Genomic DNA, 144,074 nt, shown 5'->3' on the forward strand with positions numbered 1-144,074 from the left:
GATTACAAGATGACAAGTTGTTTAGTGTGATCATTATAGTGATCTGATGACTTTAAAAGTCAGGTAGTGTGAACTTAACTGCAGGGACTTGTTCCACAACCCACTGTATGGAGCCCCCAGGACAGAACCAGGGCATAGTGGCAGAATTATTCCTCCAAGTTAGCTTGGAAATGCCTCAGAACCAGGTAGAGTCTATGACATTTGAAAGCCTGATCTGGGCTAACCTGCTCTTCTGCCGATGCAATGCTCGCCAGCAGCAGTCTGAAGATGGATGAACAATCAGGCAACTGGTTGTTTATCTCGAGAAGATAATTTACCCTCAACATCGCTACAAGCTCAGTACTTAATTATTGTCCATGACATTAATTTGGTGTTTATATTCCTCGCCTGACAAGCGGTGAAATCGCCTCTTTAGATTTCCTAAACGACTAGCTGAATCTACCTAAGCGGTTGCCAATGAATACATGTACTGGCAAAATGAGCCGGCACTAAACATAAATCACAGGGCGCTCATTCCTAATTAGAGTGACACATAGAGTTATAGGTATTCTTTTTCTAATTTGCTGTGTCCATGGAAACCGTGCAGGCCAGGTGAAAACCATCTCTCATTCTTTATGTCACACACAAAACAATAAACCAAACTTGGACTGGCAAATTGTGTTGGTGGATAGGATACAATCATCATGTCTCACCGTTAGTGTTATAGGTATTTTGGGGTTTGACTCCAGCCCCAGCTTTCAATGTAGACAAGTCTCTAAGTTAATGCTGTGAATTTAGTTCCCACTCTAATCCTGAACAAACAAATATACAACACCAATCACAGGTTTAAGTGCATTTGCTTTTTGTTTTACATTACATATTTTTCTGTAAATACTTGAAAATGAAAAAACTGCAATGCCATCCATGTTCAGCCACTGCTTGCCATTTGAGTGAATCCAGAATAGTAAGACTTAATAAATTTAAGAAATTAATTAATTAATTAAAAAGCACCTAACTGACTGCTTGTCAGTGTACTTTTTAACTCAAAACAGCTCCTTTAGAACTAAAGTTTGGGTTTCAGTTTACTACCTGAAATGAATGTGTCATTTAAAACTACTGGTTGTTTCTAGTATGATGTAGAATTTTTGTAAACAAATGAACAAAATAAAATGTACAGAGATTGTTATAAAACCAATAAATTCGCAGTATTTTATACTGAATGATGCAAGCTTCCCAGGACTTTCTGTGTGTACTGTGTGTGTATATATATGTACACACACACACACACACACACACATATATATATATACTGTATATATATATATATATATATAGAGAGAGAGAGAGAGAGAGACGGTACCGATCTATCTATCTATCGATCTATCTATCTATCTATCACTGAATGACAGTAGACAATGGGCTTTCCGAGAGGATCTGAAATGACAGAGCCGAAAGCTCTGCTAACGTTGCAATTTACACAAGAGGAGCTTTGTGGCGGCGGCCTGCCCAGCCCATTGTGTCTGCATGCACACTGTGTTATTCTCATCTTCCCGAGACCAGCACCTGGGATACATCTTGTTGTGTGACCTTTCTCAAAGGGGCCATCTACTTTAGCAGCTATTAGCTAACAGAGGAGCACCATTAGAAAATTGCAACAATTCTTTCTAAATGAGTTTACAGCTGAGTTTAAAAATCCCATAAGGTGAATAAGTAAGGTTGCGGAATAACGGAAAATAAACTATTTCAGATGAATTTGGTTTTTTTTCCATAACCCCTTATGTGGTGCCGCCTGGAGCATATCCCAGGATATACAGGGTAACAGAGGTCCCCAGGTGAGATGCCAGACTAGTGCAGGGGACACACTCACCCTCTATGGGCAATTTAGGGAAACTAGTGAATCTAACAGCCTGTTTTGTGTGGAAAGCTATGCAAACGCAAGAAGATCTTGCAGATTCCACACACTGAGCAGGAGGGAAGGAGTCCGGCCTACAAGTCTGGAGGTTCTCTGAGATTACAGAGATAAAAAGAAGACCTGATGTTATCCCCAGTATCCCCAGTATGGGCACTGCACACACATGGGTGCTTTAAAGCACAGCTTACCCGGCCTGAAATTCAGGGGATCTGCTTGAAAGGGGCCTGAACTAACCTTGTTTAGTAAAATTTCAAACCTAGAGTGGCCTCCCGTCCTGTATTGAAAAATAAATCTCTGTGTCCCATTTTGAAACAATATGCAAATCCCACATTTTTGTACATGGACAAAAATACAATTTAATCTGGACCAGGGGAGTTTCTAGCTATTGAAAAGATCAGGGGCTTTAGTCAGGTTTACCTGGGGCTCGACTTTTATCTTTTTGATGAAAGAGTAGCATTGGGGCTAAAATACTCAGGGCTGGGCTTAGAATACTGGGGTCTATAGCCCCAAGTGATCGGACCCAACGACACCCATAAACAGGAACCCCCCTCCCCCCAACTCCACCCCAGTCTGTAAATTTTTATCTTCAGGGTACCTTTTATATTTAAAATGAAATACAAATTCTAAACACAATATATAAAATATTATGCCAGGTAAGATAAAGCAAATTGACTACTATTATCCCATGCCAGTGGTCCTAAAGCCTGATAGATGTTCGAGGTTGCCAGCTCTCTTTAAATCACCCACAAACTCATCATCTATAATCTATTACTGCATTAAAAATCGCTTAAAACAGTTCTTGTAAAACCTAGGCAAGCGTTTGAGCTGTGTATTCACAAACGGAATTCATTCTCATCAAGCCCAATTAAACAATCGGTCAACTGAAGCGGAAGAACTTTTCGCTGTTACTGTACTTTTTTTCTGGTGTGCTGGCAGGTTTGAGTGCAGTGGACAGCAGGAGTAAAGGTGATCTTTGGTGTCTCCGACCCTATGGCGTCATCAGGCACTCGTGAGCGCTACGGGCATGAATGACCTAGAAATGGTACAGCGAGAAGCATGGCACCTCCCTGACGTATACGTGCTGTCAGGCAATTTTCATAGCGGGTCTTTCTAAGTCTCGGCTTTTTTACCTTGACAGGTAGCCTACATTTTATCCTTAAAATGAAGTTAGCGAACGAACTGCCTGTGCTGTTGATCTGTTAGACACGCATTGGTGTTACTGTGCAACATTGGGGCGCTCGTTCTTTTTTAAATCTAGAAATGGTTAGTTTATTATTGCTATCGATATTTTTAATGATGCACTTCCTTCCAGATCTGCTTCCATGCGTGCGCCGACGTGCTGTCTTAAGGTGCAGAAGAGCATGATTGTAGCAGATGTACAGGAGCATCTTTTTGGCTGAAGCTTCCGAAATCTTCATGATTGGAAGCGCGGCGCGGGAGGCGGAACCTGCAGGAGCAACACAACAGCCCACTCTGAAGTGTCGGTACCCAGATCATCATTCATTCCCCTGAACACCATAGACAGCAGCCGGGGCAACATCGGCGGGACGCCGGCCGCTTTCTTCAAAATAAAGGGAGGAAGGAGAGGGAGAGGAAAACAGGACAATCAAGCCGGTTTCGAGCAGTTCAGTGGCATCCAGGGTGGCGCTCACTTTATGTGTGACTGGTAAGACTGTAAAAGCGCTTTGCTGAACCGCTATACGCCGTGCGTCTGTTTTCTCCTGCTAGATGTCATTTAAACGGCATTTTTTCTACATTTGTCCGGGATTGCAGGCGATGCTTTTCTCTCAATACAAACTTAGCTCAAGTTGACATGTACGAACATTTGTTAACTTATTTCTCCGACATCAGAGGTCAAAATAATAAGTACAAAGTACGTTAATACTGTATTCTCATTTTGGAGCTCGTTAACATTATACAAAGACTATCTTGGACCAAAGTATCTATGAAGGTTGTTTTTATTGCATTTACTTTTTATTAATTTTCAGCGGTTATTTTTAAATGTACCTGGTTTGTGCATAATCAACACCTCAGTGGTAGGTATAGATATATCTGGAATTGTGTTTGCAGGTTAGCTAAAAAAATAATTTCTGAGAACTGAGAAATTTTGTTAGATGTATGCCACTGCTGATAAACCTCTAGTGATCAATATTGAGTAATGGCTTTAGCAGTAATTAGGATTTTGCCCTGTGACATGGGTGACATTAAGCTCCTGTCTCCCACATGAAATTTTCAGTTTCACTGCCTTCTCACCTTGAGCATTCGCCAAATAGGTCAAGGCAAAGACTGTGATGAAACATCCAGTGTTAGGGTGTTTCATGCGTCCATTTGCATTAATATATGAATGAATGTGAGCAGCTGCTGTACAGTGGTATAAGTAAATGCAGAGATGCAGAATCTGTCATCTCTGGCAACCCTTTCGACGTGTGTTAAAGCAGTATGCAAACACACACTGTACAGTGTGTGAATGCAGGACTACCAAGCTGTACTGCAGTGTTGTTGAGATAACCTTTGAAATGTAATATATGTTGAAAGTAGGTTTTAGGTTAAGAGAGAATATTGTTGAAAAAAGGTGTGGGAAACGTTATTTAAAATGTTCATTTTGTGTGGTAAGGGAGGGTTGATTAGATTCAACTTTGTATATTGTGTGAAATAAAGACATGATCAATTGTGATGAAAAGTATCCTCAGAGTGGATGTGCCTGTATTTCAGTTTGTCTCTGATCACAACGTTAAGGTACCTCAGCTGTAAAATGGTTTTTAGCAAATGCCCTTGGCAGCTGCAGAAGGTATAAAGACGGTAAGAATATGGGGCATCTTCATCCATATTTTTGTTAATCATGTACAATAGTATTAGAGTTACATCAGCCTTAATATCATCATTTAGGAACGTTTACTGAATGTTACGATTGAGGTTTGGAAACATTTAAAGTGTCCAGTTTTCCTGATGTTCCCAGAATATTATTCTATTACTGCAACTAAGAATAATAAGTTGCAAACAAGCGATAGACACGGTAGAGCAGTGGGTAGTCCTGTAGCTGTACGCTGCTAAGGTCATGAATTCAAGGCTGCGTGGTGCCGTTGACGTATACACATGTATCAGTTTTATACAATAATATTTTTATTATAAAACAATATTTTTCAATTTTAATTTCATTAAACGGATGTTTGAGTAATAATGTTAGCATGCTATTGTTGGCAGAACCTTTGTTACAATGTATAACGTGGGAATAACGTTCCATTAAAGTCACAGTAATGTTCTCTGCCAACTTTGAAAAGACCTTTACGTAACGTTGGCTACAGTTCTAGGAACGATCCCTGTTATCTGGGATAGCACTGATTCAACACAAAAATACTAATCCAAAAAACACCTACCCAGATGAAATTATGGTCTGTACCATAGCAAAAGTGCTTTTGAGGTATAGTCATTTGAATGGTGCCCAGGTACTGATCTTTAGGATGTAGCACGTTGAGATATTACCTGTTGTCCTTTGTAAAATCTTCTACTTTCATTTAACTAGACAGTATAAAATATTTAATATATCGTACCTCTTAAGTTTTTTGTATACATGACTAATTTTAGTATCATTGTTGGTATTAAGGTATATGCAAGAACCTTTCTTTTTACTTTTGTGAAGTATCATAGACCAAAATGCTTTGGATGTTCTAGTTTATCTGTGTAACTGCCATGAAACTCTGTAACTGGTGAGTTGGTGTTTCTCAAGTCTAAAACATTAGTGCAGGTTGATGTGAAAACATTTAATGTGGGTTTATGGTTATGTGGACAGATTTTTATGTTTTATTTCTATATCGTAATACTGAATTTTTCATATTGTTCCAGAGATAGTCTTTTTGACTTGCCTTGCTTTTAGTATGGAGCCCTCTGTGCATCACTGAGTACATTATGATTACATGAAACAGTTCAGTCACCTGTTGAGGGGCTGAGCACTGTGTTTTTACGGGAGCACATGAAAAAGGAAATGGTGACAGTTTAAAAAGCCCACATGGCTGTTTTCTTGCCAGCACGGAGTATTAATTACCTTTGTACCTGACCTCAAGTTATCCAAAACAGTGTCTCTGTGATCAGAGCTTGGCCAAGATCCATAAAGAATACCAAGCTTTTAAGGAATATGGTATTTGATTGATATTTGTTTGATCTATTCCTGGAAATTTAATCAAAATGAAAAAGGTCCATAATATTGTAGAAATCTGTTGCATTTGTTTATCTTTCGTAAATGAAAAACGCTGTGCTGAAAAGAGGATTTTGTTGTGCTTGGCACTGTGGTGTGTAGAGCTCTTGTCTCATATCCTCAGCGTCTACCTATCCTTGACTCACCTCAAATTATCTAAAAATTTTGCTCTAATTAATAAGGGATCTAATTATTGTAGAGGACATCTAAGAATATTGCCTTAAAAATGCTTCCCAGTGTTAAATCAGAATCAGGATTAATCAGAATCAGAAAACATTTATTTTGCCCTGGGGGAAATCGTTTGTGATTACAGACTGCAGAGTATACAACCACTCAAAAGACAAAACTAGACAATGTGCAATTTCTGAATGAAAATAAACAAGTATAACATATAGAGATGATAATAAACAGGAGGGTGAATAAATATTGCATTGGAAATTTAAAAATTTAAAAATAGACAGATATTGATGTAAAAAGGATATATCACACACGTGCCCTGTGTGATTCATCAGTATGAACGATTTCATGGGCCAGCATAGTTTTCTAGGATAGTGAATTATCAGAAGGAAGTTCTCCCCTTGTATTGGTCAGAAGTTTTAGAAAGCCTTTGTAGGAGATGTCAGCCTGGCCAGGTGCAAGAAGTTTATCGAGGAACTGATGGAAATCATTCAACAAAGGTCAACAGGTAAACAATCAATGTGGTTTTGACATTTTACATGCAGTTTGATTAGTGGTTATTTTGTTCAATGAAGTAAAAAACATTTACTGAATCAAGCATGAGTCAAAATCAAGGAAGGTAGCCTTCAATATCAATTCTGCTGTATTACATTTTACATTACATCTTGAACATATTCTCAGGCTACACTGATCAACCATAACATTAAAACCACTGACAGGTGAAGTGAATATCACTGATTATCTTATTACAGTGACACCTGTCAAGGGCACCATTAAATATTAGGTAAGTGAATAGTAGTTATTGAAGTTGATGTCCTGGAAGCAGGAAAAATGGGTAAGTGTAATGAAAAACTTTGACACAGGCCAAATTTTGATGGGTCAGAGCATCTCCAAAATGGCAGGTCTTTTGGGGTGTTCCCGGTATGCAGTGATTAGTGCTGACTAAAAGTGGTCCAAGGAAGGCCAAACGGTGAACCGCCGATGGGGTCATGGGTGCCCAAGGCTCATTGATACGTGTGAGGAGCAATGGCTAGTCTTTCTGGTCTGATCCCACATGAGAGCTACTGTAGCACAAATTGCTGAAAAAGTTAATGCTGGCTATGATAGAAAGGTGTCAGAAAACAGTGTATCGCAGCTTTCTGTGTATGAGGCTGTCATGCAGAAGCCTGTCCACAGCCGAAAGTGCCTACAGTGGGCATATGAACGTCAAAACTGGATCAAGGAACAATGGAAGAAGGTGGCCTGGTCTTATGAGTGACGTTTTCTGTTATATCATGTAGATAGCTGGGTGCTTGTGTGTCATTTTTCTGGAAAAGAGATGGCACCAGGATGCACTATGGGACGCAGACCAGTTGGTGGTAGTGTGATGCTCTGGGCCATGTTCTACTGGGAATCCTTGGGTCCTGACATTCATGGGGTGTTACTTTCACATGTATTGTTGCAGACCAGGTATACACCTTCATTGCAACTGTATTCCTCAATGCCAGTGACCTCTTTCAGCAGGATAATGTGCCTTGCCACAATGCAAAAATTATTCAGGAATGGTTTGAGGAACATGAACAAGAGGTCAAGGTGTTGACTTGGTCTCCAAATTTGCAACATCTCAATCCGATCCAGCATCTGTGGGCTGTGCTCGACTAACAAGTCTGATCCATATAGCCCCCCCCCCCCAGGCAACTTACAGGACTTAAAGGATCTGCTGCTCATATCTTGGTGCCAGATACTGCTGGGCACCTTCAGGGTCTTGTGGAGTCCATACCTCAATGGATCAGAGCTGTTTTGGTGGCACGAGGAGGACCTACACAATATTAGGCAGGTGGTTTTAATGTCATGGTTGACTGGTGTATATTCTCAGAACAAAAGTCTACATAAAAAAACGTGTTCTGATAAGTGGGCTGATGGCAGCCCTAACTTATGAGATGCTCAGATTTCAGGCAGTAATGTTCTGTCAACATAAAAGGTATCTGGCATTTTATTTTACACCAGTCGTGTTCTTGTGAGGGAGGTGGTAAACTGAAGGATTACAGCTAGGAGGTAGAACTGTGCTTGGTAGCCGGGGGTAAATGAAGTCTCATTGGCTGAGGACCACTTTTAGCCCCAGGAGAGACATGACAGCATGTGTTTAGAATGTGTGACTCCTTGGGAAAACAGTGACAGTTCTTCTCAGTCCACTGTCTCTGTTCTTGGCTTCGGTGCAAGGACTGCTTCTCAGATCTGCACAGAGAATGAGGTCCATTTACATCCGGGGTCACTGGAAATGATCACTCCTACTACACAGGCCGAGAAGAAAAAGACATCCAACCTTTATCTGCTTGCTGGATTTCCACAGAAGCGAATCCGGAGCCTGCAGTGCTGGAGCAGATGGCCGCGAGGTGGTGGCTGTGACCCGTGACGGCCTCCCAGACTTCCTCTCAGGCACCTCCTCCTCATGGAGGAGGAGGAGCCAATTGAAAGTAAGGCAGGCTGGGCAGCAGAAACCGATGGCTCTTTGTTACTGGGCACATGATGTAGATAATGAGGAGCTGGCACGGCTTGGCATGGGGCAGTAGAGCGGCACTTGTTCCTTGGCCATGTTGTCCTTTTTGCCTCGTGCAACCCATGAGTTGAGGTTTCCTCATTAGCATGTGGTTGGACACAGAATGATAAGCCCCCTTTATGCCCTGACCTCCGCCCCTGCAGGGGGCCCCATCATCAGGACTCTACATTGGTTGAACAATCACACTTCTTATGCTTGATAGTTACATTTACAGTTGGGTAATTTGCATTCATTTCAGACGGCAAATGATTTTTTCATTCGATATCAGATGTTTTTACAGGTAGGAACCACATATTTTTTTGTAGTTCTATAGAGATAATTATTCTTACCTACCAGGGACCTGGTGGGGTGGGAGTTTAATTGCGTATGATATTCACAAGAAGCCCGGTACCAGCCCGGGGCTGGTATGCAAACTCACTTCCTCAAAGCTTCTGTGATTGGCTGGAGCAATCATGTCAGTCATGGAATATGTGAGGTATCCAAGGTCCACTGCCGAATGTCCCTCATGCTGCTTCGGTCAAGCATGAAGCCAGAGACTAGCTTCGTAGTGCAGTGTAGCTTCGTAGTGCAGTGTAGTGTTGCAAGGATCTTAAGACATCAAGGGCATAGTCCAAAGACCCCCCCCCCCCCCCGCGCCCCCAAATGGAAAGATCATCCTATTGAATTCTCTCTCTCTCTGAAGTTATGATTTCAGAAACGTAGCTCTGGACTAGGACTGTAGTGATTTACGGAATTCTCAAACAGAGAGCATGGTTGTTAAATCATCTGGGCTAAAGAAATCCTTTGGGGCTCATCACCTGTCTGGTGATACCCCCAACAGAAAGCAACTTTTACACCATGGCACCAGATTTTCACCGGTGTCATTGTCTGGGAGGTGGACATGAGGCAGGTGTGGGTTCTGCTACGACTGAGCTCTTCTCTCTTTTTCAATTTTATTCCTTTTATTGGTTTAATTTTTAGTATAACTTAAGTAGGCCTGTGGAAGGGCCCTGGCCAGCAGCATGTTCCAATGGTAGGATAACCTGTAGCATTTTGCTCTATAACAGGTACTTCACCTGACTAGTTATAACCTACACCTGACTCTTCCTCTAGAGGCAGGAGTGCAGGAAGGGGCTGAAGTATATTTCTGTCCTACATTTATTCTTCTTGGTGTTTCTGGTTTGGAATGACACGGCGGCTCAGTCACTGTTTTTGATATCTGACAGAATGATTTACAGAACACCCACGCCACGGATCGCAAAAGAACCTCCAATCCTGGCTGGATGGCAGAGCTCCTCCCGCGTGGACGTGGAATTTGCTGACGGCGTATGACTGATCAGCACCGTGTGATCGGTCCCCCTCCCCCGCACCCCAGCCCAGCAAATGTTGCCTATGAATATTTGTGAAATTCCTGCTTGGCTCCGTGTCCCTGCTGGAGTTTGTGGATAGAGCTGTAGTGCTGTGTTTACTCTGGTGTAAAAATGGAAAAGTACTAACCTTGAACCCCAACGCCCACCCTGCTGATGAGGGCCAGGGCGGGGGGAGAGCTGCAGGAACAGGTTGGTACTTTTCCATTTTGCCCCCCCCCCCCACTGCCCCAATGCTACCACGGCCTGCTACCGTAGGAGATGAACAAGGCTCAGAAACACCTTCATGGGACCAAGAGGTCCAGGGGGGGTTTGGATAATAGAAATCGAATAGCCTTTGGCTATGTCTGCTGCTCTTTCAGGGACTCTTTCCTGTTATTTTACAGCACAGGTTCATTAGTCCATGAGCTGCTAATTTTCAGCGGGTTTGTTTTTGAATGAATAGGATGCAAATCTGCCCTTCATTTCCAAAGCCAGTCTTTGCAGTCGGGACGTCCTATGATGGGGCAGCAGAGCAATACTGTGGCTCAGTGAACGGCGCACGACTCCAGGGATGTGGCTTTGACTCACATCCCTCTTTTTTGTACGCGTGGCGTTTCCATGTTCTCACACACTTTTTGTCGGTTCCTCCAGGTACTCCAGTTTCCGTTGAAAGTCCAAAAACATGCTGTTTAAGTGAATTGGTGTTCATAAAAGGGTGACCTACGATGGAGAGGGAGCTCGTTCAATTCATTTCAATTCATTTTCGTATAGAGCATTTTCACAACATTACATTGTCTCAGAGTGCTTTACGTTGTCCCTGCCCAAAGCCTCCAAAGAATAAGCCAGAGGTGACAGTGGCAGGAAGAAACCTTGGGAAGCACCAGATTCAAAAGGGGAACCCAACCTCCCTGAAATAACAAAGATCAAATTTATTAAGTAAAATTTTGTATAGTCCAGGTATACATGCAGAACACCTTGTGTCCTCTATGACTGGATCACCAAGAACCTACCCTGGATGACTGATTATGGAATATAGATAAATATGGAATGGTGTTTCCATGTTGGAACTCATTTAGCTAAACTGGTTGTACATCAACACCCTGGTAAATAGGTGGATCTAGTTAGGCGTTCTGTATAGGCTCTCAGTCTCAGCATCTGAAGGTGAGCTGACGATTCAATGGACTCACACCTATGCAGCTGTTTTTGAGAAATTTTTGTGGATGAAGTCCCATTGTGTACCTGTTCGGTACCGAGTCATCTTCTTCCATGTGCTCATATTCTGCCTGCTGCCTGCTGGACCAGAGATGCTGTGACAGGGGGTACAGCTGGCTCTATAAATAAACCCCCTTCCCAGTGAGTCACCATGAGCTGACAGAACAGGACACAAAAACTAGGCATGATGCTTATTAATGCCGAGTCGCAGGCCAAAAAGGCCAAAGCTGACTGCCTATTGACACCGGGAGGAGTCCTCGATTTCACAGAAGCATTTTAGAATTACGAACTCTATCCAGTTGATCAGTCATTTTCAGTCTCCTGTCTGAGGTCAACATGGGGAACGTGAAAGTAGGTAGAACAAATGTGATTTTAAATTCGGTTTAGGACAGGCATTCTATTTGCAAATGTGCACTCATAATAGGTAGCTATCTTGTTCAAGATATCAGGTACTAGTTAGGATGATCATCAGTTTGTTTAAGATGTCAGATGATAGTGAGGACACTGCCGTATTATGATAACTTATGTTACTCTCTCCTCATCAGGTCACACTCTTAGTGGCAACTGAATGAATTGAGGGGGATCCAGGTATTTGATGTAACAAATTGTATTTCATTGGTCAAACGGAGTGTACTTAGGCTAGAAAGCGTTACTGAAAATGATAGATTATCTCTTTTTTTCTCTCCTTGTTAGCCCAAAGTTTGTTGGCACCCATTTAAAGACAGTTTGGAGTGTCCTGACAGAAGATGAGGAATGGTTGTGGAATAGTTCTGAAGTTATGTAATTCAATCGTATCTTGCTGTAGAGTGAATTTGAATAACATTAGAAGTTAATATTATAATTTTGCGTCTGACTTCAGGGAGTCCTGGATCAGCCCTGTAAGAGAACAGCTTGCTTAGTCCTCTGAAAAAGAACAGCCTGCTCTGGTCTTTCTTGTACCTGGTGTCTGTGTTGTCTGTCTAGTCCAATTAGTTATTTAAGTGGAGCCCCACAGTTGCCTCATTGGTAGTCCGTGATACAGGGTTCTGTAGGGGCAACAACCTGCATCACCCTGAGATTCTTCCCTAGTCGGTATGGCTTGGTATCTTTGAAATTACTGTTGAAATCAAAGAAGATGCTCCTGACCACACTGACAGCTCTTAAGGATATATATGTCCTCATAGGCAAACTACAGATGTTCCAGGAAGTCCTTGACTAAGTTCTTGACTAACTATTAAATCTGTTGGCCTTGTCCGAGTTCCCTTGATCAAATTATTACTGGTCGGCTTGTAGCCAGGAATTTTCTTCATTCCGCTCCATGCTTCTTTTTTTAATAAAAGTCCAAGATTCTCTCTTCTTGGGCGGTTAATGAGCTGAGAGCAGTTGGCCAAAGTGGATGAAAGAGAAAAATGATGAAAATTCCTAGAGACTGTTATGAAGGTGCTGAGGTGTTGCAGTCTGCTTATGATTAGCAGTGTTGGGGAAGTTACTCACAAAGGCAATCCATTACAGGCAGAGGTGGAAAGTTCAGGTCCAGAAAATACAAATCCAGGCTATGGTTTTTTTTCAATTAGCAAGTTGAGTATGAAGAGTCATAGTCAGAAAGTACTCAGCTGGTGGGTTGAAACAAAACCTTGGTCTGGATTTGTACTTTCTGGACCTGAACTTTCCACCTCTGTCAGTAATGGATTAGTTTTGTAGGCTTGTTAAACATCCCATGACAGGTAATGTGACTGCAGTCCCAGGGCTCACACCTCGATATTTCCCTAACATCCCTTTACAGTGATGTGGCCTGGATTACACCATCTGCTGTTGACAAAAATAGCAAATTCCCCCCTTTCTTTGTTTCCTCTGCACATTACTGTCGGCCTGCATGACAGGAAAACTGCTCAGTGCCACCACGGAAATGGGAGCTTCAGTTTGAGGCCAGGTTTCTGCAAAGCACGTGAGCCTACATCCCTTCTGCATATTCACTTCACTTGTAACTCGGAAGAGAATCCAAGAACCTTGGTCAGGAAAAGCCAAAATGTTAATGGCCAGATCAGGACAAAGACAAACCAGTGGTAGAGTCTAGTAGTCAGAGTTGGTAAATACAGACAGTAGGTCGGAATACACAGAACGATCACAGTACAAATCACAGATCTTGGAAAACACTTGGTACGGAGTGACTCCCAATACCTTACACTGGGGAAGCCTAACAAGGGATTATTTATAGAGGTTCCGGGGAAATTAGTTTCAGGTGCTAAAACTGTGCTTGTGTTGAGTGCAGAAAATTCGCCAGGCTTTGGGAAGGTCTGAGCTGGCTGGCGGATGCGGTTCTGTGACTCATGACAGATACAAGTTATATGTTAATAAGAAAAGTGCAGGTGTTCCTACCACATTTCCAAAAAATTTTTTCCATGTATTTTGTTGTTAAAGTAGCAGTTAAATAATGAAAAGAAACAGATGCATTATTTCTTATTTAATTTTACATTGACATATTTAAAAAAACTTCACAGAAATGAGAAAGCCTTGGGGCCATAAAGCTATGTCAATCGGCATACAACTGCCTACATGAGGCTGGGGTTAAGGGCCTTGCTGAAGGGATTATGATGACACAACTCTACGTAGAAATTTTGCGCAATGACCAGACTAAAGCTTTCTTACATTGCACATAGGAGAAGACCATAAAGCTTGGAAAAGTGGAAGGTGACCAGAAACAGGATGGATGGACTTGTTACAAAAACATCTTAGGGAAACCTTAAGAACTGTGTAGAAGACAGCAAGTTCTGGAACAATGCTATTTATATGGTCACCGGGAGTTGACATCATCTTGACAGGGCATGATAAAAATAGAGAGTTAAAGTTTTCAAATGGATGTCCAGTTTTTGCTTTTTGGGGTTAGTGTTTATGCAGGTGTCAGCGATGGGGAGATTGGATCATAGAATCTAAATTTAGGGTGAGCCTCCTTCAGAAATGCCAGCATCTCAGGGTGCCTCAGAATCTTATGTCTATGACGAAGAGCTCTGTAATGCCTTGATGCGCGAACCAGCTCAATAGGCTGTCTGTCACTATCTGTCAGTGAGTTTAATGTCTGATGTAAAGGTCTTTGTTTCAGGAGTTGTTTGGATTCCCTTTGCACCACCGTCTTGCCCATGGACCAGCACACTTATCTTAATGACACGAATGATGACTTCGATTAATGTATATTTAAATAAGGATTAACGAGATGTGAGTGCGACATGCCTGTGGTTTATCACAATTTCTGCCCCATTGAGATTTAATCCTGTCATACGCATCCTGTCAGGCTGTCCAGAAAACAGCAGGCCATCAGACAGCAGCAGGGAAAGTTTAATCCTTTAATCTGGCCGAAACGGCCTTTGCTGGAATGTCATTGGAATAACTTCCTGTGCTGGGGGGATGCTGTTCGCTTGCGTCATTTTGGAGAACATGTGACATCACCCCCCTGAAGTGACGGAATCGACTGTTATAGTTCTCAACGTCCTTGCTGCCCACAGCCTCACCTCTACTTCTCAGTGGGCAGTGGTGGCTTGATGTTTAGGGAAGCACACTTATAGTTGAAAGATTGCAGGTTCGAATCCCTGACCAGCAAGGCACCACTGAGGTACCCTGAGCAAGGTGCTGCCCCCAAACACTGCCCCCTGGGTGCTGAATTAGCTGCCCCCTGCTATGTCACATTGTCACATATGGGTTAAATGCAGAAGACACATTTCGTTGTTGTGTACTGTGTGCTGTGGTGTGTCAACAATGACCATTGATCACTTAATTCTAATTCTACTGGAACATTCTGTCTCTTCTCCAAGAATCTCATACTTTCAGGTAGAGTGAGGAACTGTTGGTATGATTCAGAGCCTTAAAGGCGATGTTTCTCTAAAATCGTCAACTTAGGCAGGAGAGCTTTCTGTGTATCTCCCCCCTCCCCACCTGGGGGGTTTAATCTTTGCATTCCTCTTCAGAGACAGCAGCCTGAGCACCTCGGACCAGCCATACTCCACCATGAATGATCAGGAGCAGTAAAGGAGAGAAGCCTTTGGGACACACCAGACATCTGGCTGTACATCGAAAATCAGTTAATGTTGAAAGGGATATAGAGTATCCTGGGCACTTCATAGCCCAGGAATATGCCATCCCGGTCATGTGCTTGGAGTACAGTGTTACAGGATACCCTCAATAACGTCAGCAGCTTGCGCAGATCCGGCCTGAACCTAACGCACTGTCATTAAGTCCCGTAGCGGGCAATCTGGCAAGTTCCGTTCGCAGTAGCAGGACACATTAATGGCAGTTAAAATGCTTATTTATGCAGTGACTCTGGTAAGATAAGCAGCTCTTCATTAAGAACATGGTGCATGATTAAGGCAGCTCATCCGTGGTGTTTCCAGTGGGTCGGTGTGGTAAACCAGCCTCTAGCTTACATCTAAAATGTCAGAAATCTTTAACAACATAATCCTTTGATGGAACAAGACAACTTGACTTGAGCCAGCTACATACTGGACTAGATGTAGGAGAGGACGTATGGTCTAGTACCGAGACCTTCATGTTGTCACAGTTCCTGGCTGTCCGGGGCATTATGGGGAAGACTTAAACACATGATGTGATCTTTCAGTATTTGTCTATTTTTGCCGGTGGCCTTCGGGGGGGGGGAAGTCTTTTTTAGGAACTAGCCATGTACCTTCTTGTCCATATGGACACAACATTCTGGTATCGTCAGTTTAGCCCAGCAGATATTTCGATGCCTGCACTGATGTGTTGACGCCTGTCTGCTTAGGGGATGTGTGTGTTGCTTTAGTGATGCTAGGAATCGCCAAGGTAATACTCTGTCCTCCGGGGCGGCCTGCACTCCACACCCTGCCAGGCCCCCCCACAGAGAGATGGCCTCTCTGTGGGGCTTCCAGCCTCTCACGTTTATTCTCCACTGCTCGTGCTGACTGTCCTGTCTGTGATTGGTGGGGTGTTTGGTTGGTGGGGGGGGCGGGGGCTTGTGTTGCATGAGCCCAGGCACTGGCATCTGTTGAATTTAAGGTTGCTGTTTTTTCAACCGGGGGCCACTGAATCACCTTTTCAGCCCTCAAGTGCCCTGGCGAGTTGCAGCCAAGGGGTCCTGGGGTGTAATGATGCTGGCACAATAGGCCCAGTGTTCCATGGGCTGTTCCCAGGAAACCGCATAACACGCCGCTTTGTGCGCTGTGCTTTGCTGCCCAGCCACGTTGCCCGGCTTTAGCTGGGGAAACAGAAGACCCCGGCTGCGTAGTTAGGCGCATAACGTGGTTGATGGAACCGGTAATGTGGGACGGTGGTCCGGGCGGATCTGATGCAGCCATCAGAGATTCAGCTCTCAGACTATGCAGTGTTTCATTTTTCCAAAGGCAGGGAGACGTAGATGCCACAAGGGACCCCAGAGCTAAACGGGGGGTGTGAGAGCGTTGACGGTTTGCCAGGAAAGAGCTTGGAGCACTGTAAGGATGAAGACCGCCGTTATGTTAAACCCTTCCTAATTAAAAAAAAAATCAGAAAGCAAAAAACAGACACACAAAGGCTCTCCGGCAAGGGCCAGAACTGGTTCTAAGCTGGTCAGATCTGGTTCTGCTGCTTTTCATCTTCTCCACTGGGCCCCACTGGTTCAGTGTCCGCACTGCCCCCCCCACCCCTGTTTACAGAAGGCTCAATCCAGTCTTTTGCTGCATAGCTAATGTGAAATTAAGAGCGCTCTTTCAAAACGGAGCAGGCCGAACCCGTCAACAGGAACCTGGAAGCTGTACGTCACCGCTGTTTTCTCTACTCGCACACCAGCTTCCTTGTCTGCGTGGGCATACTTGGAGCTGAACCTGAGATGGAGCTGCGGGGGCACTGGGAGAGTGGCGGCTGAAGCCATAATTTGATGAGGACGGTGGGGAGGGAATTCAGACCCACGTCGGCACCCTTTGCGCTCATTTGTAGACTGGGCAGAAAATACCTGCCAGTGGCAAGGGGAATTGAGCCATTCAACACTGCATTAGACACCCTGGAGACGCCCATTGTTTGCAGGGAGGTTACGGCTTTCTGTACTGTCCCCCCCCCCCCCCCCCCCCACTGCAGGCAATAGCTGGTGTTTTCTTTAAGGAAGTGTTAGATTTTCTCTTTCCTTGTCAACATTTCCTTCCCATTCCTGAATGGAGTTTAGAATTCAGACTCATTTCCCAGAGAGCGCTCTGAAAGCACATTCAGTCTGTTTCCCCTTAAAACCGCTTAGCACATGGTTGTATTTTTACCACCGTTTAGTCAACTTTGGCAAGTCTTGTGTTCATCATGAGAGTGAAAGAGGATTTATGGAAGGGATGTTGTGTACTCCACAGTCTGCTCTGCATGGGTTGGCTTTGGGATGCCTTGTGCCTTCTAGGGATCGACTTCTGACCCAGTAGGGTCCCTCAGCACTTCTTATGAAGTTGTGTGCAGTTAAGCGTGACATACAGAAATCCTTAGATATTACCCAAGTCCTTTCATGAGGTAGATTCCAAAAGTACACGGATCACATTTATGTCTCTGTGGCACCATCCCCAAGGTACTCAAATGGACCAGGTCAATGGATGCGTGTCTCATAACTCTATTTTAATGCATCTTTGCAACTAGTTGGAGATTGATTATGGAAGAACAGATTACAATTATAATAAATAATATATATACAAATTGAAATTGAGTAGAAATATATCAATGGCACTGTCAATGGAGATTATGTTTTTGGGGAAGTGAGTAATGAGTCCCAAGCTTGGTGCCTGCACACATGCACATATATTTACACACATACTCCGACATCACACATGCATGTTTACACACTTGCCCAAATCCATACATACACAAACATATAGTTACAAAAACACTCACAGTCTGTTTAAACCTGGCCTCCACCCACACATACTCCAAGTGCCCCAGTTAATCTGGCTCCTTTCCTTGGAGCACAGATGTTTCAGACTCCCTTCTGTCTCCCCAGATCCCTGAGGGAAGGAGTACAGGAGCTTTGCTCACAGCGCCCACAGGATCCGGGATAATCTGCACCTAGAGCATGGAGCCTGCAGCCCAGTCAGAGATGAACATCATTCCCAATGGGAAGGGTCACGACCTTGGGGAGGAGGCAAAGGGGCCGGGGAAGTCGATGCCAGAAGACAAAGACCAGTAAGTGGACTAACTGTGTTCATGTGCTGTACCAGTACGAGGATTAACTATCATCAAGTGGACTAACCCTCCTCATGTTCTCTGCTAGTAAGAGGACTAACCCTGACCATTGCATCAGTAAGATGCCTGATCCTCTTCATGTACTCTACCAGTAGGTGAACTAAGCCTTGTCATGTACATGAGCTATGATGACTTAGTGCCATGGAAATGAGTAGCATTGACTACCCCAGTGGTCAGTGCTCCCGTGTTTATTTAAGTGGTTCTTCTCAGCTTGTTCAATCACTGAGTGAAAACATGGTGATTGATTAACAGTAAAGATGAAACTCCTACTGTGAGAGTGGTGCAGGAATGTGACTTTATTTGGGTGACCCTTTGGTGTGTGTGCTGCACCTGCGTCTTTAAGTGTCATCTCTGTTGCCTTCCTGCTTTCTTGCGGTGACACTTTGCGCTGTGTAGAAAGAGCCCCCAAAATTCCAGGTATGTAGAGATCTTTTCAGGTTTCACCCTAACACACACCCACACACACCCACAGGTTTGTAATTATATCTTTTTGGGGACTCTTCATTCATTTCTATGAGGAAAACTCTAACCCCAACATGACAACCTTAATCCCTACCCAGCCATACCATTAACTCTAAGTAACCAAACAAAATACGAAACTTTTGGCATCTTTAGATTTTTGATTGCATTCACAGATCATTGTGAGGACCTGAAAAATTGTCCTCACAACATCAAAATAACAGGTTTTTATTACATTGTGGGGAACATTTGGTCCCCACAATGTAATATATGCATAATCCACACACACACACACACACACATGTTCTAGTGAGGCGTGAGGCATTGACTTGTCATGGATGCTAAAGCATTTTAAGAATTTTAATGAAAGCATTTTAAGGTGCTTTAAGCATATAGCTTAATGCTGGTGTTCAATGTAAGTCCCCACAGGCTCCAGACTGCGGAGGGGAATGTGGCAGAAAGCCAAGATTTCTTGCCTGACATGGACAACATGAAAACAACTAACTTCACTGATGTGAGTCCCATTGCGGTCTGGAAGCCCTTTCCATGCATTCATGAATTAAATCAGAATCGCCCCCTTCACTTATTTGTGTTTTCTGTCAGTTTGAAGGGAAGACTTCTTTCGGAATGTCAGTTTTCAACCTGGGGAACGCCATCATGGGCAGTGGCATTCTGGGATTGGCGTACGCCATGGCCAACACTGGGATTGTCCTCTTCCTGTGAGTCGTGTGACTGGATCATAGACATGCATTTACCTGTTATAGTATGTATGTTATATATGTGCTTTGTATGTGTTTATTATATGTGCTTATGGGGGGGGGGGTGGACAAAATAATGGAAATACCACAGAAAAAAGGACTTTAACTACATTAAAGTTACAAATGCAAGTACAGTAGAGGCATGAAATTAAAGCCCAAGGCCAGTCTGAACCCAAGACCCTGAGACTGAACCCGACCCAGGCTGACAGAGTACTAGCAAATAAAAAAAATGAACCAGACCCAAACCTGAATTTGTGTAAATATAAGTCAGACATGTATACAGATTTTGTGAGATTTTGCCATATTTTCTTCCATTTCTACTTGGATGCTTAGGGGTGCTATGGAAAGCACAAATAAGCTATGGATTAAATTGCACATAAAAGACTAACCTTAACCCTACCCAAGCCCAAAGATGAACATGACCTGAACCTGGCCTGCAACTTGATACTTTGTCTGACTTTGACTGAATTGACTGAATGACAATTAGTAGTGCATTGGTAGTAATTTCAGCTATATCATGACACATTCATTTATGTAAATTGTGCAATAAAAACAACAGGGCTACTGGAAAAATTAGGGACCAACCACTTAAAATCTAACTAAACTGCTAACCAATACATTTTAAGCGCTTTACAAAATCAAGGTCTATTTTTACTTTCAAAAGCAGAAATTTCACCAGTAAACATTCTTATAGCCTTGTTCATCCATATTTACAGCACTGGCTTTGGTGAGTATTTGCGCTTCCAAAATAAACCATGTGGGCTGGCTGAGCTAACCCAATATCACACATATTCCTCCATGGACCAGAGCTTTCTACTAAGCGCAAACACGTTGGGGAATAGATTGTGAATAGCTGCTAAACACCATAAGAGCGACCTCAAAGATGATCCCCTATCAGAAACGTCGCATCTGTGACCCAGCCTTAACAAAAACTATGTTGTGAGCTTCAAAAAGTTCGAATTTATGGCAGAGCAGTAGTTCAGGAAATGCCTGTATCCAAAGCCAATTCATTAAAACGCATTACCAAGTTTAAGCAACTCAAGGCCTAAATGAGTCATCATTCTCACTTTTTGCTACAATTGAATGGGTTTGGTTTGAATACAGCCAAAGGATGCCAACCCACAATATCTGTTGATTTGAGAATATGCCCCGAATGATCATATCACAGCCAAGGAATATGAGGCAATTTTACAGGAACAGATCCATCGTATGACACAAGCACAGTTCCCTCATGATGTTCTCATATTGCAAGATGATGATTTCCCTGAAGACACTGCTAAACAAACTGATTAATGGATTCATGACTTATGGGAATTTTACTTACACAAAAATGTTCTGAGGGCAGAATGAAAACTGATTGGTTCAGAGAGATAACCAATCAGACTGTAGAGGAGGTGGTTTCAAGCAACTAGAGGAGGCGAGGCCAAGACATCTGATTGGTTGGTCCCACCTCCTCCAGTTGCTTGGATCCACCTACAATCTGATTGGTTATCTCTCTGAACCAATCAGTTTTCATTTTGTCCTCAGAATATTTTTGTGTGAGTAAAACTCCCAGGAGTGATTTCATGAGCCCCAGAATAAAGTTAATCACCTTATATGGGCTTCCAGATCACCTGATCAAAACACTGAAGTTTTATAGGAAGTTCTGGAGTGTAGAAATCTATATCTTTCATCTACTTCCTTCAAGCACTCCATTATCTTGTTCATCCCTTATAGATCTATGTATTTATAGATGCAAGTTCAATAATTGCTGTTTATCTTTAGCTTTGATCATCAGCTGTATAAAAAAATCAAAATATTTCACATCAGTAAATAGCATTTTTATGTTTGTAGTCACTATAGCCTACTGAGACGCCGTTAAACATGACGCATGAAGCAGCCCTGAAAATGGATAATGCTTATCCTCAGTGGAATCTGAAATTTGAGGTTGTCAGTATATTTTTGAAGAGGCCTAGCCTTGAAAACATTGAACAGAATGGTTCATTGTGCAGATGTTTAGGTATGTGCAAATGCCTGTGAAGCATGTGACTCTGATTAGCGGAATACCTTACATATGTACATCTGCACGTGGACACACAGGCTGCTAGAGGGCCTGGTTTTCAGCCTGAAAAAAGCATCCAAACAAACACAAGATTTTACCTGAGCCTGATGAAGTAAACTTGCAATGTTAGTGTTATGCGGGTGTTGATTACTGACCAGGCTCATCTTGATGTGGAATTACTGCTCTGAGTTTATCTTGTGCTCAACCCGTATACTATTTGCCGTATGCAGTCCTGAGGGTAAGATCAAAGGCTTCCCCTGTGGATTATAGCTGGAGTTTAATTACTGCTCTGAATGTTCAGGCTGTGTCCTTGGCGTGGTTTAACTTTTACACTCTTGCCATTCCCTCAGTGGGCAGCACTGTTGCTTCACACCTCCAGGATCAGGGGTTAAAATCCTGGATCTGCTCTGTGCATTTGGGGTTTGCATGTCTTCCCTGTGTCATGTGGCTTTCCTTCTGGTACTCTGATTTCTTCCTGCAGTCCAAAGACATGAGACCTCTACACTGTCCCTATTGTATGATTTCATGTGCCAGTGTGTGTGCCCTGTGACGAATTGGCATCCAGTCTGGGGTATGACCCAGCCTGTGCTGCCTGGGATTGTATGATTCTGACTAAGAATAGGTGGTTGAAAGATGGATGGATGGACTAGTGCCCTTCCGCTGTGTTCACTCCTGTGTCGCCACAGGCACTAAACTGCAGCCTTATAAAAAGCTTCCAATATTCTTTTATTCGCTGTGGCCTTCTCTGACTGCTTCGAAGGAGCTCAGTGGAGGAGCCAAAGAGAGATTTGTTCAGCTTCACTATTACTTTAAATGCACCAAGTAACATGTAGCAAGAACGGATTAGAAGTAGCAGTTAATTCACCAGTCAACTGAATCCTGTTTGAATGGCAGATGTGTTCCTGATATCAACAAAACCATTAGAAATTCAGGTTTAGTAAATCAGGATTTTTTGAAGCCTTTTATTGCTGCTGAATCCAGAGGAACCCAGGAGAAAATGATGTTTAATAGTAGAATATTTACAATTTACATTACCTTGTAAAATACATCTAATTTTACAATTAATGCTTTAGTTCAATGTTTTTTCAGAGACAGGGATGTTGTGTCTTTCTGCAATGCTGTACAAAAAATAATCAAAGCAATGCCGCGAGGAGGAATGGAACTTGCAGGCCTTTCATCTGGGCTAAATCTGAATGATATAATGTAAGAATTAATAATGTAATGCTATGCACCCTTGTGAAGTTGCCTTTTATTAAAGATGGTAGAAAATAGTTGATCACATGCTGCTGTTTCAGTTTAGCTAAGGCTCTTTGTAGGTCCTTCAGGCAGCGCCATGGCCACCTTACCATTGTAGGTGGACGCATCAGACACTATTTATTCATACACTGTGTGTCTCTTATTCCTAATATTTACCCTGGTCTTCCGTCACTAAATTTAGATTCGTAAGAATGTGTTGACCCAAAAGCGCAGTCCGGAGGTTTTCAGGCAGAGATCATGTCTAGGCCACCATGCTCTATTTTTACCGGAGAGTTTGTCAAGCCGCCTGATGGGCCAGATTTCATGTGGGTGGCTGCCGCACGCTACGTGTCTGACCTTGCCGGGTCCACAGAGCGGAACGTGACTCAAATGCGCCGCGCACAGCACCGCGCAGCTACCTCTGTGTCTCGTGGTACAGTACACGTGGAAACATGCGTGTCAGCGGATGTGAGGAAAATGTCAGCGGATGTCGGAGATAATGTTTAACGGTCAACGGGCAATTGGCGAGCTGGAGGGCCAGTGACAGGAAGACATGATAACAGACAAGCGAGGGGGAGAGGGGAGGGCAGTCAGACAGTGATCCTGTGGTGTTTACTGCACTCTAGTGTGGTAACAACCCAAAGCTTCCAGTTTTTCTCTGTGAATAGTGTCACTCTGAATCTCAGCTTCCTCCAGGAGAGGCACACAGTCTATAATGAAGCACCGTAAGGACCCAGAAACAAGCAAGAAAACCACCTCAGTGCTGCCGCCTTACCTTCTCCCGTGGATTTTGACGCGCGTCCGGAAGGCTGTGGAAACCTCACAGGAATGTGAGGCATCTACCTCCAGCCGGCCTCAGGTCTGCCTCAGGCTTACAGCCTCGGGGCCTCACAGCTGTGGCCGGAGCGGCCAGCTGCCCCCGTCGACGGCTGAATGGAGATGATTGTGCCCCTGGAGAGAGGTGCTGGTGGACTACATCCCCGGAAGAACTTACGGCACAGAGGCGGCCGTTGTGTGTGGGCTTTAGCGAAAAACAAAAGAGATGGCTGGGTGCTGTGGGAAGGTGGCATTGCCCCTGCGATGCCCCCTGGTGCCCTGTAGAAGTCAGGCATCTCGGCGTAGGGGAAGTGACCTTTAAAGGGCTTTGTGGGGTAAAAATGGTCCATAGGATGCAGGGTTGAAATAAGGGCATCTCAGAGCTCGTACAAGGCTGTCTGGCATCAGTGATCTTTCCTGGAGTTTACCTTTAGCAGCCTGAGCGTGATCAATTCACCACCTGTTTTTACTGCATATGATTCGTTCAGGCGGTGTGTGGTTCTGTGGGTTACCTGTGCTGCACCTGTGATAAGAAGGTTGCTGGCTTGAATCCTGTGGTTAGCAGAGCAATTTTGCTGTTGGGTCCTTAAGCTAGGCCCTTAACTGCAAATGCTTCAGGTCCTGGCTGGTCGTGCTTTCTCTATTAATGCATATTGCTTTGGATAAAATTGTTTGCTCAGTAGGTAAAATGTCTCCTTTTGCAAATTGGCTGGCTGTGACAGGAATTTGTGGGCCGTGAGGCCGGGGCCCCTGGGCCCCATGTCACCCTCATGTGCTCCCGCCCCTTCGCAGGGGTTCCTCCGCCTCCCCCCTCCCATCATGGGGGCAGAGGTGAGGTGGGGGCAAAAGCTGCTTGGAGTCCGGTATCTGTTGCCAGGAGAAACAAAATTTTTAAAATCAGATGCGGAGAGTCAAGGCCCGTTTGGAGGAAGCAGGCGGATCAGGTTTCTCCACAAACTTCCATGTTGTGGTGTTTGTGCAGATGTCAGGAGCTGAAGCCCGAAGCTGTCTCCCCTGTACGTGGGGCTCTCTGCTTCTCCTGTCCCTGCTCAGCTGCCTCTGATCTCTCTCTCTGTAAATATTTTCCCCCTAGTAATATCCTCCTGATGTACAGACTTGTATGAATGGATAGTATTTTCATGTGTCCCAGATAGATCAAATAGTCTCTATTTTAAAGTGCAAATACTAATTTTGGAAGGATGCAGGTTAAAGGCTAATTGACAGGGTAAACCATCAGTGTTATGGTAGATGATGATGATGAAGCTGTTAAACAGAGAAACACTTGACCCCATCCTACAGATTCCTCCTCACTGTGGTCGCTGCCCTCTCATCCTACTCTATTCATCTGCTGCTCAAGTCTTCAGGCATTGTGGGTAAGTCCCCCCCCCCCCCCAGCTAGATGCATGGCTCCGTGCCCATTCCTGGCATCTTAATGTTGCATAGCTGCTCAAACCCAGCTCACAGGAGTGATCATTTTGTTGCTTTGAGAGTGTCTTGTCATTCGCCCTGCGTATCCTTCACTGGTGCCTTCATCGGGAATCTATGAGTCGAGGTTTGGGGATTTAATGACATGACATTGCTAGGTGGTTTTAGAACATGAGCTTGGAATGTTCCTGCAGATTGTATGCTTTTATACTTATAACATTATTAGATATAATATTACATTACATTACATTACATGTTTTTTGGTTTATCTTCAAGATAAGTAACACAGCAGGACACTGACAGAAGAAATGGATATGGTTCTGTTGGGAAGGCGTGGTTAGTGAAGGATTTAGCCCCAGAACACAGGAGCAAGTGCCTGTAATAGTAACACAAGATTTTCCACCAAGTTAGTGCAATCCCAGGCCGTATAAATGCAGCTGTGAGCAGCAGCAAAGTTCACAGTTCAAAGTTTTATTTGTCACATGCAGTAGTACTCGTGCAACATGCAGTGAAATGCTTGTTCTGGCAAATTCACTGGCTGTGCTGTATTAATAGGGAATATATTACATATTATACTAGGTGTAATATATCTAAAGTATACAGAGTGTAATAAAATACACTAAATATAAAAATATAAAATACCAAAAACAATAACAAAGACTGTGAGTGGTGCAGATGCGCAGGGCAGTACTGCTATGGTTCGTGTTCTAGGGATCCGAGCCTATGAGCAGCTGGGATTCAGAGCGTTTGGCACCCCGGGGAAGATGGCTGCTGGGATTGCCATCACCTTGCAGAACATCGGAGGTAAGTGGACCTCCTCTCGCAAATCAGGTACATCTCGGTCCTGGCACATGTCTTAATAGTGGTGCAATTCCCCCCATTATGTCCTGATGCCATAAGCAGTGTTTGCCTTTGTACTCCAGACACTTTGTTCCCACTTGTCTTCATTACTGTGTCTTTGATGGGCCCCTTTCTCTCTGCCTGTGTGTCTGTGAATGTGTGGAATGGTGTGGTGACAGGCCTCGCAGCCTCCCCCAGCAGCCGTCTTGGCAGGCTGACCCTGTGCTGCTCCATCTCTGCTTGTTCTGGGCCTATAGCTGCTGCTGACATTGTTTCTGTCCCTGCCATTTTAACAGTCACGGTCCTTGGCCCTGTATCTAAACCTGACTAGTTTCACTCTTTGTCCTGCACCCAATCTCAAACCCAATCTCACTTTGTTCTGTCCTGGACCTAATTTCTTTTTCCCAGACTCAGTCCTCATATTTGTATTCCATTATATGTTCTTGCACAGTCTCAGTTAACCCTGGTATTAGACCCTGTTGTCGTGTCATTCTCGCTCTCAGTCTCTGTTCCCATCCTTATTCCAGTGCCTGTCCTATCCTTTTCATCCATTTCCTGTCCCATTCATCATCCCAGTTTCTCTATGTTGCAGTCCCATTTTTTGTTCTGTCATGGATGGTCTGCTACATTCTGCCCGCTAACCCTTGCAGGCAAAACAAACAGAAATTAGGTTCTGGAACAATAAACAAACACAAGCAATGCTTTAATAAGATAATAAATGTCTTTGCCCAGTCTAACCCTGTCAGTTTCACTTCCGAGCTGCTTAATTAGTGTGTCTCTGTATTTTTCTACCAGATCACCGCTGCGCCGACACAATGCAACTTTTACCCTTATGACGGCCCATTAAGTGGCTGCTTGTCTGAAATATAGGATGCTTTTCTGCATTTTACGATGGTTTTGTTCTTTAACAGTCTCTTGCCATCTGTCTCGTCATACAGCCATGTCTAGTTACCTCTACATCGTAAAATACGAGTTCCCTCTGGTCATCCAGGCTTTTTTGGGGGTGGATACGCCAACAAGGTGAGTCATTCATTTATTAACAGATGTTTACTGACAAGATTCAAATCATAGCACCCTTGTGAGTACTCTGCCCTGTGTAAGTACAGTGTGCTTGTCTAACAGTGTTTTGCTATTAACATCAGTACTTTGTTAGTGTACTGTCCTTGTGTGGAATACAGTTTAACTGTAAAACCCCTATCTACTAATGTCCTTTCCTGATTATAAATTTTGGTATAAGCTCAGACCAAAATGTTCACTGTAGTGTGATCATTAAGTGCAGGACACCTTGATTATGAGCCCATGCCTGGCCCTTGTGCAGTGTGAGGTGTGATCTTTGTTAATTATCTTCTTTCCCTGGTGGTCTACTAGCGAGATTAATGAGACAGACACCTCTCCTCTCCCTGTAGACATCCCCAGTTCAGTACTAATAAAATGGATGTTGAAGAAACAACCAAAAAATGTAGCTTCATTGCAGCACTGAAATTAATTCCCTCCATGAGGTTAGAGAAGCAGATCAAGTCCGTCCTCAGGGCAGATGGGTGTGGACTGTCTAACAGATCCCACTGAGAGGTATCCTGTAAAAACACTATATTATACCCAGAGGGACCATTATACCCCAGTATAGAAACACAAAAGGTTGGAGGCTTGGAAGAGTAGGTGCATAGTAGGAGTGATTGACTTTGATTGGGATGGAGCAGATATTCCAGGATGAGATACAGATGGCATCTTCTGTCTGTTCCAGTAGCTCTATGGGCCCTCAGAAGCACACTGCTGGGTTGTGGTGGTGCTTGTGAGCTACTGCTGTGACTGGAAGCAGACTGGCTGCCCTGGACAGATACCTCTCTCATGTTTTCTTCATGGCCTTCCCAAACGTTTCATCTATTCTGCAACAAACATCATCATTAGTGTCATAATCAGATAGACTATTGAAAATGTAAGGGGCATCTAGCATATTGGCAGAATTACTTTCACAGTGAAATACTGAACCTCAGAATTACCCATGTGCCTTCAGGCAATGGATGTTCAAGAACATGATTATGGTGCAAGGCTAAATTAATTGACTAAACATTTTTTGGTATAAATCCTACAGAGAAATTACTATTATAATTTTCAATTTCCCATGAAGACATTCTGTCTGGGGTGGCGTGGTAGCGCAATGGTTCGCACCGTTACCTCACCCTTATAGGACTGGGGTTCAAGTCTTCGCCATGGTTCCTTGTGTGTGGAGTTTGAATGTCATTGTGGGATTTGGGTCTCTGTACTCTGGTTTCTCCCACATCTGAAAAAACATGCCGAGGTGATTTGGACTTATGGTGTGTGTGTCTGGTGATGGATTGGCTCCCTGTACTGGGTTGTTCCTTGCCTTGCTTCCAGGGTAGGCTCTGGACCCCCGTGAGTTTGCGTAGGACAAGCAGGTATACAAGATGGATGTGTGTTCAGTCAGCATACTATGATGTCATTCCCATAACTCTGTACTTTCTACGATGGGTTGTAGGCCCACTCTGACCCTGCACTGGATGAGCAAGATGGAAAACAGATGGATCATACTGAACTACCCTTTAAAATGTATAAGCAAAATGAACAAAAGATTTATGTGATATATAACGGTTGTGACTTGTTGGGATCAAACAATGTTTTTGTTTATTTCCTTTCTCTGGCGTATGCAGTGTGATTCATTTGGAATTCCTCTTATGAGTGCTCAAGCCCATTAGCTTTTTTTCATGACATGTTAACATAACAGTTAGTCAGATATATAAATAATCATCAGCTTTAGAAGACACTAGAAGTGTGTTATATGCCATGCCCTCTGGGGGGCAGACGTGTGCCAACAATACCTGTGCTTCCTGAGTATTACAGCATGGTCATGTGACTTCTGACATGGCCCCTTATTATAAGCTGTGAAAGTTTAGTAGAAGTTTCTGCTAGGTGCTCAATTAATGCTGTGTGCATGGATTGAACCAGCGGTCATCCTGAAAGCACTCAGACTGCTGCTGTTTTCCACTGTCTGCAGGTACACTGTCAGAAAACAGTAACAATTTGTACCTTTGAGAGTACAGTTACTTGTCACTGGGGCTGTACCCTCAAGGGGTTGCCAATTGTACCCTACCTGAGGAAAATGAGCCTTTTAGTGTAATTTAAGGTAGAGAAACTCTGAGGACCATTGGGAGTACATTAAAGTTATTTGTACCTTGGGGAACAAAACTGTAGCAGGGCTGTACCCTTTTTTCTGATTGTCTGACAGACGCGTGTTAATCCTGGGCACTGTATGCGATGCAGCTAAGCTCCTGCCTCTCTGACTCTATCCCATGTAGTGAGTGGTACCTGAACGGCAACTACCTGGTGGTCATCCTGTCTGTCAGCGTGGTGCTGCCGCTGGCACTGATGAAGCAGCTTGGTGAGTCTGTCTCTGACGTAGCGCTCTAGCACCGGAAGCTCACCCACATACCGAGGCTCCTTCATTCAGCTTTACTGTCCTTATATAAGAGTATATCTATCTTTACTGTCCATATGTAAGAGTAAGTCTGGCTCTGTCTGGCTGATGTACAGGAATTCATCTGTCATCTGTATCCTTGGTTCAAATGTGTGGTGAATGTGCCAAGTCAGAACGGGTAAGAACAGGGTGACCCAAGTGAAATCATAACCAGGTCATTCCGGCAGCAGGGTGGATAGATGGGATTATGGCTGTTTCTCATTTGGTTACAGAGAAGGGTAAGTACAGGGTGGACGGAGTTGAAGAGATCCTCCATAAACAGATTCCCTGTAGTTTTGGACCACAGTGTGATGGACTCAATTTCACATCAGCCTGTTTGTTCTACTATCAGTTTTAAACAGATTGTCCAGCAAAACTGAATGCTGGTTCACAAAGAGGTCTGGGCCTCCGTATAATTTAATGTTGCTAGGGAATTGGAAAAGCAGAAACCGAGGCCTCTGGGGATTTATTTTCACTGCCGAAGCTGCATACTGTAGGCCTAGGAAAGCAACGATTCCCATTAAGTTAGATATCTCCAAGGATAGTCCTCCCCTTGGTTTGGATCGGGAATATTCAGCACAAGGGAAACAACCATGTTTTAGCCCCGACGTGCACGTTTGCAGTGTATCCAGAGCAAACACTGATGACTGATGGTCACATTAATGTTCGCTAATGGCCGCTACGTGGCACGGCTGTGCGACACGAATGGAGGTAGAAAGTGCAGGAAGCGACCTGTAGGAGAGGCAAGGAGACCATGTTCACCACCATTGGTGCTCCTATGTAAACGGCATGCTCTCTGTCAGCGTTTAATCTCCCCTACATGACCTCCATCAGCAGTCAAGCTATCGCTGGTTATCCAGCCAGGCCTCTACACCTGGACCATTGGTCCGCTTATGCAGCTTGGAAGAACAAGGGGCCTGTTTGCGTTACCTGTCCCCACGAGCAGTGCAAACCCCATGTGAAAAATCCGTCCTTTAGGATGGCAAAGAGATGTGTAAAAGACTGGACCTTGAGGATGGAAGGAGGAATTATTATCATCGCCAGTGAGCAGGGAAGCCAAACAAACATACAAAACAATAGATATTCTGCTCCATAACTAAAAATGAATAAACCAGTAACCCTGCGAGCCAAAACAGTGGAGTGTGTGTATCTTGTGAAGTAATAATTTACTTTATAGCCTTAATTACTGATTATAATGACCGATATATCCACTCTTGCACCCCCCACAACATTACTCCCCTTCCTGGGTCTCACCATAGTGCATGGAGCAGCAGCTGTCACACCTTTACGTAATGGATGAGGCCTTCGGAGATGATGGGGCTGGTGTTGGAGGACGGTCTGTCTGGAGCTATTTCTGTAACTGCTTAGCCCAGGAATCTGTGGCGTGCGGCATGGATGAAAAGATCTTTCCACATCCAAGAGATGTGGAGAATTTCATACATATTGGAGAAAAATGCTAAGAGTCAGAGCGTGATTGTAGTCACAACACTGTGTGTGTATCTGCTTTTGCCTGTGTCTGTCTGTCTTTGTGCGTTATTGACTGGGCCTCCTCCCTCTTTAGGGTACCTTGGCTACACCAGTGGATTCTCTCTCAGCTGTATGGTCTTCTTCCTCATTGCGGTACATTCACTGCCCTGGTTTCTCTATGTCTAAAGCCAGCTTCACAGTGAATGGTGGGGAAATCTTAGCTCCAAAGGGATGCAGGACAGCCCCTCCCACGCATACATGCAAAGAATGTATTTGCCATAAGAACAGGAAGAAAAAAATTTCCAATTTAAAAATATAAATTAAAAAAATGGTAACACTTTACTTGAAGCTGTCGTCTATAATTATTAAGCATTATAGATTCCTTCGTGATGCATTATAATGGACTATATAATTAATGGACAGAATTAATAAAGTATTACAGCATTTTCTATTGACAGTCATAAGGCATTATAGTGTTGATTATAATACTTCATTAGCTCCAATGAAGCTCTCATTTAAAATGCACTATAGATAATGCATTTTAATGGTCGGTATAAGAATTAAGAATGCTTTGTACTGCATTATGAAGGTATCTATAGTGCAAATATTATATCTAAATATTTTTATAAATATTTGTAACCATGTTTTTAATGCTTTATAAATGCATCATAATGTGTTACGAATGTGTTCATTTTATTTTATAGACATAGCATTCATAGCAAGTGTTACCAAATCATTTGTGTGGGAACATTTCTCCCTCTGAATTATTCAGTTTTTCTATGTAGGAATGTCTTTTTGACTTACTTTCTGTTTGCGTGATAATCCGTGCACACTGTGCTCTCAGGAGTGTCTTAGCTAGTGAACCAACGGTCTCCATGAAGTGATCCCTCTGCCCACAGGTCATCTACAAAAAGTTCCAGGTTTCCTGTCCCTTCAGAGACTTCTCCTCCAACAGCACGATAATCCTCAACACCAGCGCTACCATGGAGCCTGCCATCAGTTACCATGGTGACCGCAGCCAGGGGTCTGCCAGCCTTTGCAGCCCGCGCATGTTCAACCTCAACACTCAGGTGATGCCCAGGGAAGCTCTATGACAAGTGCAGACAAGTTTACACACATATGCTAAGCTCTGCTCTCACTCTGCAGATCTTTAGTGCACTGGGACAGGGCTTATGTTTGGTGTTATGGTGAGAGTGTTAAGGTTCAGGTATTACAAAGTTCCAGCTGAGGCCAATGCAGACACCACTAAATTGCAGTTTGCTTCGGTAGAAATACTGCTATTTATACCAGTGTTTCCCAACCCGGTCCTTGTGGACCCCTAGACAGTCCACATTTTCGCTCCCTACCGAGAGCTGGCAGGGAGCAAAAATCTGGTCTGTCTGGGAGTCGCCAAGGCCCAGGTTGGGAAACACTGATTTATACAGCCTGATGCAAAGGCGTTAGCATGCTAATTCACAGATAATTACTCCATTGCCATACCAGTCTTACTCACTCTCCACACCACTGCTTATAAACTTCATTAACATGTCTGAATAGGAGAGAGCTGGCTGAATGCCTTGAAGACGCACAGCACATGGATGAAATAGATTGATAGAATGTGCTCATATATTCCTTCACCCTTCAGTCACACGTTTAGATGAATGTTAGACATCACATCTTTATGAGAAGATCTATTGCTTGAACCCTGATAAGTCTGTGCCACAAGAAGGTACAGCACAGAATGTAGAACTTTGCAGAATTTTGGAGCAGCGTACAGGTAATGATTTTAGCGTCTAAAGCTGGAGTGCTCTTTCTGTAAAGGCTGTAAAACGTATCTTCGCGTAAAAGGTCTGAGACTGGCGGCAGCCATAGTGAAGAGGTGCTGTTTTGTATTTCAGACATCCTATACCATCCCTATTCTCGCCTTTGCCTTTGTGTGCCATCCAGAGGTGCTGCCTATCTACACGGAACTGCGCAAGTAAGTCCTCCATCCTTCCCAGCATGCCTGTCTGCTGCCTTCCTGCACAAAGGATCACTTCCCCCGTCGCAGCATTTTGCATCAGCACAGTGTCCAGCTGGCAATTTAGCTTGCTTTCATAATCATTTTGCATCTTACCCCTCTGTCTGCAATGTGTGTACAAGATGTGAGTTTGACCCAAGGCAGCAGTGCTTCCTCTTTGACCCAACATCTATCAGGTTCAGTTAAGATGCAATGCAGCCCACCACAATGGCAGTATTTTAAGAATTGGACAGAAAATACACTGAACAGCTTCTAAGTGTCTGTGTATGAGTGTCTGATGTACGTGTGAAGCTTTATCTTGAGATTTTCCAGAGCATTGTTCTCTGTTTACAGCCCCTCCAAGCGAAGAATGCAGCATGTAGCCAACATCTCCATCGCTATCATGTACTTCATGTACTTTCTGGCCGCTCTCTTTGGATACCTGACGTTCTACGGTGAGCTCTGACCCCCTGCCAGTCCCTCTGGCCGCCGAGCTCTGCATGTGTCACCCTCACCCTCTCCTGAGAGTCTCTCATATCTGCTGCGTGTGCTGGTGCTCAAGCAGAGCCACGAGACAGACGCGTGTGTGACGAATGCCCCCTGCCTGACAGATGGAGCATAGGGGTGTCTGGATGGATGCTTGTTTCTCATATTCTCTTGCTTGTCTCAATAATGTCAGCACCCCCAGAGGTTTTTTTTCCTTCCTTTTTCCTTTTCCTTTTGATTCCTCTCCTCTGTTGTCATCTGGCTCTCTTTTTTCATACCTTTATCTCTCCTTTTCCCTGTTTTTGTATTATTCTGTCTTAATGATGCAGCTCTGTTGTGAAAGGCACTATATAAAAATAAATTGATTTGAATTGTTCCTTGTGGTCTTCAGGCTTGGACCCTGAGTCTGCTTTTTGAGTTCATAAATATATATGGCTATTTCCTAATGTATTTCAGAGAGATTTCAGTTCTCATTGGTGGTTCCTTTGGTTAACTCCCTGAATTTGGGTCAATGTCTTTGAAATTTCTTCTCAAAATACCTTCTACAACTGAAATCATTGTGAGAGGAAAAGCAAGCTTGGAGTAGCTGCTCCCCCTGTTGGTAGATAAAGTGTATGGCCTAATGTAGTGGTGACGCTGTGGTGATGACGTAATCTGCCACGTGTTTCCCCTGCAGATAACGTGGAGGCGGAGCTGTTGCACACCTACAGCCGCATCGACCCATACGACACGCTCATCCTATGTGTGCGCCTGGCCGTGCTGACAGCTGTGACGCTCACAGTGCCCATCGTGCTATTTCCCGTGAGTATCCACCCCCCCCCCCCACCACCACCAGCACCACCACCACCCTGGTCCATTTATTTACACATTTATTTATTCACTGATCCTTTCTCCCTAGGGATTCCAACCCCATTTTCAATGGTAACTACATATTAATTAATGTAGGGCACCCATTAAAACAAGGATGCAAAACAAAATTAGTTCAGACCGCTGTTATTCTTATACAGCCTAACAAACGGGTTTTTTGTTTGCATTTCCAGTCTCATAAAAAAGCAAACAAAACTAGATTAATGTTACACTGAAGCTAATGTGAAATGTGACATCGTTAAGGGGTCTTGCAGTTTGCAAACATAACAATAAAGCAATTACATAGGTGATAATCAAGATAGTAATTGTAATAATAAATGTAACTCTTGGCATGTAGCTAGACAGATGGAATGCCAGAGGAAATCTGTTTTTTTTATCTTGTGGTCATATTCACTGTGTTACTGGCCATGGCATCAGACAGATTTAGCCCACAGACTTTTGGATACAGCGAAATGTTGCACCCACCCCCAAGCACAGTCTCCAACGTGATGTTAGACACGGAAGCTCCTTCAGGTGCTCAGGTGCTGGCAGCCAGAACGTGACCCGCTTCTTCTGCAGGTACGCCGGGCAATCCAACAGATGCTCTTCCCGAATAAGACGTTTAACTGGCTTCGCCACATCGCCATTGCCATCATTCTCCTTGTGCTCATCAACATGCTGGTCATCTTCGCTCCCAACATCCTGGGAATCTTTGGCATCATCGGTGAGCTTTGATGTCCTGTGAAAAAAATCCCCAGTGAAAAGTCTACAGTACTTTTTTTTACTTATAAAAGAAAAGCTCACTTCAGGAGCAAGGAACAAACATTTAAATACACCTGTTGTTCCGTTTATAACAGTGTTTTTTGAGTTTAGCTTTTTGAGTCTTTAATTTTTCATTTCACAGAGCAGTAATATTGATGGATTCTGCTGTGTGTGTATGTGTGTTTGCATTTGATACCCTACAGTTTGCCATCTCCCATTGCAGGTGCTACGTCAGCGCCCTGCCTCATCTTCATCTTCCCCGCTATCTTCTACATCCGCATTATGCCCAGAGAGGACGAACCCATGCGTTCTGCCCCAAAAATCTTGGTGAGTATCTGTGGCCATTCCTCAGCTGAGAATTTCTCACTGTTATACATTGCTCTTTTTCTACTCTTAACCGTCTGCCGCTGCTGTAACTCTTTTGCTGTCCTGTAGCTCTCTCTTCCTCACTGCTGTAAATCTGTCTGACTGCTGCTGTAACTCTCCCTTTCTCTCCTGTAGCTCTCTCTTCCTCACTGCTGTAACTCTCCCCTTCTGTCCTGTACGTAGCGCTCCCTCACTGCTGCAAATTTGTCTGACTGCTGTAACTCCATCTTTCTTCCTGTAGCTCTCCCTCACTGCTGTAACCATGACTGCTGTAACTCTCCTTTACGCTCCTGTAGCTCTCTCTCCCTCACTGCTGTAACTCTGACTGCTGTAACTCTCTCTTTCTTCCTGTAGCTCTCCCTCACTGCTGTAACCCTGACTGCTGTAACTCTCCCTTTCTTTGCTGTACCTCTCCCTCCCTCACTGCTGTAACTCTCTTTCTGTCCTGTACATAGCTCTCCCTCACTACTGTAAATCTGTCTGAATGCTGTAACTCTCTCTTTTTTCCTGTAGCTCTCTCTCACTGCTGTAAGCCTGACTGCTGTAACTCTCCCTTTCTCTCTTATAGCTCGCCCTCACTGCTGTAAACCTGTCTGACTGTTTTAATTCTGTCTTTCATTACTGTGACACTAATTACGGTAACTCTGCCTCATGGCTGTAAAACTCTTCTTATGGTTTTTTTCACTGTTTATGTTTCAGGCCACTTGCTTTGCTGCACTGGGTTTCATTTTTATGATAATGAGTCTAAGCTTCATCATCATTGACTGGACAACGGGAAGCAAAAATACCAACAGTGGCCATTAGGATTTCCTCCACCATTTTCCCGTATTTTGGTTTCTGTTTTATTTGGGTGTCTTTCGTTTGGATCATGTGATATAAAGGATGCACTATCTCTTCCAATAGTTCAGGGGGTCAGGGTATGCAAAGGGAGTGGTGTGGAGGGATCAGGCTTCAGGACGTCCGCTGGCCACACCTCTCACCCCACATCAGCAGCCCATGGTAGTGCTGAGATGGGAAGCCCAGCGGGATCCTGAACCTTCCAAAAACCATGGCCCTGGTCTGATCCATACAGGTGGAGGCCATAGACACTCATATGTATGTTCTGGTAGAATTATGGCCAGACAAAGTTGAGTGATCAACAGCAGTACTTGAAACACCTTTAGTCACAGCAGGCCAGAACTGTGTTATGTGTGTGTGTATGGAGACAACACTCCCCTAGTTACAAGGGACTTATGTGTCACGCAGCTTGTTTTTTACCTTAGAATAATCAGTCTGAGTGCCAGTGAGGTGTCTCGTAAGCTCTTTGCAGTGTTAGTGCTTAGTGAAAGCAGACTCCTTGGTCTAACTGTCCTCACTTTTCCTGACCCTGCTTCCCCTGGTACGCCGTGCATTCCACAGTTTTTATTCATCCCGTGTCATCATTGAGCTGACTTCAAAAATGATAACTGAAAAAACCTTAAATTCAATGCATTAGCGAAATGATTGTTTAACTTTCCAGTCATGTTAACCCAGTTTGATGAGAGTAGTGGTGACAAATTATTACTTTATAGTTTTTAATCTTTGGTTTAATATCATTGGATTTTGAATTAATGAATTAGTCATTATTTTTCATTTAATCAATGATTACTAGTGTGTAGCCTTTGAACAATTAACTAAAGAACAGATTAAACTAATAAAATTAACTTAAGAAAATATATATAAAGAATAACTATATAAAGAACATGGAAACAGTGGTTCAGTGGGTAGCATATCTTCATAGCCATGGGTTCGATTCCGGATCCAAGTTTTGTATGTATGGAGTCTGTCTGTCTCCATGATTGATTGCTCTGCTTGGTCCAGTTTCCCCCCCCCCCAGTTCAAAAACATGCCTTTAGGTGATTTGGTGCCCTTAGTGTGTGAGTGTGTGCCCTGCGATGGACTGGCATCAGATCCAGGGTACGCCCTGCCTCCGGGTTCCCCGCCACCCTGCCACCCAATGGATAAATATATGTATATTCTGTTATGCTAGTTACAGAAATGATAAAATCATATTTTCACAGTAATATATTATGGGAAAGCTGGCACAGGTAGAGAACAGGATCATAATTTAGAAAAAGCAACCTGGGGGATTATTTTTGAGGTTTCCACAATTCAGGGTGAGTAGAGAATGGAGGAATGGGTGAACTACACAAGTGACAAAACAGCACAATATCGTAAGACAAATGAAGAGATGCAATGTTAGCAGGAATTACAAAAACACATCTCAGCTCGGTGATCAGGATTTTGAGAAACCAAAGCACAATGTGACACCGCTTCCCGAGCAGGCATCACATCCATGTGGTATATTTAGCCTTTTTGTGAAAGAAGTGTAAAAACTCATTATTATTGTGCGTTGTGATAATTTTCACAGTGCATTTAATTAAAATCTCAGCCAAGCCAAATTAATGTGAGATCAGCTGGACTAAAAACCAGCACAAATGCTGTGCTCTGGGGGTGAGCGACAGAAATGTCGGGTTAGAGGATTCAGCTGAAATTACACCAGAACCTCACTGGAGACAACAAAGCAAATGTAGGATAAAAGATGCCAGTGCATCTACAGTGCATTCATCGGGAAAAAGAGACCCACCCCAACACCAGCGTGGATAAATCCTTCTCCCCTTGTGTTGTATGTTTTTAATCTTTTAAGGTAGATGCTGAAGGGCTTTGTTATGCCAGTAGTCCAAGATGTTATTGAGCAGTGCTGGTGTCATTTCTGGCCACTCGCTGTTATGTCACAACACTCCTCTACAGGAGAGAAATAATACATAACCTTACAATCTCAAAGTGATAGAAAACAGAGAACACCTGGGAAAAAACACACGCACACAGGACCCTTTCTGCTAATGGAACCTCATTGTGGTATGATTATGTTTAATAACACTGTATGAACTACAGAGTAGGTTTACATTTAAAATGTAAGTTTAGAATGGAGATAAGTGGCACCACTACAGTTAGATTTAATATGGATCGTCGGATAGAACGCTTAAAAAAGCTCTGCGTGTTCATAACGATTGATTGCTATACTAAATCCATCCATTCATCTATCCATCCATCTGCTAACCACTTATCCAGTACAGGATCATGGATGGAGGTTGGAGTCTATCCTTGGCAGCACAACCTATGTGCACATCCCAGATGGGATGCCAGTCCATTACAGAATACACACAACCAGTGTATCAGTGCATTGTACTGTATTTGTATATGTATCTACTGTATGTCAAGCTGTCGTACAAGGTCATACACTGGACCCCTATTAAATCCCCTGTGTGTGTGATTATACTTAGCCAATGAACCTGATTCTAATTCTGACACTATAGCTAGTTTAATACCCCTAAGGAGTTAAGCAACACTGTCACCCACTCAGCCACAGTGCTGTCCTGGTAAATTACATACAATATTCACAAACTGACCAATTAAATACTTAACTTTGTAACTTTTAAGATGAAATATATGTATGTTAAACAAAATAGTAATAGAAGTTAATTAACACAGTACAAGGATATGCAAATGTAATTATGTAATTTCAAAAATTTCCCATCATGCTCAGTTCCTGTTTGGCATCTCCAGACACACTGCAGTGCACCCCGTGTTGGACAACATCTGTCTGAGGAACTGAAAGGAAACATTAGGGCGGCTACTGTAAGAAATGTAGATATCAGTGTTGTGAAGAACACGATCATCCTGAGCATAGAGCTGGAAATGTTCGGTACTCGAGGTTGCTTTTACGCCTCTTTTGTCTCATGAACACTGAAGCCCTAAAACCGAACCCCAATGCCAAAAAATCAGGAACAGTCTAACACAAAACACAGTCTCTTGTAGCGTGTTTTTCGCGGTTTCTTGACTTTTCCTGATTTGTGTTTCTGCACTCGGTTCTGAGCCTTCATGCACTGGTCGACATTGTACTTTATAGCAAAACTGATGCCACAGTTCTCTGTAGTGAAACATCCCTGTGAAACTCTTCTACCCTTAAAAATCTGTGTTTTTGGTGGTTTGTTAAACACAGAAAAAAAGCCACAGAGTTTCTTTTGTATCTGCTGTGTGCCTGGTGTTTGTGTAGAACTGCTCTGTGGAACTTTGTCAGTTTCTTGTCCCAGAGTGAGTGCAGTACCGTTGTATGTCTGTGTCATTGTAATACTCACTACCCTATGAGACTAAATGGTTATGAAGCACAAACCTCCTGAACAGGAACGTCCCCAGTCCATGTGGTCAGTTGTTGTTTCACTGTTGCCCACGAGTTCGCATCTACCTTTAATGTCTTTGTGGCTTTAGTTACCAGTACCTCACTGACCAGCTGGAACTCCACGGGCAACACATTCGAATGGGAAGCACTGTGCAGCACCATTCCCACTGAGTGTAGCAGGCAAAACAGAAGCCAAAACTGAACACCAAGTGGCGACATTTTGCCATTGAGAGCTGCGACTGACCATCATATCTGGGCACTGCCTCTATACCTTTAGCTCTGGTTATGTGACTCACTTAATGAAATGATAATGAGTAAAGTAATAACTTCAACAAATTTTGGATTTGCACAACAGCATCTATATATATTGTACATAAATGTAAACCCTTTTTATTCCTGATGCATATCTAGTTTCATAGTGTAAATAGAGATGTTTTAGTTTGGCGAAAACAAATGTAATCGTTTAAAATGCTTTTAAACAAAACTTATGTCTGATTTTGTTTTTATCAGTAAATTTAAATGCATTTCTGAAGTTGCAATGGGTGTTGCAATAAAAATGAAAACAAGACACTTGTCATGCTTTTCAACATGTCTGCACTTTCATAATTAGAGAGTGTAATTTCCTTCTTTTTTCATATTGACGTAGTCTTAGATAAGTCAGATAGATAGTAAACTGCTTCTCTTCAAAGCCGATAAATCACTTAATGCAGCAGGAAAACAACTTTGTAGGTCTACGACTTTTGTCATGTTCAGGAGATTCCAAACAACTTCGGCTAATAGAATAAATTTGAACATAACCACACATATAACCGCACAACAAATAATTTATTATGAAGTACACGTTCAAGCATATTTAATATGGACACGACCACAAACGCGACCACTCAATACATTGTAAAAACACACCCGGATTTTTCCATGCTAGTGTTTCGTATCCTTTTTGTAATAATATTTAGCAAAACGCTTTGTTAAAGATAACAGGCTGCATAAAATGGTTCAAAATACATTTTGTATGTCACCCCCTCACATCCATAACAAAGAATGGGCGCATGACAATTGTCGTTATACACATCGCTTCTAACATATTATAATATAGGTCTAATATTATTATAACATTAAAATTGGTTGAACATTTAAATCCCATTTTAAAGGATTCTCTAGCAGTCCTGCGTATCTCACGCACAGTGGCGCTGTTGTACTTGTTAGAGTTTTTACTCTCTGTATTCTCCTAAATTTCCACTGATATAGTGTAATTCATAAATGTTGATATTCAGTACTTAAACTCCTGTGGCATCCGTTTGCATTATTTGCAGTTCCTAATTTTAAGATACCATTTAACCTTTTAAAATATAGCCGACCATATTAATGAGTAACATCATCAGTAACATTTCAGTACAAGTTATTTGTAAGATCATAGTACACCGCAAAAATATGTATATGAAAAATCAAATTTCTGAAAATTACACTTTCAACATGACTCAAATAAAAGACATAAAGTAGTTATATTGATACATTATTATTTAAACACGCCTCATTTAGCCGCGATTATGACTCCGGCGACTATGCGTTGCGAACTACAGTTCCCATAATCCCGCCGGGTTGGCGTTGTTACTGAGGCAGGGCGGGTTCCCTGAAGGGAGGCTGTTCGTCGGTTGGGGGGGAACTTTGGGTACGGGTGTGGCGGCAGTCAGACGGAGCACTGAATCAGACTAGCACGGCGACGCTGGAGAAGGCTGGAGTAAGCTGGACGGCTGAGCTGCGACGGATTCGGTCAGTGTGTTTATTCAGATCTGCGCTTGGCAGTCAGGACCGGACGCCTTCGGGTTCCGATCCGATCCGATCATTCCCGTCGCCTCCGGTCCGCCCTGATTCGATCCATTTACAGTTGTAGGACTTCTGCTTTACGCTTTAGTGGGCATTTCATCATCATCACCTAACTTTGAAAGGACCGTTATGCTCCGTTTCTAAGAGGCTGTTCTTGGAGATTCCGCTTCTAACTTCAGAGCCCGAGATCCGCGAGTTTCACTCCATCGGCGACACTTCGTCTCGCCGGCTTCGTGAGATTTCCGAAAGCACCACACGGATGGATTATTAGTTTCCTGTTTTCAGAAGCAAAACGCCGAAGTTAAGAGTACGCTGACGGTTTGTACGGACTTCTGAAACACCCAAACGTGAGTATGCCATGCGTGAAAGGTGAACATAGCCCGCTGACTTGATGAATACGGATGGATAAGGGGGTTTTTATTGAAAGGGGAAGTTGGGTTACGGCCGCTTAGGGGGAAGCGGTCCGTCGAGTGACACTTTGCTTTTTGTGTCTCCGTCGTGAAGCATGGGCTGCACGGTCAGTCAGGAGGACAAGGCGGCCGCCGAGAGGTCCAAGATGATCGACAGGAACCTGCGAGAGGATGGCGAGAAGGCGGCCAGAGAAGTGAAGCTGCTCCTGCTGGGTACGGCTGACCTCCGCTCCTACACCTAGCGGGCACCCCTGACCCTCAGCGTGAAGCGGTCACACCCCAAAGCTGCCCTTTCTCCGCGGGCTCGGCTGTTTATTATGCTTTTGACATAAAGAAAGCGCATTGTGTCTACTGATAACATCTGGGATTGGCACGTATGACATGTATTTTGGTGGTTATTTAGCATAGACTATAACGGTGTATGTGAAACGGACCCGAGATGCAAGTTGGAGAGATGTGGAGATGAGGGTGCTGATTAACACCTTTAACCTTTCTTCTCACATGATCACTGTAGTCCAGAAGTTAGGTGATCTGTTCCATTCTCATGGTTTCATCATAGTCACAGCATCTCACCCTAAAGGGGCAAAACTAATGGAAACTAAAGTACCTTATACACTTGTTAAAGTAAACAGGAGCGTTGCTAGAGATTTGTGAAGGGGGGGGGGTGCTAAGCCTGTATTAGGGGGGTCTGCTGGAAATGGCCCACATTATTTAAACTAACTGGTGTACATTTATTTGGGGGAGGGCTAAAGCCCCCCTAAAACAGGCCTTACAATGCCCCTGAACGTATCTTTTTTTGTTTCCTAAAAATAGTTCTTTTTCTGTCTTATGGTAACAAAATTTTCATTTTCTTCAGTTTCACCATGCAGTAGTCATTAGCATTTCAAGAATTTAAGTGAAACCACTGAGGAAATGAACATGTGTTTCGTTCACACAAGCTGTATAGATACGTGCCTCGTTCTGCATATGTAGGTACTGTTCAGCACCTCTGGCTTTGGGTATGTGCAGCGCTTTAACAGAGAGGTGTGAGGATTAAAATCCTCACACCTAAAAATGACAGCTGGTTAGCTAAGTTTTCCATCTACCTGCTTTTACTGGGTCATTGGAGATGTCGGAATTGTTTTGGGCGGCCCGTTTTCTAGTTTGTTCTTTCGAGTCAAGTCCTCCAGGTTACCACACCAACGCACCTCGGGGTTAATGGTTACCTGGCTTGGCAATAAAAGGCTTTGGCAGAGTCTCTGTAGATGAAAGGGCCGATTTACCGTAATAAAATTAGAGTCACGAGCGGCAGGGTGCCCTTGTACAAACCTGACCTTTGATAGGAAGACATAAATGGCGAGAATGAAGGCTGATGTGACTTTTGAAATGTTAGTCGAGTTCATGAAAGTTTGGTCTGGAAAGACCCTGAGAATAAGTGCTGTTGGTTTTGACCTTTGAACTCCTTCAGAGTGTTGTGACAGCAGCAGAGAGCCGCTGTGGGAGTGTTTCACAACCAGAACTGAAACGGCCCGTTTGGGTGCCTACTGCCAAAGTGTGGCCGTTTCTGCTTGGAGTCCGCATTGCTTCTTGGAGTTCTTTGGTACCTGGTACTGCCTCTTCCCTGAGTAATGCTGTGAGCCTTCAGCGTAATGTTCTCCCCCATACTGGCTCTGCCTGTGTCTTTGTGACCTAGTGCACTGTACATTTAGCTTTCGTTTTGCGCTGGGCTGCTGCTCCCGGTGGAGAAGACCCAGTCCATACTGAGAGGGTTGGACAGAAACTAACAAAAAGTTATTTTTCATGTAGTTACTCATCTGACGTATTGGAGGCATAATCATGTCTAATTATAGACTTACTATTAGCTTTAAACCCACAAAGGCATTCATTTGACAGTTGGGTTGTTGAAAATGTTGCTTACCTTTTATGAGAGGATTAGAAAAAAGCAGTTTGTACTGTCACCTGATCCCCTTATCCGCCAGATCAGTCTCTCTCATTGCGGTTCTGCGCTGGGTCTTCTGCTTATTTGATACTTTGGCACAGTAATTATGCAAACCTCCACACGCTTTTAGAAGGTGCTTCAGATTATTGAAATGTGAGAAATACTCACGGCTGCATTACTCTTTGTTGTTTAAAAGTGTGCAATTTTTTTAGCTTGTAAATAATGGGATCAATTTAAGTGTCTGTATTTGGCTCATGCATCCAAATGGCGGTGTTGAAGATACTTAAATAATGCATTTTAGGGATTAGTGTATCTATGTATGTCTGTCTATAATGCATATTCAAACGGCGGCACTGATGATATTTAAAAAATGTCTTTAACAGGATTGGAGTGTATGCCAGTGTTTGGCACAGGTGTCTAAATGAAAGTGTCGATGATGCATGAAATAGAGAACTATTGCAATCTATTACGCTTGAGGAAGAGTGTGCGTGTGTGTGTGTGTGTGTGTGTGTGGCCCCAGAGGCCTTCTTCAGGTAGACGGATTGCTGTTTTGGTTCTGTGATCAGTTGTCTGGCTGTCTGTCTGCGATCAGTGCAGTGTGTGAACTGGCTCTGCTTGGGTTTCACAGTGGTATGTGGTGAGAGCTACACCTGTGATTTATGGGTGTGTCTGTGTGTGTGTGTGTGTGTGGCTGCCTTTTCAATGGAAGATTCCTGTCTGAAATTGCCTGGTTCCAGGAAGTTCTTAAATTTCACATCTGTTGCTGTAAAAAGGTACGGTGTAGTTGAGAAATAGCCCCCCCCTCTGTCTTTTGTTGTTTCAACAGTCAGGAAAGTAGGCAGAGCAGCAGCATGCTATATGAACTCGACCACCCACCGCCCCTTGCAGACTCTAGTAGACTACCGAATAATGCCGCTCCGGTGCCTGAATTTCGACCCTTTCCTTTTCCTCTCTTTTTGTATTGCCCCATTTTCAGCCAGAGTGGAAATTTCCTTTGGCTTTGGAAACTTCCTCTTGTCCAGAAAAAGTCTCATGCACGCTCACACTCACCCTCGCACGTATGGGAGCCCAGCACACATGCTCAGAGCACCCGCTAGTAACGGCTTTCAGCTGGAGAGTACGTGCGTGCTTCGACAGGCCGCTCAGAGGGTCTTGGACATGTTCCCCCTGTGGGAAAGTCAGAGAGTGTTGAGCTCCTTATCGCATACAGAGAGGACATGGACCAGAGCGGAGTGCATTCATCTCAAAACCATAAGGGAATGAGGATCAGGCTCATGGGTGCTGGACTGATTAAGAAACAGCCAACCCTCCCTCCGCCCCTCCTTGGTTGGGGTTTCCAGTAGCCGTGTTATTTTGGATCTGCTCATCTCCATGAAGATGTAGCTATCCCAGGGTTCCTCACATGGGGCAACTGCTCAGGACTCGTTCTTTCCTCAGCCAGGTCTTTGCATGTTGAAAGGTCAGGTGACATGCAGACGTAGAACAGCAGGTCCCTACTGAAATGGGCTGTTATCTTTAAATGGTATCTTTCAGAGCCGGGCTGGTCGAGCGGGTAAGGTGGCTGTGTTCATTTGGTTAATAGCAGTATAACGGAAGTATAACATTGGCAGCTCTGTTTTTATAGGCCTCACCCACGGCAGCTGAAAGTCTCCCTGCCAGAAATAAGGGGAAGTACCTTCAAGCAGTCCATTAACGGCCATCTGTGTGTGCTCTGGAACTCCAAGCGCTGGAGTAACCGGGCTCTTACTCAGAGATGAACTCATCAGTAATCATGGAACATGAATGGCCCAACGTGGGTATCTATCCCAGAATACTACCACTGCTGTACCGAAAAATGAAATGTTTGTAGGACATACATTCAGTGTCTCTGAATATAATAGTTTCAGATTTTACTGAAAACCAGAAAGGCCGTGTCCCAGAAGCTTGCTAGCAAGTTATTAAAGGTCTCAGCCTGGCTGATGTCTTTACACCTGAACATTCACTGGCTTTTATAGATTGTTTTGACTGGTGTGATCCCAGTTAGTGTCTCCTGAGCGATGGGCTTGTTGCTGGATCAGGCCTGACTGGCAACTTAATCAAAATCATGCTTATACGGTGTGTTTCAGCCTAAACACAGGTTGAGTTGTGCTTTTTAAGTTCGTGTGTGATGTCACCCTTGGTGAAGGTAGATGTTGACTTCAAAGGAGTGTCGCTGTCATTATGGACTGGCTAGGAGCCCTACTCAGGTGTTTATCTCGGTATGTCTGAGATTTTCTGTCATCCCTGATAGAGGCTGGTGAGGGACTGAAACTCTTGTAAACACTGGGCTGCTAAGGAGAGAGAGGTTTTAAGGCTGCTGATAGCCACAGCCAAGCCTGAGGAGAGATGAGAGTCCCTGGACATAAAATTGCCTCTAGTAATGAGTGATCCAGGCCAGCTTAACCCCCTGCATGGATTAAATAGTTTAATTCGGTTCTTGCTTTGTTTGGAAGATGTAGTGTAGCTCTTGCTCCAGTACTACTTGCACTTCTACCTTGGCATTCATTGGCGGCTCAGTTTAGTTGCCCTCATGCCTAGTTGTTAGTTGCCCTCATGCCTAGTTGTTAGTTGCCCTCATGCCTAGTTGTTAGTTGCCCTCATGCCTAGTTGACTCCTTGACAGCATGTATGTTTGCAGTATGCTATTTGGCTCACTTGTATGTTGCTTTGGACAGAAGCCTGTGCTAAATATACGTTTATATGTAAATGTAAATCGAAAGCATTTTAAAACTACGCTTGGCGCTCTCCAAATCACCCGAGCCTTGTTTCCAACTTAAAGTTTTCTTTGTCCTCTGCGAAGGGTGAATCAGAGTAAACTGATGTTTGTGGGGTCTAATTTTAGCAGTGGGTAGACTGAAAGTACGTCCAGATGGCCTGCTGTGAAACCTCAGGCCTTGCGTCATCTGCTGCACAGACGGCATCTGGAGCCAAGAGCTGGCGGGGGCTCCGCCCTCCTCACGTCGCCATCGCACACGTACATGGCCGCTGGCTCCCAGGGCGCATGCATCAGCCTGAAATGCGTTCTGCTCTGAGACATGATTGCGGGCCCCAGCTCATTACGGTGTTGCCATGCTTCAGGCAGGAGCTCATGCACGCGTCCATGCACACGTCAGTCCGCACCTGCTCAGAAATACCCCGTAGAGTCCCTGCCCACCGGAGCCAGCTGTAAGCCTGCTACCTGTGTGGTTCTGATGGCAGAGTGGCTCTCTGCTTCCGCGTGTCCAGCTCAGTGTGGTGGCCTCTAGCAGCTTGGCTCATTTCTCCTTCTCTCGTGGTTCAGCCTCCTCTGACTTCCTCCCTGGCTTTCTTTGCCACTCTTTCTCTGCGCCCCCCCACTTAGGCCTTGTTTATTTCTGCAAACTGTCCACATCCAGCCGGCAGTCGGTTTCCTGCCTTGCACTTACCCTCTGAAATGCCAAAGTCTTTGCCCTTTTTTTGTGCTCAGTATCTGTGAGTCTTGTGCCGTTTTCCTCACTTCTTCCCAAACCTGGGTGCTCACTAGTCCTGCGCTTCCTTGCACTGTAACTTGGAACCGAGCTTCTACTAAAATCCCATTCGAAGAATACTTGAAACTATAGTGGAACTGAGAGAAGTAAAGGGTAATGGAGGCAAGAGTGAAGCACCACTGTGAAGTCCCTGGTGGAAGGCCTGGTCCAGCATTTTTTCTAACCGTGACCCTGCAGCATTCGTGGCTTTGTTTCCATAAGTGTTCTGGTACTGCTGTGTTGAGAAAGCAGTGCATGAAAATAAACCCAACTGAGTTTTGTTTTGCAAACGAGGGGGTCAGGAAGCTTGCCAGGAGTAACCCGTTAAGCTCTGGGCCTTAGAGCCAAGAAGCTCTGAGTCCTTGTTAGATTTTTCATTGTAGCAAACGCAATGTGAGCATTTTTGTACCTGAGAGCTTTTAACCTACTAAATGCATGCTTAGATGCCTTGTCAGATTCTCCCACGAGGAAGGTACGACTGCAGGGTTGTTTCTGTAGCCGCTCTACTGATGTGAAGCTTATTATGGTGCGGTGGAGTTGCATTTTGACAAGGAGCATGGAGGCTGCTGTTCATGGATTGTTTTATGTGTGTGTTTTGTGTCAATCTTGTTCAGTCTAAACTTGTTAGACGTTATGATCTGTTAGCCTGTTGGTTTGCAGAGGAAATGCGTCTAAAGGAGGATAGGGGACATGAAGGGAAACCACCTTCATTCTGTCTCCAGACACTTCTTTTGTGGCTGTCACCTCATATTGTATTACTGCACTAGTAAATGTCACCATAGCAATTGTCTTTGTCTCACTGCGTTTGAATGGCGATGAAGTGAAGTTGACGTGGTATATGGACTCACTGGTCGTATTCTCTTAGGCTGTATCGGACTGGTATGTGTCACATGATGAGTGGTTCTGTTCAGACCTTCATTTCATGGAGCTATCAATGAATTTGTTCTGAAGTATTGCAGGAACCAGTGACTGAGGGTGTTGGTCCCACAGGAAAGCCTTTCTGCTTGCTGAGTAGCAGTGGCGGAGCTTGACTTTTATTTAGGGGGGGGGGGGGGGGGCAAAGGGTGAGCAAGGGTTTCTTAGAGTGGTCGTTTTAGCGCAGGTAAATGAAGGAAAAAAATATTTTATTTATTAAAGTAGATTAATTAAATTAATTAATCTAGGCAGCTAATTAAACCCTCACATTACAGTATAGTGAAGTTGATTCAAAGCTTTAATATGACATGCAGAGCCTGCTTACATGCAGTGCAAAACTAATGACTGGTTCTCCGCATATACACTTACCACACAGACTTCAAGCAAGGGCTAGCTTTGCTAAAATAATAAAACAACACTGTAATTCAGCATTAAAACATACATACGTACAAAGACGCTGTCTAAAAGACGATCTATATCAGCACGAGCAGGGCTAGTGGCTAATTTAAACGAGCCATGCAGCAGACAGTGCGCAACGCTTTCATGCTGCTATTTTTTATGTACTGCAAGTGTGTGACCACCTCTCATTAGGAAGGTAATACAGTGTAATATGTTATAAATACCCGATTAACTCCTGCTGTTATCAATACCGCGGGTGTGTTTTGGATCATGCAGGAACGGGCGCCACTGCCGGAGCTTTTAGCCAATGACATGTCAGTAAGCAGCACGCACAGGGTACTGCTGCGTCGGGATGCCTTCAGGGGCTCTCGGAAATGATAGTTTTCCGCTCAAATTTTTGCCCGATCTCCTCATTGGTATATTTTAATGTTTACCATTTCCAGCGGGGTGGCACTGGGGGTGGCAAGGGCTCCGTTGGGGGTGGCCCCTTTGGCTCATGCTGAGTAGGTTACTTTCACAGTGCTTCTGGCATGTTTTGTTCCATTTTTTTAATCCTGCTGGCAAATCTTTGCAAAATCTTCGGCTCTTCTTTATTTCTTTGCTGCTGTTAGTGATACAGGAGTGATGTCATTTCCTTTAATCATCCTCCCACCTTCCGGCCAGCTTCCTCTTTCTGTTGGCAGCCGTTAAACAGCGCTGAGGTTAACTCTTTGGATTACTTTCTGCCAATCTGGTGCAATTTTGCTGTGTTATTTTAGTTTGCCAATGTTACCTTGCTTGGTCTTGGTCATTACACTGTATTTATAGGGGAGGGGTGACTGACTAATTTTGTTGTTTTTTTTTGTGTGTCACAGTGTTGTAAAATTCTGTGAAATTTCTCACATTATTATTACCTCAGTGGGGTTTCTGGCGCTGATATACTTGTGATCCTGTGAAGTCCCTGTTTTCTCCATCCTTTCGGTACCGGCTACTGAAAATGTGCTTCAACTGCATGCTCTGACCATCACGGGCGTTGAGCATGCGGTCACTGCAGTTTCACTTCCTGCCGGACTGGGACTCCCACATCTGCAAACGCGTCTGCTCGTGTGCTGTCGGGGGAGCCCATAATGGCTGGGCCGTGGCTGAATATTGGTTCAGTTCGCCGGTGTAGTGTGATGGCCCGTCAGAGAGTTTCAGCGCTCCGGGACTGAACTGACACTCCTCCACACGCACAAAGGTGTGAGGCCGACTGTGCCGTCAGCCCCCGGCCATGAGGCTTTGCTGCCATTAGCCTTGAACTTGAGCCTGCAGATACAGGCAGTGAAGCCATGAGCGAAAAGCGGATTTCGGGGGGATTTTCAGGAGTTGGCTGTTCAGTTGGGGCAGTCGGTGTGGCTTCTGCTGCAGGCTGGCCCCAGTCTATGTGCAGGAAAGGTCCTTGCAGCCCAAAGCCATTGTGTCTGTGGTTTTAGACTGACATTTCACTGCTGTTGAACAGGGAACTGGGCTCATTCGGGAGGCTTTGCAAAGACAGCAGTCATGTTCCTCTACACATCATCCGTGGAGGTGTGGCTCTGTCCAGCTGCTCTACATTTAGGAGCTTTTAATTAACTCATCACAGGTCTGTACTGTTGAGGACTGTGGGGTTTCACTCCATAGGTGTAGGTAGAGGCTGTGATACTTTGTGGGCAAGTTTTAGATTGTGTGTTTGTTTCTGTGTTTGTGGGATATGTATGTATTACATTGTGAGGTCCTTATGTCCTCATAATGTGATAAAATCCTGTTTTGACGTTATGGACACCACTTTTTCAGTCCGTACAACGGGAAACTCAATTTTATAAAAATCTGTAATTGCAATCAAGAAACTAAACATGCCAAAAGTCTTATATTTTGTTTGGTTATATATGGTTATGGTTAGGGCTGGGTAGTGGTTAAGGTTGTCATAGTTGGGATTAGAGTTTTTCCCCATAGAAATGAATGAATGGTCCCCACAAAGATATGAATACAAACGTGTGTGTGTTTGTGTGTGGGGGGGACACTAGTGGCCATGTACCTGTGCTATCTCTCAGCTGGATGGCAAAATGTCCCCTCCCTTGGCTGGCTAGTCTTGGTACATGGCGATCCTCCAGAGTTTGGATCATGCCGATGTGAGCTGTGGAGCTGGCAACCTGGGGTGCCCCGGTCAGGCCTCAGACCCCTGTGGGGCCCCTTGGGGCTGTTTGCAGGCCTGTTTCACCATCTTTGTGAGGTTTAAAGGCTCACTGCTACTCTGGCATGAAGGCCTTCACGATCAGTTTACATTCCTCAGATTAGAGCTGCTGGTCAGCTGTGAACCAGATTGAACCAGTAGGGTGTTTATGGTCTAAATGGGACATGACGCATGGAAGTGTGTATAATGTAAAGAGCGTAGTGTATGTTAACTGCAAAAACCTATATTATTGCACTTGCTGGTGATCTGTCCACAGTCACGGGAGATATGTGGGTGGAAAGCTCAGATCTCTGCTTCCAAGATGTGCTCTGCCATGAATTTGGCTCTGGGAGACCTGTTGGTGGCCGCTGGTTCTTATTGGATTTATGGCTATAGTTTAAACAACAAGGGAACAAGGGTGGGATAAGCCTAGCTTGGTACTGAGTTTGCACAATGGGAGTGCTATGACATCATGTTCTCACTGTCTAATGGGGATCCCAGCAAGTGTGCACATGCGTTTAGAAACACACGCATTTCCTGCGGCACGTTATACCTGTGTTTCCCAATCCGGTCCTTGGGGACCCACAGTTGGTCCATGTTTTTGCTCCTTTCAAGCTCCCTGCTGGACAGTCCATGACTGTCTGTGGGTCACCAAGGACCAGATTGAGAAATACTGGGCTAAACAATGGCCTCACCTCCTCTCACCATAGCTGCTCATCGGTTAAAATTGCAGGAAACTGCTGCTGAACGTATATGAAAGTAATTCTCCGTTGTGTTTTTCATTTTGGTTGGATGTATTTTGCATCAACCAATGCAGCCAGGAGACATTGCACATAATCCACGGCTGCCCTCGCCTGTAAATTGAGGTCTCTCGAATAGAAAACATGCGAATGGAATGACCTTCATAGTTTAACGCCGAACATCAGAGTAAAACACATTAAAGGCCTCAAAGAGCCGCTCGTGTCCCATCACTCGCTTGAGATTTAAAGCTTCATACATCTGCTTGCTCACACTTGTTGCCTTTCCCTTGAAGATTATAAATTGCCTTAGCTACCAGCAACGGTAGATTTCCAGACCTTGGGTTTTAGTGGAGATGCTTTGCATAGCGATTCCAGGTTTTGTCTGTGTTTTGATAGCGGGCTGCCAGTGTTTTTGTCAGGATTCATGTGGATGTGTGCCGTTTTCCCCGTGGGGGAACGCCGTCCCCAGCATTATGAGGCCTGTAGAGCTGCTGAGCTGAAGTATTTTTAGAAAACTGGACTCCACCCTCGGTTGTCTGCCTCCCTCCATACTCACTGAGCTGTCTTTGCTCACTTTCTATCCCAAGAAACCTCCAGCTCCTGCTTGGATGTGCCTGGTCCACACCAGAGCCTGGCCCCTCCCTCCAGGGAGTGTGGCCCCAACTGTTTCTGACCCCTGCCTCCCCCCCCCCCCCTCATTTATGCTTAGGGGTGATGAGAAAGAGAATAATGAAAGAATGGGGTGAAGCATCTCTTGGACTAACCAGCCTGTGTATGTATCACTGGGTGTGTGTATGCCTGCTCGAGTAAACATCAGCACATGTCTGCGCGCGAGATTTGAAGCCTTGGCCCCGCTTCGGTGCCCTGTGAGATGGCTGCCGGCAGGAGTTTGCTGGGAGGGGAGTTATAATTACAGAAGCAGAGATCTGGGTGTGTCAGGAGAGGACCTCGAACCCCCCTCCCCCCCCCCCCCCCCCACGGGTGGGACAAACGGAATATAGCGAGTGGTAGACAGCCTCTTGAGCCTCTAGCTCATGTGTAATTATGTGGCTCTCCCTGGGGTCCGCGCTCCCACATAAAGCTCGTTTTAGCGCAGATGAGATGTGGATCCGCCCAAAACAGGGAGGTTAACTCCTCAGCTGTACCCAAGTGGAGGAAGTGATTTTGGCCTTTCTCTGCTTCTGTTCAGCTTTCCACTATGATTTCCTTTTTCCTTGATTGACCAAATAGTTACAAGGATAAACGTAAGTCTGTCAGTGACTTGCCTCTGGACTCAAGACCTATGTAGGTTTGTAGGAAGTTGTCTGTGAACTAATGCACTCAATTCAGGTCTTGCTTTTCTTAATTTTACTATTTGACCCTTAGCTGGATAGGTGGTTCAGTAAGAGATGATGCATGATAGGTTCAGGAAGGACTATGGTTATTTTTCAGATAAGAGGTGGGTATCTCTCCGGTAGTGTTTACTCTCTTCATTTAGACAGTAGGTGACTAAGTATTAATTCAGCATGACCTCCAAGTCCTGTCATAGACCACCCAAGTGTCTCTGCACACTGATGTTGCTATATCCAGCATGAAAATCGTGCAGCAGGTTTCTGGACAGCAGCTGTGTCCGACATGATTTTGGTATCTGGTCAAGGAGGTGAGGACATTCGTGACTGTGCAGGATGTTGTGGCGAGTTCTGATGATTACTGTGGAACTTGTGTTCCTTTTCTGTCTGACCAGTTTGTTTTCCAGTTGAGTTCCTGATTCACCTCCTTCATCCATGGGTCAGGATGTCCATTTGAAGCGGATAAGAACTTCTCCTAAACTTTTATACAAGCCATTAGTTTTTTCTTTTTCAAAAGCTATGCTGAAATGAAATGCCTGAGTGTAGCCCTATATTAGACAAGTTTCAGTTGTCTGTTCTTTGTTTTGGAAGTATTTTACAGAGAATATACTGCAACACCTTGATATTCTTAACAACTTGCTGAAATGTACATGTGGATCATAAGTTTCTGTTTGACCCCGTAAGGCGGGCAGGCTGCCCTGGCAGAAGGCCGGAACCTTAAATGTGCCACGGCCTAGGCATTTTGTGCGTGTTGTTGCTCTGTAATTACCCCCAGCCTTTTGTCCTAATTACAGTATGACTTGGCATCACAGGCACTTATATCTGTAAACGCTGCCACTGTAGTTTCCCTGCCCTAATGACTAGGTTTGGCCAGCCGGCCGAAGGGACCGGCTCCCCGCACTGTTTAGGTCATGCTTTGTGGCCTGTGCATGAGCAGTGCCATAATATGCCCTGGGTCACGTGTGACCTTCAGCTGTAGCTGTGTCCCGGTCCCTGTGTGACCCTGCTCTGAAAGGACACTGAATAAATCAGAGTTTTATAAATAGTATGCAATATAACAGGGTTTTTACTAACATTTGGGTCTTTGGCTCTGTTTGCTGTTGTGTTAAGTGACTCCTCCAGTGTGGCTGGGGGTTTCTGGAAGCGGCATCCATTGCTGTGACTGGTGGAGACCCTTGTGTTCCTACAGGAGTTTTATTGGTCACCGTAGTGATGAAAGGATGCTGGCCAGCTATGGCTCGCTCAGCGTCTGGCTGTTTGTTGGTGTAACGGTTCAGTGGTGCTGCTTTTGGGTAGGTATTCGGAGCAGGAAAGGAAGGTCTCAGCCCTGAGCAGCTTCACTGCTTACATCCTGCCAGTCAGCTCTGTGTGCGCGGCAGGGGTGGGGGCCGCTCTGGGCCAAAGCAAAGGCGTGAAGATGCCTTCTCACTCCCCATATCCCTCACAGTCATCAGTGGTGCGCCCCTGGGTACTGTCCCCTAGTGTGACTGCTCCACCTTTGGCCCTCATGGTAGCAGGGTCAGGCTGTGGCGCAGAGCCCATCAGTGCTCTTTAATCAGCCCCATAACGTGCCATGCCTGTCTGTCGCTGACTGGAATTATTGATTCCTAGGGAACAACACAGGAACAAAAGGAAGGACGATTTAAAGAGGGCCCACTTAAGCCTCTGATTGATTTATTTATTTCTATTTCCGAATGACATGTTTGTTTACTCTTGCTCAGGAAGATTTGCAGCTGAAGGTGACAGTAGGAACGTCCGAGTATCTGTTTCCTCAAAGGGAGTTTCTGGGTCTCTGCTCGCCGGCACCGGCAAGGCCACCATGTGGGAGGGTCAGGACTGGCGATAAAGGAGAGGCCTCTTCGATTGCATCCATATTTGGTATCTTTGTAGCGTCTCCCAAACAAGTAGCTGAGCATTCAGTGATGTTATCTCCTGACTTTGGAAAGCTCTGTGGGGTTTCTGTGTGCGTGATCTACAGAAGGCAGGATTTTATGATGTTTACCGTAGTGTCAGGATGGAGGAAGCCATACAGTTCAGTCCTGTAGTTATCAAACCCACTCCTTTTCATTGAAACTTATGACTCTGTGGAAAGAGGTTTGTGATCTTTATTGGCTGAAATTGATAATGGAGAAGCATAAATCGTGTTTTTTTATAGTTCAAAAGGATGTTAATGCCCTTTAATTTGTGTGTAGTACTTGTGGTTTGTCCTGCTACCTGTTCTGCAATAGAGGAAAGTTCTTTATGTCTCCTGCCTACTTCTGCTATCTGCTGCAACCAACCGTGTTGCACCACCCAGTTGATCGCAAAGTTCTTGTGCAGTTTGCAGCAGTTTCCTGTTGACAAAGCAGGAAGACGGAGATTGGTTTGTAGGGGGGGGTGGGGAGGCTGGGCTTTCGGTCGCTCTGAGGCCAGAACTTCTCATGCGAAGATGCATTTGGAGCTTTCTGTGAAGTTAGGGTTTGATAGGCCCAGCTGTTATATTTTAGGTTGTGATTGCTGTGCCCGTGAAAGTAGGCTGCACCCCAGAAGTGACTCTGAAAGGAGATGAAACCTCCACCTTTGAAACTTAGGCCATGTAACTGGAAAGGTACTAATGAGTGGTAGCAGGTTGTAATGTTGTGTCCTTGTGCTTTTTGGGGCTCATGCATTTTCTCAGCTATATGAAAATGGTGACATTGTGTTACCAAAAGGAAGTAATCTGATCATGCTACATACCGATAAGGATAAACACTTTGTTAGCATGGGTCAAGCTGAAGGTTGCTGAGATCCTGTTCACCTACATGTGCCGGCCAGTCAGATGCAGCTGTGAGAACATCCTGTTCTGTGATTTGATCACACAAAGGGAAACCCTGGAGCCACACTGAACCGGATTGGTTAACGAAACCTAACTCATGGTTTCTTTTGGCTTTGAGCTGGGGAAAGCAGGGTCATTGTCATCTGGAGAACGGTCTCCAGGAGGAAGTTAATTTTAACACACACGGTTGTGTTACATGTGTGCAGTCATTGCTGAGTGCGTGCTGTCTGAGAGGATTCTGTGTCTCCAAGCATTTTGATGCTGTGTTTATCATTCTTTGGTGTGTGATGTTTTGGTAAAGAGGTGGTCTCTCTGCCTTATCCCCTCACTCATTTGTGTGTTGCTTATTGTAATATCTGAGCTGAACCTCGGGAAACTGGCAAGTTTTCTTCAGGTTAAGAGTTTTGGAGGTTTGAAGGCACAGTAGCTCTGTCACGCCCAAGACTAAACCAATGAATAAAAGAGTTTGGGAGATTCCTGGGTGTGTGTTTCTGTGAGTAGTTAGGTACTGTAGGTAAGTAAGGGGGGCGTGTGCTGATTACAGCGCTTTGCCGCACCCACCACACGACAGACCACCTCAGGGTTGAGAACCTGAGTGCAGTGGGTGATACTTCTGATTCCACTAAACTAGTCTGAATAGACCAGTGTGACTTTTCTCCAGTGGCTGGAGTGCTAATCCTGCCACCAACCCCCACGTTTTTCCTCTCTGAGTTGGAGGACCTCGTAACATCATACCCAGGACGAAGTGATTGCGGGTTAAAGGCCTTGCTCAATGGCCCAAGTTCATTCCTGGAATTCGCAGGATTTGAACGAAGCAACCTTCCGATAGCTGGCACAGATCCCTAACCTCAGAGCCACCACTCATCCATGAGCAGTTAGCAGAGATGTTCAGGTTCAGATCCAGAACAAGATTTTGTTTCCACCAACCAGTTGAGTACTCTGTGACTATGAATCTTTGTGCTTGACTGGTTGACTGAAATAAATATAAGTCTGGATTTGTACTTTCTGATCCTGAACTTTCCACCTCTGTTTGGCAGCTTGAGAAGATGGGTGACATCATAGTCATATTGTGCTTTGTGGGAATTCTAATGCCTAAGCAGGCTGTTGTCTGAGTGACCAGCGATGGGTGTCAGGTTATAGCTTACAACTCAGATTCCCATGTATCTTCTCAAAGCCAGAATAACTTTGCTGGCAATTACATCCATTGCCTGGGGGTTGGGGGATTCCCTCTGATGTGCTGGCTGTGCAATGAAGTGAGAACTTAGAGCTTCAAGCTCCAGCTTCCATCTGGACAATATATGTGATTGCTCTAGTTGCTAGGTGAATCCAGTTTGTGGTGGGTGTGGTGTCCGCGCCCTTGTATGGATGGAAGTGAGCGAGTTCATCATGAGTTCAGTGCTATCGGAGGGTTGAACACAGGGGACGGCTGTGATGAGCATTTTCTCTCTGAGATGCTGGAGATGATAGAGCTCCCATGCCTTGAAATCAAAACGATTTTGTGCACATCCTGTCATTTCCTGTTGTTAATCAGGTGACGAAGCAAACAGCCCTTTCGATAACAGCCATTTTGCAGCAATATTAGCTAGTGGTTAAATGCATAAAAAAAATCACATGCAATTATGACCCTGCCTGGTACCGTAGCCTCCAGGGTAGGTGACCCTGAATAGGACAAGCGTTTACAGAAAATGGATGGATGGATGCATTTATGAGTTTCTGAGAACATCATTTCAACTTGAGTTGAATGGGATTAAAACTGTACCTCTAATTTTATTAATGTACAGATTCCATCATACTCTGGAAAACCTTGAAGTGCTGCATGTACAAATAGCCTAACTTTGCGTCGTTGAAACCACCCACCACACCTATGTCTCTCTTCATTTCCTGTGTTTTTTCTCTTTTTTTCTTACTAACTGCAAAGGGTTGCTATAGTGACATGAAATGTGCGTGAACTTCCTGTCTGTGTCTATGGCCATCTTGGTCTTTTTCAGGACTGATAAAGATTTTTCAAATGGCTTCCTGAAGACTTATATACATGTTTTTCTCTGTGTTCTGCGGAGTATCCATATTCTGTTTTTCTTTAAATTCAATTTTCTGAATTTAAATAATACATTTCATACATTGACAGTGAATATAAATCAGGGTTTCCCAATCTGGTTGTCAGGGACCCCCAGACAGTCCATGGTTTTGCAAGAACATGGACTGATGAGGGTTCCTGAAGATTGGGAAACACCACTATAAATGATCTATTATGAGCCTTCAGTTTCCCGGAGCTGCGTGATTTTCTGGTTGCTGTACCTGTAGCTTTAATTGCTTCTCTGTAGAAAAGTGTGTGTCAGTCTGAATTTTTGGCAGCTGCTGTCCTGCATATTTTCGAAAGAACATTTTAATTGTCACCGAAATGACAGTTGAAAAGTTAGGTGAAGTCAGTCACGTTCTGAATAATTAATTCATGAAAGCTACAGAAAAACTGTGACTGTTGTTTGACTTCTGTGTCTGAGGTTAGAGAGGGCTCCGTAGCTTTGGGGTGGGGTAGGGGTGACCTTACCTTTCTAGTTGGGGGGGGGGGGGCATATTTACAGTGATTTTGGTACAGAGCAGGTGTCTGTTCTCAGCATCTGGCTGAACGGCATTTCCACACCCACTGAAAGCCATTTATGTGGTGACTGGGCATCGACATCCTCCATCAATTTGTTTTTGTGGGCTAAGTGCTGTTTTCTTTCATGTCTGTCTCATCTGTTAATTCAGACTTTGTACAGTAAAAAAAATTATAATTTCCTTAAGCATGGTTATCCTCATTTTCAATGATGACTGAATCTGTGTGATAAACCTAAAGGAGACTGAATAACTGAGCCCCTGCTGGTATCAGACACCCCCCCCCCCCCCCGTGGCATTTAGCCTGTCTGTGCCATCCAGGTGTGTGGGAGAGGCCGAGCTGCTGAGGACGGGAGGTCTACGTTGTCCCCTAAGTTTTGTTGGGTCGTGCTTATGAACACAGCCATCTTAGCAATCCGCTAACGATCAAAGCATACTGAACAGTGGCATTGCATTGTGGGTAAAATCCATTCTGTCAGTGACCGTAAAACATTTTTGGCTCTTCCAAAGATGTTTGTTCTCACAGACAGTGTTTCGTACTGTGGTGGTCCCCCGTGCAGTTTTATAGTGGGTGTTAAAGTCTAAGTTTTGGGAATTATTACCTTTTGTAATCTGATAGAACAGCAGCCTGAGGCTTGTAAATACCTCGTTGAACTGACAGTGTAATGTTTAAATTGCTAGCCTTTGCTGTTAATAAATGGTTAACAAATTCAGATCTGTTTTCCACCACGTTTCATGTTAGTTTCTGCTCAGAAACAGTGATCATCTGCCCACCGTCAAAGGATAACCACTGCTTTAGCTGTCTCCTTTAAGGCGGGCAGGAGAGAACTGCTTCCACAGCTGGTTTCCTTTCCACAGCTGGTATTTCGTGGGCCAGTCAGGCTCCATGCACAGGGGTACAAATGCTCCCTGTGGGAGCGTCCATCTGAAGGCCTGTGTGTCCGGCCCGGACCGGAGCGGGGGGGCACTGGTTTGTATGAGAGCCTCAGTGCAGGAAAACCATGTGGTTTGTGAAGATCCGCCACCCTGCCATTCCATTATGACTGAGGATGACGAAGGATGAGGGAGATCTCAATACTGTAACTCTTGGTCCTGGGCGCTTGAAGCTTTCCTGCGCCTTGTTTTGGATGCTCCCACAGCTTTAAGCCCTGTGCTGCATGGAAAATGGAATGATTATGCATTATGACAATGCTCGTTTTATATACAGTGCTCACAGAAAGCCTTGGGACACTTGCTTAAGTCTGTAAAATGCTTCATAACAAAAGTCCTTTGACAAGCAATGTTTAACATATCTGCACAGACAGTTTCTTTTTATTAAGTGTCATTTTTTTACTGCTTCCTTTAGTACTGTTCTTGCCGTTTTGCTATTAATCACTGGCTTCCACAGAGGTACTAAACACAAATGTTTGATGTTTTATATTACTGCAAATGTGTTAATTAAAAATGCCCAATGAGACTGCTTGTGAATGATTTTTTTTTAAATCTGAACAGCTCCTTTAGAACTATAATTTGGATTTCAATTTAATGCTACTTAAAATTAATGCTTTACTTAAAAATACTGGTTGTTTGGGATGGAATATGTATATATATTTCTGCAAAAACCTAAATGATTTTTGTTATAAAACCAATAAGTTTGCGATATTTTTACTGAATTGAGCAAGTGTCCCCAGACTTTCTGTGAGCTCTGTACGTGAATTTGGAGCTGTTAGCATCCACCTTTTAACCTGATGCAGTATTTTTAACAAATACATGGACGATTGTTCTCTGTCCTGTTATCAGCGTGAGTCTTCTAGCGTGATCAAACTCGGACTCCTGTGTCAGTATTACACAGCTCTGTACACGCTGTGCTGCATACAACAAACAGTAGGTACTGTGGTTCGTGCACTACAGTCATGGGGGTCAGATGCATTTTGTGTTCCATCAGATGCTTTGAAGGTCTCATTATACCTGGACTTCCAGATGTATGAAGTTTGTTAGGACTGTCCCTTCTGATCTGTTGCAACAGGCACAGCTAATAACATGAATGGTACATGGTGGATCCGGAAGGTGTTAGACTCCAGCAAAGCGCTTTGCTGTCGCATGGCTGTGGTTACATGCGAGCTGTTTCTGTGCATCCTGTTGTATTTGAAGATAATTGTGCCCCCATAACATTTGGGTGATCATGAGGTATAATGTTAACATCTGATGCAAAAGGAGCTTGGAAATAATGGAATGAGCGTTTCTGCTGCATTCAGAAGTTATAGCTTCAGGAGCTCAGCAATTTCCTGCTGAAGCACATCTTTTCTGAGGAAAGTCTGGCACATGCAAAGCTCTGGATTTCCCTGTTTCTCACAACCCAGTGCCCTGGGAATCATCTTCAACTAGCGCAGTGTTTCCCAATCTGGTCCACGTTTTTGTCCCCTCTCTGCTATCTGGGAACTGGGAGGGAGTAAAAACCTGGACCGACTGTGGGTTCCCAAGGACCGGATTAGCAAACAGCTGCTGGTGAGCTTCTGTTTTGATTTTAAGGTTATTTTAGTAACCGGCTAATGTGGTTTGTGATGACGTGTGGAACAGGTCACTTGATTTCCCTGAAGTTTGAAAACTGAAGTACCATGGGCAGTGAAGTGGGCAGTTTGAGCTTCGTCAGCATCGCAGGCTGTGCGGGGTGCCATGCTGAGGAAGTCTGATCCCCCCCGGAGGATAAATAGTGAACCTGCGGAGGTGCTGATAGGGTACGGAAAGGCCGCGCTTGTGTGTGTCGGCCTGGAACACAGAGCAGAGCCGCAGTCTGGCTTGTTTTCATGTCTTGCCCAGAGGTGCCCTTCGCTTCAAAGGCTGCAGCTTCAGAATGTGCTTTCATGCCGCATCTGAATCAGCTCAGCCTTGGCGTGGCGGGCGGGCGGGCGGCATGGCCTTCTTTGGCATCACGCTTGTCCCGTGTCTCGTTTCAAGGTGTCGCGCTGGGAGTCGGCCGCTCGCGGTGACCATGCTGGCTTCACGTCTGTCTTTGATGAATGGCCTTTCGCTCTGGATTAATTACCTCCCTGTGACGGATCGGGGGACTTTAGAGCATGCCGCCCCCTCAGGAAGTCAGTCACGCTCTGCTGTGGGGGTCCTATATACCCAGAAGTCATTTAGGCTGACACAACTAGCATTCCACCAGGTGGTTGTGGGTTCATATCTGCTTAATGGCATCTCACACTCTGTTGATTCAGAATGAGATCTATGGAGGCCAGCACTGTGAACTGGGCAGACCTGCTGTTCCATTTGTGCTCTGCACAGAACTGGGGGCTAAATTGTTTTAAGGCTGCTGGTTTAGTGAAGTGTTTCTGCCCATCAAGCCATGTGTATATGTCTGTAAACACATGCACGTGTGTAGGTATCATGTGCCCTGATGGTCTGAGATCCATCCCTGGAGCCCCCTGCCTTGTGCCCTTTGATAGTCTGCGGTTATGGAAGATGTTACCTTCGTAAAAATAGATGGCTTTCTCAGCATGTAGATTTCAATTCTTTCCGATTAAGCTTGTTTTGAAATGAGATATTCCAGACAAAAATGCAAGGAATCTGGAAGGCATCCACCTGGTATCGCATTAATTAGACTTGTTTTAGATTAATTTTCCATTGTTGGTGACTGGGTGCCTCCTAGATCAAATAGAGATGAGTTACAGCTGGTTTTATGCTGTGATGTAGCACAGAGGCATCAGGCTTCCCCCTCAATGCATCGTGAAGCTCCATGTGAGAAGCTCCCAAGCACTGAGCAGCTGTGGAGGCTGGTGCAGCCCTGCGGGAGAACAAGCCCCTTCTGTTCCATTTGTTATGACTGAGAAGCCGCCTGCGCACTCTGACAGAGCCGGGATGAATAGGTCGGGCCCGGAGAATGGGGGTGTGCGTGTGCGTGTGTGTGTGCGTGTGTGTGTGTGCGTGCGTGCATGTGTGTGTGGGGTTGGGGTTTGAACTGGGGGGGAACCAGAGGTTGTTCAGTGGTTAAGTTCTATTTTCAGAAGGCGAACCAAGCAATAACCACTTCCACAGCTGGGACTGCTGGAATCTCTGAGGCTCTGTAGTTGTCGGCCTGCTTGCGAAGCGAAGCCTTAATCTGACATCATTCCGGTCTCATTCTGTGGAACTGCCATGTGGCTGTATAACCCGGTGGTGCTGCTTGATCTTTTCAGGTGGTTTTGCTGTTGGATTTATGGGATGAGACACAGAGTAACACCACATATGTGTTTATTCTGGCTCCTATCGGGTGCTTAGTGTGGTCTGCACTCCCTGTCCTGTCCTTCACGGCTGGATGTCCTGAGCACCGTATCACCGCCGGGTGACAGCAACAGCTACTTAATACATATTCCCCTTCCGCACGCTCTGCTCCATGGCTCCTCATTAGAGGAGCACGTTTTCCCCTAATGATGCTAAGAGGTCCGCAGGGTGTTAGCGGGGACAGTAATTGGGATTCCCTTCCACATGTGCAGGGCCATATTTACAGAGCTGTTCAGGGTCACCTGCTGTTTTCCCCTGCTGCTATTCACACCGGTCTAATGATGGTTCCTGTCGACGTCAGCTGGGATTTAGACGCTTTCTGTGTCTGCTCCGCTGTGAAGGAAGTGGAGGTTCAAATTGAAACACTCATGAGGAACTAATCAGTGGAACGCTTGTCCGGCTGAGTCAGATGCCTTTTCCACCCCCCCCCCCCCATACATCCTTTCAGGAAGCAAATCCCAGGCTCTGTTCTCCTCGATTGTGAAGACGGCATTTTACGCTGCGGAAATGCGAGAGCCTAGCTGCAGGTGAATGCTCCATCCCTCTTCCTGCCGTGAAGACGGACACGGAGCAAACAGGCTTCTCCAAACAGAAATAGTCTGACACTCAGAGCTTCTGGCTGCTCCTGAGTGCAAAGTTGTTCATTTTCATTCCTCTTGACTGTTTAGTCTTGCGTGTTCTGGGTGCTTTATAAGAGACCCACAGTTCCCAGTGCTACCAGAATACACTGACCTACCACTGCTGTGTTATACATCATACACCCCATCTACAGTGTGCTGTAGTTACCTTTTTACCTCATTACCTCCACACCTGACTCCATGGTGATCTTAAAAAAAAAATAAAAAATCCAGCAACAATTACGCACTTGTTCAGAATATGCTTACTGCCACTGGCTTTTTTTTTAAAGACCAATCAGTGCTGAGAACAGGTGCAGACATGTCCTGGGTGATGGCAATGTTCGCGGTGATGAATCATGGTGGTTTTGGAACGAGACAGTGGCAGATTCTCTGCTTATTTACGCAGACAGGATTGCTGGGTTTCAGACAGCCTGAGAGACATGCTGTTATGGAAGAGCGGTAGCGAGGTGGGGGGGGGGGATTCTGTCTGTCGGGGCAGGGTTCGACCTGCTCCTTTCCCACCCTGTCAACCTGGGCTTTGGTCAGAGAATGAGGGGCTTGTCTAGATAACAGAGGTAAGCGCATAAGGTAGAGGCTGAGAAAGAAAGACTTGATTCCTTTCAGTATATCAGGACGTCCCCCAGTACACCCCTCCTCTCATCAGCCCATGGTACTGTCCATGCACTCAACCAGAAATGTGCTGGTTGAGTTGGGCTTAGTGTAGCTTGGTGTTGAAGGATCCATTTATGGGCAGTGATGGTCCTGCAGGGATGCAGAATGGCTCATGTTCTCTTTCCTGGGCTAACCGGGGTAGGAAGACTGCCAGGTCATGCACTGCAGTGGGTGCCACCATCAACCGTGCTTTTGGCTGAAAATACAAAAACAATGTGAACTGATTAACTTAAAAGGGCAGATGCTAGTTCATGTGGAACGCAGCCCTTCAGACGGGAATTATCAGGACTGTGTCACCTGCCAGATATGGGCTTCGCTCTGGAGGGGTTTCGGTTAATGAATGATGTCTTCTGGCAGATAATGGAAAACCTGCTACTGAGAAAGCATGGAGTGGATGGGCCCTGTGGACAGCCGTGTGCAGACAGATGGCCACAACTGTCCAGGCTGGGGTTACACGGTTGACCAGCCAATGTAGCCCTTGCTGCCGGTTTGAACACCAGGAATCAACCGAAACGTTGTAGTTTCAATTCTTAGAGTGGGTTATTCATTTAGATTAACCTTCGTCTGTCTCCTTCTACAGCTCTGCTTATTTGGCCGGAGTGGCCTACATGCTCCTTGTTCTGTGTATCCATGCTCGCTTTTGGCGTCTGCATTTTAAACTCCCCCCCATAGCAAGTATGCGCAGATCCGCTCACAGCCCTTCAAGGAAGTGGCCTCACTGCTCCCTGTCTATCTCTCTTTGTTCTGATGCCCCGGCGTCAGGCTTGTTCTACTGAACTGTTTCACAACCCTGTCAGGTTTGGTAATTCTGTCAGAAGCTCTGTGTGTGCTCTCAATACGGGAGGTGATAGTGGTAACTAACTACTAGTTTAAAGCAGTTGTGGTTAAGGATCCCACACTGTAGGTGATGCCGGGGGCAGGTTCGGGGGCAGGTTCGGGGGCACCAGAGCAGCTGAAAGGGGTGCCAGCTTCCCTCTGCCGTGACGGTTGAGGTGTGGCCGAGCGATAGAGGAGCTTCTCATTTCTAAAGTGTGTGAACCTGCCTGGTGCCTCAGTTACTCCCAGCTGCCTCTCCTCCCTGAGCACAAAGCAGAAACCAGCAGCACCCCGAGGAGACTGATCCGCCTCTGCTTTTCAACGTCTGAAACCGCCTCTCTTCCTAGTGGCTGTGGTGACACGGCTTCTCCTGGCCGTCCCTGCCTCTGCCCCAGGCCTTCTTAATCACCCTCAGTCAGCATTAAACTATCATTTTCCCGTTTGCTGAATGCATTGTGATTTACCTTTCTGCCCATTAGTGTTTGCGGGGTCGCCGGCCTGCATGGTTCCACCGGCCAACATTTAGTGTTGTTTCCATTGGGATGTTGCCAGTAGTTCTCCATTTCTGCCCCCAGTCTGAGCCCCACCATCTTAAATCATGAACCTTCTCTGGAAGCTCTTAGCAGCTGAAGACATCTGCCGCTGTGACTTTGAGTGTCATATGTCAAGTCTTCAGCTCTGGCCTGTGTCCTCTACTGGGGCTTCAGAAGCATCCAGGATCTGTTACCCTGCTGTCCTTCGGCTGTTCATTTGACTGTTACCCAGCAAGAGTAATGAGTGTCTGCCTCTGAGGACTGCCTGTGCTCATACTCAAACTCCATTCCTAACCAGTCCGTGTGCTGTGGGCAATGGGTCATTTTCCATTCCAGTCCATGGCATTTGTGGAATTTACTTGAGCCACTTGTTCTCCTTGGGTCTCCAGTTGCTGTTTCTGAACAGCTGTGGAGTGGGAAGGAACGTGAGACTGATTCTCTACGCCAGTGGTTCTCAAAATTTTTCGGGCCAAATACTATTTAGGGTCAAGCCAAATCATCCAAAATAATTACTGTAACCTGTATCACAGTAACAAATTACTTCAGTCCTCTTGAGGACCACCAGGGGGGTGCTCTCAGTACCACAGTTTTTGTGAAGGAATTGGTATAATCTGCTAGATTTTTGTCTGCCTCTGTGTGTCTGCTTATCTGGACCAGGATGATGTTGTCTTCTCTGTGCCTCCACCTCCTTGAGAGATGGATCTTCCACTCTTTCTCGACCCTGCAGAGTCCTTAATGTCTGCTCTCCTGTCGTATTGCAGGACGTGAAGCTCTGACTTTGTGTTGTGTTGTCACGATAGACAAAACGTGTCATTTAGTAGACCTTCGGAGTGCTCAAAGTGCAGCTCCTCTCTGGAATCTGTGTTTTGGGAAGTCTCGCTTGGTTCAGCCCCATTGTGTTTGTCTTTCACAGCTGACTGAGCATGGTCTCCTTTGAGGGCACAAACACACAACAGAGGGCATTTCACAGAACCTGATATTCAAGGGCCAGAACAGACTCTCTTGCTCTCACACTTACTTTTAGAAAGGGCTGTACCTTGAATTAGCCCCTGGTTTCTCTCACCTGGGGTGCAGCGCTGTAACACCTGTGCTGTTTGCTCAGGTGGGATCAGCAGCTCATGTGGGGTTTGCACTCAGTCCACAGCTCAGAGAGGTTCTTCTTTTATTTACCTTAGAGATCTGAGCTAACCACTTGGAGCTGTTTGCTGTGGAAACACACACAAGCACGAATGCACACATAGCCTCCGGTTCCCTGATAAATCATTTCCCCATCGCTTCTAATGTGACCTGAGATGTATCCCGGAGGATGCTGGGAGAATATTACCACATTAAACACAGGTCATCACGCATCCTGGTCTGGGAACCACCCCAGTGGGTCCCTGCGGCCTACATTTCTCCAGTCCGTCCAGATCCCCCCTTATCCTGATTCTCTCCACATTTCCATTGGCAAATTAAATAATACATTCAGTTACTGCACATGGACAGGAGACAGAACAGCTATTTCATCCGCTTAAATACTGAGCTATCAGTTAGCTAATGCATGAGGAAGTATCTGACAAGGCTTTGAGCCAGATGTAGTAGCATGCCAGATGGTTCCCAGAGCTGTAGTAACACTATAGTAGTGTATCTAACTCAGAGGGAGCACTGCATAGTCTCTTCCCAGGGCTCCATATCCATGTGTGTCTACTTGCTGTCCCGCCCTTGACCCTCACATTCTGCTGACCAACTGCCCCCCACCCCCACAATCTGTGAATTAATTAAGCTGATCAATCAAAAAATTCAGGCTGAGTGAGATGAATATTTCAGTACCAAGCAGTGAAGGTCAGACGGTGGAGATGAAACCAGAAATGAGCTGTGAATGTGGGCGTGAATGATCATGAGCGAGCGCCTGCTGGAGACACAAACTCTGTGTTTGTGTGTGTGTGTGTGTGTGTGTGTGTGTATGCATGCGTATGTGTGTGTTTGTGTGTGTGTGTGTGTGTGTGTGTATGCGTGCGTATGTGTGTGTTTGTGTGTGTGTGTGTGTGTGTGTGTGTGTGTGTGTGTGTGTGTGTGTGTGTGTGTACAGGTAGTGGGCAAAATAACAGACACACATGAAAAATTACTTTTAAATAACTAAATCACAAATGAAGGTGAGTCATTCTTGGTTGAATGTCAATTAGCTGCATGTGTTGGCCGTAAAAGTGGTTTGCTGATGAGTTTTCAAAGCAACATGAGGCGACTGACAGTGTTTTGAATTATTTAATGCTCCAAGAAGAACAGTGTCCACAATCATGAGCGCACACGCCAAACGTGGAAAACCTGCATTGCCGAACAGGAGCAGTGATCGAAGTCTAATTTCGCTGACCAGCTTAGAGGGACACTTAACAGGAAAAGCTGCTCAAAAACTACAAGATCTGAATCAGCACTTCTGTGTACCCAGTCTCAACAAAAACTGTATATTGTTTGCAGTTTACAGCAGAGCAGACACCCTGGAACCATTTGCATCCAAGGCCACATTTTTAAGATGCGTAACTTGGTGTAAGGAGCACTTGACCTGAGAACCGGAATAAGTCATATGGTCTGATGAGGCATGTTTTACTCCTTTTCCTTCACATGGGTTTGCAAAATGCCAAAGGAAGTCTTCAATCCGCAATGCCTGTTCCTAGCTGTTAAAGCATTTCTGGGAGTCATTAGGTCTGATGAAGGCTCTCCTTGCAAAGAAGATCAAGCCATTTTTATAGGACCTGGTGCCTCCTATAGTGCATAAAATATTCCCTCATGATGTTCCCAAATTTCAGGATAATGGCCCCATACATACTGCTAGATGAATACCAGAGCACCTTTATGAACAACAGGATGCAGGCAGATGGCTCTCCAGGGCTCTCCAGGTTATGCTCACAGAAATGAATGGACAATTCCCACAAAGATTGTGTGTGTGTGTGTGCGTGTGTGTGGCCCCTTGTAGCTTTGGTCCCTTGGTTGTTATGAGGTTAATGACACAGGAATCATCTGCTGACTGGGTCATTTCAGTATAAATGTCACAGCTAATGTGGAACATCATATTCTTCTTGGGAAAAATAGCAAACTGTCTAAATTAACCCTTTAATTTTGTTCATATGATGGTGTTGTGGTGGTGAGCTCCCTGGGTTCGATGGATGGGGTGTGGGGGGGGATATTCTCTGTCAGGAAGCTCTAAGCGATTGCGGATTGGAGATGGATGTAGGTGTAATGGGGTGAAGAAAGTGGCACCATGTCAGTGCAGCAAACCCCCCAGGAGGGTTTCAGATATGCGGCTTCACAGCCTCACGATTCTGCTCGTCAGTCTCGGAGCCTATTTTTGCCAACTCTGTTTTCCTTCTCCCTGCAGGTGCTGGCGAGTCGGGAAAGAGCACCATCGTGAAGCAGATGAAGTAAGTGGTGTCATATTTCCATTTAAAACCACGGCGACATGGGGAGGCGTTAACGATACGGGTCGGCCTCACACGGGCTCTCCGGGGAGTCTCCCCTATCCCGACGGCCCCCAGTGCTTCTCCGGCTGCTCTTGTTTTTGTGTGGACCGGTCTGTGTCTGCCTGGGTCGCACTTGCTCGTCCTGGGGTGTCCCAGATGGGCCCGTTAGGCAGCTGTAGCTGTACAGGGAGGAGCAGAGTGTGCTGGAGCCTCACACATGGGTCCTCATAGCAGGAAAGACTGTGGATGTTCTCTCAGCAGTACTGAAAGCATCCTGTTGAGTCTGCAGGAGAAGATACATGCACTGGAGGGTTCTTTGTGCCCTAGACCCCCATTTACTCCTCCTGATTGGCTCACTTGTCCTCTGTGCACTACTTTCTTCTGGGTTGACTGGGTTTACCTCTGCTTGGAGCTGTCAATTTGTTAAAAGCAGTTTGGCTCTTAATAGTGTTGGAAGCCATCATACACCTGACCCCAATTCCCTTCCCTACACACACTTGGATCTCAAAGGCTTCATTGTCTGTCCACATAACTCTGGTTAAGCCTGGCTTTTCCAAATGCCCCTTTGATTAGTGGGCACAGAGTGCACTTCAGCCACCGGCCATTAAGGCTGCCTCAAAGGCGCTGCTGGCTCACAACGAAGCAGATCAATGAGCCCCATTGTCTAGGAGGAATCATCTGCAGGTGTTTACACAGACATTCATTCACCTCGTGTTTGCTGTGAATTCACAGTGGCCACAGGCCGCTATTACTGACAGCCAGTGCCGTCGCTTTCCAAGCTGTCTTATTAATGCTAACGAACGTAGAATACTCTTCCACCATTTGCTTTTTGTCGTTTCTTTTCCTTCTGTAGTTCCCAGCACCTTGGACAATTTCCGTTGCCTCTGGGAGGCTCTCGGTGCATTCTGTCAGTTTCGAGTGTTAGTCCTTTAAGTCCCCTCTCGCCCCCTCTCTCTCTCTCCCTCTCGTGTTGCTCTGAGGTTTGATTAAAAGCATTGTGTTACACACCTCACAACCTCACAAGCTCTCTGGTCATTTTATTTATAGCCTGTGGGCTTGTTTCGAAGTGACCCTGGATCCCTAAAAGTTCTCCTCTCATTGTCTTTGGGAGTCCTTTTCTCAAACTGTTGTTTCGGTCTCCGGTTTGTCTGTCACACACGCACATCCCCGGGGCTCGGTTTGGCTTGGTTTGGGTATTTAATCTCACCCCGACTTGACGCCAGTACAGTGGATTGTGAATGATGCCATTGGTGGCATGAGCCCTTTAAGAGCTTCTCTGGGACAAAACTGTTATTTTTAAACTGGACAGAGGTAATGCGATGACATGTCAGCCTCCCGTGTGTGCGAACATGGCTAGCTTGGTGATGCATCCACAAACAGATACAGTCCTGGGAAACACATTTACGCCAGCCGTGCTTTTACTCTGAGACGTGGCAGGATGGAGAGACTGAAATAGGGTGATGCAGTGGCAGCATCCCTTCATGTGGACTGCAAGGCTTAATGGACTTTCTGTGTGTTCCCAGGATCATCCATGAAGCTGGCTACTCAGAAGACGAGTGCAGACAGTACAGAGCTGTAGTTTACAGCAACACCATCCAGTCCATCATGGCCATCATCAAAGCCATGGCCAATCTGAAGATTGATTATGAGGACCCAGGCCGGGCGGTATGTTCAGAACGAGGTCGCACGCTGTGCACACACACACACACACACACACACACACACACACACACGCACACACACACACACACGTTTGTATTTATCTTTGTGTGAATTCTCCATTAATTTCTATGGGAAAAACCTTAATCCCAACAACGACAACCTTAACCCCTACCCAGCACTCACCTTAACCCTAAGTAACCAAACAAAATACAAGATTTTTATCATTTTTACAGTCACAGATTTTTTCTCTCCATCCTCAACTCTACAGGAAAAATACAGTCTGATGCAACTCACCTGAAAACAGCTTTGGCTCCTGGGGCAGCATTCATGGTTTCTCATTTCTTTTTACATGAAACAGTGTCCTGTATTCATTTCTGTGATGCATAGAAGCCTTTCCCTTTACCCTTCCAGGCTGGGGTATTACAAACAATCAGTTATTACAAATCAGTCATCATGGATGCATAATAAAGATCACGTTCAAAAGTTGTCCAGGGTCATTGAGATGTTGGGCATGAGGTTAATGCTTCATCCTGAGTCATGGCACTATGATGGGATGGTCTGTCTTGGTGAGAGGTGGATTCTCTCTGCTGATTCAGACTCTTCTGCGTTGGTGAAGCTGTTGAGATGAGAACTGTCTTTAGGTACATTTCCCAACAGCACCTTTTAGCAGCTTAGATAGTTGGAACCATTCAGTTGTATGGTTTCAGCTGTGTAAGTTCCTAATGTTGTTAGCAAATTTGCTTTTGGGTGACACCCCGTATTGAGATGGGGAGGGTCTCCAGCATGATGCAGCAGAGCAGACTGAAATGTGTGGACACCACCCTCCTCTGAGGGTCTGCCTGCAGGGTGAACGTGGAGGCAGGAAGCCGAGCTGTTGGATATGTTAAGGCTAAGCCCATCTGGTGAAGAACAAGATTAGATTAAAATATCATTAATGCGGCACAAAATTGGATGGAAATGAGGCCACTTTCAGGATCATTGTTGGATGCACTTTAACCACTTTAAGACACTATCTGTCGTTTTGGATAGGTAGCCATACTGGGCTGGTATATTTGTCTCTCTCTTTCTCTACATCTCTCATTCTCTCCTTCATTCTCTCTCTTTCTTAGTAGAGTAACACATCCTAGCGGTTTGAGGTTCATGAATGCAGAAACTGCTCTCTCGCTTGTGGTTTCCTTGCCTGGCCTTCATTCACATGTGTAAATCACAGAATGCTTTTGGGGGAAATGCATCTTGTGACAAAATATCTAATATTGTGTAATATTATTATTATTATTATTATTATTATTATTATTATCCTATCATCTGATTAATCTATCTGCTGCTTATTCAGTTATGCTGGCTCATTTATTTGCTTCGAGTTGTTAGTCTTGCATAATTACTGCTCCTGTCCTGCCGCTTTTCTTTGGAACCTCCACAGCTTCTTGAAGATCGACTCCAGGCCTGCTGGTGGCCCCTAGTTCCATCCCCCAGAGAGTTCTACATGTAATGTCCTTTACAGATTAATTAATGAAATTAACAGGCTCCAGCCCGACACTTTGCTGTCTGAGACAGCCCTAAACCTTCAGACTGATATCTACTGTCTACTTTGGGGTGCCGGTCCATGTCAAAGTGCTTCATTGATTTTCTCAAGTGATCTTTAACTCAAGGGCCTGCTGATCACCCCACTTATATAAGCCCCAGACCCTGTGGCCCTCAGACTCATCCATGTTTCCCAGCATGCACTCAACTCTTTGGCTTCCTCTGCCACAGTGACGTCTGCAGGACCTTTAATCGGTGACTGATATACTAACAAGAGCGTTTGCTTGTGCAGAGCATCGTTTCTTTCTTGGTCTCCTGGTTCCCTTTTCGTGCTTCCAGCCATCAATCAGGGCCGGATGGATACTGGTGTTTTGCTGTAGGCGTTCCATCCCCATGAGAAGACAAAGCCTGCAGACTGGTAACGTCTCCAATGGCCCTCCTGTTAATTGAGCTGGCGCTTATCAGGCCCCGGAGGTATCAGTGGGCCTGCATCCTGGTTATGGGCAGACTGCTGGGTTCTGGACAGCCGCAGTGCCAGTGGGGTGGAGTTTAAAGCACAGCAGGACATGGAGCTGCCAAACCTGGACCATAGTGGTGGTCTCCGATAACTCCCCTTCTCCAGGCAGTCTCGTGGTGCCCAAGGTGCATGCATCGTCATCCCTGCGTGACACACTGAGCTGGGTGCTTCTGTTCCCGCAGGACGATGCCCAGCAGCTCTTCGCCCTGGCTGCCACGGCTGAGGAGCAGGGTGTGCTTCCAGAAGAACTGGCCAAAGTGGTGCATCGGCTGTGGGCTGACGGCGGAGTTCAGGGCTGCTTCACGCGGGCACGGGAGTATCAGCTCAACGACTCTGCTGCCTAGTAAGTATTCGCCCGCACGTTCATGTCACTGATGCATGCGAGCTGTGATCTCATGTGCTTTAAGTGTACATCTTACAGTAGGTAATATAGGGAGGTGGATAGATATCTGTTTATAAATTTTCTACCAGCCTCATGGTTGTACAGGGTGTATAATAAAAGCAGACTTTACATAATGCAAAGCACAGGGCAGCAGCTGCTGTGGATATGAAAATGTTTGAAGAGCTTCCCCTCTAGCCCTGTTAACTCTGCTGTCAGCCTGGGGAAATATTGTTAAAGAACAGTGTCTTCATGGACAATCGTTGGTCTCCATTTGCATCCTGTGGCTCTAGTGTCGTGGGAACCTAGTGAGCAGTTTAAGGGATGACTCATTGGCATTATCCTGGGTGGAGAACCGGTTCCTGTAGTGTTCACCTTGGAGTTAAAAGTGCTGTGCAGATGTGTGGGGTGTCTGTCTACTTCTGCTGAGCCTCTGTATTGGGTTGGGTTCATCTTCTGCTCAGGCTGTAGCAGAGACGTGCTGCATTCGGCTGCTTTGGCTCCTTAATAGCTTTTTACTAGGAATGTAGAAATCATCTCCTTGTTCCGGGTTTGAACTGCTTAACTGCAGGTCTAATGACATGTTCATCCATCTGGTGTCTCCTACCTACTGCTTCTGTGGTTGTAAGTCTTTATCCATCTATAAATGGTCTTGATGGGGTTGTCACTGAGGGGCATTGGATCTCTACTGATTGGTCCCATCTGATTTATGTTAAAGAATACTTATATGAACACCTGGAGCTGATGCCGGTAATCACAGCTTGCTTTTCCGTATGTGGTTTTTACTGAATCCACAAAATACCACACAGGCATGATCGACAGTCCTCCCACTGTTGATCTTCAGTGGGGCTTTGGTGTGTTTGAACACTGCCCAGGGCCACATGGCTGTCTAGCATTTCAGGATTAAATATGTGCCCTTTTCACAATCCCTGAAACCCGGGACTCTCCAACACGCCATTCTGTGTCCCAGTATAGCAGCAGCCCCAGTGGGGCGTTTTCACTTGGGGCTCCATCTCACTCCGAGAATCTTACTGCCTCGCTTCTCCTCTCTCTCTCACTTTACCCCTGCAAACCCCCCATAATACAGTCCACCAGCTGGGCACCAACCCATACAAAATCTGACCTTAATCCCAGGCTCTTGGTCAAGTGCTGCTGAGTACTCTGTGTCTAATTGTGAACTTCATTTCATTTTTACTGTCTGAAAACAAGTGAACTTCACTATTTTCTTGTGAAATGTGTGTGAATTCGTTTCTCTGGCTGAAAGTGAAAGAAAAGCCATTGAAGTGCCAGGCAGCTGGTGAAACTGCGTATGACGCTTTGAATCTTCGGGAGACAGTTGTTTGAGCTTCAGTCGGCTGCCGTCTGTCCATCTACAGACAGATGTGAGGAGGCGTCTGTGGATACACACACAGGCGGACCTCTAATCTCTTCGTTCCACTCCCTTATCTCTTTCGCCCACTCACAGCTACCTGAATGACCTGGATAGAATAGCCAGACCGGACTACATTCCCACCCAGCAGGATGTGCTGCGCACACGTGTCAAGACCACCGGCATCGTGGAGACTCATTTTACCTTCAAGGACCTTCACTTCAAGTCAGTATGCTGGGTGTCATGGCTGGTATCTGTTAGCCTGGTACTGTGTGATACAGAAGCAGACTCTTCATGTGTGTGCGGTTGCGTGTCTGTGGCCCTGATTCTGTGTTACCGCCCCCATCCTGAGCATTGCGGGGTACAGAGTGCCCCACTTGGCTGTCACCCCCTACTGCCCCCATAGTGCCTGGGGCTGCACCTCTCTCACCCCAGATGTGTGCTTTCTTCATGAATAATGTACAACGCAAATCGGCACCAATTTCACGCCTCCCATCGCTTTTTATCCCTGCGGGTGTGAAGCCGTAACCGTGGCAACGACACCGTGCAAAAATGCCACCAAATGCCACCTAAATGACACAGTCTGCCGCAAAACCAAGGCTGGGAAGGGTGGCCCTGCGCCAAGACCCCAGTGGGTCTGGTCTGATTCTCGCTGTCAGTGTAGAGAGAAGGTCACTGGTATAGGATGACGTGACCCTCTCAGGTAAATTTGATGGCCATAAATGGGGCCCACACCAGGCCGATCCACCATGGCTCCCATTCATCTGTGAGTAGTGGGTCTGGGAGGTTCATAGCGACAGAGGTGGAGTGTAGGCGTGCTGTAGCTACTGCCTGTCTAATGAGCTGGGAGGGAGCTAAAACGGACCATCGGGGGATCCCTGAGGACACTGTGCAAAACCATTTGCATGAGGGAATGTCAGGGTACAGACGCTGGAGATTGGCTCCTCCTCACCCTTGTGTTTATTTCTGTATGCTGGTCAGCCTTTTGCACTCATTAGCGACCAGGTGTGAGCACAGTCCTACCGGATATCACACGACTACAGCTTGGCTCAGGGTCCTACCCACAATGCCTTTCTCACTCACCGTGCCAAATTGGTCCCCACATTTACCGCCGTTTGTTGCCGAACCAGTGGAGTCAGTCTAGGTTTTCCGCTAAGTGACTGGGTCTTAGGAATCCAGTGAGTGTACTAGAGAAGGGACATAACTGTCTCCTGGTGGTGCATGTGGAGACACGACCAGCGGCACGGGTTCTGGCCTGGATTACACCCAAGAAACATAGAAAAGTCTTATTGATTTTTATCTATGATCCACACTATGTTTCTGGGCAAATGAGCTCTGCGACTGGTGATGTAGGAATTCTGCATCTGACTGGTCTCCTCCTACAGGATGTTTGACGTGGGGGGCCAGCGCTCCGAGAGGAAGAAGTGGATCCACTGCTTCGAGGGCGTGACTGCCATCATCTTCTGCGTGGCCCTGAGCGCCTATGATCTGGTGCTGGCTGAGGATGAGGAGATGGTGAGGCGTTGCACTCTTCCTCACAGCTGAACTGTACTGTACAGTCTAGGATCCTACAGAGGGAAAGTGACCCTGAGGCTCCTCTGGTGGGGACTTTTAGCAATAGGAGGGCTGTTAACATGGTATAAGGCTTCATGAGTGTGTGATTGAACTGAAAGCTGCTCCTCAGTGGACAATCTGTTTGGCCACATGTAGCTGTGTGAAGCTACCGCAGTACCAGAAGTATCCAGAAGGTGGTGCTCTCACTGTGACCTACCCGCTTAGCCCAGTATCTTGTTTGTTTGTGTGCTCCTGGAACTTTCACCATTTCTGTGTAGAACGGTGTTGCCAACTTGTGGCCAAAAAATAAAACAAAAGGTTTTGCCAAGCTGCAGCTTTGAAATGTCCTTCGTCTGTCTGCGCAGAACCGCATGCACGAGAGCATGAAGCTGTTCGACAGCATCTGCAACAACAAGTGGTTCACTGAGACCTCCATCATCCTGTTCCTCAACAAGAAGGACCTGTTCGAGGAGAAGATCACACGCAGCCCCCTGAGCATCTGCTTCCCAGAGTACAGCGGTACTGTGCAGCTTCATTTCAGTGTTTGCCCTAAGAAACCGAAACCATTTCCTTTGCCTGTTGTTACCTTCAGTTAGAGTATTAGTGATTTGATTAACTTTGGCTAAGCAAGGCGGTATTTCTGGTACTAAAGCGACCTTTGCAGTATGGAGGTTCTGCGTATAGCTGATCTTAACATGAGAGACCTTTTGTACACTGTCCAGGAAGCAACAATTATGATGAGGCATCCAGCTACATACAGACCAAGTTTGAGGATCTGAACAAGAAGAAGGAAACCAAGGAGATCTACACTCACTTCACCTGCGCCACAGACACCAAGAACGTGCAGTTCGTCTTTGATGCCGTCACCGACGTCATCATCAAGAACAACCTTAAGGACTGCGGCCTCTTCTAAAGTCGGGGTGGCGGGGTGCCGAGGTAGGCTATCGATGTCGTCACACACCGGCCACATTCACTCTGACTTGTTTACACATGGACACACCCCCCTGAGTGCCACAGGCATGGGAGCCAGTCTTTGAATATCAGGGATGGAACTGTCTACAGAAACATGAAATATAACCGTGTACATTGAGTTATGCTGGTAGTTGTATGAAACCTGCACTGATTCTCATCTAAAGCATCCATGCTAATTATGAAACGTGCAAAATGTGTATCCAGACACTTATGTAGAGCGTGAATGGGTATGTGTTGATGCATTGTTTTCAAGCACTCCCCTTGCTGCACACGCATTTTGACATGCTCAGCACATGTCCGTTTTCACACATTCTCCCTCCCCATTCATTCGGACTATCACTCTGTGTCTCTTTACTCTGTGTTTCTGGTTGGAGATGTACCCAGACAGCTGATGCTCTGATCTCCTGACGTCACCTGTTTTCACACCTGTGCCCCCTCGCAGGATTACTTGAACAGCTCTAAGAATCAGAGGGATGAAGTGAGACCCTGAAGACAGCCTGCCTGCACTGGTCTGCAAAGAATTCCTGCTCTAATCTGCTTCTGTGTGTAAAACAGAGACTTAACCAGAGAACCTTGCAGAATGTCACCACCGCCGATCTACTGCCGCATCTCCTTCTGTTTTTGTGGTATTCTGTTGTATGTTCGATATTTAATTTTAAGGGGGTTTCCATATATTTTTTTAACTCCTTGGGTTACGACCACAGATTAACAATTTTCTTTTGTTGTTTTTCATTCTTTAGCGGACGCGAAAATGAAAACTTTTATATATTAAAAAAATACATTTATTTTACTTTTTCAAAATGTCGTGTGCAGGTTTGATGGAACTTTTAAATTGCGACAAGCTTATTTTTTAAAAGGAGCTGGGCATGATTAGAAAAAAGCTGAATGAGAAGAAAATGCTTTAATATGTTTACATGAAGTTGTCGTTCTTAGATTCATCCCCCTTTTGTCCTGCGTGACTGTTGATAGTTGGATATTGGCTCCGGGGAAAACAGCATATCATTCCTTTATAAATGAAAAATAACTAAATTACAAAGCTTCATGCAGAGTGAAGAAACTACAAGATTTTAACTGGTATTTAAAATATGTATTTACCTAACATTCTTTTTTTAATGGTTACATTCTATATCTTTGAAAGTATGTTCTGTGCCTTGACTTCTGTTAATATCTGACTCCTTAAATTGCTTTATCAGTAGTATAGACTTAACTTAGACCTAATTTTCATTTCAGTTCCTTCACATTGCTGAAAAACAAGGTTAGTTGTTATGACAGAATCTAACACAGAAAATGGGTAGTGTTGTTTTCATACCGATAAAAAAATCTTTTAAATGATTTTAATTTAAATAAAAGTTGCCATTAGACTTCTCCTTCCTGTGTTTCTGTTACCGTGGTCCCGCGTCTGGTCCCTGAAGCTCATTGAAGAACATGGAGAGAGGTTCAGCATGAAGAGGGAAAGTCACCTGTGTGTGTGTCCACTCTGTGGCTTCACAGCACAGCCTGGTTCTGGAAAGGTCACAGGCAGTAGAGGATGACTGTGGCTTTATAAGGGCCTTCAGGAAAACTCATATATTTTTTAGACTGGAAGGTAATCTTTAAGCACACGTACGGATGACAGCAGCTATGGTAGAGAGCAGGAAAGCATGGCCAGAGGTCTCAGTCTACTGCTAGAAGAATCTCCAATGATTCAGAATAGCAGCCTCTCAAGTTCCCTTAGCAGATCACAAAAAAAATCAAATATAGTCAATATAACTTTTTTCTCAAGAAAACCATTTAAAATTAATTCCATCTTAAATGGCTTTCTACAAACGGAATTCACATATAGAACATGCAGCTGCATCACTTTTGAATAAAAAAGAGAAGAAAATGCCTTCTTACATTTTATTAAAGTGTATAATCTTGTATTTGTCAGGTTCTTAAATGTATAGAAGCTGAGTTCTATGATTTTAGTGTCTATAAACGTGAAACGCCTGGGATCTGCATTAAAATGTACCAAATGAGTGAGTGTGGTCACAGCATCTCATTCTGTGGACTCTGCTTTTGCTGAAGTGCCATATGGCAATGGCTTGGAATGGAGACCAAAGCAGCTCCTTCAGACCTTTGGGTGGCTTTTTAAACCACTCGTTCTCTGGTCTTTATTCCCGGACCTCCCATCTGCTGCTACACCAAAAACTGACACCTCCCCCCCGAGATGTAAGTTGCTTTCAGGGTTTTCACTGAGCACTGATTGCTTGTTTGTTTGGACCCTAATCTTCATCCTGTACAAACAGTGTGGTTGAACAGGTAACTCCACCCTAAAATATATGAAAAAGGAGGCATAGGGTTAAAGGTCAGGAGTATCAAATGATGTTGCTTATTTTCCTCATCTTTTGTCCTAATGAAATTAGACTCAATTAGTCATAAGGTAACACCTGAGGGACCAACCTCACTGACTAGCACACACAGGCCTGCACTGAACCTCTCATACAGCGCCGAAGTGAGTCCACAACGTCCCCTTTAGGAGACCCTGAAAGAAAAACAGGAAAATCATTCATTTGATGGCTTAACACTTGCTTACACTGAAGTAGTTTCAGTTACTTGTAGAATGTTAATGACGAAGTCAGACTTAACCTTTGCTCGGGGACAGATCTTAAAAAAAGTCAGCATATAACATTTTTAGTTTAATCACACATACTATTTACTGTTCTTGCTTGGTGCCTTTGGGAAGGCTAATGGCGCCATCTGTTGAATTCTCTGCTAAATTACTGTTTTCAAGTATTTCTAACATCAAGTTCAGGGTCCTGGACACCAAGCAAGATTTGTTGGTTAGATAGATAATGTGCCGGATTTGAGGTCCCCCACTTTAAATGGACTTTATCATCCTTCACATACATTTAGCTCAGACTACCTTAAACCTTAAATCTTTATAAGTTATCTTGCTAACCCAAAAATTCTGCTTTGTGATACATGCCCCAGGAGTGTATGGTAATGCATACACTGCAGAAAACAAGTTACCTCCCTCAAACCCGAAAGTAAATACCAATGAAACCATGCAGCACTAGTTAAAATTAAAAAGTAATAGACAATCTTGTGGTCGCATGTTTTTTTTAAATGTCCAGATCCTCTATAAACATCTCCTTATGTGTGCAAGTAAACACTATATGCCCTTAGTGCTAAAATGCACATTTCACATGGGATAAATCTGAGTAGTAGTTCTGAGTGATTCTGCTGTACATGTCCTGTCTCTTTGTTCTGTGTCCATTCAGGCCACTGAGTTACGGCATTTGAATATTTACTCCGTGTTCAACTTTACTACTCTATTGCAGTAATTTTATAAATTACATTGTTCATGTAGCCCCTGCGGCTATCTGATTGTTGGAATCCATTACAGTGCTGGTTGTCATAGTGGATTTGCCAGTTTTAGATATGGGCCAGTATGGGGCCAGCACTGAAGCTGTTTGTACATTACATTTTGGGACCATGTCAGTGTACCCAGAAGAAGACTGCTTGTGTTTTATAATTGTTCACAATGCGTATTGTTTTTGTTTTTTTTTCTTTTGGTTTGAATCGTTGGTTGGCAAAATTGTTACATTTTTAAATTCTGTTTGATTTATTGAAAAGGATATTGAGGGGGAAAAAACGCGAGGTTTCAGCTGCTATTAACGATAGTGCAGTGATAAATTCCATTAATTTAAAGGGTTAGTACAGTAAGTATTTATAGGCGAAAGCTAGATGCCAGTATGTTTTAAAGTCATTCGGAAGCAGAAAGGTTCTCTGGGAGCGAGACCTCAGCAGCTGCATACAGGCTGCCTCTGCTCTCCCTCATCTATAAACATCACGCTCTCTCCCCTCCTGAATAAATCCAGATGCTCCACTGCTGACTGCCAGTACAGCATTGTAGAAACGTAAACTTGCAGCATGGAAGTGATGTCACGTCTTCAGATCGAGTGTGAAAATAAAGTACATCGTAGCATGACCGCTTACTCTGTACTGTGGATCGTTTAATTAAGGCAAATATGAGCACGGGAGTGAGTGATGAGTATTGTAATGGTGAGGGTGACGATGCCTGATTCACATGAAGGCGGTAATGTATTTCTATGGCTGGGTAAGAAAAACACCCTCTGCTACAAATGAACGCTGTTGTCATAATGAAAATCAAAGAATAGTAAAATATGATATCATATAGGATAAGTGTTAATAAGCCTAAATCTCTCCAGTAATGAATAAATACCATTGGAACATGACACACAGAAGGTGTCAGTTCATTATATAATGCAATTGTAATTACCCGGAGGTGTGACCAGCGTGTATAGGTTGCTGGTGACAATTACATTTGGCGACAATATTAAACATTTTGAGAGCAGATATGTCACTCAGCAAATTGCAGCATGAGGGCTGTTCCAATAGAGCCTTCTGTGAATAATGACCCTGTAATATAAAGTCTCCCTGTAGGAGGTGCTATAGGCACACAAGGCATATTTATCCTCAGCTCACTATCCTATACCTGCTTCAAGTTGAGCAACATTACGATTCACTTTGACTCCTCTGATGTGTTTAAAACCATCCAGCCTCCAGAGTAGGAGCTGAAAGTGATGCAGATTGAGGATGCCATGCTTGCTCAGATTTCACCCACAGTGTATTAATAATATGCCAGTACCTAGGGCATACCTATTTACATACAAGGCAGACTCCAGCGGTTTGATGTACAAATCAGCAGCCCTGAACATAAAGTAATCTGGCACTTCCTTTGTAAATGCTATATTGGATCATTATGTTTTTGCCAAACATAAAATGTATATAGTCATAGTCAACTCTAGGCTTTACTCCCAGGTGGTGCAAGGGGAGAGAGCTCAACCAGGCATTCATTCAGATAAATTTGTGCAAAAAAAAAACAAATACATATCCAATACATTATTGTTACACATTGATATGACTATCATATCACGTTTTCAAATACAGCTTTACAATATACTTTAATTTTTTATTGAACTTAATATGGTCGAATAGCATTTTCATCTGATCAGTAGGGGGTGCAATTGCACCCCTGGTAAAATCGCAGAAAAACAAAGGCGGATCTGTACAGCCGGTAATTTACCGGCGACAGTCAAGCGGCAGTGCTGCGCCGCATGCACGTTTAGTTAACGCGGGCATTTTGAAGTGTCACATTCAGTATTAAGCAAGTAATAAGTAAATAAATGTCAGATGGTTATATTTTTCGCGTGAAGAATCGTGAAAAAATGCACGTTGAACATTATAATTTCTCCGCAAGTCAAAAATGGGATTTGAAATTTTATACTCCTAAACCTTCTAAAAGGAATGTACGTGTGTCGTTTGCACAACATCATCCATTGTAAAGTTGTCCAACTGCTGGGCATTCTTCAGACATCCTAAACGGCTCTCATTGACTATCTCAACATTACCATACTAATGAATGTCCACTGTACGCTGTATAAAAGCTGTTCTCCACATAATGGAATGCAGCTTTATTCGTCACACTGCACATGTGCGATCCTCCATGTCCATTGTTGGAGCCTCTTCATTTCAGCAGGACGCTTTGACATGTAAAGTGTTCGTTTACTCGGGAATGTCGCGACTGATTCGCGCTGATTGACAGTGTTATTGATTTGCATTGTTACTGAGCGATTGCCGCTTGACACCAGTATTCGACGCGGCAGTGTAACTTAACGGATGGTTGTACATCTACCGCTCGGTAGGGGGCGACCAGAATATAGTGATGAAAGTGGTTTAAGTATTTTCTACCGTTGTCATATTAAATGCAGCGTGACTTCATTTAAGACTTTGTGCCTTATGAACAGATAGATAGATAGATAGATAGATAGATAGATAGATAGATAGATAGATAGATAGATGATAGATAGATAGATCATTTTAGTTCTTATCCCATTATATTTATCCCAAATATTTGTTTGAGGAAACTTTAAGCACAACCAACGTTTTAGGGTTTTATTTACTACCGTTTCCTGGCATGTAATTATACAAAAAACTTTTATACATCTATACCCACCACTAAATTAAACCGCTGGACACACAATTTCATCCTTTGTTCCAAGAAAAAAGTGAACCACTGCCACTTCGAATGTCCGCTTATAAGGCAAAGTCGTGACTAGAAATAAAATGGTCCAGTGTCTTAAATACAGAATATCATTTGACCAACGCAAGTGTCTTGTCATGTGGCTCAGTGGGTACATTTAGTAGATAACATGTAGTTTCTTAGGTCATGTGAACACAGTCGTTTGACAGAAGTTAATTATTTCTCGTTGCTTGAACTTAAACGTTTTGTTCATTAATACTGCTTTACTGTTTTGGCTCTGACGAGCATCTCTTCTTTTGTTAGTTATGCTTTAGGCTATAGTGTATCGGGGGTGTCTCTGACGGGACGGTAGCTCAGATTTCAGGCCCCTCCCGTGGGCTGCCTCTCTGACTTGCGCCCTACAGGCAAGATTGGGGCAGACAAAACCGCTGGAGACAGAGTTCTGGAGAGTCTTGACACCAAGATTAGGAGAGAAAGGAAACTAAGACCTGGTCAGCGAAGTCCAGTGATCCCGTAGACGCCTCCTACCTGGATGGGCCCTGTCTGCCCATAAACCGCTTTCAGAGTAAATGTAAGTACTAATGCAATTACGAGTATAAGTGTATAACATACGGTAAAATTACATGCAGAGCATCGGACTGATTGATGATGTCGTTATTTTTCTTTTAGGAAAAGACACTGGATTTAACTGTGGACTAGCGTGGAAGCCGAATGGTAATTTTTTTCTATAACATCATTAAATCTTTAAATTGGTTTTGTATTAATGAATACGGACTTCAAACCGTAGATGAGGAAATGTCAGTTACTTGCTCTAACTGCACACCAACGTGCATGGACTGCATACAAAATATATAGGAATTGATAAAGCACATTAATATAAATCGGTACAAAAGACAAAAGCACTGTAAGACTGAAAAGCACTGTAAATTCACTGTCGTGTCCACGTCCCTATTACATTTTATTTCTAATCTGTATTCTAACAGGGAGCTGTAGATATTTAAATGTCTTTCCGTCAAATTGCAATATGATCTGCATCTCGCAGTCTCTTATTAGTGTGGTTAACTTCTTTGGGTAACTTTGTCCTTTTAGATTCGCTTTGGGGGCTTCAGTTTTTAAATTAAGACATTGCGCACTGGTTATGAACTAGGCTACATTTTATATCTTTTGTCATCTCCTTAGGATGTTAGTAAATAGAGGAAGATACTGTAATTGCATTTGGCATGTCCTCTGCACATTGTACCACATGCGTAAGATAGCGCCCTGCACCAGCGCCAAAGTAATTTACTTTTTCAGGAACAGGTTTTATATCTCAGTAGGCTGATGAATAGAGTATAGCTGTTTTAACTGTAAGGCAGACATAACTGGAACATTAGATGTATATGGCAGGAAATCTGTTAATAGGAATAGATGTAGGCCACGTCTCTAGAAAAGCGCATTTTTATGAGTTTGTTTTAAACGCTTTTCGTATTTTGTGTAACTGGACCATAAACCCCACTTGAATCGTGGTTGTTGATCGGCCATTTAGCAATTGGAAACTAATATTCCACCCATGCGCGGTTTCTGTACAAAAACCGAAAGCATGATAATTTCACAATTAATTCAACTTGCGTAATCAAGTCGTTCAGTAAGATTTTGTTGTTTGTTTGTCTTCGGTTTCTCGGCTATGTGATTTCTCAGTAGAATCATTTTGCGGTTCAGGGTCGTATTGTGCACAAGGACTAAGGGTCGTGGTGACAGCGCTCTGGGAACAGCTGTGGGGAATCGTGCATTACACTTTTTACAGCTTTGACCCAGCTCACTTTTATTCCGTCTCGCTTCACTTTTTAAGTGCTATTATCCACGAAAATCAGATCAGTTCGGTTATACAGATCTTTTTTGAACACTGCATTGAAGTGATAAATTTATCTCCAAAAGTGGAACAATAAATCAATACACAATATAGTCAAACAGAATTGCGTCAGATTCTTTTTTTGAAATGTACAGCCGGTTTTCTAGTAATAGGGGTTGATAACTTTGGTCAGCTGGCTGGCTTGAGATTTTCGGTTCGAGACTGCACACACATGCATTTATTACATTATAAATAGTATGTAGGGTTTGCAAACTACCCCAACGCTTTCATGTAGCTGATTTTAGTTTTATAATGGAATAATATAGATTTGCAAGATTTCTTGCGTGAGTATGAATCTGAAAGCATGACTGTCACGCCAGATGTGTGAGAGTTGGCAACCCTGAGTAATTTTGCCCCACTCCCAACCCGTTTGGAAACATGTATATTGCTTCATCAGTATTCAGCGAGTCCTGTAGCGTTGTCTTCGTAGTTGGGTATATTGTTATACTCGCATACACGTACTACTCTGACTGATACGCATTTCTGACAATTTCTAGATGGGTATACTGCAAATCCATGTCTAAAGGTGGGTACGGCCACTACTACACCACCGATTCATCAGTGCTAAGATGATTCATACCAGGGTCCTATTTATTTTTGAGTGCGCTTTCACTTCCCCCCCGGGAGACTTTGGACCAATCAGAAGCGCTTCCCGCGTGTGGAGGCGCTGCAAGTGACTTCTGCTTCTCCTTTCTCCTCTAAATGTCCCCGACAGCCCTACCCTCTTTTAAAAGTGTCACTGCGTGTTAATCGCATCATTTTAACGCTTTCAAATGAGCTAAAAAAGTACTTCAGATTGTAAAAGATTGCATACAAACAGTATGCAATCTAGTCATTAGTATGTGTCATTATTTATTACAAAACTGTAGCTGCATGTTTCACAATTGGGATTGGACAAGGATTTACAGGGGGCGTGGGAATTTGTTTTGAATGAAATGCAAAGTAGGTGTGGGATTTTAAAATGAGTGTTCATCACAATGCAGCGGAGAAGTCTGGCTGGTAAATCAGGTCTCAGCAATGGGACACTGCAGCAGAGCAACTGACTAATGAGAAAAGGGGCATGTTAGTTCCACACAATCGAAACTGTTAACCTTCCTGCAAGCCCGGGCCTGTCTCAGAACCCATTTGAACAGCTGGCGAGAGGCAGGAATTGGCGGCAAAATCTCCTATCGAATATGATCTGCCGTATAGCCAGGTTCGTTCTATAAACACAGAGATATGCTCAGCCGTGCACGCTGTGCCGAGTTGTCTGCTTGAATAAGTCACACAGCCAAGGCAGGGACTCCAGGTAACGTGAGCTCGCAGCCCCTGGGACGACCAGCATGTGTCCGCCTGTGTCTCACCATCTTCCTCTCTTCCCCCACAGCTGTGCCTGCAGGACTCTGGGGACTGCTTCCAGCAGCAGATGGCATGCATGATGAGGTCTTTGCAGGACCTGAAGCAGATGAGGAGGGTCTGCCCACCCCACACCCCCCTGTCGTCGGTGGTGCTCAATCGGCAACAGAGGGAGCTGCAGCGGGAGCGACAGGCTCGTCTGCGCGTGTCAGAGGCCAGCGAGGCCAGCACCTATGACTCTGCCTGCTGCCTAGCCAGTCCGGTGGAGGAGGAAGAGGAGGAGAGCGGGGATGGAGGCAGCCAGCTGAGGCTGGCCTCACCCAGCAGTGAGAAGAGCCTGGAGTTTGACTCCGGATACTCAGAGGCATCGTGGCAGGATGACCCTGTGGTGCTGCGTCGCACACGCAATGTACGTGTGTCCTCCTCAGCCTGCCTGCGCACCAACCTGGCCTCCAGCGGACGTGTGCGGCCGAAATCCACCTCGGATGCATGTCTGGAGCACTGGACCTCGTTTGAGGCTCATGATCCAGAGGATTGGACAAATTCTCTCCTGACCCGCGGTCGGAACAGACAGCCGCTCGTTCTGGGCGACAACAGCTTCGCGGACCTCATAGAGAACTGGATGGACTTGCCAGAAAATCCAGAACCCACGGTACTGAGGCCCAATCCCGGGAAGAGGATGGCCAAGGGCTGGCTGGGCCACATGCGACGGAAGTTAGCAGGAATGTCAAAGAACGTGGAGAGTTGGGGGAAACTTGGGGACCTTTCACGGGGAGGCAGGACTGCGGACCCCCCAAAGAGACTCTCCTTCCCTGTCGGTCTTCAGCCCCAAGCCCCGTTTTTTCACAAGTCACACACAGGCTTAAACCAGCTGGGCACTGAGTTCTTCCAATTTGCAGCCCTGATGAAAACAGGCAGCCGGCAACCAATCATCTGTAATGACATCATCGGATACATCTGACTGGTGCCCAGTCAACACACTGCTCACAACTGACTGTAGTTTTTCCTAATAATGTTATATTTACACTAATAAAAACGTTTTAAATAAAACTATCAATATTCAATGTTCATGGCATTTTCCTGAATTATAAGTGTGTGGTTTTCCACATATCATTGCTTATATTGTTATCTTTGTCAGCTTGTTAAGTTTGGCTCTTTATAGGTTAACAAAATCATAAAATAATTCTAGTGACAGTGTGAGATCACCTCCTGTTTTCAATTTTACTATCCGCATTCAGTTATACTGTGTGAATTCTGGGTGCAGTGTGTCCCCTGGCTGCATAGTGTCCCCTGGGTGCTTTGTGGTCCTTGGCTGCATTGTGGCCCCTGGGTGCAGTGTGGCCCCATGCTGCGTAGGGCACCCTGGGTGCAGTGTGGCCCCTGGCTGCGTAGGGCACCCTGGGTGCAGTGTGCCCCCTGGCTGCATAGTGGCCCATGGGTGCAGTGTGGCCCCTGGCTGCGTAGGGCACCCTGGGTGCAGTGTGGCCCCTGACTGCATATTGGTCCCTGGGTGCAATGTGGCCCCTGGCTGCATATTGGTCCCTGGGTGCAGTGTGGCTCCTGGCTGCATTGTGGCTCCTGTGTGCAATGTGGCCCCTGGCTGCGTAGGGTACCCTGGCTGCATAGTGGTCCTTGGGTGCAGTGTGGCCCCTGGCTGCATATTGGTTCCTGGGTGCAATGTGGCCCCTGGCTGCGTAGGGTACCCTGGCTGCATAGTGGTCCTTGGGTGCAGTGTGGCCTCTGGCTGCATTGTGGCTCCTGTGTGCAGTGTGGCCCCTGGCTGCGTAGGGTACCCTAGGTATAGTGTAGCCCCTGGCTGCACAGTGGCCCCTGACCACATTCTGATGGACATCATGTTTCCAGGGACTCGATGCATGCAGAATGGTGCGTAAGAGCAAGGATAAATCAGAAGGATAAAATGAAGGGTGGTTTACTGCTCAGACTGTATAGTAATACACGAAAAGTTGACACGGTTTGCTAGCCTGTCTACACGTGGCCTTCCTCTGTGGTGCCGTAACAGCTGTGTTTTTCATTGGTTAATGTTCCTGGTGGTTTTAAGTTGCCTTAAGTACGTATGAGCAGCAGGAGCTGAAGAGAACACGCTCAAAAACCTGCGTTGGAACATGGCTGCCGACATCGCAGCAAACACGTGTGATAACACGATAACCCACCATGTGGACCACAGCAGCAAGGCTGAGTCTTATAAGCAGAAAGGAGGGAACCACATGAATAAGTTTTTTGGAGGGGAGGCCACTCTTTTTACTCGGGGTTCTCCATAGACACAGGGATCACCAAATTCTGCTCGCATCGTTAGAGGAGCTCGGTGCGTGGCGACATAGAGAATATGGAGCTGACCCCGACCGGCGGGGAAAGTGGCACCTTCTTCAGTTTTATCACAATAAGACGAAAATAGATAAGAAAAAGTCCAAATTAGCACCTAAAGACGTGATGAAGTGGACGGAGCCGGCAGGCAAGGCTGAGTCTGAGGACGGAGTGGATTAGGGAAGATGGACGATCGTGTGGGAGAGGAAATGGAGCTTCAGTGTTTATCTTAGAAAAACTGGAGCAGAAGGCTCTGTCTGCTCAGAGCCAGAAAGTGCGGCAGCATCCTCCAGCTGGCTAAGTTATGGCTTAAAACTCTGCGACTCCCTTACTTTTATTAAGAACAGATGCAGCAGCTTTGCCATTTATAACATAAAAGATGAGGGCATGCCTGTTTTTTCCCCGTCAGTGGTTCTCGATTATTTTACTACGTCGTCCATTTTTTAAGATTAAAATGACACCAGGGGCCAAAAATGGGGGTGGATTGAAAATGGAAAATGATTTGCAGGTAGATGGTCTGGCAGGGCTGGTGACAGAAACAGCTGTTTTATTTACGTCCTGTGATCGAGCTGATGGAACGTTAGCAGCCTGTGTGGAGGTCTGGTCGATTCCATGTCTCTCAGGGCTTGTTGCTAACATGCTGAAGTGGGGTACAACCGCCCCCCCATGGAAAAGCACAGAGTCAAACCAACCTGCAAAGTTAAAACTATCTCAGGGAAAATGGTGGACAGACTGGGCAGATCGATGGGAAGCGGTGGTCCAAGAGGAGGGCTTATCAATGGCATATGGCAGTTCTCACATGGGGGGGTTCCACGTATTAATAAAGATCGAGAGGACTGGGACATCCATGTTGATTAATGTTTGCTGTATTTACAGATTTTTTTGGGGGGGTTGCCGCTATAACATCTGCGCTGGGTAGCAGCCCCCCCATTCGCTGAGCCCCAGAGGTTAAAATGGCCAATGAACAGTCTGAGTCAAGCAGAAATATCCAGCAAAGAGCTGAGTTTGAATGGAAGCCAGCAGACCCTACACCTGGCAAAGCTATCAGTCTGACGCTCTCGTCAGCGGTCGAGATCATACACCTGCCCCTTGGGAGGCGTGTGATGTTGGAGCCCATGAGTAAGTTTAACCAGCAGGAATGTAAACAAACAGAAGAGTTAACAGGGTCCTGCCCCCCAAACATGGCAATATTATCGCCATGCAAGGGCTTTTCTGCCTCGTGTCCAAGGGCACACCAGCATGGCATCAGAACTGAACTGTTCTCTCTGACTGACCCTTGACGACAGAACCAGTGTGGTCTCAGTTCTTGTCAAACAGTGCTGCTTTGGGACTGCAACAGAATGTAGAGCAAGATGTTTGCACATGTGTCAAACTGACGTGTTTTACCTCTGGTGGGGATGTGTACCTCAGGTACTCAGTGTGTCCCATAAGAAGGATTTTAAGCAAACAAAGTCCAGGGACTGAATATCTGGGTGGTGGGACAGTCCTGTCTGTTATGTGTCTGAGATACACAGAGCAAAAGGTAGATATTTCACAAATAGCTGAAGCTGGGGAGTTGATATCTTTCCATACATACTTTTACTGAACACAGTTGATCAGGAGTGGCCAGGTATGTTGATGTTTTTAAATGGTCTTTCTGGAGAAATATATTTATAATTCTTTATTTCCTTGAAAGAACAAAAGATGAAATATGGGACAATAATGGGAAAAACCTATGTTGAAAGCCATAGTTCGCGGGCTCATTGTTTGCTGACAGACAGGTTTAACACTCTTTCCGTTGCTTAAGCAAGACAGGGACTAAGAGCAGTCATCCAACACGCTGCTCCTTCTTCTTTGGTCATAGCTCTTGCCGGAAAATGATTACGTGCCTCTTTCATATTGTCTGGTGAGACATGGACACACCTGACAACCAGGTTACCATGGGATGTCTTTGTGGGCACCGTGTGTGAGAAAAGTGTACAGTAAACTGTGAATGACATTTTTACTCTCTGTGTGCATGAATGGAAGATGCAGGTCACGACAGGCAGTGAATTCTTTATAACTTCTGGGTCGGGCAGTTTGCAGTCTGACAACTTCCCTCTTGGATCTTTGCATGGAAACATAATTAGGGACTTCTAAAGAACATGAAAATATTGGTTGGTGTTTTCCCATTTAAGCCCAAATATCTTTTTAGCCTGTTTCCGCAGTTGTATATATGATGAAGAAATGCCTACTTGGAAAAAGTCTTTGAATAAGGCTCTTCATTGATCCTTTAAAAAAACGAAACACCTGGAAACTAGGAGAAAAACCAGCAGCATAGAGGTTTACCGTTTTCATGTTCTGATCTAGAGAGACACTGAGCCTACAGAAAATGCTGACAGGAGACCAGTAGATTATACACCCCTTAGTCACTATGGGAAATGCATGGTAAGCGTCAGAACCTGCAGGGGAGACACGCAGAGTCATGCCGTGTCAGTGAGGGTCGAGCTAGCACGTGCATGCCTACAGGTAACATGCCACATTTCTGCCATGCTGTGCAACCATTTTGCAACACAACCCTAACCCAGCATAGTCTAAGTGAGGCTGTTCAGGAACCACCAGGAAAGGAGCTGTTCTGACCTGGTAGATGTGATGGTATAGGGACACCTTAACTGAGTAGTCAGGACAGGAGTCTAAAGCTTTGGTTTCTTGCTAGAGCAAAGGCCTCTCACAATACAGCAGTTTCTTCTGTCCTGTTTTGTCCTCTGAGGCTTTAACACCATCCATCCATTAATCCATCCATCCACTCGTTTACTGTACCCGCTTTTCCTATTCAGGATCACGGGGGTCCAAAGCCTATCCCCAAAGTTATAGGCACAAGGCAGGGAACAACCCAGGATGGGTTGCTAACCCATCACCGGGCACACCCAAAAATGTATCAGTTGCAAACAGAAATACTGGACACAGAAATCCTGTATCTGAGCAGCCGTTGCCAAAGAATGAGATCAGTTAGATTGAATCAATTTGGCATGATCCATTTGCAAGTCCATGGATTGGAATAAATCAAGAACTGCTTATAATACAAGATGTGTATAATTTAAAAAAGTAGCTTCCATGGGTTTACATTAAGTAAGTGAGCATTATGAGTGATTATACAGCTGGAAGAGCTGCAGTGTTGATGGCAGGTAGAAACAGGTACAGGGGACACGTCATCCTCTTCATCCCGCCTCTGATATGAAGTCAGAGCATCCTCAGTGGCTTCTTGTGCATATTGTGTAAATATTCAGATAGATAAAACCACAAGATGACGAAACATCAGCCCTACCCAGCATCAGCCCGCCTAGGACCAGCCCAGGTGAGCCCTGCCTAGTCTAATGAATCAGCTCAGGAGCAGCCCAGCCTGGACCGAAAGCTCACATCCTGAAGCTCACAGATAGAGAGTCACAGACATCGACTAGACAGCCTTGGCAGAAGCTGCATCGTGATGAGTCACGAGTGGGCAAAGGCCAGGGTGACCATGACCCTGGTGATTAATGTCCCCTCTTTCCGCGGGATCCTTGGGTAAATAACATCCATCAGGACCCCAGAGGAAAGGCAGGAGAGGTTAATGACCCAACATCCCTGTTGGGCAGCGGCAAGCAGGCAGACAGCCTTCCTGGGACTGCACTCGCATTGAACCCCGAGAAAACCAACAAATCATTATATTACTGTTATTTTGGCCATTCGGCTCTATATTTGATAATATATCTGAGAAAGTCTTTGTTATTTTACAGTGAAAAGTTTCATAATTTTAAAATTAATTGCCAGTTTATAAATTGCCAGTAAAAAGCTGAAAAATAATATGAAAATGGACTGTCCTGAAATGCAGGAATTAGACATGATGTCCATGAACAGCATCCATCCTGTAGGTCTTGTGACCGAGTGATCTGTTGTGGCCTTGCGCTTAATTTGTCTTAAAGACCAAGAATGAGTACCTCATGTATTACCCGAATATGCATTATACTTTATAATTTGTAATATTTAAGAGTAACATTTAATAGCTGTCTACATGAATTAAATTAATTTACTAAGATAAACTGATCTACCATCAGCTGCTGTGAGGATGTGGTAGGCCATGATATATATTTTATTCTGTCACAACAATTTTGAGATTAGTACATTAGCATAGTCTCAATTCATTTCTTCATGATTAGTAGTTGTTATTACAAAAAAGTGTGTTTTCTTTAGTCCGGCTTGTGAGGCCTCCTGCCTCCCCGTTTTGCTGCCACTAATACTGTAAACGTGTGAATGATCTTCTGGTCCACAGTGTCCTCTGTAGGTTGAGAAAACCGTATGCATTCAGCTCTCTGCTACTCTGGCTCTCCGATAGGTAGGTCTTTGCGTGTTCTCCCTGGGCTTGTGCCTGCCCATTGTGTGTGCATATGGGTGCCATGCTTCAAACTTTGGAGTACAACACAATATTCACGTCTGTAACACTCTGGCACTTCCCTACTGTTTCGATGTACGGTTCCAATTGAACTGGGTCAGCAGAACACCGGGCTCCTAGTAGGATCTGTGTATTTCTTTGGTCTAAGATGTAGGGAGTGAGTAACCAGGTTATAATTTATGGTCTGAATGAGAAACCCTTTAGGTAAATTTACTGGAGCTAATGGTACATGATGGTACATGATGGTATATGATGGTATATGATGGTACATCCCTAATCAGCAGGCAGAGAGAGTAGTGTTCAAGCATCTGATGTGACCAGGATGGGGAACGGTGTTTAACTTTTTCACATCCTCCTGAGACCCAAGGAAAAAAGTGTCCTTCAATTGTAGCTTATTTGTCTTTGGAGGAAATAAGACATCTTACAATTTTGATTTTTTCAAATTTATTTTTATTTTTAATTTCACAGCATGTCCTCTTTAGTGTACAACAGGAATAAATATGTTTCCTTACATCAGTGAAAAGATAGATGCAAAAACAAAATGTCCACTACAATGGACATAAATGAATTGGTGGGGTCTCAGGAGGTTACAGTAATTAACTGGACAATAACAATAGAAACTGTTTTGTAATCTTCTGTGAGTCTGCATTTTTATCCTTACCGGTGTGTGTTCGTGTGTATCTGATCAGCTCCCGTGCTCCATTCATGTTTAATACAAGCTCAGAATGTGTGCTGAACACATAGAGGTTGTGCGTGTCACGTATTAACTGAACTTCCTTAGTTTCGCATCCCAAATGAGACTTGATAGGTCTGCTCAGCATCAACATGACATTCCGCCTACTTGCCTCATGGCAGCTGGGATTTGGAACAGAGCACGTAGCCTCCTGTTTCCCAGAACATTGGTTTGGTCCTGAGTTGCTGCCTGGAAACCAAATCCCAAAAGATGGATTCCACATTTTTAGGTCGTGCCCTTGGTATAGCCTAGGACCATAGTCCCAGGGAATGGGGTTTAGCGATTAGTTGGATTTGGGCAGTGTGGCCAAACTCTGGCCTTCTGTTGTCTGTGCTCTCAGGCTCCCTCAATGTGCAAGGCATTCTGGGATTTGCTGAACCGGCCTTGTCCAGAATGGTACTTGGTCTAGGATGCTTAAGTGACCAAGGCTGTAGGGGCTGACAGTCCAATGGATTCTAATATATGTCAACTGAAGCCTTTCAAGTATCTTATCTGTTCATAGTGCAGCTCTATGCAAGGCCCATCATCTGTTGCCAGCACCGATCTTTGGAGATTTACAGGAACACTGTACAGGCAAAGAGCTGAACAGCATCTGCAAGAATTGTGTACAGGCAGAGCTGAACAGCATCTGCAAGAATAGTGTACAGGCAAAGAGCTGAACAATATCTGCAGGAACAGGATACAGGCAGAGAGCTGAACAGCATCTGCAGGAACAGTGTACAGGCAGAGAGCTGAACAGCACCTGCAGGAACGGTGTACAAGCACAGAGCTAAACAGTGTCTGCAGGAACAGTGTACAAGCAGAGAGCTGAACAGCATCTGCAGGAACAGTGTACAAGCACAGAGCTAAACATTGTCTGTAGGAACAGTGTGCAGGCAGAGAGTTGAACAGCATCTGCAGGAACAGTGTACAAGCACAGAGATGAACAGTGTCTGCAGGAATGTTGGAGGTGCCCAGAATGCCTGCACATTCAGGGGCATGTCCCCAACAGTATGTTACCCAGAATGCAAATGCATTTAGGGTCCTTGGGAGTTCAGCTAATGAATACATGTCCACACTGATAAAAATAGAAATTTACCCATTATAGCATAAAGAGTGTCAGTTTCCATTACTCCATCCGGAATGGATGGAACATGTTTGAATTAACACAAACGAAAAACAAGAGTTTATAAACAGAAGAACGCCAGCAGCTAGCAGTATAAATGTCACATATCTCCAGGAGTACTTGCAATGGAACAGAGTCTGGAAAAACGGTACAACTTGAACTGAGTCTTTATTCACCATGTAAGGCATTTGGCAGACCATGTGAATCAGGGGGGCCCAGTGGTCAATCCGCTGCTCTGGAGAGCATATTTATTTAAAGGCACAGAAGCGTTTTTTTCCACAAGGCTGAAATCTGCTCTGCTGATCTCTCAAATTTACCATGCTGAAATCCAGCAAATGTACCATGCTGATGTCTCACAAATGTCCTGCATTGATATCCCTTAAATTTGCCACTCTAATATCCCACAGATGTTCCCCACAGACAGACGAAGTTCACTTTTGAGTCATATCCATTTTATTATCTCTGTTTCACTTTATAACCAGAAAACCTTGACTATGAACCCAAACATCCAACAATACGTCTTTAATATGAGGCCATTTAGTGACATGTGGAGTGGCCGGCCTAGTCAGTGACCCGTTAAACACTCCCCGGTCCTTTCAAGGGACAGTGTGTGGATCACAGAATCGGACAAACAGCACACAGAACCCAGGATGGGACCAGGTCTCTGGAACTAGGACTGACAAATCACACAAGTTTGAGGACACGATATCAGCGAGTCCTTATAACCAGCCTGCTAATAACGTCACTATTAGTGTGGAAAGTCAATGTGGCGTTTCTCTATAACAAGGGGGACATAGGCTTTCAAAACTCAGTCAGAGCTCAGCTGGGATGATTTCTGTCCAGCACTGTTTAGCTGCTATGCTAGTGTGTCCAAACTGCCATCTACCCTTTGTGACATCAGCTCATTCCCGCTGGCAGGAAGTCAGGGGTCAGAGTGGTCACCTTGATAAGCCCCCTTCCTGTGGCGTCCCTCAAAGCACCGATTTTGCTCCGCTCTGCAGTCCTTGAGGGGCCTTCACCAGATCCTGACAATGGAACCATTTTTACAAAACCAAGCCGCTTTGTTAGCGAGACGTCTCGAGGACAGTCTCTGTGTGGTCTTTCAGATCATTCCATCATTTTTTCCCTCTCTGTCCCTTCTTCCCTTTTATTTTGGCCGTCTCGCAATCCAGCCTTTGTTTCACCCATACACAGCCGAGCCGCAGAGGCCCGAGGCTCCTTCGTTTGGTCTGCCCATCAGATTGCACGCTCAGACATTTTTAACTTTGGCTCTTTCTCTATGTCCCCCCCGACCTGGCTTTCTTTGGTGAGGTTTGGTTCAAAGTTCATCCTAAATGGCTAACATAGAGAGCTGAATGTTTGGTGTATGAAGAGAACTGAGAGGAATTCAAATAGGCATATATTTCTATAAACAGGCTTATCTTGGCTGCCTGTTATGTCTGCTGTGGCTGTTTTGGATATATTTGGGTTATTCTGAGTGACTGGAGCACTTTGGCCTAATGTGCAAACATTCTCAGTCTTCTGGTCAACACATTAATAACGTAACCCCCCCCCCCCCCCCCCCCGCCTGTCTTTTTAAGAATCTGTCGATTAAAAAAAAACAACAACACATAGAGCAGGCAATAAAACTAGATACAAAAAGGCAATATAACACAATAGGGATTTGACTGGAAAATTGAATTAAAAAAATGTAATACAGAAACAGAGTTGAAAGCTGAACACAGGATGGATTCAGAAATATAAATGAGAGCCACGGCTTGGGAAACAGGGCATCTCCCTTTTGGTTGTGTTGCAAGCTCTGTCCTGCAAGGTTTGTTGCAAAATAATCAATGAATCCATCCTTTCTGACAATTTACTTTCAGTTTTATTTCCAGGAAGTTCATTGGTTTCAGGTTCCCCCTTTTTAATGATGTTAGTAAAAACTTGAGCGAATTTCCAGACGAACAGAATCTAACGGCAACCTGAAGAAGGACATTCAGTCGTCACATGTCTTAGATTGAATGCTGAACCTCGTGCTCCTGAATGTAGAAGTTCCCCGTAGAGCTCATTAATGAGTGGAAAGGGGTTAGGAGGAGCAGCAGCCCTTGACATGGTGAACAAAGGGCTTCTGTCTCCTGACTGGTCACTGTCAGTATATCTGCAGGTCCTGCACTGTGTATAACCCCTTGGATGACTGGATGCATGGTTTTACATGAAAAAGTGATACCCAAGACATGTTTGGTTAGATGTCTGTCTCTGCCTATACACAGGCATATACATATACAGAGTCTCACCAAGGGAATGGCAGTAAACTGTAGAAATGATGATGAAGAAGTTACAGTATAGGGAGCCTTTGCCTCTTTGCCATAAAACAAAGGATTGACGGGGTAGAGGAACTCGTGCTAGGCTCATGCAAGACAGAATGTTCTGGAAAAATATAATCTGTACCAGGGCTATTCAAATCACAATTCTCAAGGTCAGAGCACTGCTGATTTGGTCTTCCTTTACCTGTGAGCCAGGTGTGAAGCATCTGACCAATCAGAATCAGTAATTATTAAACCAACTACTTGGGATAACTGAAAACAAGGCCTGGATTTGTAATAGATATCCAGAGATTTGAAGAGCCGGGATTGACATAACGCAGGGATTGACATAACTGGTACGCAAGTACGCATTCACCTTTAAAAGTGATACAACAATCAATTGTTCTAACAGCATGAATCCGTATATATTTTATGTGAAGTTGTGCTCTGATATGACTATGAAGAAACTATCTTGCATTTTAACCTTTGTATGCTAATTCATACTTCATTTGCGGTATAGTGGTTAAAGTACACGGTAATTTCTTGTCATATTGGCGCAAATGCACATAAAATACGTACGTACTTGTGCTTTTAAAGGTGAATGCGTACTTGCGCACCACTCAATCCTTGTCTATATGATTACCAGGAAATGGCTTCAGGTTTGGATATTGCTGTAATATGTTTATTTGCCATGAAAGCTATAGTTCTGGATAGGAGTGTCTGCTAGTAAATGGGTGTGACAATGATAATCTGAAACTTACCTCTGAGTGCAATGCTCTTCTGTCATAACCTGAGGACGGAAGTTTCTAACTGTGAGCCATAAGGTTTCTGTATGACACTGTCCTTAGGTGAATGTCAGAAAGTCCACAGCTACAATCCGCCCGACTCATCCCCAACTCTGATCGCGCTGGGATACGCAAGTGTCCTAATGCACCAGCTGACGGGTAAACAGTGGCTGAGCTACCAGAGCCATCTGGAAGGGAGCTGGCAGCGTCGCAGCAGCGATGAAGCATGACAATCCAGTGTGTTGACGGTGTGTCCATCATCCCAGCCCCCAACAGTGCTCAGAACTGTATTTCTCTGATAATAGGGGAGCAGAACCCCTTTACATTCACACTGCATCATCCAGCTTCAGTACAAAAAAAACTGGTCAATCATTCAGCTATAGATGTATGAAATCAAAGATTATATATGTGCATGTATGTACATGTGAAGGCTGATGGTGAAAAGACGCAAACCAACTTGCCCCCTCTAGGAGATCAGCTGATTTTCACATAGATGTCAAGACGTAACAGGGATTTAAGGATAAAGCAGTTCAATGAATGGCTCCTGATTAAACCAGATATGAAATGTGCTGAAGCATAGCCTCAGAGGACGGTCCACCACGGATAACTGAAGGGAACATCTGCTTCTTTGGGTGCTTGGAAGACTGAAGTCACAGGTCATCTTTTATATGCAAAAACGCCACAAGCGCAAACCTGATTGTCTTCCAAATGAGTGGATGTTCCCTAAAAGGTCCAGGAAAACTGAACAGAAGGGTAAAGTCAATGTGATCTGCCTTTTGTCAACCACCAGGAGCCACAATAAGATTTTAAACACAAATATTATTTTATTTTTAATTTAAATGTGCAAAGCATGGTAGCTGAGAGAAGAATCTTATTTACTTTTCACTGTGTATTATTAGCATTTAAACAGCTATTTGATGCTTATTTTAACATGAATCCATTTGACATAGTTCATTGTTGATTAATAAGACATTATTTTGAGTGTCTGCCAGGAAAACAGAAGGACCATAACAAACGTATCACATACCAGTTTGCTTACTCACATGCCGCTCAGCAAACACGTATTTCTTGTCTGGAAATCAACGGCAGTTTCACTCGTGCCGAATAAGTTTAAATCAACAATAACAAATTCACCAACGGACTCAGTGCCCAGGACAGGTTTGTCCAGGGTGCACTGGGTAAACAGGAGAAGATGAGGAAGATGGAGATGGAAAGATGCCAGAGCAACTGATGTTGTCTAGCGCCAATAGCCTGCAAATGTGGGGGTTCTGAATTTTAGGATGAATGCTCCTTAAAATTAATTTCTATAAGCTGGGTTTAAAATAAAGCTTCTAACTGTGCAAAGGTACAAAAAAACAACCATCGAAAGCAGCCTAGCCACCAGGTGGTTTAAAGCAGAGCTCTCCTGTGCTTCTCAAGCAGTAAGACAGGTATCACACTCCGCAGATGATGGACACAAGCAGCGTAAACACCCTGACTGGGCCGTAAATTGGAAGCAGAGAACTTAGTAAGGCTGTATAGTGCATTATGCGTTAACACATTAATGATAATGACTAATGGTGCTCAGTGCCAGCCCATTAGTCATCAGCAGCACTGTGGCATGAGCTCTGGCGAGTAAAAGGGGAAGGTTCAGCTCTTTACTCACACCCCGAGCCCACTGCTGCCCCCTGAAGGTGGTCCAACAGAGTCAGACCGGGGGACAGGTTGTCACAGCAGGCTCCAGCTGACCACACAGGCTGACCACAGGGGGCCAGAACCCTGGTATTCTCACATAGACAAACAGACACAGTGGTCTTTTCAACAGCCTTGACCGTAGGGGGTAGAAGAACCTGGCTGAGCCCCAGCCTAGGAGTCCTGTTTGCACAGCGTTGAGCCACCTGGTCCTTAGTGAAACCAGACCCATTAGCCAAATGGCTGAGGAGATCAGGTTGAACATCTGTCCATCTGTGTTCCACCTCTGACCACCATGACCATGTGGCTCTTATCAAGTAAGGAACCAGCATCACCTATCATCAATGTTCCGCCCCTGCTCTCTCTATGCATGAGTACTTGCCCTTATAACATCAGATCAGGCAAATGCCAGCATGCTGGTTATTGAGAGACACTGTACCTAAACAAGTCTGCTTGAAAAGTTGGGCTTCTTTTATGAACATATATGGTTTCTTAGTTCATATGCCATGTTGGCCATTTCCAGGTTAAAGTTAAGGGTTTGAGCTTAAGTACCTAAACAACAAGAAGTTTTCCAGATTGCAGGTTTGTAGGCAGCTTCTGGACAAACGCCCACAAGGCAACAAGAGCAACAAGGCATGTGACCTGGGGTGCCCCTGTATTTAGTGTAAGTCTACTGTAAAACTCAGGAAGAGATGGGCCACATGTTGTCAGCCCAACAGAAAGAGGTTCATTTATGAAAATGCGGACAGGTCACTGACATTGATGCAGAAGAGTTATCTATGCCATGGGTGATCAATGAAAGTCCATCTCCTCTGATACCCCAGTGTAAGGAATCAATTTGGCAGCATCTGAACTCAGACCAATTTCTATTCACTCGATCTGTCTTATATCACAACTGCTTCCCAAAATTGTGTCAGCCTTATGCAAACATTATTAAAACAGTTTATAAACATTTAAAAGACAAGAAGCTATTGGCGCCCATATGACGTCTCAGTCACAACTTTTAGAAAAGGAAGGACCTGAAATCATGCATTGGTCAGGGAAGGTCCCAATTTTGAGGTAAATGGAGGAAAGTCTGTTAGCTTTACACTGGATGATGGTAAAATGACACTGAGCACTTGGAGGAAAAGTTCAGATAAGACTTATTCCTATATCAATAGCTGTCACATAAGCCAGAAAAATACAGGAAAGAAGAAAGTAAAACTTGGATAAGTATCAAAGATGATGAAACAACAGAACAAGGTTGATTATAACTTGATTTCATGTAATTTATTGTAGGACGGCTGTCATACGTGCTGTACTGTAAGCATTGTAGGAAAAGTATATCGTTACACCCAGTATCCAGAGCGAGGAAGATGAGCTGACTTTGCTGCTCCTCCTCCATCAGAGTGGGCAAACACAGAGTCCCCCCCCCCCAACGTCATGCTGCCCCACGAGGGACCCTCTGATGTGAGCTTGTTAGCCTTTGGCTCAGGGCACTTTGTAGACATAGTGGAATGATGGTCTTCTGCTTCTCATTAAAGAGAGATGCTGTTTCGGGGGGAGGCAGCCGGCAGATTCTACTTCTGGGGAATTTTCCATCTTTCATCTGACTGAGACTGACACCCCTTAGATCCCACTTCCACGCAGGGAAAGACACACATCTGTCATTCAGATGCTCTCAGCTTTCTATAATTATAAATGTCATCATTATTCTTGAATGATTTAACTCAGTTCATATTCATATTGTTCATATTTTATCAGTTCATATTATTGACCTATTGGCTCTAGGATCCAACAGCAGAATCCATCCTGTGACTTGAATACTCAAGGTTTCACCTCCATGTTTAGCTTGTTAATGAGCAGGCCAAGTGCACAGCAGCTGAGAGAAGGTGCCTGACTTTATGGTGTGTTTCCCACTTCTCAGGTATACCAGGGGAATTACAGAAGCTCACTAGTAGCATCCCTCAGTGGTTTACAGCAGGAGTACTCGATAGGAGGACCGAAGCACAATTCAAATGAATCGTGCATTTTATCCAACCCCCCCCCCCCCCCCCCCCAAATAATATTGTCGACACCCCTTCCCAGGCGGCTGTGGACCTTGGCTTTGTGCCGCTGATGGAATTTGGACCTTGGGGAAAAGTAGTTGAGTATCGCCAGTTTAGATTCTCTAAGTTACTCTCCACCACCTTGCTTGCCAACTGAGTAAAATGGATGGAGTTGTGGCCCACACGTGTCTCATTTACATTTATTTATTGAGCAGGCTCTCTTACCCAATGCGAATGTTTCATTCTTTGGATTTTCCACAGCTCTTTGAGTCAGAGCTATGGAGATACTCAGAGGTGTTTTGTGAACTGCAGGAGTCACATTTGTGTTCAGAAAATGATTAGGCAAGGCCACTCAATTCACTGTAATTCTGTACTGGATGAGGTATGGATTGCAGTCAGTTATCTGGATATATTCTATATATATAATAATGCTATAATTAGCACTTTAATATATTTATGTATTTTAGATGTTATATGTGTTCAATAAATTATATTCAATAAAAACAGTTTCTTATAAAATAGGCTTTGTGTTAATGATTTTGCCCAATTGTAGGCTAATGTAAGTGTTCTTAGCATGTTTAAGGTAGGCTAGGCTAGGCTACGATGTTTCTTAGGTTAGGTTTTCACCTTATGATAATTTCAGAATGTAACCCTATCGTAACTCAGGGAGCGTCTGTATATATTTTTTTCTAACATATATTGATCTCATATTCTAATTTCTTATCTTTTATATACATGGACAGTAGTTGTCTGTGAAGTCTTAAGAGGATGGATGGATCCCTCAGGAATAGACCTGATCTCGGGTAGCTGGCCTTCATCTGCTTCTCTTAAAAGAACAGAGTCATATTTAGCTGTTGGCAGAAAGTAATGAATCAATTAACAGATAATGTGGTCTTGTAGGTCAACAGGGGGAAAATGTGGCTCCCTGGAGGAAGAGAGACCCCAGCCAGACCTCTGACCCCTCGAGTGCCCTGGGGGTGGGATGGGTCACTGAGGACATGTGTGTGGGGGCGCCCCCAGCCGCCTCGGCCCCAGGAACTGCTGCCTGATAAATAAACCAAACCATTCAGTCTGCATGCTGGGGGCAGCAGCTCTCAGGAGTCACGCACACACACATGCACATCCGATCACATACCCAGTCTGCCACTAATGTATCAGCTGATCCTCCACTCAGGCCCTGCTTTCCTAATGTTGCATAAGAATTAACCTCAGTAAGTCTGGATATGCTGTCGAATACACTGGGTTTATAGGATGGACTACTTAGCAGGGCACTGTTGAGTACACAGAGTATAAGGGTGGAGTACTCAGTTCAACCCTGGTAAATACAGTACATTGGGTCAGATTGGGACAGATTACTCTCCAGGGCACTTCTGACTACACTGGGTGTGAAAGGTAAAATACTCTACAGGACTTCACTGAGTACACCAGGTGTAGAAGATGGAGTGCTCTCCAGGCTACTGTTGAGTACCTCCGGTGTAAACAATATAGTAAGAGACATATCTGAGTATGCTGGGTAGAGAAAATATGAGGAGAGGCCTGCATTTTGTGATACATTACAACTGATTGTACAGAAAGATTAAACCCACCTGGATTCAATTTCTATCTGCTTTGATGGTGAGGGGTGTCTCATGACTGTGTATATGTGTGTGACTTAATGAGCACATCGTGCCAGTGTGAGCAAGCAGAATCCTGAGGCCTTGGTATAGCAGCAGATGTCTGTCATATTCAGTAGAAGGTTATTGAATTGAATTTGGTGATCAGTGATCATTGTTGACACACCACAGCACACAGTGCACAACAACGAAATGTGTCCTCTGCATTTAACCCATATGTGACATCGTGACATAGCAGGGGGCAGCTAATTCAGTGCCCGGGGAGCAGCGCTTGGGGGCGGTACCTTGCTCAGGGTACCTCAGTGGTGCCTTGCTGGTTGGGGATTTGAACCAGCAATCTTTCAATTACAAGTGCACATCCCTAACCATTAGGCCACCACTGCCCCAAAAAAGCCACCTTCCCATTCCCAGTTAGGTTCCCCTTCTTTGCGTGCAATATAACTGGGAAAGAAATGAGAACTCCAGTATGGACCACATAGTGCAGAGCCTAACTCCCCCATCTGTCCCTCCCCCAAAGACACCTCCACTCCCCATATACCATGCGATGTTCACACCTGAAGGCCAGACGTTAGGATGCTTGTATAATCATATCCCCTCCACAGACGGGACTGAGCACTCAAATGTGCCTAATTGGCATCAGATTTCAAATTAATCTGCACCTGCACACCTCCCTGCTCTGTTTACACTTGGTCCTGAGTTTGTTTAAAAATGACAGAAACTATGACAACAACAAGCTGTGGACAATTAAAGCTGGGAGTTATTTTTAGGCTTACAAGCATCCTGGTATGTGCTGAACAAACTCTAATCATGCTTTCTGCTGCCGTGTTTATTGTGTTTTTGCAGCAAGCTGTGTGAAATCGAGTGCTAGAGGCCCAAACCCATGTGGCATGAATGACTCCTCAGCTGTATTGCCACTGCAATCATTCTGACCTTCAGTCAGAATGATCATTCAATCATTTCAAGTTTAGCTGAGTTCTAGAGTAAATTCTGTTCAGTCTTATTATTTAAATTTTTAAAAATAAAAACATTGAATATTCTGTGTATTCTATGGCACAGTAATGTTAGCAAATGTAGTATTAGTTTGTAAATATATCTTTGTGAGGACCATTTATTTCTATGGGGAAAACTGTACTAATAACATGATGACCTTAACCACTACCCAGACTTTTGGCATTTTTAGTTTTTTGATTGCACTCATAGATCTTTGTGTGGACTTGAAAAATGGTCCCCACAACGTCAAAATAACAGGTTTTTATTATGGATTATTGTGATAATCCACACACACACACGCACACCCACACACACATGCGCACCCACACACACCACCACCACCAGAGGCTAGATTTCAACCCTCAAACCACAGAGTCACCATTTCACCCCTGAAAGTAAGCAGCCCGCAGCAGTGTGCAGTAACGGCTGTTTTTGTATCACTGTGCAAGTTTTATCGAATATCACGCACTGTCCAAGTCCGAGAGCTGCAGTAATCACCTCGCATGTCACTGCACGTCTGCTGGCTGCGATCAGGTACGCAGAGGAAAACCATTTTTTATATATATACATAAAACGCATGAATGACTCCTGGGCCTCCATGTAAATGTGAACTTCCTGTCTTAGCGGCAGAGGACAGCGGAGAGCAGCATGCCTACCCTAACCGAGAATGTGGCAGTAATTACCAGCAGAGCTTAATTAGAGACTATGGGCGTTACAGTGAAAGCAGTCTTTATGGGTATTGGGTTTTTCCTCACTCCCTGGGCTCACAGAGCAGAGATAAATTCATTAATCCTGTTTGACTGGCCCCCAGCACAGTCCCTCCCACAGCCAGTCAAGCAGTATTCAGGTGTGAAAAGCTGTATCAAAACGGAGCTGAGCCCCAGCCTTAATGAAAACGCCGGTAATACGGCCAGCGCACCTAATCGCTGCCACGCGCAGCTGGACTTTAGCATAAAGCGGCACTAAGGGATGGAAAAGGGAAACGGGCGCGTGGAAAGCAGAGGAGCGATGGCTTGATTATTTTTCTTGTCGCCTTTCACATAGGGGTGAGTGTCTTTCCTAAGCCGCTCTATCCTCCCCCAGGTCCATGCCGCTTTGCTGGATTTCCGAAACATACAGTTAATGAAACGCGTCTTTAACAAAAGGGAAGCACCTACAGGCACTCACCCTCCATGTTTCTGACGGCCTGGTGCAGATAATCAGCTTGTGCCTTTTTCATTATTATGCGTTTCGTTACAGTTATTGGCCCCCCAGCCTCTGCCCCACCCCTGCAGCCGGACGTGATCAGCCCTACGGTGTCTCCCGCTGTCATGATTAATTTGTAGCAAGAGAGATTTCATCTGCTGTTTTTGGCATAACACCAGCCCGTTCATTTCCCAGAATGCCTTTTGTCTGAGGTCTTGGTCAGACCATGTGTTTCTCCTCCCTGGACCTGTGAGGTCACACACCCAGGGACCCGTTCTTGGGCGCTAACGCTGTCCCATTATAGCCCTGTTTCAAGCAGAGACACAGCAGGATGCCAAATGGCTGCAAGCTGTTGCTGGCCACAGCCGTCCTTGGTGGCGTCAGAGACCCCCCTCTGCCAATGCCCCCCCCCTCAAGCGGATTCAGCCGGGCAACAAGCACAGCTCTAACAGCTAACTGATCTTAATTATACCAGCCATATATAAAACTGATAAACTGGTAAATGCCCTTCTCATAGCTGGCAGCCTGCTGGAGACCTGTGGGGGGGGGGGGGTTATCATAGCTCAGGTTACATGTCATGTACTGCTTTCATAGACATCCTATTTAATGTTTTTCTGTACTCATTTTTACTATGTATTCATTTTTACTATGTACTCATTGTTACTCTGTATTCATTTTTACTCTGTACTCATTATTACTCGGTACTCAGTTTTACCTAGTAGACAGTACTTCTACATGCTTTGTTTTGCCCTGGATTCAGTTTCGCAGTGGATCTGTGTTTACCGTGTACTCTGTCTTACCTTGTACTGAGCGTAAACTGTGGCTTCTGTTGTCTTTGTTATTAAGTATATGTGGTGGGACCATACAGTCTGTCAGCATGAGGCAGGAGGCAGCCCTGATTTGTTTTGTTTAGACAGTCAGACTCAGGATATTGGGGGTGGGGGGTAGGGGGCTGTAGGAGGTGGGTCCGTCCCATCGGGACAGTGTTGGGGTCACCTCTGTGCCAACCATCCATCATAAATCAGCAACCTCACAAGAGGGTCTGGCAGGCTGCCCAGAGAAGCAAGGATGAGGCGACGCGACAGTACAGCATGCAGACCAGCACATACACAGAGGAGAGAACGGCTGCATGCATGACCGTTTTTTAGAAGGGCTTAGGAACACGACATCTGTATTTTTTGGATATCTTGTTTCACCATCCTACAATATACAGATTTTTGAAAAACACAGTTGGGAGTACGTGCCATTAAATATTAGTTTGTCACAAGTACTCACATTGATTAATTAAATGGGAAATACATTATTGGACACTTCAATCTTGGCATTGTTGCAATATGCATCAATTTTTTTTAGTCAGATGGACATTAGTCTGCTTTAGTTTACTTGGTCTAATCCTCCGCACACTTCCAGTGACCTCAGGGTTATCACCACAGTAACCAGGGTCATAGCTCACTCTTGGAGGATGCCCGGGCTACTGGGTAATACCTGGAATACCCACACTGCATCCTGGTAATGCTTCTGCAGCCATTATCTAGGCTAAGATGTGACCTTTGAGCTTGTACCTACCAGTTTCCAGGATCAGCTCTGCTCTGAAACAGCAACTTTTAGAGACATCATCCAAACGAGTGGCTGGAATAATGGCCAGTTGTTGCTTTTGTTGTGATGCTAACACAAACACACTACAGAGATTTGTACACTGTGCCAATTAACTTTATGACAATTCAAAGGTCCATAGAGTTCTTTAGTAATTCAGGGGACCACAGAACGTCCACGACTCTTCGGACTCAGAAAAACAACTCCAGTTCCATGTTATAAAATCCCACTCCAAATATTTTCCCTCTTACATCATATTAAGTTTCACAGTGGGGGTTGGTAGACTTCTGCATCGATGTTAAGATAATAAGTACCAAATGATTTAAATGATCTTTTGTAGACTGTAATGAAAGTCACTTTTGAAATAATGTAAATTCATGCAAACACTGTAGTCCAAATCCTACTTCATTTTCCCCATGCACATTTCTGATGTTGAAATTCCTTTATTTACGTGTGTGTGCGCAGAACTGTGAGAGTCCTCTAATGCTGGACTGGACATTGACTCTTCTTTGTGCAGTGGAAACTGTTTGGGTTGACACAGAGGTCAGACAGCTTCTGCCAACAGTTTTATGCCCAACACATGACTGTATATTTGTTTCGGGAGTTCAGATGTTAACTCTCCAGGTTTAGTGCAAAGCGGCTCTGCGCTCTGTCTCCTCTCCTGCATTCACACCGGAGTAGATGTTTGACTATATTCCGAAGCCCCTATTTGGTTTCCTTCTCTAGCTCTTTCTTAGTCTCTGACAACTCCTGCAGTGTTTGACGAGGGAAAGAAGAATGAAGGTGGTAAAGAAAGAAAGCTAGTGAAAAAAAACAGATGTGCAGTTGTGGCTCGGAGCCGGCCTCACGCTCTTTACCAGGGCTCCTGCAAGTGATTAGGATCCAAGCCGAGATCAGAGGAGCTCTTGCAGAAATGTGTTTCCAATATTCCACTTCCTGTGAGAGCAGGAAATAGCTGTCATTTCATCTGGGATCTGACACAGAGGCCTTTGTGTGTTTTAGTGTCTCACACACATACACGCACTAATTCTCACACTCTCACACACGTGCATACTCTTTGCACTAACTACGTATGTAAATGTATCATGTTGCCATAGCAAAAAGACTGTACTTTTCCACATGTTATCTGGATTACAAGGAGAAGGTTGTTAATGTTAGTGTTGTTTTCTTCCCAGTTAGGTAATGAGTGACCTAATTTTATATGTTAAAACACATGTAAACAAAGAGAGAGACACTTAATGGGTGGAGTTGTGGAAGCCACAGCAGCAGGCTTTGGATATCCATGCTACCTTGCTGTAAACATCTAGCCATACAATCAATAGACATATTCTTATGGAAATTTGGTTGGTTGTTGTGGAAATGAACAAAGTGTCCTCAGCATTAAGCAGAATCTGAGTCTTCTAGGAAGGAATAACAATGTTATCTTTACATCAAGCAGCTCCATTTCTCAACACCCCGACAATTCTGCTTTTACCAAGACAAGACTGGTGCTTACATACATAACCTTCACTACCTTAACACAACAATGATTCCCTGCCAAGCACATGGGGAGGGGGGGGGGGGTGTTCTTCAGGAGACCCTCCCACAGACTGACATCATCATGGAGGACTGTCCCAGTCAACTCTTTGTTCTCTAATTCCTATTCATGCTACCTGTCCATCTGTTCAGGCAGGATGTCCACATACGTCAGCAAGAACCAACACCCCAGCAAAGAAAAGCCGAAAAGAGTAACTAAAACCCAGACCGGCTTCATCGCCATATGGGGGGACCTCAGCTACCATGTTCTGTGCAATAAAGAACAGATGGAAATGTCCTGATGGAAGGTTATTGAACTTAATAATGATGCCAATGTGCTTGATCCAAGAATATTTTTAATAACATTCATACCTATTTATTTGCAGAAAAAAGAAACATTTATATAATGACCGCAAAAATAAAAAATATTCAAACAATGTTTAAAGAATGTTTCTAAGAAATGTGCTCAGATCATCGATTTTATAAGTATTTAAAGAGGCCACAGGAACAAACTGGCTCAGTTTTCAGGTCGTCACGCTCAAAATCCCTTTAGCCAACTGAATCATGGTCCACATGTCTTTAACTAAATTATAGTTTTGCTTTTGCAATATTTGGCATGCCATTAATTTATAGTTATTAAGTGGCTCGGAAATTGATATCAGGCTATAAATGCACCATAAGATCATCATGATACAGAGCACTATGCCCTGCTAGTCTGTCTGTCTGTCCATCCATCCATCCATTTTCTGAAGCGGCTTGTTGTATTCAGGGTCACAGGCAGGGTCAGGGCTTATCCCAGAGGCCACGGGCACAAGGCAGGGAACAGCCCAGGATGGGGCGCCAACCCATCGCAGACCCTACTAGTAGGAAATGCAAAGTTCAGAGAGAACAGTGTGAAATAATGCAAAGCAGAGCATCACCCCTCCCCACTAGCGCACTACCACACACAGTCCCACCAAAGGAGGGGGTCACCAAAGGTCAAAGAGTAGGCTAACTTTCACCTAAGGAGCATCAGGACAAACCTGAGACAAAGTGACTCAGGTTACAAGCAGGCTGTGATATCTAGGTCCCTGACAGATGCAGCACGCAGCATGTTCATTCTGTACCATACCCCATTCCTCCTGTGAAGTCCACCCCTCCGCACGTGCCCCTCTCTGGCACAGTTTGGAACTCAGTCATTTATCCAAACCGTTTTGGTTGTGCCTGATCGCTGTATGCATCTCTCAACTGAATTTCTGAATTTGAGAGCTATTCTTTTAGGTCTTCATTCAGGTTTCACCCCTCATTCAAGGCAGTTGATGATGAAAAGTCGGGCTCACACAGAGGTTACCAGTACAAATCAAAGAAAGTTAAAAGAAAAATGCACACGTCTTTGAACTTGGTCCAAATAAAGACTTAAAGACTAAACTGTACCCAAATGTCTCTAGCTTGTTTACCATCTGTCATCATTCAGCTTTCAGAACTTAAGGAGAGCATGGTGACAAACCCTTACTATCCCACTTTCCTTAGCTGCCATTGCAATATAACTGTTTGCTTGTTAATATAATTCAGGCATATGATACTCCTTCCTCATTAATCTGCCATGTTATACGGGTGATTAACCAAAATAAAGGTCAAATTCAAAAGAAAAATGTCCCTGCTTTGTCAGAAGATTCGTGTTGGAGTGACTTCCAAGAGGCTTTTCCTGGAGCTTTGAAATTTAACAGCTTTAGGTTTCACAAAACCCTTTAACACAAACCCACCAGTCTCATTAATATCGACAGAGACGGAAGTCTGGGCAGACATGCAATTAAGAAATTAAGATTAAAATGAGATGGGCGTCTTGTTATTGCCAACCTTGTGTGCTATAGATGTAGCTATGCTGAAGGTTATCCTGTGTGGGTTTTCTGAGGTTCCTTCTGGTAACGGTGTCAGACATTGTGAACCATCTCCCTTCTTCTCATCTTGCATCCTTACTTCCTTGGGAACACTGTGGCCACAGGGTCCGTATGAACTGCTCTGATTAAACTGCTTATTGTTCTGTGCAGTAATGTAGTAGAAGGAGAATCGTTTTTTTTTTTTTCTTTTTTTTTGGGGGGGGGGGGCTCCGCTCCCCTCCCCCCTTCAGGCACTGTGTCTCGTATGTTTAATGTGAAGTTCAGGCCTCGTTTCCTGTGTCTGATGGGTGCCAGGTCCATTTTAGTGGGGACCTGTGCTGGCTGTGGTCCAAGAAGCTGTCTGCCTTTGTGGGTCGGGGGATGGATGGTTGGACGGGGAAGGTGGGGGGCTGGAAGGATATTACACTCCCCAGCTCGCTATGATCCATGCTGAAGACGGAGAGCTGCACTCCCACTGAAAAATACAGTGTGTCTCACTGCAGAAGAGAGGCCTTCCACACAATAAGGAAATATATGCAGGCAGCACACTGGGCACAGCAGACACAGGAAGCCCACAAAGGGCTGCACCCCCCACCCCAGCCAGTGTCCGCGGGACAGAACAGGCTCTGGAGCTGCTGTTTCACTTCCCAGATCGGTCTAGATCAAGGCCTGGGTGACTGAGGACTTCAGCTCATTGGAAGAGGGCTGTTCAAACAGACCACAGCACACCTGGAGGAGTAGCTGCAGGCCCGAGGCAGGGTGAGGCCCCCCCCCTCCCCCCCGACAAGCCTGGACACACTGACTGAAACTCTGATTCATTTATCTTGTGTGCGCGTGTCGTCATGAGGGAGCCACGCTCTGCACACAAACCCATATGCACACACACGCACTTATACGCACAAACACCCACCAGCACACTCTTCAGGAGAATTTCTCTCTCGCTCTCCCTCTCTCTTTCTCTCTCTCTCTCTCTCTCTCTCTCTCTCTCTCTCACACACACACACACAGACAGACACACACACACACAATTACTTCCTTTGGGTCTAACCCTCCTTCTCTAACCCCCTGCATAATATCCTTTGCCAACACTTCTCAGTAATCCAACCTATTAATCTTCTGGCTCACATGCTCACCCCTTCCTCTGAAAGTCCGACACCCCCACATATATCGCCCCCCCCCAACCACACGCCCCCACCCAGAGGACAGGTAAAGTTTTGCAATTGTGTGTGACTGCAGGGCAGACTTGTGTACCTGCATAAACACAGAGTGCTTGGGGTTCTGGGGAGTTTTTAAGGACAAGAGGTGATGGACTGACATGAAGGAAGTCCTGAAGTATAAGTCATCACTTCCGCCCTCTCCTGTGTTCACCTTCGAGGAGCCACATGTTTGGGCTCCCATTAGGCAGGATGACTTGTTCACGAAGCTGGAGAAGACGCACAGCACACGCATGGAACTGCAGTGACTGTTGCGGGCATCCACAGGGTTGTCTGCACACACATGCACATACATTACCATGTATGTATCAGTTTTATTACCTTGTAAATAGTCTGTAGGGTTTGCAAACTACCATAACGCTTTTAATGTAGCGAATTTTAGGTTTATAATGGAATAATATAGATTTGCCATAAGATTTCTTGCCTGAGCATGAGAGTCTGAAAGCATGAGTGTCACGTCAGATGCGTGAGAGTTTAACCCTGCAGCAGTGGCAGGTTGTTTAGTGATGATACATTTGCTGAAATGGATGAGTGAAAGTGTTCTGCTGTAAGCAGTCTCACCAACGGCAGGGATGTGGCTGCGAAAAGGGGGCTTGCAATTTTTGTTATTTATAATGTAATGCAGAACCAAATAAACCTATTCAGGAGTTATGGGCAGGGACATAGCCAGAAATACAATTTTGGGGGGTTGGGAGGAGGGGTTTGTGATTCACAGACTGGAAGGGTCACCCGCTCGGTAGACCATGTGGTTCCTCTTTGCCGTGGGGGGGGGGGGGGAGGGGGTTTGGTTATGAGTTCCTTTACTTATGTTCCTTGCTCAGTACACAGTGGGGGTTTTAAATGCACCCAAGGGCCAGACTAGACGCCCTCCCCCAACCCTCGCACACTGGGGTGGGCTGCACAGAGCGAGGGCAATCCACAGCCCAGAACCTGTCCAAACAAAATGTAGAGTACATAATAACATTACCCGGGGCATGACTAAACTGGACCAAGCAGTGCTTAGGCCTGTAAGGATCTTCCCTAAACACACCTGATGGGCTAATCTGGAGGCTCCGCTTTTGGTGCTGGCGAGAAGAATGTTCTCAAATCTGTAGCTGAAGGGTACAGAAGGTAGAGGAACACAGTCAGGGGTTAGTTTTGGGGGTGTGGAGAGCAGCCATTCATTCAAAAATGTCGCCCCTTCCTGCCGTCATCCATCACATGACTAATAGGAGAGTTTCTGTTCTCTCCCACCTCGCTTCCGGCACCTATTAGTTGCCATTAGTGGTTTCTCAGTCAGATGGTGATGTCGTCTTCCTCACCTCCTCCGTGACCAGACGGCACGTCTCCGCGCTCCTGCTGAATGAGGCGTTCCACCTTGAAGTGTGCTGCTCCGCCTCTGATTAACCCCTTAAGCGTGACCCTTAACCCCTTCGTGGGGGACCTCCTTTCAGCACCGCCTCTTTAAGAAGGAGCCTCGTCACTTAGGTCAGATTACATTTAGGTACAGGAAGCTGAGGAAAGAATCCGCACTTCCAGGGCATTTAACTCAGCAGCTGGCTGTCTGCAAAACCACAGAAAACAGATACATCCTTGGTGTCATATCAGAGAAGTGAGAAGGCAGACCAGCAGCGATATGTGGGTGTGGCGTTTGAACTTTGGCACAGCAGAGAGTCTCCTACATATACATTTGTATATCACTCTGAGAAAAATCACCCCCTTTATGAGATTTTATGCTTTGATTCGTTTTTCTTTTGTATTGTACTTTTTTTTGCAATAACAGGGAGATGCGGAATCATTAAGAACATAAGAACATAAGAACATAAGAAATTTACAAACGAGAGGAGGCCATTCGGCCCATCAAGCTCGTTTGGGGAGAACTTAGCTAATATCTCAGAGTTGTTAAAATCTTATCTAGCTCTGATTTAAAGGAACCCATGGTTTTAGCTTCCACTACAATAGCAGGAAGACTATTCCATACTCTGACTACACGCTGTGTAAAGAAGTGCTTCCTCAAATTTGTTTTAAAATGTTCTCCCGCTAATTTCCACTTATGGCCACGAGTTCTAGTATTTAGACTAATATTGAAATAGTCATTTGGCTGAACAGCATCCAGACCCGTTAGAATCTTATAGACCTGAATCATATCCCCCCTTAGTCTCCTTTGCTCAAGGCTGAACAGATTCAGTTCCGCTAACCTCTCCTCGTAAGACATTCCTCTAAGACCAGGAATCATTCTCGTAGCTCTTCGTTGCACCTTTTCTAAGGCAGCAATGTCCTTCTTGAGGTATGGTGACCAAACCTGCACACAGTATTCTAGGTGGGGTCTTACCAAGGAATTATATAAGTGTAACATCACCTCCCTTGACTTAAACTCCACACATCTAGAGATATAACCCAACATTCTGTTCGCCTTTTTTATTGCTTCCCCACATTGGCGAGAGTGGGACATGGAAGCATCAACATACATACCGAGATCTTTCTCGTAATCAGCTACCTTTATTTCAGTGGAACCCATAAAATATCTGTACTGTATATTTCTGCTCCCTGCATGGATTACCTTACATTTATCTGTGTTAAATTTCATCTGCCAAGTATCAGCCCATTCGCTAATTAAATCCAGATCCCGTTGAAGCCTCTCTGCTGCTTGATTAGTATCTGCTACCCCGCCCACCTTAGTGTCGTCTGCAAATTTAACCAGTTTACTGTATGTATTCGTGTCAATATCATTAATGTAAATTAGGAACAATAGTGGTCCTAAAATTGAACCCTGCGGTACCCCACTATAAACGGAGGCCCACTGTGACATAGTGCCTCTAATAACTACTCGCTGCTTCCTATCAGTTAGCCAGTTTTTGATCCAAGCTGCCACAGTTCCTAAAATTCCTGCAGCTTTAAGCTTTAACAAGAGCCGTTTGTGGGGGACAACATCAAAGGCTTTCTGGAAATCTAAGTAAATCAATTAATTGACTGTTCATTTCAACGTGGGTTTTTTTACTCTCCACTTTTTTAGTATCCATTGTATTTGAAACTTTCACATTCTTAAGAAAAAGTGAGACTAATGAAAATCTAAGTTTTGTAGGATAATTGTATTACTGTTATTTAAAAGTGAAGTCAGTATCATTTGTACTAATGATTCTGTGTGAATACTAGTAATTATCTTTATCATTGCAGGACCCTCTAAATAACCTTTAAGGGTATAGACAGTGGGACATTTTAAGGGTCTTTGAACTTCTGAATTATCACTGTCACTTCTGCACTCTGACAATAGAGGTACGGAGCAACCCCATCAGGAGTGTGTGCCACCTAATTTGTCTTCTGGCTGGGGAACAAAGAAGGTCCTTTGTGCAGGATGAGTGGAGTCAAAGTGGGGGACTGCAGGCTTAAATTTTGTTCTGATGGGGGCCAGTATCTCTGAGCTGAGGGCAAGTTTCAGCTGGGGATCAGTGTATTATGAAAAACGACACAAAGAGAAACATGAAAAATGCCAGGAGAATACACGCGCACACACACACGCACACACACGCACAAACACACACACACACAAAAACATTAAACATGCTTATATTCTTGTATTGATACCTTTGTGGGACTCTTCATTCATTTCTATGCGACCAACTCCCAAGAATGACAACTTTAACCCCCCCCCCCCCACACACACACACACACACACTACGGCAATGTTTTAAACTTAAAAGTGCCAACCAATGATATGATATTATAAAACACATTTCTGTCCAAATGTCCTGTAAAATCCCAAGGAAAGTATATAATCTCTCAACAGCCTTATCTCAGGTCCTCAGTGGATTACAGCCTTCCAGAAGAGGAGACTTCGTTTTGGCTTGTATCTTCCCGAACATACTGTCCGTCATCATCATTCATGTGACATTAACAGTCTTCTTCATGTGAATTTTGAATAAAGGTAATACTGACCAACTGCAGGTTATCACATACTTTCTGGAAAAAATATAAAAGGAATCACTCTGATAAGAGAGAGAGAGGGAGTTTTATTATCATATGTACAGAGTACAGTGTACAAAGCACAATGAAATTCTTACTTGAGTACCATCTCTACAGACAAAACATATAAGACTTCAGACAAAACATAGAAGACATAATAGTGCAAAAAAAAAAAAAAGTACTATAATAACTCTCAGCAGCCTGCAAAACATGCAGTGGTGGGATGATACCATATGAGTATATGCAAATATGTCAGTTTTAATAAATATCTAAATAAGTAAGTATGAGTCACATAACATAAAGTGTCAGTGCCATGTAAAGTGTTGTGTGCTACAGCAATGCACATGGTATGAGGAGACAGAATTTTTATTGCCCGGAGAGAGAGAGAGAAAGAAAAGCCTCTCGTGTTACAGTGTTACTGGATGTTGAACAGTCCAAGTTAAAAAGGCCAAGTTAAATATTAATGAAATGTAAGGAATCTTGCTAATTTTATTGGAGTATTTGGGATAATTTTTTTATTATGATATCATTCCAAAAGGCCAAATGTTTGCTTAATTTGAATACCATCTTTGTCCAAGAATAAACCTCTGGAGTGTGAGCTGGATAACAGAGCAAGTCACAGTGCCACCTGGAGGCCATTAGTCATAAGTCCTTTAGAGAAAGAATGAAACCTTCATTGGTTTCAAAACAGGATTTCATTAGTCTCCAAACTCATGTAAAGACATGACTAAATGATTCCTGGGTTCACAGAAGTCAGCACCTGGATTAAGACGAGACAATGAAAGATGCGTCAACTAGTTTAAGTGTTTGTATGATTTGTATTCTGACCCTGGATGCCCTCAACCCTATGAGCTAAAATACTACGAATACTGTGGACAATATCCAAGCTCTCCTAGTCATTCCACAATCTCTACTACATCCTGGAACTTAGACCTTTGCATGGCATCTGAAACCTCCAAAAACCCAGCAGAGAATGGAAATGCTCAACGGAATGAGGTCATGGGACTTTTGCCCTTGTCAGGGTCAACCTGCATATATGTTTTCAGTTCTGAAGTGACTGTCCACTCAGGCTTGTGCATAAACACTATATATCTGCTTTGAACAGTGATGGGAGAACCAGAACAAAATGAACCACACATGAATAAACTGGAAGCAAAGGTACTTTGCGGGTCAGCTGGCAAGTAAAGCCTTGGTAGCCAACAGCAACCTGTGCTAATTCCCTCAATGTCAGCAAGCATCTCTAAAGCACCGGTCTGCATAGCAAGAGCGAGGCACCAACTGTGTGATAATGATGCTGGAAGTGTTGCAACCCTGCAGGACTGTAGCAGGTCTGTCTGCGCGTGAAGCAAGTTGGGTGCCTCACAAGTTCCTGCGGAGACACGGGATGGGGAAGCGGATGGGGTGTGTGAAGGAACCCCTCCCAAACTTTTCACAGCTTCTTCAGTTTTGTGTGTGACGATGTGTGATGTGTGAACAGTACATGCACCGCTGAGACGAGCTGATGACAGCCTGAGCAGCGGAGACATGCCCCCTGCTGGATTTCAGCTGAGAGCTGTTTTAGAGAATCTGCAGGTGGCTTCACTCTGCCTCCAAGTGGCAGTCTTCCCATGACGTCATGAAGCTAAACAACTGGCCAGACACCAGGCAGATAAAAAGGTGGGTGTTCCGAGGACAAGAATCTTTTTCCCCAACAGGAAAATAACAAAACTCACAAACATTCTACATCTCCAGTGCAATGGAACTTTAAAAGTCATCCTGGACTACATGGGAATCTTCGAGAAGGTCTGGAAATTGTTTCCACATTGTACCCATATTTGTTGTTCTTTGTGGAATCGTATTTAAATTTAAAGGGCCTAGCTTAGGTGATGACAGGGAAATAGTCTTTAAGGAATTTCTTAGAATCGGACTTACTTCTAACACTGATAATTATTGTCACTTAAAATGCTGAAATGTGTACCCAGCTTAATTGTTTAGTTTCAGTGGTGTGCCAAAGCTCTGTGACCAGCTGGAGAGGAGGACACACTCATCACAGACCGGATTCGGTGTCACCCATCAAAAGTGCCATTCACACATAAAGCATCAAAGAAGAGATGTTCCAGGGGGACAGAAGCAGATCCAGCTGCTCTCCTCAGTGACCTTCACGCAAAGGGCCGACCCTGCCCACAGCCTTACATTTCAGCAAGGCGGGCGGCATCCCCATCTCATGAACAACAGCTGTGTCCCATTTCCTGCCAGCTCTGACAGGACCGACCCATAGCAAGCACCCCCGGCCTGGGAAACCTCAGATTTGTATGACTGAGTAAGAGTGGGGGCAGGGCCTGGCCGAAGCTCCACACAGCAGACAAGTACCGGAAGCTCGTCCTCAGATGGGCTGATGGAGCCGTGCAGACGGGCCACTTGCAATCATCATTCCTGAGCTGACACAAAAAAGTCTGCTTCATCTTCATTAATATTTATTCCCTAGGTAACAAATGTCCTGAGTATGTGTGCACTGAGGCATGCTTGTGACAGAGGAGCTCCGAATGTTTGTATAACCAAGACTGGGAGAAGCACATGGCTGAATGTGGCTGGTGTGTGTGTAGGGTACATGGTCCATCCAAAGATTGAGACTTTTACAAGTTTAAAGTCTTTTGGAACTGAAGTTCAGGAGGTTGGTGCATATATACTATCTGGTTCTCACACGCATCCAGAGTAAAACTGTAGCAAATCAAAGGAAAACAACCTGACCGGTGTTAACCTGCGTTCCAAAACCATATCTGCACGTAGTCCAGAAAAGTTACATTTTATGGCTCAGTGTTTCAGGATGGGACCAAGGTGGTCTGAATTAAAGAATGACAAATGAAAAGGAAGGTAACAGACTCATAAAAGCACCATGACAGCTATTCTCCAACTACTACACACATGGCCAACAGACATGACCATAAAACATTGGACGTTTGGGTACCATCAGGAGACAGCAACCAGCAGAGGCATACAAACATCCAGGCAGGCAGGAAACGCTCCCCTTTCATCCTGAGTTCAACCTGTAATTGGTATTGCTTCACCCATCCTCTCACACATGTCACACAATATTAAAATAATTAAGATTAGCAGAGCTTCAGCAACTGATGACTTGGGATCCTCAAGAAGTCATGCTGAAAACAAGAGCAGCAATTCAGCATCACTGAGAACCTCAATATGAGCCAGTCGTAGGACAAAGTGATTTTCAGGCAAGGAAAAAGCAAGAGCAGAACAACTGGAAGTGCAAGTTACAGATGGATGAGAAATTCACTGGGAAGTAGGACATAATCAAGGTTTACAATCAGTGACATACCTGAAACACTAGAGTGAGAAGCACCAGAGGAAGCCTGGAAACATCTACCAATAAACCAGAAATCCAAAGGCTCACGTAAAATTATGTTCTTCACAACTCAACACCTTCTATTCAAATGTTTGAAGGACTCCGAGCTTAGAGCACACTGTGATTGTCAGCGGCTTCCTAGAGAATGTCAACAGAAACGTGTCACTAACTGCAGTCTTACATATTCTCTCAGACCATGAATTGCTGCATTGATTCAATTCACAAGGCAGCCTGCCAACTTTCTGCTATTGCTGCTTTTAAAAACATTATCCACATGCACGTTAAAATTAGCAATGTCTGAAAACGGTGGAAAGTCAGCATTGGCTGAATTGCTCTGATGGATGTTGGCATGCTGACTAGTTAATGTCAACAGGAAATACCGTCTGATATCGACTCACTTCCTGTATGTCAGCAATAATGTTAAACTATACCAGTGGAGCTTATGCCATCTTATCGCTCACCTATGCAAAAGGCTCCCTCTGCAGGCAGCTTTGCTCAAGTACAATAATCAGGAACAGACACTAAACTTTGTCACAATCTTGCACACACTCTGAATCAATCTCACACCATCAGTTTTGCAATCACTTTCATAAATTAAGACAGAGTGGACAAAATAACCTTTTAATAATCATATTTCACTTTCATATAGTGATGTATAAAGAGCAAATACACAAACAAGTGACGCTCAAGACATAAAAACGGTACCCAGATATACACTAAAAATACACTAAGAATGGTTCATGGACGCATATACATGCACAGTTGGGCATACAAAATACGTCTATGGAGATCAACCACCATTTCTGAGTTCTTTCCTTCTGACCCCACCCCTAGACTAATTGTCTAGTAAACACAGTCTTAAAGGGGAGAGAAAGGCAATGGAGGTTCATGTACAAAACTGACCAAATAAAGAAAGCAGCCTAGATTGGTTCAGGGACAAAGGCAGACAGAAATCATGCAAAACGGTCTCCATCACTCCAGGAAGCAGTCCAAGGTGGGCAGCTTGACGTTCACTGGCCTGGAAACTTTCTTCCTTTTGCCTTTCATTGCTAGCGGACGGATCTCCGACAGGGGTGACTAGGATGGGAACAGGAAGGTCACATCAGGAAGGAGCCCCATGGTGGAGGGGTTAGTATTTATATAAACAACCCACCAAGACAAGGCTTTCATAGAGGAGAAACTCAATTCCGCATTGGTATTTATGCATAGCATTCCAGGAATGATGAGTGAGTTCTAGAATGCCTCTCTCAGACACACCACTAAAATACTGCATTACAAATATCATACCGGCTGGATGAATTTTGTCCGACCTCCAAGTCCATCATAGCCCGTTCTCACCTACAGGAAGCAAACAAGAAAGGGGAAATGAGGACCTCTGGCATCTATTTATGGAATCACAGAAGCAATACTCAAAAACTCACAGCCCCAACTCTACTCCTCTGGGGATCCAACATGCTGCCGAAGGTCTTCTTCCTGAAGAGCAAGGAGTTCCGCATGAAGGGCTCCAGGAAGGCGTCTTCATCTAGAACCTGCAAGCACGACAGCCCAGAAGACAGTCAGATTTCTCAGGATAATTTCTCAGGACCTCAAGGCCAAAACAGAATTATGAAACAATAATACCTTGCTTCCCGAGGGGGCATTTTCTGCACATCCTGATGGCCTCACGCTGTAAAACAATCAGCATTTAGTCATGCACACCAGGACACACCCATGTCTCCACTACACACCCATTCTATTTAGATATTTACTCGGTTGGCTCCAGGCGCATCTTCTTGGTTGGACCAATCGCAGGCTTCTTTTGTGCCAGGTTGGGAGTGTGGACGATGTCAAAGGACATATTGAGGTCAATATCTTCACTGTTCATTGGCTGATGGAGATGAGGCTGTTTCAGTTCTAGTGGAGCAGGGCTGCCAAGGTGGGACATGCACACAGTCATAAGATGAACTTTGATATCTCAGTGTGCATAACCTCTGGAACTGCCAACCACAAACACACTTTATTTTTTCCAACACCACTTCTACACTTAAAGTGACACAATGGATCAGTAAGTAGCATTGTTGGCTCACAACTCCCGGTTATAGGCATGCAGCACAGTGGATTTGAATCATGTGGCTGAGAGGGTAAGATTTCTTTATTTGTATGTCACTTAGGACAAAAGTTTCTGTTAAATACATAAATGCAAATGTTGAGGATTAGAATCGCATTTTCCCTGTGTGCGCGCATTGCATGTTGTCCAAATTCCCTCTCAAGACATGCAGTAACTGACATCTCTAAACTGATATCTCACCCAGGGTGTGCCTGTGATTGGCTCCACCCCCTCATAACCATAAGAAAGATGGATTGATGGATGGATAGATACAGGGATTTCTACACTTCACAAAGGTTGATGACCATGGATAGATGTCTTTAAAGTTAAAAAGGTTAAAAATTGGAGGATACCTCTCCAAAACCAGTCTACTGAGGACTTCGTTGGTACGAGTTGGAGTGCTAAGTGTCTTCTGCAAGATCTCAACCTTCTTCTTCAGACTCTGAGAGGAATTGACATATACCATGTTAAACACAGAAGGCATCTTTCACCTCAGGTACGTTTCCAAGAGGCATGGAGTGACCATTATTAACACAAGATTGACAGAACACCATATCGGCTGTAGAATAGATTCAAACACTACCCTCTTCATTTACTTACTGTGATCTCTTGGTCTGAATGCCTCAAGTCCTGATGGATTGCTTTAATTTCCTCTTTTGACCTGTTCATCTCCAATGTGGTTCTCTGCAACTGGAAAAGCAACAGAGAAACAAGTGAATCCATCTGAACCAGCTCCCCGACTGGAGAAGACTCCCTTCACTTTCCTGGGGCAATTCAGCTTCTCCCTGTGTTATCTTACAAGGCTACAGATTGTCTACACAACTGTTGAGAGACAGCTCCTCTCTGTGTAACTCAGAATAAGTGACGATCCAGCTTTGTTTATTAAAGTAACCAGCTTGGTTGTATGTTACCCAGATGGGTGGCTGTGAATTCTGGATTTCCCCAGCTACAACATCCCATATTGAACTAGAGAAATTGTACAGATTCTGATGTCCATTGGTCCACTAACATCAGCTGTGCTCACATAGATGGCATGAAAAAATCTTTATAGAAAAGTCTGGAGAAAGGTCAAATTCACCTTGTTATCTGCAGCAAAAAGTTCCTTCTTCAGCTTTTCACACATCTCATTGGAGGATTTGTGGCTGGCCTTAAGATTCTCGTACTCCCTGAAAATACGGAATGGACTTATTCAAAACTACACATGCCCAGCCCAGAAATGATGTGGAGGTGAAGCACAGGGTTATGACCCCAACTGCCATGTTACAGGCTCCAACATCAACAAATACTGATTCTTACTTCTTCAGGGAGATGCAGTAAATGGAGAGCTGCTCTACAGCTGAGTGGCCAACCCCCATGTCCATGATCATGGCTTCCACTTCAGCCTGCTGCCCCTGAAGAACCAGGTCCAGGCTAGAGTTGGAGAAACAAACACCCATGTAGACATGTACGGTCCAGCACCAACCAGTATATTATAAACAACCTCATACAAAGAATTAAGCATGTGATTTCACATGGAAAATAACTGAGTAATAAAAAAGTATGGTCATAGACCCGATTCTAGAGCATATGTTATAAAACACATGGTTTAAGTGAATAATTTCAAAGAATCTTACAAGGAGAAACATGTACAAAAAAGGCAGAGTTTCTCCTTCCGGTGATGTTTAAATTATTGACATTTCTCTCCCTGACTCAGCAGCAGAATCGGTACCTTTCAAAGGTCTTCAGTTTGGTCCTCAGACGCTGAGCCTCCTCCTTAGCAGACCATGTCTCACTCTGCTGGTTCTCCAGATACTTCATCTGTTTCTGAGAGACCAACAACCCAGTCAGTGTCAAGGTCTGATGTTTATGAAATGAGGTGTGTTTGTGAACTCGTACCCGGAGGGCGGAGCACAGCTTGTCCTTCTCATCAACCACCTTCTTCACAGACTCCAGATCAAGCTTCTGCTTCTCCACAGTCTCTCTCAGAGCCTCCACCATCTTCTGCTTGTCTCTCGTGTCTTTCTCTAACATATAGAACCCCAACATGTCACTGCATCCTTCTCGGTGAGGGCCAGAAATCAGGATATGGGCCGTTTTCTTACCTTTAGAGGTCAAAAGGGCTTTCACTCTATCAAGCTCATTCTAAAACAGAGAACAATATTTTAAAATATATTTTGTATTATGTATTATTAGGCATGTAAGGTATATGCTGACAACAGCAAAGTACCAGCAGTCTCTCAGGATCCGCAGTGCAGCTTTCCTCCTCTCCGGCCACATCAAAGAACAGCTTGCTGATGATGTGTCTGGTGCTGACCTGAGACGAAAGCATCAATGAGCAGAGCATTCTCTAGTGCAGCAGCTCATAGTCCTGTTCCTGGAGGACCTGTGCCAGAATGTTCTCATTCGAACCTTCACCTTAAGTTTTAAGGCAGCTTAATCGGGCTCAGATGGTCCTTAATAGGTTAATAATGAATGTGGCAGGTTGAAAGCAGTATGGTTTGGAATGAAAACATTCTGGAAGGGGGCCTTCCAAGACAAGGATTGAGAACCACTACTCTATTGGATCACGGCTGTCATGTTAGGGTGTCACCATCACATACCTGCTTGCGACATTGTGGGCAGGTCCTGTTGGGAGCTGTCTGGAACCACTGGAGAAGACTAACAGAGAGACAATAATCTAAAAGACTGTGGTGCTTAATCCCTCGCATCACATACTCTGCGTTTGAATATAATGTCTATTTATATGATTTTGCGCAAATCCTGTTCTGTGAGTTTTAAGCTTTAGGAAACTTCAGTGGGGAATAGAAATTATATATCAAATTTCCACATTTATACCTTTTCATTCACCAGCACTGCAATAATTACAATCAGCATTGTCAGGGTAAATAAAACCGTTAAGCATCTAAAACTTTCTTTTGCGACTAACAAGTGGGTAAGATAATTGTCATTGTGACGCATGAGTTGTATAGATTAGTTGCTTATAGAAGCCTAGAAAGATATAATAATTGTTAGTAAGGTGCGATTTCGACAACTCACCATTCATAATGGAAGGTATGACCACAGTGAATAGCAGCCACATCTCTAGAATTATCGAAAAAATCCGAACATATTGTACAATATGCTCGAATTGGCATTTTCCACAACCAACTATGGAAAAAAATCAACAGCAGCGTTAAGACAGGTCTCTCAACCTAGCACACAAGTGCGGAATGGCACTATCTCCCCATTGTACGGGCGACCAGAGAAACAGTCAATAAATAATAAAAATAATAATAATGAATTCTTCCTACTTTATTTCTTGGATAAGAAACTAAGCTAACGGATAGCTTAAGCTAAATGGGTCTCATCGTTACCTCTCTTATAAACCAAAATATACAGGTTTAAACTTACGTACTCGATCTCTCAGCTCAAGCCCTTGTGATGAAAGAACTATTCCATACTTGTATTTATTTTTATCTATATTTGCGAAAAGCCACACAGATTCTTCGCATTGACCAAATAACACTCTCAATATGCCGCGCTGAGTTCAAACGTTGCCTTGGCACCTCCCATTTGCCTATACGTAATCATTACTGGACGGAAGTCGCCAGCCGACCAATCGCGAGCTGCCCTACTCGTCCAGCATCTAATTTTTAAACCAATGACTGTCCAATATCTAGACATCCGAAAAGGCTTGGTATGTCAGTAACGAACGGTGAAGTGGTTATTGTGTTTAGAGTAAAAACAAGAATTGTTGTTCTTGAGAACAAGAACCTTGAATCTCAGCTGTTTCTCTTGTGTTATTTTCAGATGTTGAAGTTAAATGGTTAATGTTTATAAACACATAAATAAATTTGTGATTTTAAAATAAATACAGACGTTGGAATATGTAATCCTTATGTATATACAGCATTTGTATAGACAGATTGACTCAAAGGGAAAACAGTTAAAAAGGTTGATTCAGGCGCTTACAGCAGCAATAGAATATAATGCGCGAGGATACAAACACATAGAGCAAACGCAAGAAGAAATATGAGAACATAAAATAGGTTTGTGCAAGCCAATACATAGATAAGAAAATATAAATTAAATGGCGAAGCTGAAACTGGTTTCTAATTCGGTAGTTTCTTATTCGCAAGATCTTAATTACCACCTTAAATAGACATAATGCAGGGCTGTCAAGTTTTGAAGACAGGCAAGAGTGACATTCCACAAGATGCCTTTTCATTGGTTGTTGTGTTGTATTTTACCCAGATACAATAGTACTATTTTCTGATTGGCTATTGTGTAGGCCCTTTCGTTTTTTTTTTTGATTGGCTGGTAAGTGACAGGCTCTTGGGGCAAATTTTGTCCGACTTCATAAAAGAGGCGTATTTCCGACGGGAAGCGACGTTTTTCTTGACGTTTCGTGACGTTTTCATCCGAGTTCCGACTTGGAGAGAAATAATCGAATGCACCATAATGTCACTCAACTCAGAATTTCCGAGTTCCGAGAGAAAAACGAACGCACCATTAGACTCCAGCGGAGACACGCTTGTTTTATAGTGAGGCGCTACTGTGCCGCGGTCTGGGAAAAAATTGGGCTCTGCGGCATATTAGCCTACAAATTATTTTTCCGCGTGAGAAATACAATGTGTGGCGGGAGTGCGTGACAAAAGACTGAAAAGAGTGACTGTCACTCTCAATGCGTGACACTTGAGAGCCCTGATAATGCATGTTCTGTGACATTAACAGCAACTGATCTTGCCAATGTCATACGTCTGTCACCAAGGTGAAATCAATTTTAGGTTGGATATTCGACGGATATTCAGATCCACACTCTCCTGACTTAGTGGCGGTGCTTCACTCACGCTAGTTGGCATAAGCCTCGTGGGTAGACTTTGCCGGGCAGTTCTGTTAACCCTGTACTTTTGTTTCTTCCCACAAGGATGTGATCGATCTCCTTTGCTGCAACACCACTATTGGAGTACCAAGTCCAACGATGCGGCTCAGGGCAGCAGAACCAGAATCAGGTGATCCGCAAGTCAAGGTACATAGAGCTACTTTCACCCTGGAGACCCATGGAGACCGACACAGTCCTCATAGCCAGCCCTGCCAGTGCCAGTGGTTGCATTGAAGTCACCCATGACCAGGGGAGTGTCACCTCATGGGCACCCATCAACCACCGAGCGAAGTTGTGAATAAAATGTCTTCCTCATTGAGACATCACTCACCACGGTTGGTGCAACACTGATAGCCCTTTCACACCAGGGCTAGTGCCCGTGCTGAGCCTAAATTCCGGCCCGTGCATTGCATTCATACCAAAAATAACAGCGATGCGGGGCGATATATCCTGGAGCTCATTTTTCCGGCCCCACAAGACTGTCGGGCCAGAGTTGGGAGCGTGTGACATCAGGGGGCAGGATTACAAAGCAATGTAGAGTGAATTGGAGAAGGCAGCGGTTGTGGGAATACCATTGCAAGTATGAACAAGGTTTTTTCAAAATGAAAAAGTATACAATAAGTCGAAAAGAGCTAAATAAAAATGGTGCTGGCTGCCCTAAAAACAAATATCATGACCTGCTAACCAGGTAACTGGAGCATTGATCTCCACAACCGCTTTGTAGGAATTGGGTAAGTTGTTATTGTTGTGTTTCTTGTGTATCTTTCTTGAAATGTCAATGAATCCAGTGAAATTTACTTATCGTGTCTTTCGTGTTCGTGTATTAACACAGGTGAAGAGAATGCAGATGGATAGGAGCATCACTTCTCACATTTATTCCACGTGAAAGATTTACATATTTCTTGATTATTTATATATTTGTAAAATAAAAGTTTAGTTATTTTCTTGTCTTCACACTCCCTGTTAAAATAGTCCATTAATGCATATTGCGCAGTACTTCCTTTAGCGTGCCATACTTTTTTATGTGCATTTGCACTGATTTGACAAGAAAATACTATGCATTTTAACCTTTATATGGTAATTCGTACTTCATTTGCAGTATAAAGGTTAAACTGCACGGTAATTTCTTGTCAATAGTACAGCAGTTACCAGTCACATCAAATCTACCATTTACAACACAGCTTCTTATTTCCTAATATAATAAAGTTGTTCTAGCAATCTGTTGCAATTGATCACTATGAGCAGATGATCATTATAACCGATTTTTTTCTTCTTTATGCTTCAGGCAGATTACCATCTACCTGACATGTATTTTTCTTACATGAATATAAGGTAATAAAACGGACAGTGTCACTACTTAATTTTGAATTCAAAATACAGTTCAACCTTTTCAAACACATTTCAAATTACAGTACTGCACAAATTAAATTACTGAACTGTGTATGATTCAAATTGACTGTAAGACAGTACAGGGCAGGTTGGGAAGCATGCGCTAATGCAGCACGTTACTGCGCCTGCCGCATGGCGAAACTCCTCGGGATCCTGGCCGGCGATCCCCCAGGCAGATACACGGTCCAGTCCCACCCTCCGTAAAGTGCCATCCATCTGCCGCAGACAGGTGTTATGTGAGAGTCCCCTTGGCCTGGTCCAGCCATTTTGTTCCTCAGCAATGAGGATCCTGTGAGCTGGATCACCCTCAGGAAAACGTGCCATATGGCCGTAGTGCAGTAACTGATGCTCCCTCACAATGCAAGTAAAGTGCCTCATTCGGGACTCCTTTAGCAACCACTCATTCGACACAAAGTCATACCAGAGGTACCCAAGGATTCTCTGAAGAGACACAGTACCGACGGAGTCCAGTCTTTGTCTCAGCTCACTGGTTAGCGTCCATGTCTCACAAGACAGGGAGCACCAGGACTCTAAAGACTTGGACCTTTGTCCTCTTGCAAAGACATCAGGAGCGCCACACACCTCGTTCCAGTGACCTCATGACCCCCCATGCTCTTCCAATCCGTCTGTTGACTTCATAGGAAGAGTCACCAGAGACATGAATGTCGCTGCCGAGGAAAGTGAATCTCTCTACAAGGTCAATATTTTCCCCACAGACAGACACACTACTGATGGCTGTGCCTACGAAGTTATTAAAGGCCTGGATATTGGTCTTTATCCAGGACACCCGCAATCCCAGACACTCAGACTCCTCACTCTCGTTTCTCGAGAGCCCCAATCAAAGCCTCCATTGACTCTGCTAAGATCACCGCATTGTCGGCACAGTCAAGATCAGTCCCACAGCTGCTGGACCCCACGACCCTGCCCAAAACCCAGTCCATACAAGCATTTTACAGAGTAGGAGCAAGAACACACCCCTGGCGAACCCCAGAATCAACTGGGAAGAACGCAGAGGTTCTCCCCCCACTCTGTACAACACAGTATCAGTGTACAGGCCGGCCATGATGTCCAGCAACTTCGGGGGGATCCTGCAAAGTCTCAGGATGTCCCACAGGGCAGCTTTATCAACTGAGTTGAACGCTTTACAAAATTGACAAAGGCTGCAAAGAACCTCTTGCGCTCGATGAGAACCCTCAGTGCAAGGATATGGTCGATGGTACACTTCTTAGGCATAAGACCAGACTGCTCTGGTCGCTGACAGGCAAGCAAGTGATCACGGATCCTGTTAAGGATGACCCTAGCAAGGACCTTACCCGGCACTGAAAGCAGTGTTATTCCCTTGCAGTTGCCGCAATCCAGGTGATCACCCTTCCCTTACAAATATGAACTACAAGTCCCATTTTCCAGTCAGTTGGGATGACTACTGACTCCCAAATGGAAGCAAAGACAGTACTGTACATAAAGTATTATTGTATTATTATAATATATTTTTATATTACATAATATTATTATTATTATTGTTATTGTTATTATATTATTGTAGTTTCATTTTGGTTTTACCATAAGTTTTGATAAGTCTATATTTATCATTGAGAGAAAATGACTTTCTCCTTCCCGTCATGTTTTCTGTGCATGCCGCATTAGCCTCAGGTAGCTAGCCAGAAGCAGACTGGTTATCGCAAGACAAAGTAGGGTGATCAAAGTAAAGTAAAAGAAAAACACAAAACACTGTAGTTTTAATTTTTGCCATATGTTGTCATGTTTAAAAATAACAAAAATGAACGCTGTAAGCGGACTACTTGACTACTATAAGCAAATTATTTAAACAGTATTTGTCTGGGAATGATTCTGTCCCAAGCTTTTTGATCCATACAAATGGTTGATCGCTATAACCGTGATCAGTATAAATGGTCTCCACTGTAACTTTACTTTTCACCTGTAAATTATCACCGTTGGTTCCATTGAAAAGTATGGCCGAAAAATGTGTCCTCCGGAAACACTTCTGTTGTGTTGTGGCTATTTGCAGTGCGTTTCCGAAGTTGCAGTTGTTTTCTGTATTTGCACCACGTCTGTGAATGTGCAACGCATTTGTAAAATGTGGTTCGCATGTGTTGTCATTTTGATGAAAGTATTTTTTGAATTTGTGTAGCGTCTATGAATTTTCAATATGTTTGCACGTGCGTTAAGTATATGTGTATACATATTCAACAGATTCTTTACTGTTAAACAGGTACAACATGCAGTGAAATGTATCCTGAACCGCTATTTTGACTGTGCAACATTAGAATAATTTAGGAAGGAATAATTAAGCTAGAATACAATTACAAGAGATATAAAAAAATGAAATAAAATTTAAAAAATAGGACTTTGAATATAATACAGATTGAAACAGATTTACAGATGTGCAATATGTAGTTAAAGTTAAAGTGCATTGTGCAATGACAACATAACAGTGTAACAGTAAGAAACCTGAGTGACATTTTAGCAGCATGAACAGTGCAGTAATAATGATTGAGACAATATGGAGTTATGACAATGAGACCCTGAGAAGGTTGCTGTCCAGTGATCATTAACAAAATACTATACTATAATAATATACTATAATACTTTAATATATAAAGTACTATAATATAATTTTCCAGTCTTTGGTGGGGTTCCCCACCCCTGCATAAATTTTGCCAGCTAGGTAGACTTTGCATGATTGTAGGTTATTGAAAATGGCCACATTCAACCATTCTGGTACGTGCCTAAATAACAGAACTTACAGATATAGGATTTTTACTGCTTACTGGCTATATCTTCCATTCTTCACTATTCATCAAATAACACGATTAAAGTTCACAATAGACCATGCCAAACTAAAGTGCAGACGCTTTATATCTTTCTTCTTCTTCTTCTTCTTCTTCTTCTTATTATTATTATTAATAATAATAATAATTGTTGTTGTTGTTGTTGTTGTTGGCTTGGGAGTTCTGTTTCACGTATTACGAGTGATAAAGCTCCAGGCGCTCCTGCATCAGAAAACTCCACACCCCACAATCCCTAAATGACGGCGTACGGCGGCGGCGACCTCTGAGCCGGATCCTGAGGTTCCTTCGCGACGAGGACAGGGGATACAGGGGATCACGGACCGAAAATGCTTTGGCTTTTGGCTGGATGAGAGGTTTGTTAAGTCGGGCGTCTTCACCAAGAGACCACTGCCTGCAGCAAAAGGTTTCTGCGCTGAAGCCTTCTGAGTCGGGGAAGGACGGGCTAAGCTAATGTGGCAGCCAGAGAGCCGGAAAGTCGTGCTTTACGTGAATAAAGCGTATCACTCAGCGCAATCGGACTTGCAGTGATTTGCAGGGACACGATCATTTCCTCCTTAAAATGAAAAGCTGAGAGTAACTGCTCGGTGACCTTTCATTTTTATTGCTGTCTTGGTTACAAACTTTGTCTGAAATTCCGTACACATCACTGTGGTTCTTATTAGGAGGACGTGACTGAATGAAAGATACACGAATGAGCATCTATAAGGTCGTTAGTTATCGCAGTGCACCTACAACTGCGAAATAGATGTCTGTAAATAGAACTGTAGTTAATAGCTTAGATAGATTTATACGATATTATAGTAGTTAAAACTGTTGGTCTCTATTACACATAATTTATTTACTGCACAGAGGTGCCCCGTGTAATAGTAGGGACAGTAGGTAAACCACATAGGACTAAATAATATTTTTATAAAAGGTAATTCTTTAACTCTTTACTGGACTGAAGGTGGCCATGACACTGCTTGATGACCATTATCTCTTCTTGTGCAGGTACTTTAAGCTGCCAGCTGGAGGAATGGCGGCTGACGTCCACAATAAGGGTGTGCCCTGGGAGAGCCAGAATGGGGTCCTTGCCCCCGTGGATCGCCTTCGCCAAGATCGGTCTGACAGCCCCACTCCAGGCCTGGTTGAGGGGACAGAACCCGGTACAGCTTGATTTTCCTGATTTTATTTATTTGGTTGCTTGCAAAACTTGGCGGCATGGTGGTGCAGTGGTTAGCACTGTTGCCTCACACCTCTGGGACCTGGGTTCGAGTCTCTGTCACATGTGTGTGGAGTTTGCATGTTCTCCCCGTGTCGTCATGGGGTTTCCTCCGGTTACTCCGGTTTCCCCCCACAGTCCAAAGACATGCTGAGGCTGATTGGAGTTTCTAAATTGCCCGTAGGTGTGCTTGTGTGAGTGAATGGTGTATGATATATGGTGTGTGCCCTGTGATGGGCTGGCCCCCTGTCCCGGGTTGTTCCCTGCCTCGTGCCCATTGCTTCCGGGATAGGCTCCAGTCGGATAAGCGGGTTGGGAAATGGATGGATGGAAGTTCTGCAAAACCATTTATACTGTGTTTAGGTCAGGTGGACAAGTCATGTGATGTGATGTGATGTGATGTGACACTCTATCACTTGGCTTGGTGTGTTTGGTACTGTACTCCGAAGTAGGGTGTCTATGATAGTGTTTTTCAACCCAGTGCTCTGGGACCGCAGACAGTAAACATTTTTGCTACCAGCCAGCTCTCAACATACCTGTATCAGGTATTTGGTGTCCTTGATTGGCTGGGTGCTTGGAGGGAGCAAAAATGTGGACTGTTTGGGGGGCCCCCTGGGGACTAGGTGAAGAAACACAGGTCTATGGTATAATTGCACAAGAATATTGCTGATAAGGATTTGTTTTATTGTGCATGGGTAGGGTCATGTGTACTCACTGGTTTGCTATTACTAACAGGAGGCCTGGAGTGGGTTTAAAGAGAGACCTGTCATTGCTACTTGTCCCAGTGAGTCAGCAGGTAGAGCTGGGTGTGGCACTTCTATAGTCCTTTTTAAAAAAGCATTGCCACATGTAATCCTATTAATTTAGTCCTGAAATCACAAATGACAACATTAAGCTCTACCAAGGTATATTCAGTTTTAATGTGTGTGTGATTAGGATCTTTTGTATTCTGGTGTTTTAATGTGGTTCTAGAGCAAAGGTTATGGGTATATCCAGACATACTGCCCTTTGTGCTGTCATTAGTCACTCTGCGTGTCTGCACTGATAGGATATGATAAGATGAGAAGCAGGTACAGTCAGAGAGGCTTATTGCTTCTGTGCCAGATGATGTCTGCTTTCCAGTGTTTGGAGTGAGAACCATGTTCACTGTGACTGAGAGGCTTGTATTCAATGTGTGGGTTCCTTATAGCGTTCTACTTACCAAGCAGAACACACAGTTCTCCTGTAGGTTGTCAATCTAGATGGACTTTGTTTGTTTTTGAATCCCCATGAGTTGCTGTTTCGTCCTTCATCAGTTTCAGTAGGTAACAGGAATGCAGTACACAGTAGTAGCTAGTTGAATAGAAGTGCTAATTAGTTGGATGCTTTAATGAACTACCCAAATTGTGCTATCCAGCTCCTAAATAAACTCACGTAGCACCTCAATAATCCCATCACCCAGGTGTAATTCATTCACCCAGGGATGGTTCTCCTTTCCGTCTGTTGAAACTTAGGGTTGAGTATGGAAATCCGGTGTCAAGATGGCACTCACTGATTCCTATATGATTGATATGTACCAGACCGGACACATTTCAGTGCCTTATTTCAGTGCCACATAAATGCCTGAGCTGTTCATTGAAGTATTTGCCCTCTGATGCTCAGACAACAGAAGCTTTGCCGCACCTCATGTGCCATCGCTAGTTAACATTACACTTGCTCTGATGTTAGCAGATGCCTTAAACATGTTTATAATGCCTAAATATAGATAGTCTAAAGTTATTCAATCAAAAAGATTCCAACACCTGTGACCTGTACTAAACTGTGGTACCTTAAATCCGAAAAGTTACCCCGATAAGCCAATAACCCCGCTTCGTAATACAGGAGACGAGATGTTATGTAAATTTAAGTGTTTTGTGATTGTGTTTATAATTTAAACATTTTGTGTTTATATATTTAAGGTTTTAAGTTAATATAGGCTGCTTGTTCAGTTTTAAGTTCAAATGTGCCTGAGAAATAAAAAGAGTTCTTTAATGTCGCCAGCCTTCGTATTGTGCTTTTTTTCTTAAAAGTACCAGTTTAGGCACTGTTTTGATACTATCACTGTTATAAAAGTGTCATTTTAGCACCGGTATTGAAAACAACTGGAACGATATCCAACTCTATTGACATTTCTCCCCATTTGCACTATGTCCGCAAATTTGTACTACAGTAAGCAATTGTTTTTTCTTTTGCACTGGTTCAGGCTGTTGGTCTGTTCTGCATCTTTGCACAAATATGCACCATTGCTCTAAGCATATTGTTTCTCTTGTACTTTGCAGTCAGTCAGGTTGAAGAAGTCCTTAGTCATCTCACATTGTTCTCGTAATCATGTATTTGTTTTAAGACATTTTTGCACTGTTTTCCTGAATTTTTTATATTTGCAATATCCACTGTGTTCTTTCCTTTTGTGAATATTGTCAATCGCAGTGTTTCTACTAAGTGTCTTGTAATATTGTCCTGTACTTCATGTTTGGCACCGAACCACAACCAATTCTGGTATTTTTACATATCCTCCTGAGACCCAAGGAAAAAAGTGTCCTTCAAGTTTAGGTTATGTGTCTTTGGAGGAAATAAGACAACTTACAATTTAGATTTTTTCAAATTTATTTTTATTTTTAATTTCACAGCATGTCCAGGAACAAATTTGCTTCCTTACATCAGTGAAAAGATAGATGCAAAAACAAAATGTCCACTACAATGGACATAAATGTATGGGTGGGGTCTCAGGAGGATAAACCTGGAAATAAAGTTTGAATTCTGGTGTTGTACAGGTGAGCTTTGAGTAATTCCGGCATCTTTGGATTTAATACATGTTGCTGCTTCTTGCAATGACTGGCTTTATAAAGTGTAGAAATTACAAAACAAACCTTTAGTTCTTCAGATAAGCTGAACACAGCATTCAGACTGTAATGTGGTGTTTGATTTCATTTTGTAGGTGCTGGACAGGACAGTGCCATGTTCGTCCATGCACAGTCCTTCGAGGACCTGATGGCTGACGGCGAGGATGTTCAGGCCACGTCTGTGGGATCTGAAGGCGACCAGGAGCCAGAAGTGCTGGAGGAGCTGGGTGACCAAGGTCAGCAGACAAAGGAGGATCAGCAGGAGATACGGCCGGGAGTCAGGACCAAGGAGGAGGATGTGACCAGCGAATCGTGGCGGCAGCACAGGAAACACGTGTTTGTGCTGAGTGAGGCGGGGAAGCCCATCTATTCCCGCTATGGCACAGAGGAGGCGCTCTCGAGTACCATGGGGGTAATGATGGCGCTTGTCTCCTTTGTGGAGGCAGAGAAGGACATCATCAGGTCCATCCATGGAGGTGAGGATGGAAGCAGGTCCAGGTGTCACATGTACAAAGTCAATGAACTGTCCCAATTTATAATGAGAATCCAGATTGACCAGTGCTGTTGTTGCATATGTGATCGTTAAAGCAGTCAAGTTACATTTCAGTTTTTCCATATTCAGTACAGGCACATGATGAGTCAAAAGTACAAAATCATTCAGTACAAAAAACTGATTCTGAATGGGGATAAACAGGGTAAGAAGGTAAAGCACATTTACACATGCAAACTTTGGGAATTTTTGAAAGGCAGTGCAGCTTTTTAAAAATCAGCACCTATTCAATGAGTCATTGAAGTACAAGTCCTGAGCAGTTGTAGTTTGTGTGTATGTATGCATGTATCCGCAGGCCAGTGAGTGTGTCTCAGAATCCGTATTTGTTACACAACAGAGTGAATCAAACTGCAGACAGAAATGTGGGATAGGTAGCCAATGGCAATGGTAATTTTTTCCATCTGATAAAATGGTAATACGGAATTGGACTTCACCCAGAAGTTACTCTGAATATAAGGCCTAACCTGATTACTACACTGGTAATAAAATGAACTGCAGTATGTTGCAGCTGCAGACAAAAGGCCAGCTGTAGTCGGCTAATGATCACCTTTTGGTTTCCCACGTAATGCAGTCAAACAGATCTCATTATTAATGTTTCATAGGCCTACATTCTGTGTCCTCTAACATGTCAAGGAGCCTCCCAGCTGCCTTTGTTTCCTGTCTGTGCTGTTTCTTCAGATGGCTACAAAGTGGTGTTTCTGCGCAAGAGTCCCCTGGTCCTGGTGGGCGTGGCTCAAACCCGCCAGTCGGAGCGAGAGCTGTCTCGCGAGCTGCACTACATCTACTACCAGATAATCAGCCTGCTCACCCTGACTCAGCTCAACCACGTCTTCCGGCACAAGCAGAACTATGATCTGCGTCGTCTGCTGGCCGGCTCAGAGCACCTCACCGACAGCCTGCTCCGGCACCTGGACCGTGACCCGGGCTTCTTGCTGAGCGCCGTCACCTGCCTGCCCCTGACCAGTTCCACCCGGGATGTCATCTCCTCCAGCCTGCAGGCCTCCAGGGCCAAGAGCCTGGTCTTCTCCATCCTATTGGCGGGCAGTCGTTTGGTGACGCTGGTGCGCAAAAAGGACCAATTCCTGCACCACATGGACCTGCACCTTCTCTTCAACCTGGTGGGCTCCTCCTCCTCCTTCCGCGAGGGCGAAGGCTGGACACCCATCTGTTTGCCCAAGTTCAACACCGCTGGCTTTTTCCATGCTCACATCTCCTACCTGGAACCGGCCTCAGACCTCTGCCTCATCCTGGTCTCCACCGACCGCGAGGACTTCTTCAACCTGTCTGACTGCAAGCGCCGCTTTCTCGACCGCCTCCGCCGGCGCAGTGCCTACCAGGTCCTGCAGGAGGCGCTGAAGGCCCCTACCTATTCTGTGTCCCAGGTGGGGATCCCTGAGCTGCGACACTTTGTCTACAAGTCCAAGAGCTCTGGGCTCTACACCAGGTAAGCCAAAGAAGGACAGTTTATTTGGCCCATACTGCTGTCAGTACTTGATTTTTGCCATATTGTCTCCTCATTCCTTCATCTGGTTTGTTGTGTCCCTGCTTGTACACATCAGCCCCGAGTTCCCAGTGCCATACCAGTCTGAGGAGGAGCAGGAGAGGCTGATGGAGCTCTACCAGTACCTCCACAGCCGCATGCATCACCCTACACGCCCCCTGCGATCAATCTACAGCTGCGGCGAGTCGGAGAGTCTGCTGGCCTGGGTGAGCCACCTTATTTAGTACTCGGCTCGATCCCTTATTTTGTGAGGAAGTGTTTAATTTCATCTATGCATTTAGTTTTTCTACAGTTTTCTTAGTTTCTTAGTTTTTCCTGCCAGGCTGCCTTCTCCCCTCTGTTTCTTGGTGTAGGCCAGGGGTGGGCAATCTTATCAGCAAAGGACTGGTGTATATGCAGGTTTTTGGGATAACCTTTAGGTCAGCTGTTCAAACCTAGGAATGAAGAGTCTTCAGCCAATCAGTCCTTTAATTAGTTAATCTAATGAGGCAGTTTCAGTGAAAACTTGCAAACACCGCTGCCCTTTCTGGATGAGATTGGCCACCTCTGCTGTAATCTTTAGACTCACTGTCGCGTGGCGCTGGATAGCAAGCTATGGATGATGGATCTATGAGGAATGTGTTATTTACTCCCTAAGTATTACTTCTTAATCTTTTAATATTCAAATTGAAGTGTTTATCCTGTGCAGGAATCAGTCTGGAAGCATCATGGAGGCTAAGCCAGTCCGTCACTGGACACACACTCATGCACAGTCACACACTGTCCCCAGAATCCAGGACTGATCCATATTGTGCCCCCCATTTCTCCCTAGGTGACTAGTGGCTTCGAGCTCTACCTCTGTTTCAGTCCCCTGGCAACGAAGGCCCTGGCAACGGCCGCTATCAACAAGCTGCTGAAGTGGATCAGGAAGGAGGAGGAACGTCTCTTCATTCTCAATCCCCAGACATACTGATGGGGAGCTGCCCTGAGGAAAGGCCCAGGCTGTAAATGAGGCCTACCTCTGCCCGGTAGCCTTGATTATCCCCCCAGAGTACTGCTGAATGCTGGGATTGAAGTAAAACCAAAACTGACACCCTCCCCCGAATTAAACCACTGATACTGGCTTGACTTACATGTAGGGGACTTGAATTTTTGGTGTGGCACTCTAGGACCAGATGTACAGAACCTGAGCTTTGAAAGCTGTGAGGGTGAGATCTTTTTAAGGGTATAATTGTAAGCTGTGTGAGGAACAGGCTGTGTATGATTGTCAGTTTGCTGGAAACAGATTCTCTGTAGCAATATTTTTGTTGCAATTGTAGATAATTTGATGTTTCAGTGAATAAGCAAAAGAGAAAACGACTCGCTGTGCTGTTAGTAGAAACTAACTACCTTTTTTTGCATTAGACCTGTCACTGAGTTAACATCTTAACATATCAGAATGATTCTTATTGTTCAGCAGCAAAAGCCAAATCGCAGGATTGCTTCACTGTGACGAAGGGGACCACACAGCCCGTCCAAGTGGGTTTGGGACTCCCTCGCTATGCTGTCACTGTGTGGATACATACCTTAATCTCAAAGGTATACGCTTAGCTTTGATAATGTGAAAATCCAGCAGGATCCATGTAAAAATTACCATTTTGATTTTTTTTATTACCCAAGGATAAGCGGAAGTAAATGGATGGATGGATGGGTGGACCCAAGTCAATAAGTTGAAATGCAAAAAATTTGGAGAACTAGTTTTTGAGCAGTTCGCGTTTTCCAGTGTTTCAGTTTCTACATTACAGGCTGTAACACTTGTCGCCCTTGCAGGGTGTCATTGAACTAGTCTGGGGCTCGCAGTGCGAACACTGTACTCTGCCTACTGGTCACTGCAAGTTGGGATTCAGACAAAAGCAATAATTACATTTTTGCATTGACATTTCACTTGCACAGTAAAAATGTAACACTTCACTTGAGAGGGCACAAATAATTAGTAGCAACTCAACAAATATGGTAGCTACTTAAGGTAAAAGATACGTCATAATTCATTAATGATGAACAAACATGAGATCAGTATTTCACTTGTCTTATTCATTACTTGTTCCTTCAGTAGTTCCTTAGTAATTCACAGAGGATTACAGAATTAACTGAGAAAGTAACAGATGTCGCAGCTGCTTGGGATGAAAGATGCATCATGATTCATTAATGATGAACAAACATGAGATCAGTATTTAACTTGTGTTATTCGTGACTTTTTCCTTCAGCAGTTCCTTCAATAGTTCAGAAAGGTTTACAGAATTAACAGATTTAGCAACAAATATAGTAACTGCCTGGGATAAAAGATGCGTTGCGACTCATTAATGATGAACGAACATGAGATCAGTATGTAACTATGATTTAGTTTGTGGTTAATATATAAATAATAGCATAATACTACAATATTTGTGTCCCCTTAAAATGTTACTATAAAAACAAACATTTGACAATGAGCTCAAGGAAATTAACAACACTCTGAAAAATGTGTTCCATTGTCACTGGGGTTGTACCCTTGTAATCGTACCTTTTAAAGTGTTAAAATCATCCCAAATGTACAAAAAGTATTAATGCACCATCAATGGTACAGAAATGTTCCTCAGTGTCCATTTCTGTACCTTAAAAAGTACAATTACCTGCAGCTAGGGTACAATTTTCAGACACTTGCAGCCCCAGTGACAAGCAAAGGTACAAATTTGTACCCTTCTTACTGAGAGTGAAAGGGCCGACTTCTGTCGATCTTCAAGGTTAACGTTACCATAGGCCTAGCCTAACTGTCCTGTTTGTGCTAAGGTGCTAAGATTAATTGTGTTTATGCTAAGGTGCTAAGATTAATTGGCTAGATGTTAACTACAGTTACAGTTATAATCACAAAGAGTAATTACGTCTGCATAATCAACAAGAAGAGACATACTAATATCATGCAGTCCGAGAAATCATGCAGGCTAACTACAACAGACTCCTCCTACTAGATTTGCAAGCACCATGGACACCCCCATTCAGTGGTAGAATCCATAGCGTTGAAAGAGAAGAGTGAAAGAATGGTCACATCATCACTTTCCATTTTCTGGTTTCCACTGTGAAGGTTTAGGTTGGAAAGCAACAACTTGACTTCTATTTTTAACTTGTCAATTTGGGCAATAATAAAAAGAAATTCTAAATGATAAGCGTTACACAAACCCAGCAGGTATATTTCCCATGGCTTAGATGTTCATTTTGACTGTTTCTGTTTGTTCTGTGTTTTTTTATGATTATAATTTAAAGATATTGGGCTTCAATTTGCTCATCTGTATCTGAATGCCTTTTCTTCTGGTGAATGACATTAGTGTATTTACTTATTTGATTTTTAACCATCATAGTCAGTGAGAGCGGATTGGTATCTGCACTCATACGATTTATTTTAAACTAAAGTGCAAATCTGAGCTTTGTTTGGCTACCTAAATTATTCTTTCTGCTGGACTTAATTGGGATGCAACTGGAACTATTTTCTTTGGATGCTGTAAGTCCAACTCTGTGGAGATGAAGTAAGTGATACTTCTAAAGCTTCATCTGTGCATTGCGTGGAATCGAGGCTACAGTCTCCTGATCTTTGAGATGTAGAAAGTGGAGGATTTTAATGCGTGGCGTCTGCTTAGATTTTAATGGCAGCAAATCTCCCTAATGGAAAAATGTATAAAAATATTAACCGTGTTACATTCATTATCTTAATAAATGCGGAAAAAGGTTAATTTCTTTTCACTGTGTGTTTTTCACATCAATTTATATTTCATTTGCTTATTTTACTTCAGTCTTTATCAAAATGAAACGTAAAAATATTTTAGTTAATGTAGTTGATCCATAGTATTAGGATGATGTTATAACCCTCCAACTGCAAAACTGCTGAAGAGGGTATACCATTCTTCTACACAAGAAAATTTGTGCCATTCAGTGTTGATTCATTCTTTTTGAACAAAACAATCTTGGTCACTTCCATGCCACGATTCCTTTTATTCATTATATTTCCTTACTTGTTAAAAGTTCATCACAGAATCATACTGCTTCTGGTATGAGAAATCAGTCTCAAAGATGGACAGTTTGTATCAAAGGAGCATGCCATTGGTTGCATGATGCACTTGCATAATGCACTGCAGTGTAACTAAGCCCAAATCCAGACAAAAGGACATTCAGGACATACAACATAACATGATTCTCTTGACAATAGGTTTAATTTGCTTGAAATATGTTTCCAATGCTTTGCAAAAAAAAAAAGTGCAACCAAAAAAACCTGCATTTTGTTTAGGTGATGTGTTCATCCATCAGTGTTTTTAAATGTCTTTGATCGTGCAATTTGTGAGGACCAGCTAGCAAACAGGAGGCAGACCCAGTAAAGCTGGAGAACAGGTGTTTATTATAATTGTCAGGTGCCAACAAATGCAAGAGGGAAATACAAACGCGAGGTTGAGACGGGAGTGGGAGGTCGGTAGCTGGTGAAGTCAGTCCTATGAACAGGTACGGGAGGAGGCGACGAAGGGGAAGGAGGAACGAGGGTGATGGGTCAGGAGCGCAGGGCAGGCAGGCAGGAGCAGGCAGATAGGCAGGGCAAGACAAAAGACAGAAGAACGCTTGGTAATGTTCCTGATCATGGCAACAATACTTTGCAATGCTTGCGGAGGTTCATCCGCTTTAAGTAGCAGAGTAATCATTGAGGGATTGTCTGCAGCTGTTTCGTCCCGCCTGCGTGGGCGTGAAAGAATTCATATTTGCAATTCTTTATTATCGCCCTTTTATTGTATTGTGCTGGATGTTTACATTCATGAATGAGTCTCATTCTGTGAGTGAACGATAACTTATCTTACATTTCAAGGACATTACCTGGCAATCTCTTTTACCGCGATCTGTTATAATGATGTATAGATAAATCGTTCAGCTGAGGTAATATGGGACAGCAAGATGTTTTTTTTTTTCCTTTACCGGTGGAATACGTAGATTTTATGATGTAAGTGAATGTCAGTGTAAAAGTGTTATTCAACAAAGGTTTTGTAGATTTTTTTAGACATGAGTGTAAGAGCATAGGCCAGTTTCTGACGGAACCAGCCCCATCAGCCATCGGGCCCAAACAGCATGAGGGAATACGAGGGGGGACCACCGCTGAAGAGGGCGACAGTGCCCAGTTAGGAGATACGGCAGGCCCTGCGATAGCCACCACCTACCTAGGTCCGAGCGGCAGGAGTGTCATGGCGCAGAGGTCAGGCCACCCAAGAGGCGATCCAGACTGCTGTTCCTGGAGGGGACTGGAGCAGAGAGAGGGAGAAGCTGTAGGAGCACCTCCAAGGCTAGGATGTGGAGACCACCTCTATCCTTGTGCGTCCCATTGCTTGCGGCTGGCAAAGCGACAAGTGGCCATCAGCCACCCCATGGGCCGCCCCTGCCATCCTGGTGAGGAAGAATGATGGCTGCTGGCATGTTGGTCCCCCTTCCCATCAGCCTGTGTGGCTGATTGTATAAAAATGGCCCCACCATGAGCAGGACTGTGCATGTGGATGGTGTGAAAGGCTCAGTCTGTTAATCAGTGAGGTGTGAAATCTCCATTGTCTCTTTGAAAGACATTGAGAGACCACTCTCTCCCTCTCCTCACCATGCCTGTGCCTCCATTTATTTCACCAGCTGCAATGCCACAGCACCATATCACCCCTTGACAGATCAGATTATTACGTGACACATATCATTCCCATTAATGATCCCTCAGCCCTCTACACATGCAAGGCCGCGCGCCTGATGTAATAGTCACCAACGTGTCACCTGTGAGCTATGACTAGACGAGCGCTGTGCTGTCATCATGGCTTGCTCTAGAATGAACATGAAAGGAGTATTTATCCGGTCAGCTAGTTTCATCATCGCCAGCCCCCCCCCCTCGCCAGTTGATGACCGTTACTATCGTACCAAATGCATAGCTCCCTATATTATTTTCTTTGTAAAAGCAGCTCTCACTGTAAGGAAGGTTGGAGATTCCTGGCCTGATAGAATTAGCTCCATGGTGCTCAAGACATGCACCAACCAACCTTGAGAGGTTCATCGGTGCCAATTCTCCATCTTTTTGAAGCTGAAGAAAGTGCTAAAGGTTTGGAGGACTTCATAAGTTACATCGGGATGGCATGGTACCCTTACAACCTCAAGGACTACCGACTTGTTGACATCACTTCATAGATCATTAAGATCTTTGAGAGACTGGTCACAGACTATGTGGACCCTCTGCAGTTTGCCTACTAGACACTTATAAGTGTGAATGACGTTCTTATTTACATGCTTAAAGGAGTCTACTCCCCCCTATAATCACCATAATCGGGATTACATTCTTCAGTCCCTGCCCAGTTCCATCATGTCTCCCTCACTTGGCAATGAGCTTAGGGTGGTGCAGGTGGACAGTCACATGGTGGATCATGGACTCTCCTACAGTCAGACGGCAGTTGGTGAAGCACCAAGACTGTAATGACACCACGGGTGCCCAGGGACCCGCCAAACCCCAGCGACTGGCATTCAGCACCACGCTGCCGGACAGCAACTGTGATCTCCGCATGGATGGCCGTGGTGCCGCCTGTGAGGATTGCAAACTGGATGCAGATGGCGGCCACTAATCACCGCAGAAAGGGAGCATGTCTGTCTCTCAGCATGACTTCAATCCTGTGTTGTGGGTAGCAAACTAAGAACCACCCGTTTGTTCATTCTCTTCATTCACTAGACAGTTTGGAGAACAACCGCACCTAGAATACTGCTCTCTTCCCATCCATACTGACCTGGAACCTAGGATCCACACCCATCCACTCAGGGGAAGAAATACCCCCTGACTTGGCCAACCGCAAACACCACGATGACTTCAATCTATGCCTGACTACCCTCTTCTTCTAGATCCACCCACCTTCTCACATTTGTTCCTAAATAAACACTCGATCCCTTCTTGTGGTTTTCCTCTGCAGCTCTGTCTCTCATGCCTCCTTACCCACCAAACTGGGGTCCTACAGAGAACTCTTCTGTTTCCCATTCTATTCTTCCTCAACATGAAAGACTTCAAGTAAGGCACTAGCTCAAGCCAGTTTTAGAGGTTCTCTGACAGCTCTTGATTTTCGTCCTCATCGACATTGAAGATTCTGAATACAGGAAGCTGATTCTGGATTTTGTCTTGTGAGGTTTGGTAAACTACCTGCAGCTCAACATCAGCAAGACAAAGAAGCTGCAAGCAGGACTGGAGGAAGCAGCAGAGAAGAGATTGTAGTCAGACCTTAGTCCATGTGCATCTGGACACTTATTCCCCATTGCTCCATCCTGAAGCCACCAACTCAATTCACCATAATGCTCATACAATGATCTACTGGGAATCTTTGTGCCTACTGCCATCATACGGTACAACACCTTCATTTAATGTGTCATTTAACATTGTGTGGTATTACCAAGTACATTCTCTTATGTTAATTGTACAGTATGTAGGGTCGCCATAAAGAACCAGTGATGCTGGTTTTATCTCATAATTGCAGTACCGCGTGTTGCATGTTGCTGGTGTGTGCACCTTAATTTTCCCTCGTGCATTAATAATTTAGAAATCTATCTGAAGTGTGCTTCTACCCAGACACCAGTAGCCCTCTAACAATACTAAATGAACTCCATTAATTTACAGAATAACATTACTCATTAGCCAGGGTTGTATTCACTTGAGTAAATATTTAACTAGTTTTACATCGGTGCGATATTATTTTCTGAGCGAGCAATGACTGGTTATTTACTTGACTATGCTGTTTCAACATCGTCCGAAGGCAGACTGTTCATTATGGACGTAGATTAAACATATTTGATTTCCACGTATTTCGTTATCCGTAATGCGGTGTTTGGGTTCTGATCCGCGATGGCCAGCTGCGATCAGTCTGACGGTAGTGTGATCGTTAAGGACTCGAACCCATAGCCTAAAAGGGTGCTACTTACCCACTAAACATTGGACGTCGGATAGGCGTGCAGATCATGTCTATATTAGGTCCGTCAGTCCATGACCAATTCTGGACATCTATACAACGTCCAAACTAGGTCCACAATTTGAACGTCCATCCATGACCCAACTTGCACGTCAATATGACATTCAACATTTGAACGTAATTTTTTTGACGTTATTTGGACGACTACGACAGGTGCAGGAAATATAGTTTTATTTACAAATATCAACATTGTTGTTATCAACATAATAAATGGAATACAGATGATTATTTCGAAACAAACATAATTTATTATGTTAATGCGTACGTATTTTATGTGCATTTGCGCTGATATGACAATAAATTATATCGTGCATTGTTTTTTATGTTCGTTCTGAAAACCATGTGAAAACTGAGTAGTGCAGAGCAGCTGTAACAGTTTTATCCACGTCCCTCGCGGACACTTTTGTGCACGTGCAGAACGCGGGATTTCAAAATCTGGCAGCAGCTTGATGCCCGGTCGAACAAATTAACATCCAGCTTGCTAAACCAGGTTAATGCTAAATTATGTTTTTTACT

At 44.4% G+C, this 144,074-nt stretch overlaps 5 protein-coding genes across 8 annotated transcripts; 4 read left to right on the top strand and 1 right to left on the bottom strand.

Annotated features, from left to right (window-relative positions):
- Positions 1-2,890: 2,890 nt before the first annotated feature.
- Positions 2,891-40,228, top strand: slc38a3a (solute carrier family 38 member 3a). Of its 2 annotated transcripts, XM_023804140.1 has the most exons (18): positions 2,891-3,029; positions 3,204-3,557; positions 18,274-18,455; positions 18,912-18,932; positions 19,395-19,488; positions 19,578-19,693; positions 25,125-25,198; positions 25,962-26,054; positions 27,029-27,110; positions 29,402-29,484; positions 31,121-31,179; positions 31,926-32,096; positions 32,904-32,983; positions 33,359-33,459; positions 34,167-34,291; positions 34,916-35,060; positions 35,322-35,425; positions 36,164-40,228. In XM_023804140.1, the coding sequence occupies exons 3-18, from the start codon at positions 18,346-18,348 to the stop codon at positions 36,266-36,268; spliced, it is 1,563 nt and encodes a 520-aa protein (XP_023659908.1). In that variant the 5' UTR covers positions 2,891-3,029; positions 3,204-3,557; positions 18,274-18,345; the 3' UTR covers positions 36,269-40,228. The 2 variants fall into 2 exon arrangements, with proteins under 2 accessions (XP_023659908.1, XP_023659910.1); XM_023804142.1 differs by lacking the exon at positions 18,912-18,932.
- A 1,061-nt stretch (positions 40,229-41,289) lies between these two features.
- On the top strand, positions 41,290-77,894 carry gnai2a (guanine nucleotide binding protein (G protein), alpha inhibiting activity polypeptide 2a). The gene is made up of 10 exons (XM_023804072.2): positions 41,290-41,833; positions 41,991-42,109; positions 68,478-68,520; positions 70,083-70,224; positions 72,442-72,602; positions 74,104-74,232; positions 75,393-75,522; positions 75,927-76,080; positions 76,284-76,497; positions 76,976-77,894. Exons 2-9 carry the CDS (start codon positions 41,992-41,994, stop codon positions 76,472-76,474), a joined length of 1,068 nt encoding a protein of 355 aa, XP_023659840.1. The 5' UTR covers positions 41,290-41,833; position 41,991; the 3' UTR covers positions 76,475-76,497; positions 76,976-77,894.
- Positions 77,895-82,957: 5,063 nt separating this feature from the next.
- inka1a (inka box actin regulator 1a) lies at positions 82,958-86,848 on the top strand. The gene is made up of 3 exons (XM_023804062.1): positions 82,958-83,132; positions 83,231-83,275; positions 85,816-86,848. Exons 2-3 carry the CDS (start codon positions 83,273-83,275, stop codon positions 86,743-86,745), a joined length of 933 nt encoding a protein of 310 aa, XP_023659830.1. The 5' UTR covers positions 82,958-83,132; positions 83,231-83,272; the 3' UTR covers positions 86,746-86,848.
- Positions 86,849-118,943: 32,095 nt separating this feature from the next.
- On the bottom strand, positions 118,944-123,961 carry traip (TRAF-interacting protein). Of its 3 annotated transcripts, XM_023804144.1 has the most exons (16): positions 123,798-123,961; positions 123,440-123,550; positions 123,004-123,061; positions 122,631-122,717; positions 122,506-122,545; positions 122,300-122,427; positions 122,133-122,227; positions 121,721-121,834; positions 121,503-121,590; positions 121,025-121,114; positions 120,778-120,866; positions 120,087-120,245; positions 119,959-120,004; positions 119,760-119,867; positions 119,626-119,676; positions 118,944-119,415 (listed from the first exon to the last, which is right to left on the bottom strand). In XM_023804144.1, exons 2-16 carry the CDS (start codon positions 123,535-123,537, stop codon positions 119,311-119,313), a joined length of 1,356 nt encoding a protein of 451 aa, XP_023659912.1. In that variant the 5' UTR covers positions 123,538-123,550; positions 123,798-123,961; the 3' UTR covers positions 118,944-119,310. The 3 variants fall into 3 exon arrangements, with proteins under 3 accessions (XP_023659912.1, XP_072571006.1, XP_072571007.1); XM_072714905.1 differs by having other exon boundaries at positions 122,300-122,545; XM_072714906.1 differs by having other exon boundaries at positions 122,300-122,545; positions 123,794-123,961.
- Positions 123,962-129,717: 5,756 nt separating this feature from the next.
- On the top strand, positions 129,718-139,292 carry mon1a (MON1 secretory trafficking family member A). The gene is made up of 6 exons (XM_023804172.2): positions 129,718-129,816; positions 130,454-130,608; positions 133,618-133,998; positions 134,751-135,516; positions 135,632-135,779; positions 136,385-139,292. The coding sequence occupies exons 2-6, from the start codon at positions 130,479-130,481 to the stop codon at positions 136,523-136,525; spliced, it is 1,566 nt and encodes a 521-aa protein (XP_023659940.2). The 5' UTR covers positions 129,718-129,816; positions 130,454-130,478; the 3' UTR covers positions 136,526-139,292.
- Positions 139,293-144,074: the final 4,782 nt, after the last annotated feature.

Source organism: Paramormyrops kingsleyae, chromosome 8 (genome assembly GCF_048594095.1).
Source record: "Paramormyrops kingsleyae isolate MSU_618 chromosome 8, PKINGS_0.4, whole genome shotgun sequence".
NCBI classification, from domain to species: domain Eukaryota; kingdom Metazoa; phylum Chordata; class Actinopteri; order Osteoglossiformes; family Mormyridae; genus Paramormyrops; species Paramormyrops kingsleyae.

Coding starts and splice junctions, on each gene's coding strand:
- slc38a3a (XM_023804140.1), top strand. CDS start 18,346: ATGGAGCCTGCAGCCCAGTCAGAGATGAACATCATTCCCAATGGGAAG. Junction 25,199..25,961: donor CAAGTCTTCAGGCATTGTGG/GTAAGTCCCCCC, acceptor TTCGTGTTCTAG/GGATCCGAGCCTATGAGCAG. Junction 27,111..29,401: donor GGGGTGGATACGCCAACAAG/GTGAGTCATTCA, acceptor TATCCCATGTAG/TGAGTGGTACCTGAACGGCA.
- gnai2a (XM_023804072.2), top strand. CDS start 41,992: ATGGGCTGCACGGTCAGTCAGGAGGACAAGGCGGCCGCCGAGAGGTCC. Junction 74,233..75,392: donor TTCAAGGACCTTCACTTCAA/GTCAGTATGCTG, acceptor CTCCTCCTACAG/GATGTTTGACGTGGGGGGCC. Junction 75,523..75,926: donor TGGCTGAGGATGAGGAGATG/GTGAGGCGTTGC, acceptor CTGTCTGCGCAG/AACCGCATGCACGAGAGCAT.
- traip (XM_072714905.1), bottom strand. CDS start 123,537: ATGCCAATTCGAGCATATTGTACAATATGTTCGGATTTTTTCGATAAT. Junction 123,062..123,439: donor CATACCTTCCATTATGAATG/GTGAGTTGTCGA, acceptor TCTCTCTGTTAG/TCTTCTCCAGTGGTTCCAGA. Junction 121,835..122,132: donor AAACTGAAGACCTTTGAAAG/GTACCGATTCTG, acceptor CTCCAACTCTAG/CCTGGACCTGGTTCTTCAGG.
- mon1a (XM_023804172.2), top strand. CDS start 130,479: ATGGCGGCTGACGTCCACAATAAGGGTGTGCCCTGGGAGAGCCAGAAT. Junction 133,999..134,750: donor CATCAGGTCCATCCATGGAG/GTGAGGATGGAA, acceptor CTGTTTCTTCAG/ATGGCTACAAAGTGGTGTTT. Junction 135,517..135,631: donor AGCTCTGGGCTCTACACCAG/GTAAGCCAAAGA, acceptor TGTACACATCAG/CCCCGAGTTCCCAGTGCCAT.